The sequence below is a fragment of the Lucilia sericata genome, unplaced genomic scaffold (assembly GCF_015586225.1).
Source record: "Lucilia sericata isolate MDLA Ls3-8-SP2 unplaced genomic scaffold, ASM1558622v1 Contig000000F_arrow, whole genome shotgun sequence".
Classification (NCBI taxonomy): Eukaryota; Metazoa; Arthropoda; class Insecta; order Diptera; family Calliphoridae; genus Lucilia; species Lucilia sericata.
The window spans coordinates 3,342,482-3,486,660 of NW_023994042.1; the positions used below are offsets into that span (position 1 = coordinate 3,342,482).

A 144,179-nucleotide genomic window follows, 5' to 3' on the forward strand; every position below is an offset into this window, starting at 1 on the left:
GTTGTATATTTTGGTATTGAAAATGAAAAAATTATTTAAAATAAACTTATTTTTTTGCAAAAAAAGAGATTTTAAGTCCGAAAAATATATTTATTAAATGTTTACTCATTAGATGTGGGTAAAATAAATTAAAAAATCTGCGAATGTAGAAATTTAAATGTTATTTATTTTTCCTAAAATTTTTATGTACGATTTTATGCAAGTATGTATGTTTGGAAAGTGTGGTGAAAGTGGTTGGAGCTCCAATACTAATACAAAAATTCTACCAATATATACTTAGAGTTAGGTACCGAATGACAACTCCTTTACGTACCAACCAAGATATATTAATTATAAGGTAGTGTTATCAGAACAGCTGATCGTTTTTTGCTATTATGTTCATTTTTCGCCGTGGTGTATAATTAATGTCAAACTTTGTTTACATTTTGTAAATGTCAAACTTTGTTTTCATTTTGTTAATGTCAAACTGGTTTCATTTTGTATATGTAAATTTTGTGATTAAAGTGAAATTGTGTGATTAGGGTATATTTTTGTGTTTTTAATCTTTAAAAGTTAAAACATCAAAATAAATTATAAACAGATTCAAATTTATAAACATTTTTTGTTTAATTTAAATTCGCTTTGATGTATTTGTCAGCTGTTTTTGAAATTTTTCCCTTACAGCCAATTCGCCTTCAAGTGCAGGCACAATGTCAAACTACATATAAAAAAAATATAACCAATTCGCTTGGTATTCTGAATTCGCCGATGACACTACCTTATAAAATTAATATACCTTGGTACCAACCATAGTAGAAAAAATAAAGGTATAGCCGTTCTCTCTTTTTGTAGCCATATTAAACTTCTGACGTTTGGGCGAATTATTATTTTATTGCTTAAAATCGTGCTACCATATCTACCTTAAAAACCTATGTTTTTTGTTTACTTTTATATTTCTTTTTCAAATGTCTGTAAAAAATATTTTTTCAAACATAAATTAAAAAATATTATAAATAAAACAAATAATCCGTGAGATTACAAAATATAAATCAAATAATACTATCTACCAAAGTCTGTTGCTTCCAAATTTGTGTGTCGGGAGATGCTGCCCAGTCTCACTAGCCAGCATTATATGGGAGTTTCAACATACCATCAAAGAAGAAAGTTGCTGACGTCTTTGTTCTAGAGAATATAATTTTGATTAATAAATAGCGAAAATGTTCTGATCAATCTTATATGGTACTAATCTAGCAGCGCTCACGATATTTGATAGTTTTACTTCTTCAGGACCATCGTATATATTGTGTGTGTGTATGTCCGGTAGGCCATTTATTAACACTGTAAAGTCTAATAATATCCCTTTTAATCCAGTGGCATACTACGTTTTACAAAAAGGAAAATATCCTTATTTTGACCTGACTTTAAAACGGAATATGCCAGTGGATTCTATTTTCGATTTTCATTGCACACAGGCGACAAGATCTAGGAATACCAGTAAATCAACCAGTACCAGTAAATCAACCAGTACCTTTTATTCAGAAGCACGCCTTGAAGTCCCTTAAAAACCAAATAAAGAAATTAGGTGGCGTCATAATGTCCATGGACGATATGACACACTAAATTAAGTCATAGGTCCATGGACGTTGACAATTTTAAGTGTCACAATTTCTACGAGCAAAAGGACATAAAAAAGTACATTTATCAAAAATGTCTTAATATAGCGAAGTCGGTATTCGAAATACCCTAAAATGCAACATACACCAAATTTAGGAGCAACTCTTTTCGGGATTTTCTTTAAATCTAAATAAAATTTCTAAAACTTTTCTTTTTTAAAAGTGTCATAATGTCCATGGACATTCATTCGTTCTTTGTAAAGTGTTAGTTTATATAAAAATATAAAACAATAATAAAACATTTATTAAAACGTATTTATAATCGTTTATATTTGCAATTCACAACAGTTAGACTTTTTTAGTAAACAAAATTACACATTTTTTAATTCTGATTTCCTAAATATAATTTCCCTTTTAAATTGTGTGGTAACGTTTTTATTTATTTGTTTACAAAAACTAAGGCGCAATTTACATGAAGACTTTTCAGACGTCTGTTTTTTCCAATTCTCTTTTGAGAATCTTCCAAAAAATCATGAACATTTATACGGTGATTTTTTACATGCAACTATGCATGTCTTTTTTTTGATGTTTAATTGTATAATCCTTTTTAATTACTTATTCGTAATAAAAATAAAATTAAATTTTTAACAAAAAAACCATTTAATTTGATTTAAAAAAATTTAATAACACGCTATAGTATTTTTTAATTCAAATTTTAATGTTTTCATGTAAAAAAAAGACATAATTATTTTTTTACATGAGCATAATATCAACAGTACGAATGAGTTTAAAGAGGAATGTCAAAAACAATCATGAAAATCCCAAATCATGTTTGTTTTCTTACCCCCCATTCTTCTCTACCCCGCTCACCGCCAATCATCGACAAACACCCAATTTACACGATGATTTTTTTTCATGTTTGCCCAGACGTCTGTTTTCATGTTTGTCGATGATTGGTGGTGAGCGGGGTAGAGAAGAATGGGGGGTAAGAAAACAAACATGATTTGGGATTTTCATGATTGTTTTTGACATTCCTCTTTAAACTCATTCGTACTGTTGATATTATGCTCATGTAAAAAAATAATTATGTCTTTTTTTTACATGAAAACATTAAAATTTGCATTAAAAAAATACTATAGCGTGTAATTAAATTTTTTTAAATCAAATTAAATGGTTTTTATGTTAAAAATTTCATTTTATTTTTATTACGAATAAGTAATTAAAAAGGATTATACAATTAAACATCAAAAAAAGACATGCATAGTTGCATGTAAAAAATCACCGTATAAATGTTCATGATTTTTTGGAAGATTCTCAAAAGAGAATTGGAAAAAACAGACGTCTGAAAAGTCTTCATGTAAATTGCGCCAAACATGAAAACAGACGTCTGGGCAAACATGAAAAAAATCATCGTGTAAATTGGGTGTAAATATCAAAAAATCTTATTTACGTCAAAAAATTTTTCATTAAGAGAGAACGGAGTTACCTTGTTTTCTTTATACCATGGTACCAACCATGATGTAATAAGTAAGGTGAGAGCGTTTGGGCAACAACCACAACAAACACAATATTTTTTTGTTGTTTTGAGTATGGGTTTTGTCAAAATGAAATTTCTAAAATTGAAAAATAATAAATATTGGAAAGAAAATTTTTTGCGTATTTCACAATATTACGTATTTCACAATATTACCTATAAAACCGTCGTTACATTTAAATTGTATTCGCAGCAGGACAACGTTATATTGCTGGTTCATCAGAATTTCTTCATTTGGAACCCTTTTATCAGCATTTTCATTAACAATTTTTGGTCTGAAATTTTTTCGTTAGAAAACACAAATTTAATTTTTATGTTAGAATAAAAATAAATACATTATTTTTGACATAACCCAAGCACTTTTTAAATAAACAAATAAAAATCAGCTGCCTTGACGATTTCACCTTACTTAGTGCATCCTGGTACCAACTGACAAGCCCCAATTTCTTTATATTCTTTGACGTTAGCATAGAAAATAATAAATCGCTTAAACGTCAGAAGTTTAATATGGCTACGAAAAGAGAGATCGGTTATACTTTTATTTTTTCTACTATGTCGAAAACTATGCAAGATAATTTCATGAAAGTCATCATGCATTTGTTTCCACACAAGATTCCTGCTGAAAATTGCCAGAATCGGTCCATAATTTCATATACCTCCCATACAAAAGTACATATTCCCGGAAAATGAGTTTTTTGTTCCGTCAGAATGTTGATATCTTCACAAAATTTTACAAATTAGAATCGGATGTCAATAGCATTCATTGGGAGAAAAAATTTTCTGGACATAGCTCCCATACGAGGTCCCCTCCCGAAAATAACTTAAACGCGCATAACACATTACTAAATTTAGATATCCATATAAAATTTGGCACAAGTATTGCTCATATACAGATAAATATTACTGTGAAATTGTTTTTTTATCGGTCCATAATTTATCATAGCTACCATCCAAGGTCCCTTTCAGAAAAACACTTAAAGGAACATAACTCATTACCAAATAGTGATACCCATAAAAAATTTGGCGTACATACTATTTTTGTACACAGAAATGTTATTTCAAAAATTTTTCACGATCGGTTCATTTTTGGTCATAGCTCCTATACAAGGTTCCCTCCCGAAAATCACTTAAACGCAAATAACTCATTACAAAATATTGATATCCATACATTTAGCACAAATATTGCTCTTATATACATAAATTACAATATTGCTCTTATATACATAAATTACAATATTGCTCTTATATACATAAATTACACTATAAAATTGTTTTACGATCGGTCCATATTTGGTCATAGCTCTCATACTAGGTCCCCTCCAGGTCACTTAAATGCACAATATTCATTACCAAATAATGATATAGATACAGAATTTTTAAATTTTGTCTTTATATACATAATTGGTCAAAGCTCCATACAAGGTCCTTTTACGGAAATTTCTTAAACGCACATTACTCATTACCAAATAAAGCTATTGACACAAAATTTGTCACAAATATTAGTTTGGTATACAAAAATTTAACCGTATTTAACTAGTTGCATTATCAATTTGTGTAGAACAAAATTATATATACAGTGGACGTCCACTAGTACGAATTATATAGTGTCAGGCCCTTTCGTAATACCGAAAAATTCGTATTATTGAACAACACATTTTGTATGTTTAAATTCAAATAATACACATAAAATATTGGATTTTATTTATTTTTGTTTTATTTTTCATGAAAAATTACATAACGGAACAAAATATAATAAATGTGTATTATTTTAAATAAATTTCTTGTACATAAACAGGCATAAAAGGGACATATTTACGTATATGAATTGTTAATTGTGAAAGTATCGTGAGTCCAATGGTTGAAATGAGATATATGTAGAAGGTTTTAAATTTTAATGTTTTTAAAAAGATGTGTGCCAAAGACAATTTGCAATTTACATATGTGTTCTAAAATGTATTAAAATGTTCAGATTACATAAAACTTTTATTAGAAACTTGAATGGAATATACCACAATTTTCTAATTTATAATTTTCTCTTAAAAATTAGAATAGTTATCCTTAAACCCATTGTTTGGAATGTGGAGTCACACTACTTTCAAAATTAACAGTTCATACATACATATGTATATAAATATCATTTTACTTATTAAAAAATCCATCATTTAACATCGATGTTTATTACATTGTAAAATGATTCTTACGGCTTTTTCAATAACAGCGCTTTTGAGGCTTCAATATTGTTCTCAGCAGAGTTATTGTCGGGAACTAATAAAATACTTTCCTCATTGGCGTTATCATCCAATTTAATTTCTTCTCTTGGGTAATCAAAATTCCAATAAAATAAATTAATAACACTAAATAATTGTTGATTTGTAAATATACATGCAGTAAATTGTGTGTATAGGATTTTTAAAAATACAAAACACTTGTAATAAATACAAAAAAACTTCAAAATTACTGAGCTTAAGGTGAATGATACCGAAATAATAAAATAAAAACAATAAAAACTTCATTCATACGTAAATAAAACCAAAATTCCCATAAAAAATGCGTTATTCGTACTATCGAACAGAAAAATTGTGACTTTATTCGTACTATAGAGTAGACAATGTAACAATTTTGCCATTCGTATTATTGGATATTCGTAATAAAGAGTATACGTACTATTGGACGTCCACTGTATGTATGTATTTTGAAAATCCTTCAGGATTTAATTAAATCTTTCACACACATGCATACATGCACATTATTAAATATCGTTAAAGCATATCTTAGGGCGCTATAAAAATATAAAAGAAAATGGGGTTTGTAATGTTCAATAAATCTTGGAATGTAACAGATTTAAGCTGTTTAAATCTTGGGCTTTTTCTATTTAAGGCATGAGAAAACTTATTTCTACAAATATTTGATCAATTAAAAACGTATTAATATAAAAGTAGCTGGTGGAGCGTATTTAAGATTCGGCTCAGCCGAATATAGAACTCAAACTTGTTTAATTTTCTTTTTTGTGACAATTCAAGGTATTTAAAATTGATAACGTACTTTTCTACTGTTTCTACCTGGTAATTGTTTCATTATGATCATAATAGAAAAATTTTGTATTTTATTTTTTTATTTTTATCATGATTATGATTTATACTAATCAAGAAATAAAACTTTTTAATGTTTATTTTTATAAAAATCTTATTATTTTTTCATCAGCTGTTTACCAGCTTTAACTACCAAACAAAATTAACTAACTGAGCACTCAAAAACAACTTTAGAAGAATAATTTCAATTTAATCGCTAAAGCCCCCTTCACACGAGCACACAAGTAATATGATCTGTCAACATTTTGTGTAGAAGAGAACGGATTATCACGCATTAAGAGAAAATGGAGATGGAAAATTTGATAGTCGTATGGCACTCTTCATTTTTTGAAATGATTCAAAAAAACAAGCAAGACCCATTAGATCAGGGATGTATTTTTATGTAAACACATACAAAAAAAGTGAAACAGCTGTTCCATCTTACTTTGTTATTGTTTTCTACCAATCGTGTAAACACAAAAAATATAAATCATACGACTTTTATTCTCTTTTTTGTCATACGGATGGAATTTCATTTTACTTTTTCATTAGACTTGTCGTACGTAAAGTGTGATCGTCTGAAGGGCCCTTAATCGTTCACTTAAAGATTGTCACTTAACAGTCAACTCTTTACACATTGAACAAGGGTGTCCCGCTGTTTATAATTGTTTATACCAGGGTAATTTCGAAACAAAAATTACGATTTTGAACTGGATTCTCTCCGATTTTGTTTATCAAGATTCAAAGTTCATCTTTTTTTAAATTTTTTCAACAAACATTAAATTTGACGTAATAGTATATTTTCTAAACTATGCGTCCGATTTTAATCGTTTTAGTCGCTACTTAAAGCGGTCAAAGAATCAGTTTTTTAAGAATATCTCACTTACGTCGTACGTGTTTTGTAATTTCTATAGAGAATTAAATTTCCTACATTTTATCAAATTAGTTAAAGAGTTTCTTATCGTGCTTTCAACCCCAATTTTTAAATAAATTCACTGTAATGTAATGATGGTGGGGAAGCTAATTCCTAGTTGAAGTATTTTTTTGCATATAAATAATTATGAATATATTTTGAAAAAAATTAATGGACATAAACTACAAAGTCAGGAAAATATTTCCACTAAATTTGCTTGAATCAGACTAAGGCTTCAACCAGCTCTAATATAGACAACCAGCGTTAATTTGTTGGGGATACGATTTTTTTTAAATTTAATTCATAATTATGATCTTTGACACTATTTGAAGTTATAGACAGACATTGCATCATGGGCAAAAAAAAAACAAAAATATATGAAAGTTAATTGTCAACAGAAATCTAGTAGCATTTGTAAAAAACAGTTTTTTTGCAACCTTTGACCACCAATATTTCGCTTAGCGTACATGGTATTAATTGTGACTTTTAAGACCCCAAAGCGAAGCCCTGTGCCAACTTTCTTTATTAAGTTATCTTAAATTGCCGAGTTTGCTGATTATTTTGACTAATTTTTATTGTTCATCAAGAAATAAAAATTTAAATTTTTAAATTTGTACGGAAATGATATGGATTATTAGTTTTGGTGAAGAAATAAAGGAAATGAGATATCCTTGAGTAAAGAATTAATATTTGAAATAATTATCCTAATCTTAAAACTATAATATTTTAAACAAAATATTTTCAAACTACAGCATATTGGCATTAATTGGAGAATAATATTATTAAACCCGGATAAATATGTTAGAAAATATACGGTATCAAATTTAATGCCTTTTGAAAAAAATCTTAAAAAAGATGACTCTTTGTTTAACAATCATTGAGAGCTCTAGTTAGCTCTTGCGAAGATTAAAACCAACAAACATATTTATACCCTTCACCTTCGTGAGAAGTATATATACAGGGAATCAACTAAGTTTTTTGCCTACCTTCTTTTAAGAGAATTTTGTTTTTTGTTCATAAATAAAATTCAAAAAAACAGGTAAAAAGTAAATTTATGGTTTCCAATTGAAAATAGAGATTGTGTAGAATGGGAAAACCAAGAAAAAAATATTAAAATAATAATTTTGGTGCATTTGTTGTTGCATTTTATTATTTTTCATCATAATTTGAAATTCAATTATGAGAAGATTAATCAATCATTAAAAAATATAAAATATAGAAATTGATGAAATAACACAAAGAATTATTAAAAAAAACGCACTGAGTTGTCATTCAAAATCTTTAACTGACAAAGGAGAGCGACTTGTATTCAAGCAAAAACCATTGAAGTCCTCATTTATCTTCTCCAAAGTCCATATACGAACTTAAAAGAACACTATGTTTAAATTTAGACCTCTAAACAGACCTTAGGTTGCTTCGAAACAATATAAAGTGAACTATCGTGTGGTACGGGAAAAATACTTAATTTAGATATTTACAAATAGAGGCGGTTCTCATCACCTAAGATCCACAAAAGCAATATTTTTCAGCTAATACATACACTTATATATAGTTAGAACCCAAATCAAGAATAACTATCCAAATCCAGCTACGCCTACTGTATTTTATTCATAAAATAATGCATTCAAAATATGAGGTAAAATATCAAAATTCTAGCATGTAATAGTTCTATAGTGGTATACGGTGATATCCCCATACTTAGAGTGGCTAGGATGGTACTTAGTGTTAGCTTTATTGAATAAGAATCAATATTATACAATTCTAAATAAAATTCACACAGTACTCCCCAAATAGATGGGGTTTCCGTAATGTAGTTTTTGTTTATCAATACAAAACGACCGAAAAACCAGATTATTTATGTTATAATCTATAGATTTATACCCCACTAAAATTTTTTTCTAGGTCCAAATCCATTGATTTCCTAATATATCATGTATCCAATTCAAAATTACTTATTATTTTCGAAATTAATTCAAAGAAACGATGGATTTCAAGTTAAGTCAAATATTGAAAAATTCTTATAGGTATATAGGATAGTAAATCGGTTAAGAAATGTCCAAACTTAGTCGTTCCACTACTAAAATATCTAAAAAATGTTATTCTAATACATAGGAGAAATAAAAATATTAAATTTTATAAAATAATGCAGCAATATTAAAAAAATGAACAAAAAACCTAAAAAAGCAAAATACTTTATTGACCTTAAAAATTAACAATACGTTCACATTTGATCAAAAATCTCGTTAATTAATATCACGATTTTACTTTTTATGGTATTTTATTAAAATATAAGATATTCTTTAAAAAATACAACAAACAAATTTCTTTATTTTGCTAAAAATAATTGTTCAGATAAAGTTTTTTCTTAAAATTTATAAAATTTTACATAGGCAAATTACTTAATTGATTCACTGTATATGTTTGTCATTCCGTTTGTAATTTCTATAATATAATTTTCCGACCCTATAAAGTATATATGTATGTATATTCTGGATCCTTATAGATAGCGGAGTCGATTTAGCCATTGAAATCAGTTTTCAGAAGACCCCATATATCTGCGAGATCCGAATTTTCAATAATTCTATTGGAAATACGATCGATTAAAACTTATTTAAAATCAGCCCAATCGGCCCATAAATAACGATGATATGAGTAAAAAACCGAGACCACCTCTGAAAATTTCATCGAAAATTTAAAATTTTCGTGCATGCTTATACAGAAGCAATAAACAAACAAAAGGTAAATTGATTGTTATTGTAATTTATTGTTATAAAAACAAAGCAAAGAATGAACATCACGTTACGTTGTTATTGGCTAGAAACATAATATTAAGCATGGCATAATGATTTACAGGTAGTCCCAATTCTACAACAAATACAACTATACAAAAACAACATGGATTTTGTTTTTGTAAAAATATTTTCTAAAAGTCAAACAATAAGTCAACAGCTGATTAAAAAAATTAAAAAACAAAATAAAAACCAAATGATTTCTTTCTTAACAAAATTTTAAAAAGAGAATTCTTAAATGAAATTGGTGATACAAAGTGACGAAACTCTTCAAGATTTTGGGGTACACAGATAGCATCATAAAAATACAAGGAACATGAGTCTAACACTAAGCCAGGAACTATGATTTAATTAAAACAAACTGTGTAAAAAGCTTTGGGAAGTTATTCAATGTTCCAACCGTCAGCAGATAGTATTTGCTCCATAGGTGATCTATCCAAACGTGCACAATTGGAACATCAATTAAAATATTGTCAGCTCTGAAGAGCTGTAGGGGAGAGTATTTCGTTAGCTTAGTTCGCAAACGCGACAAGTCCATTATTTATTAAAGAAAGATAAGTTTCTGTAGGCATTACTTTTATTTTTTAGCAAAACAAAATTTGAATGCTTTTTGTCTCTCCTGTAAAATTCCAAAAATGGGACTTGGCACTTTTGCGTACTAAGCTAACGATTTGCACGTAACAACGCCAACTAAAATATTGTCAATTTATCTATTGCCTAATTTAATGATTCCAAACTTTATCTAATTTTAAAACATAGATTTATATTTATTTTGTTTTTTGCAAAATTAAATTTGTTTAAAAAATATTTATATTTTGATGGATACATAATAAATATACATCCTTGGCATCTCGAATATTGTCCAGCTTCATATTTATTAGTTCCGACATTTCTGATGGTAGTGGGTGAGGGTACTTTGGGAGTAGTAAACCATCGCACAAGTCTTAAATAAAAATATATAAATTTAAAAATTAGTTGATATTTTTAATATATTTTAATTTTTAAACAGTCTTAAACTTACTAAGACAATTCTATATCAAAACGTGAGAGATTCTTGGCTTTTTGAATTAGTTGAGGAACAGCAATTTCGGCATAATATGAGACATTATCACAGGAAACATTTAAGATGAAACTTAACTAATTGTAATGGTGTGGAATCAGGAAATGATGAACACCTAAAGATAAATATATTTATTAAAAAGTAATTTACAGGAACCTATGACCAAAAAATGTGGGTCATCCTTGGCTTTCTGATCAATTGAGATACGATAGTATTGACATCTCATTGGTAGTAATACTTCAGGAAATGATGGACACCTAAAGGAAAAAATATAAAAAAATTATTCACAGGAACTATTGTATAGGGGATACAAATTTATGCATATGATTAATTATATATACGTTTTTAGAAAATGAAGCTGTAATTGCTTGAATTCCTTATTTTGCAGCTTTTAACGGATTAAAGCAATTGGTATGAATGAATAAGAGATGGGCAGTTAATTTTTGTGGGGGTATTGTGAAGACAATGACTACATATATAATGTTGTCTATGGCGATTGTAACAGCTATATATTTGGTGTTGACTAGGAGGTTGAATGTGTGGGGGTATTGTCAATTCCCTGACTACATGCAGGGAAACCAACTTTTGAGTACATCAGTACATCAATCCATGAATACCCTGCGTACATACAGAGTAAACACCATGAATGGTGCGGTGTATGTGGTACCACAGGTTTAGTGGATTCACTGGTTAGAGATTTATTAGGCTTTGATGGGCAGTTGCATTTATCATGAAGAATCAGTGTTTTTGGAGGATGTTTTGACCGGACTCTTCAAGTTTTAATAAAATTGCTGAAAACGTAAAATTAAATGAAAATCGAATTAAGATTTTACCAAAAGTTAGTCCTTACATGTTTGACAAGGGATATTTATGTAGTTATTTTTAAAAGTTTCTTATATCCCTTTTGCACTTTGAGTTCTTTGTTGAGGTGACGAATGCGGAAATAAATGCGACATTTATAAAAATATTTTTTTATATTTTCAGGGAGATTTACAGTTTCACTTTGGTTTAGCAAGTATTTTTGTAAAAATGGCATGTATGAAATTTTCGATCCATTTACTTTATGAAATATGAATTCCATCTTTTTTACTTCACACAAAAAGTTATCGTTTGGCTTTTTTAAGGAACCTTTTGAAATTTGATCGACCCATGAAAAAGAACTTCCATGATATTGGTATTCTTCAAGATTAAGCTTTTTTATGATATATCCTGAAACATATTCTAAAGCATCCTCTTGAAGAATACCAATATCGTCTGAAGTGTTTTCATCAAGGTCATCAAATTCACCAAAATCAGGAGATGATTCTTCTAGGTGAGTGGGGTCTTGAGTTCCTAATGCTCCGCAGTTTTGTGAGGGTGGAACAATAAGGTCATTGGAACAGTTAAGCCATTCGGTGGTATCGACTTCCACATTCCCTTTTCCATTGAGGTGTTCTGTATTTCTCGCTTTAAAGTAAATGTGTATATAAATATATTATTATATAATATTTATAAGTGTATGTTTTGAAACATACCCAGAATGTACTTTCGAAGTCTAAATTTAAAATCTCTGGGCGATGGATGATCATTTAAACCACCTTTGCTTCTTATCTTATCTTATACACCCCACCTTAAAGTACGAATCAGAATAATTTTATTTTGAGTAGATTTAGATATGTCCGTCAGTCCATTGTCGTTTCATGTAAACTTGTAACCAAACTGCAAGTCGCAATTTTTTAATATAATTCGATGAAATTTGTTTACTTGTTTTAAGATCGATATTTAATTACCTGGGCCTTTAACCGTCAGATGTTCAGTGGATACTTTATGCATAATGGACATATCAGATATTGATGTCTGGTTTAATAACTCTACCATGGTGCGGGAAGTCAACAGATCATTTTTGTAAAGAAGACCACTGTCCAGATAATGATTGCGAACTAATTTGATTAAATGGGGTGCATCAACGAACGTAAATATTTTCTCATCTGGACAGGAAGGATTAGGGAACCAAGGTTTTTCTAAAAATATAGTGAACTATTACACTGTGAGAAAAAAAAATCGTTCCTATCATTCGGGAAAAAAATATGTATTCCTTCCATTGGGATTACATATCAATTTAATGTTTCCGTAGTTTGTGGTTATGATGTTAGGTGTTCTTTGGTTTTTAAATATAATAATTTACTTGCCTGGAGTGACATCTAAATCATTCCACAATTTTCTATTTGTTGGTCCCATATCACATACAATGGCCACTACAACAAAACCTGCATTATTGAGTTGGGATATCACTTTGCTCAAAAGGTCTTTCGTTATCCTACAGTCGTAGTCATAGAAGACAGGCTGCTTCCATGACTTCCGAAAACCTCGAGCCATAATCACCTGCACATAGTTTGCAGGCTTTTTAACCTGGTCTGCAATAGGATCATACTCGAAGGTTTCCGCTACCTTCATTTCATCAAATGCTAAAACACATATTTTGTCTTCAGGTGCTAAGTTGTTTGTTTGCTTCATGAATTCAATTGAGGTTGTTAAAATACCCTCACTCACATTGATTTTTGAGCACCATCGCTGAAGCGTAGAAACTGAAGGCAGCGGAAATCCCTTCTGATAGAGGTGATTGTACGCCCTCGGACCTGAAGCATGTAAGACAATTGCACTTGATATATCTTTCCATTTCCAATTAATTGTGCCTGGCGACATCATTTTTCTTATCTGCCCTTCAGAAAATATGCCACGCATGGCTTCAATTGCCAAGTTGGCCTGGGCAAGTTGTAATTTTAAATCTTTGTTCTCAGATTCTAGTGCGCGAATTTTCTTGTTTTTTTCATCTTCGCCAATGGCAAAATCTGAGGGACTGTACAATTTTATATTTAATATTTTCCAGATACTAATCTATAGTCTAGTCTATAGTCTAGTCTATAGTCTAGTCTATAGTCTAGTCTATAGTCTAGTCTATAGTCTAGTCTATAGTCTAGTCTATAGTCTAGTCTATAGTCTAGTCTATAGTCTAGTCTATAGTCTAGTCTATAGTCTAGTCTATAGTCTAGTCTATAGTCTAGTCTATAGTCTAGTCTATAGTCTAGTCTATAGTCTAGTCTATAGTCTAGTCTATAGTCTAGTCTATAGTCTAGTCTATAGTCTAGTCTATAGTCTAGTCTATAGTCTAGTCTATAGTCTAGTCTATAGTCTAGTCTATAGTCTAGTCTATAGTCTAGTCTATAATCTAGTCTACAGTCTATAGACAAGGATATAGGACTAGACTATAGAACACAGGTCTTGTATAATAGCACAACTGTTCATAGAGATGAGCTATGTATTGTAGCCACAGGGCTTGTCAAGCTACTCTCTTTAGAAATATTTTTATATAAAACGTTTCACATATCCACAAAATGGCGAGATTGAATCGATTCGTAACTTTTTAATAAAATTTTACTCTCAGTTTGTGTGTCTTGATGTTTGAACTTTTCTTTAGGGGGTTTTGAAAGTTCCTCCCAAGTGAAAAAATGTTCAGTACTTTCGCCTCCAGTTGGTTTTACAAAGCATTGCGTTCTTTAAAAATATATAAAATGTTTAATATATAATTCATAATATATTAAGTTTATGTACTTACACAGCAAATGGAGATTCTCCAGTTGGACATGGCATATTATCTTCAAGTGGTTTTACAAAGCATTGCGTTCTTTAAAAATATATAAAATTTTTAACAATATAATTCATAATAATATATTAAGTTTATGTACTTACACAGTAAATGGAGATTCGGTTTCTAAATTTTTTAGTTCCTGAGCTTTCTGCACAGAAGGCTCAGCATTTGGCAAAAGTAGAACTTTATTACCAGAACGTATTATGCTGGTAGGTAAAAAATGTTCCTCGCAAATAAGTGCCGTTGCCGAAAAGATTTTGCCACAAATTTGGCCCCACAATAATCTTTTTTCGGGGTCTTTTGGCATTCTAAACAATGTTCCACCACCCTTTTCATATTTTTTCTTGCAAATAGTGCAGGATCGCATTTTGAATTTAAAATATTGGTAAAATTTCTTATAATTTTACTTTTTCTAACTGAAAACAATTTTAAATTTAAATAAATTAACACTGACAATTAGGAAACGGAAAATACAAGTAAATAAACTTTGACAGTTAGAAAATATAAAACAAATCGAACAAAAAATAATCAGCTGGCTTATTGACTTCACCTGTAAATAAATACATCTTGATATTAAGTATGTAGAGCCAGGATTGGGCGAGGACACATTAAAGGGGACTTTTTGGTACTTTTTCGTTCTACAAAAGGTACTTTTTGAACTTTCTATAATATTGAACCTAGAAACATGAAATTTAGCATGAAGGGCCTTGATTAGGTAAGAACCTATAAAAGGGGACTTTTTGGTACTTTTTCGTTCTACAAAAGGTACTTTTAGAATTTTCTATGATATTGAACCTAGAAACATGAAATTAAGTATTTAGAGTCTGGATTAAGTGAGAACCCATAAAAGGGAACTTTTTGGTACTTTTTCGTTCTTCAGAGGGTATTTTTTGAAATTTCTATAATATTGAACCTAGAAACATGAAATTAATTATGTAGAGCCTGGATTAAGTAGGAACCCATAAAAGGGGACTTTTTGGTACTTTTTCGTTCTACAAAAGGTAGTTATTGAATTTTCTATAATATTCAACCTAGCAACATGAAATTAAGTTTGTAGAGCCCGGATTATGCGAGAACACATAAAAGGGGACTTTTTGGTACTTTTTCGTTCTTCAAAAGGTACTTTTTGAAATTTCTATAATATTGAACCTAGAAATATGAAATAAAGCATGTAGAGCCCGGATTAAGTTATAATGTATAAAATGGGACTTTTTGGTACTTTGTCGTTCTTCTTTGTCTTGAATTTTCTATAATATTGAACCTAGAAATATTAAATTGTGCATGTAGTTGCCGGATTAAGTGAGAACCCATAAAGGAACTTTTTGGTACCTTACCGTTTTACAATTAGTATTTTTTGATTTTTTGTAATAAAATTCGTACTGACTGTTTTTTAACACATCATGGTGAAGGGTATATAAGATTCGGCACAGCCAAACATAGAACTCTTACTTGTTTGTTTTATTATTACTATTTATTATTTTATTATTATAATTTTATCAGTTAAATTATATTACAAACCCAGATCGGTCATATTGGAAAAGTTACGAACACGTTTCATTTTATTTTTCAATCAGGTTAGCACCAGTCTCACCCATAACTAAAAGTGTTAAATAAAAAAATTATTCAATATCTATGAACACATTTTTTAGTTTATAAATAGCGGCTGGCGTTTTTATTTGTCTTTTTTGTGATTGTTTTTATAATTCTATTAGACATTTTATTACTTTATTTAGGATGAAACGAAATTCCTTAAATGTGACAAATACGAATTTGTAAATTTTTTATAGTTAGATTTGATGTACACATAACATAATGTTGTACATATTCGACATACTTAGATATGAGAATTTAATACATAAATAGCTAATTAAATTTAAAACTTCTATCAGAATTTATCTTTACTGGATTGTAATTTATTTTGTATATAAACGAAACATTTAACTCAATAGTCGTTCACTCATCTGCTTCAGTTCGTCATTAGAAAATAGCAGCATCAGTAGCATTTAAACTGTTTTTATTTCAAAGGATATATTAGTCAAGAAAAAATAAACTCCTTCAGCAATTGTTAAAAAGTAATAAAAATACGATTTAAAATGCAATTTAAAGTTTTTGTAATGATCCTGATAGCTGGAACCGCTATCGCAAGTACACATGTGAATGTTTCGTTCTCTCAACATTCAAGTTCTGGCTCCACTGAACTACGAAATGATCATGTTCAACTTAAACCATCCGACTCCTTTGAACAATTTAATAACAACGATCAAAATGGCCGCTTTGCTAGAATTCAATTGGATGATAAAAAGGCCAACGTTGATATAAAAAGTAATGCAAAAGTAGTCTCAGCTGCAAAAGCAAATCACGAATCTACGGCAGACTACCGTTCAGAACATGCACAAAATGAAGGAGCATCTGGATATTTCGGATCCCAAGCACAAAACCAACAAAGAGGGTTTTACATTTCTAATCACGGAAACAGCAATGGTCAGTTTAGAAATATAAGTCCCCAGGATAAGCAAAATATGGAGTTTGAACGTTACATTCAAAATTATCATAGTGGACCAACCGTAGAAACCGTAAGTTAAATAAAAATATACCAATACCATACCCTTATAGTGATGATCATAAGGACGAAATACAGTTCTCAATAGAATGTGTCCAAAAAAGCGTTACACATCTTGAGAATGTGTAATTAGTTTCGTATTTTAAATGTATTGCAATTATTTATTAATTTTTTTAGGTGTATGAGTCGGGAAAATCAGAAATGCAACATACTTTGTCTACTTCAGCCGATCACGAAGGAAAACCACGTGTTTCAAAGTTTGAGCGGTTGGTTGCTGGATCTACTAAATCCGACAATGTTCAATCTCCCTCTGATGAAATTAAACCAATAGTTAACCATCAGCCAGTTACATCAAGCCACTCTGCCTCAGTGTCTTCAATATCATCATCAACATCGCCTTCATTATCGCCATCTGTTCCGAGTGTAGCAGTGAGTTCTACGAATGGTAACAATTTTAAAGTAAACCTTAACCAAAAACCAGCTCTAGTTGGCAAAGATGGTTTTAATTTCGATCTTAGTTATAATAAACCAAATTACAACGATCCCGGTTTCAAATACAATGAAGGAAATTCTGACGCCCATTTCTATAATCAATTTCCACCCTCAGTAGAAGAACCTCAAGGCGGTTATGGCCAGAATTATGGCAATATCTATAATAGGCAACAAGTCGCAGATGGATATAATCCAGTTGAACAGAGACCTGTTGTCACAAAAACTATACAAATTGCACAACCCGCAATCAAAGCTAAAAAGTATGAGGTTCGTCATCCCGCTATTCAAAAAGAGTTTTATGATATTGAGGAACGTGTTGTAATTAAGCCTGCTGGCACTGTAGTTGTGGAGCTAGAGAGACCGTCTGCTAAAATCCTTAAAGAAGAGACAACTTTACCTCTGGGCCTCCCTCATCCAGCTGTGGCCTCAGCATACACGCCCAACCGAAATACCCCAACATTTAGCAACATTATTTACAGCAATGCTGGATCATCATCGAATCATCCAAATAACCAATATATCCCCCAACAGACTTACAACAACGATAACATGCCTGATCATTTATCGAGTGGATCTGTTGTACAATCTTCTCCCAATTATGATCAAAACTCGAAAGATGTTATTTCAGAATCAAAACAAAGTAAAGAATATACTGAAAATCGTTTTCCTGCACCAACAACAGCAACTGTGCCCAAGCCACATAATAGAGAAATCGTAGTCGTAACAGACGGGCATGGAAATCAACGTCAAATGACAACTGATCAATTCACTTATTCACGCGATGAAACTGACCAAGCCCCTTCAAGACCGGCTTACAATCACAGAAGTTCATTTGCATATGATAATGGACGCACTAGTGGCCAAGCTAATTTATCTCCCCAACGATCTGGTTTCCAGGCTAATCTGGATAACAGGAATGGTTTCACTTTTGACGCTGAGTATATTAATAACTCTGGTAATACTAATTTGCGGAATGAAAACAAACCAGCGCGATTACAAGAGGCATCCGCTAGAGTGATAGAACATAAGCAACAACCACAACCCATAATAAAACATGAACATAAAATTGTGTTGTCACCTAGTCAACATAATATTTATCTAAGTCGTAATCAAGAGGTGCCCCAAACTAAATTCATTGAAGAAACAGCTCAAGTACGAGAAATTAAGCCACAGCTGCAAAATCATAGACCTGGTGTAGTGTACGCTTCGGCTAATCATGCAGCTGAAGTGAAATATGTGCAAAAAACAGAATATCAGCCCCAAGCCAGCGTGTCATCCCAAGTTGTACAACATCGTAATTTAGCAAAAACTAATCTATCAGATGGTCCAATTAATCGAGTGCAATACAGTGCTCCATATGCTCAGATGCGACACAACTCAGATGAAGAACAATATAACAATCAACAGGAGCACAAACATCAACTTCAAACGCAAAAAGTTGTAGCTCATGAGAACAAATCTGCAAAATTAATCGCTGAAGATACCCCTGTAAAAGATGAAAAGAAAACATCAATGGACAATACAATGGAAAAGGATGCTCCTCAGGCACATATCGAAATTAAAATCCCCCATTCGTCACATGATTCAAATAAAGCTATAGTTGTTAATTCTAAAATAAGACCCATGATGATGGACGATGATAGTGACCAAACTCACCATTCCAAATTGGAAATTTCTGTAACAAATAAAGGAGAATCTCAGAAACACCACCAACAACAAACATCGAAAGACGAATTCGACTACAACGACCAAAAGGATATTGAGGACAATAAAAATGATAGTGACATCGACAGTGAACATTTATCTAATTTAAAATCAAAGCCTGACTGTGATCAATCCTCTACAACAGAGGAAAAGGGAAATTACGAAGTTTCTCCCGATTACAATAATTATAGACAACAAAAATTCATGCGTATTGTAGATGGATCGAATTCTGCTTCCACGCAAACTGCTAACGAAGCTTCATCTACCAGCGAATCTGAAGCTGTTAAGACAAACAATCAACATCACAATGTAGAAGAAAATACAAAAAGTACTAGTGGTCACGTGAGTCCACCAGGATCCCGTGTCATTGCAGCCACACCACCTCTCAAAGAATCAACTCCCAGCGAAAGTTTCCATAAGCGTCGTATTGTTGTAAATCATCCTTTCCAGACCGTACGCGAAGTTGTCGAACACGAACCCTACACTAATTATCACGAAGTGCAAGTAAGTGAACCAGCTACGCCTGCCCTCTATCACTCTGCTAACTATTACCAACCCCATGGATCTTATCGTCAATCTAGAAATTGAAAAGTTTATTAAATATTGCGAATAATATGAACGTGCTGGTTAAATTTTAATTTCTGTTACTCTATGTGGTTAATGGTTAATATACATATTTGCGTTTATTTTATGAAAAATGTATTTTAGATTTTAAGTTGTAAATAAATGCATTGAAAAATTAAGAAAATGGATGATCGGAAAAATGTATGTACTTTAGAGTACTCTAAGCAGGCTATCTGACAAATCGTCTATTGTATTTTAATTGTATTTCATAACTTTCTTATTGTAATTCAGAAAATTCCCATTGTATTTAAGAAATTTCCATTTGTATTTTAGAATTTTCCATTGGTATTTCAACATTTTGAATGGAATATTTATGTACATTTTCTGAAATACAATCGGAATATCTGAAATATAAATGGAACATTCTAAAATACAGATGAAATTGGAAATTTCTGAAATACAACTGGAAACGGTGTAGTGTTGATACCTGTTAAGTTTCATTCAAAATAATATGATTGGTTTTAAGTATAGCGTCCAGGAGAAAAGGGTTTGTTCTTGGGTCCAAAATAATACGAGTGGTTCTCAATTATATGAGTTAAGAGTTGAATACATTAAAATCTAATTAAGCATGTAGAGCTCAGATTAAACTAGGATCTATAAAAAGGGGACTTTTTGGTACATTTTCGTTCTTTGACTGGTACATTTTTAATTTTTTATAATATGGAACCTAAAAACATAAAATTAAATATTTAGAGCCCGGAGTAAGTGATAACATATAAAGGTGGAAGTACACAACACGCGTTGAGGCGGCAACGCGTTACAGGCTTTCTAAGCGGCAAGTTACACACCACGCGTCAGTTTGATCTCTCTTTTAATGTTTTTTAAACTATTACTGTTTAAATTTTATGTTTTTGTATATTTTTTAATATTTTTCTTCCATTGTTGAATAAATTTATTTCATTTTAGTTTATTCTTATTCTACACAAAACAAAATACCACCCTGATCAGCTGCCGACGCGTCAAAAGCTGAAATTTGCTGAACTTTTCGCGGCAGACGCGTTACAAACTACAATGTGTAACTTGTTAAATGAAAATACACTACTTCAACTTTTTTTGACAGAAGCCTATAAAGAGTTGCCGCGTACAAAGCGCGTTGTGTACTTTCACCTTAAAAAGGGGACTTTTTGGTACATTTTCGTTCATAAAAGGATACTTTTTGCATTTTCTATAATATTGAACCTAGTAACATAAATTAAACACGTAGAGCCCGGAGTAAGTGAGTACATATAAAAATCTTTTTGGTACCTTTTTATTTTTCAAAAGGTACTTTTTATAATTTTTATGATATTGATCCTAGAAACATGAAATTAAGCATGTGGAGCCCAAAGCTAATGAGAATCTATAAAAGGGGAATTTTTAGCACTTTTTGTTCTTTAAAAGCTACTTTTGAAATTTATATAATAATGAACTTAGAAACATAAAATTAAGCATGTAGAACCAGAAGTAAATGAGAATAAATGAGAAAAGCGACTTTAACTGGTACTTTTTGAGCTTATTATAATATTGTCTGAAATATGTTTTAAGGGCCCTTCAGACGATCACACTTTACTACTTTCTAAAAAGTAGAATGAAATTCCATCCGTATGACAAAAAAGAGAATAAAATTCGTATGATTTATATTTTTGTGTTTACAGGATTGGTATAAAACAATAACAAAGTAAGATGGAAACAGTTGTTTTACTTTTTTGGTATGTGTTTACATAAAAATACATCCCTGATCTTATGCGACTTGCTTGTTTTTTGAATAATTTCAAAAAATGAAGAGAGCCATACGACTGTCAAATTTTCCATCCGTATTTTCTCTCAATGTGTGATGATTTCGTTACATATTGCGCATGGCGAAACTAATAAGGTGAAGTCATTTCAACAGCTGATTGTTTTTTTGTCCATGGAAATTTAGCCCGAAGCTGTCAAACTCCATATAAAAAAAATTCTCTCTCAAACCCGACGCTGTCAAACTACATATATAAAAAATTTCATGAATTCGCCGCAAAATGAAATGACTTCACCTTATAGTCTATTCGCCTTGATATTGCGTTTAGACGATCCCACAAAGTTCCGTTACGAAAGTTTTATCAGAAGGGGACAAAAAACAGGCAAAAAGAGTACATTGGTGCTTTAAGACTGTTTTTTCCTGTTCTAAAGCCAAAATATTGTAGACTATGAGTTTTATAGTCTCAGAAATATGTATATTTCGAAAGCACACCCATAGGAGGGGAAACGAGAATAAAGGGTATTCAAACTAAACCGGCAAAGACGGGTAATTATGTGTTATTTTGGTACTTTTATGAAATTTTAGAAATATGTAACATTTTTTCATAATCAGTCAAAAAATATGTTTTTCAAAAATGGTTTCTCAAAAAATAATTAGAAAGGGGAAAAGAGGAGTGATTCGTGATTTATCTTAATAAATGTTCTACATTGATTTCTGAAATAATGCAAAATTTATTAAATAACATAAATTTGGGAAATTCAATGGAGAATGAGGATTATAAGTGGTTAATAAGTACCACTTGAATGACGATAAGGTACGATAAGCTAACCTTTAATAAATTTTAATTCAATCAGTGTTTAATTTTGGGTTTTGTCTTTTGTTCAATATTATGAAAGATTCAAAAAGTACCAGTTGAAGAAGAAAAAGTACAAAAAATTTCACTCTTATAGATTTTTATTCCGTCAAGATATAGTATGTATGTACATTAGGGTGGCCCGGTTTGTATTGCTAAAAAGATCTTTTTGAGGATTTTATGATTTTTTTCATATTTTTTGCAATTGAAAGATATGAAATTTTCGTATCATATAAAAGGTCCTTGACAGACGCTTTCAATGACATATAAATGTTTGTGTAACAGCAAACTTTAACTTTAAAAATGCTTCAAAAGTAATCCACTTTTGGAGTATTATTAAAGTGTGAAATTATGCTTATTCTTCTTAATTTTTCCTTCTTACCTGCTTTCATACCTACTTTCATAGTACAGTATTAAAATTTATAAAAGTAATAATAATTTTCATAAAAAATTTCATTAACATTTTATTATACTTAAAAATAGTACATAGGTATATGTATATTTATGTAAATAACTTAACATTTATACTTTAAAATAAATTTACTTTTAAACGATTAATTACATTAATTTATTTATTACACATTTAGATAAGAAAAGAAAATTAATTATTTTCTCAATTTCATCTACGTTTGATATAACCTGCATTTTTAAATAACTTGTATACCATATCACGGGGTATCTTCTCAGCTTCACGATCTATAACTGGCATTTCTTTATCTGTGAACCAGGATTGTTTGGCCAATGCTGCTGCAATGTTGGGATTACTGTAAAAGCGACTACTCTTCGAAAGTTCTGGTGGCAATTGAGCTTCGCGATGGGCATTTGCTACAACAGACGGATGAGCATAGGGTTGTGAGACAGGGGCTAAATGTTGATGATAAAAGAATTGTCCATTACAGAAAGCTGCCGAAGTGACAAGGAAAGCAAATAACACAAACATCGATTGCATAATTCTAAAAAGAGAAATATTAATATTATTATAAATGTGAAAACTAAAAATGTTTGGTCTTTTTTGCGAAACCTTCAAAATTATCTGCCAATACAATACAATACAATACACACTATTTAAATGAGTGTAACTTTTCACCTATTGGTCCTAACAAAAATTGCCCAAAGGGGTTTAGATATGTAGCTATTTCTTCAATGTTTCAAAAAAAAAAAAATATTAATTAAAAAAAAAATTAAATGGTCCTTTTTTGTTTTTTGCTCAAAAGAAAGTCTTATACAATTTCCTTTAAAGGCTTTATAGTCGCTTAATGGGATGCGAGATAGAAACAATACTACTTACTTAACTTCCCAGCAAAAAAACTTCCAAAGAAGCGAAAAATAAGTAGAATTTACTCCATGGAAGTACTGAAAAAGACCTGAAGAAGTGATGATTTTAACATAGGAGGGATGTCCTTTTTATTTGATTCCAAAGTCACTACTTCTGAAGTCATTCTCAAGAAGCAATTTTTATGCTCTTTTTTTGGAAGTAATTCGGAAGTGAAATTGTATTATTATAGAATACAACTAAAATAATATTAATAAAATAAATTTTAATATAATTATTTTATATAGTGAAAATTATAAGGCCTTCTTGTTCAAATTTCTTATAAATTTAGAATTTTTTAAAATCGTGTTTCAATTTTAAATACTCATAAACTTAACAAATGAAGTAATTTATTCTGGAGTGTAGGGTATATTGTGACGATTTTACTTCATTTTGATAATATTTGTAGTTCATTAAAAAATTCCTAACCCCAAATTTTAATATTAGAATCGTAACATTTTTATGATTTTGTATTATCACGGAAGTTTTAAAATAAAGGGTCAATATTAAATTATATATTAAGAAGCACAATTACATAGTCTTTAAAATTGTTAAAATTATCTTCGCTTTAATAATTCTTAAATTTCCAAGAATTTTCAGACAGTTCGAAAGTTCAGGCTTTTTAAAAACTTTAAAAAATTGTCATAAAACTGTTTTTGAAATAAAATTATTTAAAAACAAGAAATTAAAGTAAATAAATTTGTATAATTATAAATTTATAGACACTTCAATTAATAAGTTTTAGGTCCGTTAACTTATTCTGCATGTTAAAATAATTTTTGTATGAAAACTGTCAAAATAATGTTAGGCTAAAAGAAACCAGACATTGAGATAATGGATGTTAATCACAGTTCATGATTAAACACAACATTTTCATAACCAGGGAAACCAAAATATACAAATGCATGTTTTTTGTGGACTAATAGATAAGATATTCACACATTTTAAAACAATTTAAGAATTTTGGCATGGATTTGTTAGCGCACATTTTTGCATATGGGCATTTCCAAAATGTCGAACGCGACAGTTAAACAGTTAAGTGATAAAAATGTCAAAATAAAAGTAATTTTTATTTTGGCAATAAGCGTTACTTATAGATTTTAATTAGCCCTATAATTGGTGTTAGGTTTAATTTTGGGTAATTTTTAATTTCAAAGATAATTGCAAAAAACCAGGGTGTTCGAACGCTACAAAAATAGAAGTTGTTTATTTTGCAACAATTCAATTGACGATTTCAGCGAAACCTAAGGTCATATTTTAATGGTTATAATTTTACCCTAAAAATTATTTATACTTTTTTTAAATTTAATTTTGATTATGTTCGAACGCGACATGTTGAATGCTACATTTTTTCCTACTTGATATTTATATATGTTGTTCCTGTTGATCCTGTTGTACATATGGGCAATTTTGAAAAAAAGTATAAGAGAGTTATGGACTTTTAAGAAATTTGCTAAAAATTACCTATTATGGGGACTATGGTCAAATGAGGTCCAATTGTTACAAAAATCGGCAGTACGGTTGATGATCATATAAATTATAGATCTGCCGTTTTTTGTAGAAATACTAGTATATTTAACGAAATTATGAGCTCAAAAGTGTAATTTAGGAGTCCGTTTGTATGGGACCTAAGAGTACACTTCGTCTTTAGTATAATAGGAGCCCGTGTATCAAATTTTGTTAAATTATTTTCAAAAATGCGAAAGTTAGAAGGGTTTTTATATGTTCAGTCTTGGTCTTGGATCTTCTCATGGAAATGTCCATATTTTACACATAAGAGCATAATTTTAATAACATATACATATGTATACATATAAAGGCATATTTCGAGCTTTTTTGAGCACATTTCAAATGGTTTGCATATATGTATCTATGTATTTTAATATTTTATGCTTTATTTTTATATTTTTTAAATTTTCAAAAATTTATTTTTTTCAAAATTCTATTTCTTTTAGTTTTTTATCATTCATGTTATTTATTACATAGTGAGACAAAATAAACGAAAATTGAAATACCTGGGAAGTGACACTATTTTTCTAAAAGGTGGATCCGAGTAGAACAGGAATCTGTTCACACATATTTCTCCAGGTCAGTTAAACATCATTTTAAAGGCCTCAGCTTCTAAATCCGTTGAGGAACTTAATATTAGTTTAGAATCTAAACTTTATATTCAACTAAGTTAAAGACTTATAAGTGCTTAAAGGTATGAAAAACCTTTTTTTACCCGTATCTCAAGATTTTGAAGGTGTTTGGCAAATTTCAAAAACAGATTCTTGTTGTCCACGGATTCACCTTTCAGAAAAATAATATCACTTTCCAGTCACATAGTGTTATTTATTGATAAAATGGAATCTTATTAAACTTTAACAAATTACTTTCTAAAAAGAACATTTATATCCATATTTATTTAAAAATATGAACACTTTTGTGAATTTCAATGTTAAAAAATCTTTAAAGCTTTTATTTTTAGAAAATATTTTATACATTTTAAGAGCATATTTTTCGTTTTTTTTTTACAACATAGTTAAAACACTTTTTAAAGAGCATATTTTTGGTTTCCCTGTTCATAACCTATTCTGAAGTTTTACACAAATTTATATTTTGTCTGACTATCGATTAAAATTGAGGTTTTTCTGAACTCATAATAAAACGTTTTCAATTAATTACACTGTATGTGAAAATGACACAGAAAAACGCTGAGACATGTAAACTTAATTTTAGATCGTAGAATATAATAGCATACTCCGTTTTGAAAAGTTTGGTCAAAATAAGGTGATATTGTACTTTGAAGTTTGCATTGTCTTTGAAGCGATTAATAACGGAAATTTTAAAAACACTTCGTATCACATCCCAAAAATTTACTACTTTTAATGAAAAACCCAAACAGTGAAAAGTTAGGAGTCACTATTTTCCGATTTCGTTCGGGCAGCATGTGGTCTGTGGATAAAATTTAAATACTTAAAAATGCTCTCATGTAAACGCACTACCAAGCATATTTTTCGATTTGATTCGATTAATTTTTAAAGTTCTATTGTAACAGATGTCACAAATTTTCGACCGCACTCCTATGTAATTACTTATTAATTATAAAAAAATCAACATTTATGAATTCATATAATTTGAAGCCATAATATTATAATATAATATTTATTATTGTTTGTTTTAATTATATTTGCATATGTTAATATATATGTAAGTGCAATTTAGTTATTTTTGTTATGTTTATTGGGACACACCCACAATTTTTTTTAACACTTACAATATTTATTAATAATTTTGTTTTTAACCTGATTTAGTTCTACTATTTTAGTTTTGTACGTTACAGTCACTGTTTTATAAAAAACTGACATTAGAATTGCTCCGTTTCGATCTTTTATGTTAAAAGCACCGAATGCCACACATTTTCTATAAAAAAAAACTGACTCCAATAGAAATAAAAAACAAACAACAAACAGACTTTGGAATAGATTGGAGGAGAACAACCTAAAACATTCTCATTCTCATATATTTACATTCGTATGGATGTATGTTGATAGAAGTTAGTCATTCCATTCAGTAATTTAGCAAATAAACAGGCTGTGGTAGTAGGTATACGCTGGATATGTATGCTGCTTGATAATCATTGACAAAGCAATAGCATAAACATTAAAAAAACAATAACAATTGCTACTTACTTTGTTTAAACAATAGTTTTTACACGCTCACAAATATATTTACATACATATGTACATACATATTTACATTTGCATGTATTTAATGTATTCATACCAAACAAACTTCTTGGTTAACTCTTTAGTAATGAGACACATTTAACATTGATTGTTTTAATTTAGCACTTCTATATAAATACAGTAAATTATAAACATTAGGGTAGATTTTATAATATTTCCCATTTTTTCAAATACAATTTTACTCGTGTCATCAAAAATCCATCTTTTAGTTGAAAATCTAGGAAATGTTTGAGCAATATACATAGTATGCTATTAATCGATCGTAATGGGGCCGCGATGCTGCACAATACACAAATTTATCAAATTTATAGATGGGTAAATGTTTTGCATATGGCATTGTACTGATCAAATTTACGTTTTCAGTTTTATTTTATATTTATTATTCGAATAGCTTTTAACAGTAAAAAATATAATTTGTTGCATAAAGTATATTTAAAGAATTTGACATAAAGTTAATCATTGTGCATTTTTGACAATTTAAACAATTTAAACTTTACATATTTCTCTTTTAATTAAAATTGTTCTTTATATTAATAAAAAATTAAATTACTTATGCGGCCTAATTAATTTTATTTTGTTATACTTTTCTTTTAGTTAGTTCAATAGTAATTTCATAAACACTCAGATAAAAAACAGGTAAGAAAGTATAGTCGGGCTTGGCTGACCATATGATACCCTACACCAGTTATGAATATTAAATGTGATTTATTTTTCATAAAATTTTATATGGGGGATAGGAGCAAATGTGGACCGATCCCGATAAAATGGGCTGGATAGATTTGTATTTATATAATATTTGTCTGTGTTATATTTCATTGCAATAACAGTGCTAAGAAATGAATTGCGGATATGCAAGTCACTTTCTGAAGGGGGCTTTGTATGGGGGCTAGGGTCAATTGAAGTCCGATCATTTCGAAATTCGGCAAGGTCATCAAGGCTTGTATAAAACTTAGTTGTGCGAACTTTCATCGAGATACATTTATATTATACATAATTATGAGCTCAAAGCCCTTTTCAGTTGTATGGGGGCTAGGTGAAATGATGGACCGATTTTAACCATTTTCAATAGGCTTGGGTCCTTAAACTCGTATTCCAAATTTCATCAAATTATCTTGAAAATTGCGACCTGTACTTTGATAACAACGTTTACATGGACACACGGACGGGCGGACGGACGGACATCGTTAAATCGACTCAGAAAGTGATTCTGAGTCAATCGGTATACTTTAAGTTATAGTACTAATATTTTAATGCGTCACAAACATCAGCACAAACGCATAATACCCTTCCCACTATAGTGGTGTAGGGTATAAACAGGGTTCAACATGTATACCACAACTACATACATATGTACATATCTTTATTGTAAAACTATATTGCCCTCGTAAATAAATAATTGTTATTTTTATTCGATTTGAACAAAAATATGAAATTTTTATGTTCATCACAATTATAAATTTTAGTATGGTTCGAAGACAATTAATTATTTCTACAACATCCTAATAATGATAACTATGCAAACATATTTGTCCAATTCACAATGGGTGTCGTATCGTTGTGTTTCATAAAAATGTTTCAAATAAAATTTTGTTTACCAGCTATAGAATATGTCGGAAACTTTAAAACACTGATCCCAGATATAATGTCTTGATCAAGCGGAACATGAGAGCGAATACCTGTAGGAATCCGTTGCTTCACGGATGGTTCTAAATTGGGGAACAAATTGGGAGTGGGGTTCTATATTGAAGACCCAGAATCAGAAATATACCACCGTTTACTTAATCACAACACAAGCCAGAAGTACGAGAAGACAAGGAAACTCTGAAGCACTCTCTTTGCCACTGTCAAGTTAGATCCAAATAACTTAGGAGTGATACTATTCAGGATATTCATAACATTCCCCACGAACACTGATTGGAAAATTATTAGGAATTACGCCCAGGAAACTAAGTTTCTGAACATAGCACGTTGAGTTTAAAAAGGTCAAAAGTGACGCTTAATTGAATTTTAGAATTAGGTTTTAATACTAGTATTTGGTATCTACTAAAAATTTCAAATATCTAAGTTACAAACTGTCTCCGTAGTGAGCTGTCAAAGTCAGTAAAATATTTATATTTTTATATAAAGTAGTAAAAATTTACATTTAATAAAAATGAAGTGCTTGTTTTTAACATTAATAAAGTCATACTTTTAGAATTGTAGTATTTAAATATATAAAAATTATGTAATATTTTTAAAAATATGTGTAGAACTATTTTTAACAATTTTTTTTTCAAATAAGTCCAAAATAGACCCATTTTTTTAGGTTTGATGGACCAGAACTAGTTACAGTTGAATTCCGAAACATCGATTTTCAAATATGTATGAGATTTCAACTTGAGAATACAAGAAAACAATTCTGCGGGTTTGTTGTTCCATTTTTTGCTATTAATATTTTTGTCTTGAAAAACTCGATTTTTTAGCCTTATTTTAGACAAAACTTGTGCGCATTTTGTTTTGCTGTGGTTATTTGTTCAATGTTTACAATAGTTGCTAAAATCGACTTTCAAGTTAATTATACTGTAATATTATTATACATTAGAGTAATTCAAGCTTGTATGAAGGAAAACAAATTTTGTCTGACAGGCCGTCTCCCTCTCTAGAATTGTTCTATGGATTGTAAAACTATGTCATACAAAATTTTAGGCTGATTGGATAACGTTCACAGGTGCCGCAACGGCTCTGAAGTTTTCAAGTGCATTTGCAAGGGGAAAATTTCGATTTTTTCAGTTTTTGCTCAAATTTGGCCATTTAATAATAAATTTTGAACTTTATTGTAAAGGAATCGTAATGTGCACAGAGTAAGCATTACGGAAAGATATAAAACACAAAAATTGCTTGAAAACTTTAAAAGTTATTGCAAATTCCCCAGGCCATTAACGTATCTCACAGCACATAAATTAGAAATGTGACAAAAAAATTTACTTTTTTGGGATATATTCTAAAAAAATCATTTTGTTACTTAAAATACATCTATAATTACTCAAATATTAGTTTTTGCCCTTATAAGATAACGCTAACTCGTTCTCAGCTATGGTAAAAAAAAATGTTTGATTTTTTCAACGGCAGTTTCAAATCTCCAATTTCAGTTTTTTGAATCTTTGTTAAACAAATTTCAAATTTTAGGAGATCTCATGGGGATTTATGGTCAATAGATAAGGCTATTAAACAGTAAAAATAATAGATCAATATTTCTTGCACTTTAGCTGTACCTGCTATTTGAACTCGGCGGATCTCGGAATTTATCGTATTTAAGGCCCTTGGGAACAACAATTTAACACCAAAGTTCAAAAAATTCGAAAAAACACTCTATTTGAATAATGCTCTATATAATTAAAGGAATAACAAAAATAAAACAAAAAATTCAATATTAAGTATAAAAACTTATGAATTAACCCTTTTTGACCATATAAAGTTTGCATTTTTAGACAACCGTAAAAAAGGATTACGTAAATTATAAGTTTTAAAAACTAAATTTTTCTTATAAAAATGTGCACCTCAAGTTTACTCCATAGTCAAAAAGGGTTAAAGTATAATTTTTTATACTTAATATATAATTTTTTGATTTATTTCTGTTATTCCTCTAATTATATATAGCATTATTCAAATAGATAGTGTTTTTTTCGATTTTTTGAACTTTGGTGTTAAATTATTCCCAAGTGCCTTAAAGGGTTAATCTACCTTTTAATCACTCTATTTTAAATATCGGACTATATACGATAAATTCCTGTCATTTTTGGTAAATATGGCCGACAAATAAATATTATTTCGATATGGTACACTAAAAATTCCCAAATATTGCAAAATTTGACCTTTGAACTCCACAGATTATGGGTTAAGAATGTCCGGTTTTAATAAAATTTCGGATATATATTTTATATTATCATTATTACTCTGATAATACTTTATGTAAAATGTGAAACAGTAAAGAATTAATACGTATTCTCTAAAATATAGTTCAAATCGCAGGTACAGCAAAACTGTAAGAAATATTGATCTAATTTTTTACCGTTTAATAGCCTTATCTATTGACCGTAAATCCCCATGAGATCTCCTAAAATTTTAAATTTGTTTAACAAAGATTCAAAAAAACTGAAATTAGAGATTTGAAACGGCCGTTGAAAAAATCTTATCTTATAGATTTATTTTAAGTAACAAAATGTTTTTGTTAGAATATATTCCAAAAAAATGAAATTGTTTTGCCACATTTCGAATTCATGTGCTGTGGGACACGTTAATGGCCTGGGGAATTTGCAATAACTTTACCTGTTAACGTTATCCTATCAGCCTAATTTTTTGTATGACATAGTTTTACAACCCAAAGAACAATTCTAGAGGGGGGACGGGCAAAATTCGCAACTTCGTTTTTTTGGAGCACTCTATTATACATATACACTTATATATTAAAAGACATGTTATTTATGTAGTTTCAAATTTTATTTATGGGTTTTTACTCAAAGTTGTATCAATTTGGTCAATCAGGCTCAAATTCAAGGAATTTGACAAAAATGCAAAAAAACTTTGTTTTTTTTATTTTTTTAGTAAAATTGATTATTTTTAGTTTTAGTATGATTATCCATCACAGAAAAAAATTAAAACAGAAATTATTTTGTTACTTTTTTTAAAAAAGTTGTTCCCGAAAAAATAAAAATACATGTAAAACACTGTCCGACACTCAACTCGAACCGGATGATATACGTCTGAAACTATAAATTTAATGGATTAAAACTACGTTTTTAGTTTTTCATTTCGTGATCTTGTGTCCTTTTTAAAGGACAAGAACAAAAGCAAGTGTTGCAAAATATTTTGTGTTGTTATACCCTTCACCTTAATGAGAAGGGTATATGTGTTTCTCTATGGGTATACATATGTATATAAATTTGTCATTCCGTTTGTAATATCTATAATATGATTTTCCGACCCTATAAAGTATATATATTCTATTTAAATATATTCTATTTAAAATCAGCCCAATCGGCCCATAAATAACGAAGGTATGAGTAAAAATCCGAGACCACCTGATAATTTCATCAAAAATTTAAATTTTTCGTGCATGCTTATACAAAACAATAAACAAACAAAAACAAAACACAGTATCAAACGGTAAATTTTATTACACATTAAAGGGGACTTTTTGGTACTTTTTCGTTCTACATAAGGTACTTTTTGAATTTTCTATAATATTGAAGCTAGAAACATGAAATTTAGCATGTAGGGCTTTGACTAGGTAAGCACCTATACAAAAAGGACTTTTTGGTACTTTTTCGTTCTACAAAAGGTACTTTTAAATTTTCTATAATTTTGAACCTAGAACATGAAATTAAGTACGTAGAGTCCGGATTAGGCGAGTACACATAAAAGGGGACTTTTTGGTACTTTTTCGTTCTACAAAAGGTACTTTTTGAATTTTCGATAATATTGAACCTAGAAACATGAAATTTAGCATGTAGGGCCTTGACTAGGTAAGAACCTATAAAAGGGACCTTTTTGGTACTTTTTCGTTCTACAAAAAGTGCTTTTTGAATTTTCTATAATATTGAACCTAGAAACATGAAATTAAGTATGTAGAGTCTGGATTCTGTGAGAATCCACAAAAGGGGACTTTTTGGTACTTTTTCGTTCTTCAAAAGGTATTTTTTGAAATTTCTATAATATTGAACCTTGACTGTTTTTAACACATCATGATGAAGATACCCTTCACCACAGCCGAATATAGAACTCTTAATTGTTTTTAATTTATTCTGTCAGGATCAAAAGATGTAAAAAATTATATCAAAATTAAAACAAAACAAGTTAGAGTGCTATATTCGGCTGAGCCGAATCTTAAATACCTTCCACCAGCTACTTTTATATTAATACTTTTCTAATTGATCAAATGTTTGTAGAAATAAGTTTTCTCATGTCTTAAATAGAAAAATCCCAAGATTTACAGCTTAAATCTATTCCAATTCCAAGATTTATTGAACATTACAAACGCCATTTTCTTTATATTTTTATAGCGCTTAGCAATATTTAGTAGTTTGCTTTTATTCATGTGTGTGAAAGATTTAAGGATTTTCAAAATACATATAAATATATAATTTTGTTCTACACAAATTGATAATGCAACTATTTAAATACGGTTAAAGCGCTTTTAGGGGAAGGACCTAGTATGAGAGATATGACCAAATATAGACCGATCGTAAAAAATTCTTTAAGCATAATTTCTATACATAAAAGCTATATTTCAGTAAAATTTTGTATCTATATCGTAATTTAGTAATAAGTAATGTGTGTTTAAGTGATTTTCTGAAGCGAACCTTGTATGGGACCGAGCACCCATGTTATGAACCGACCGTGAAAAAATCTTGAAATAGGATTTTTGTATACAAAACTAATATTTGTGCCAGTGGCCTCCGGTAGGTTAGTGGTTGGTGTTCTAGTCTGGTAGACCGGAGTTGGTGGGTTCGATTCCCACCTGAGGCACTGGTTAAGGAGCGCACAGCAGGCCCGATAGAGGCCTAGGTGTATTTCTTCGGATTTGATGTATATAAATCCTCTTTTCAAACTAACTAACTAACTAATATTTGTGCCAAATTTTGTATCAATAGCTTTATTTGGTAATGAGTAAGAGAGAGAGATTTTCGTAAAAGGACCTTGTATGGGAGCTATGACCAATTATGTATATAAAGTTATGTGCGTTTAAGTGATTTTCGGGAGAGGACCTTGTATGGGAGCTATGACCAGTTATGGACCGATCGTAAAACCATTTTATAGTAATATTTCTGTGCATATAAGCAATACTTGTACCAAACGGATATCTTAATTTAGTAATGAGTTATGCGCGTTTAAGTGATTTTCGGGAGGGGACCTTGTATAGGAGCTATGACCAATTATGGACCGATCGGAAAAAATTTTCAGAGTAATATTTCTATGCATATGAGCAATACTTGTGCCAAATTTTATATGGTTAAATTAATTTAGTAATAAGTTATGCGCGTTTAAGTGATTTTCGGAAGGGGGAGCTATGTCCAATTATGGACCGATCCAGAAAATTTTTTCTCTGAATGAATTCTATTTACATAAGATTTTAATTTGTAAAATTTTGTGAAGATATCAACATTGTGACGGAAGTTATTAACAAAACCCCCATTTTCTGGGAATATGTACTTTTGTATGGGAGGTACATGAAATTGTGGACCGATTCTAGTAGTTTTCAAGATCTTGTGTAGAAACGAATGTATGGTGATTTTCATGGAATAATCTTGCATAGTTTTCGAGAAAATTACATCAGAATGTGTAAAAAATTCTTATTTTTTTCGAGGTTGTTTTAAATTTTGATTCATAACATTTCCCGGTGTGAACCGATTTTGCCCATCTTCAATACCAAACAACTAAGGAAAATGAAGAACATTTTGGGTGAATTTGCTTAAATTCTATTGCTTCGTTTTATCGTGAACGTGTTTTACACAGACAGACGGACATAGCTAAATCGACTCAGAATTTGATAAGGACCCAGAATATATATACTTTGTTGTGTCTCAGATTAATATTTCTTGGTGTTACACACGGAATGACAAACTTATATATACCCTCTATCACCACTGATGGTGGTGGAGGGTATAAAAATAATATTGAACAAGTAAGAAGTCTATATTCGCCTTTGCCGAATCTTATATACCCTTTACCATAATGTGTTTAAAAATATTAATTTTATAAAATGTCAATTTATTTCATCTTCCCGACCCTGTCATAACTTAAGCAACACAAGAGAAACAACAACAAGTAAGAAATTATAGTCGGGCGAGGCCGACCATATAATACCCTACACCTTTGATAAAAATATAATGTGATTTAGTTGCCATAATAAAGCATTTAAGTTGAATTGTACCTTGCCTTAGATATATATACTTAAGCCGTTTATTGTTGAATAAAATTGTGGACATTTAAGTGAAATTTTGATGGGGGCTTTTCATAGGGGCTAGGGTCTTATGAGAACCTATTATTATGGAATTCGTGGGGGTCATCAAGTCTTGTATACAACTTGGTTATTGCAGCTTTTTGTCGAGATATGAGTATATTAAACATAATTATGAACTTAAAAGCCCTATTCGGCGGGTTCAGTTGTATGGGGGCTAGGTGAAATAATGGACCGATGTAATCCATTTTCAATAGGCTTCGTCTACGGTACCATAAAAGATCATGTGCCAAATTTCATTGAATTATCTCCAAAATTGCGACCTGTAGTTTGATTACAAGTTTTAAAAGCCCTATTCGGGGGTTCAGTTGAATGGGGGCTAGGTGAAATAATGGACCGATGGTAACCATTTTCAATAGGCTTCGTCTACGGTACCATAAAATATCATGTGCCAAATTTCATTGAATTATCTCCAAAATTGCGACCTGTAGTTTGATTACAAGTTTTAAAAGCCCTATTCGGGGGTTCCGTTGTATGGGGGCTAGGTGAAATAATGGACCGATGTTAACCATTTTCAACAGGCTTCATCTACGATACCATAAAAGATCATGTGCCAAATTTCATTGATTTATCTCCAAAATTGCGACCTGTAGTTTGATTACAAGTTTTAAAAGCCCTATTCGAGGGGTTCAGTTGTATTGGGGCTAGGTGAAATATTGGACCGATGTAAACCATTTTCAACAGGCTTCATCTACGGTACCATAAAAGATCATGTGCCAAATTTCATTGAATTATCTCCAAAATTGCGACCTGTAGTTTGATTACAAGTTTTAAAAGCCCTATTCGAGGGGTTCAGTTGTATGGGGGCTAGGTGAAATAATGGACCGATGTTAACCATTTTCAATAGGCTTCGTCTACGATACCATAAAAGATCATGTGCCAAATTTCATTGAATTATCTGCAAAATTGCGACCTGTAGTTTGATTACAAGGATTACAAGCCCTATTGGGGGGTTCAGTTGTATGGGGGCTAGGTGAAATAATGGACCGATCTTAACCATTTTCAATAGGCTTCGTCCCTGGTACAATAGAAGATCATGTACCAAATTTCATTGAATTATCTTCAAAATTGCGACCTGTAGTTTGATTACAAGGTTTACATGGACGGACGGACAGACGGACGGACAGACGGACGGACGGACGGACAGACGGACGGACATAGCTAAATCGACTCAGAAAATGATTCTGAGCCGATTGGTATACTTTAAGGTGGGTATAGGACCAATATTATTGTGCGTTACAAACATCAGCACAAACCCAATATACCCTCCCCACTAAAGTGGTGTAGGGTATAACAATGCTAAACGAAATAAAAAACAGAAAAAACAAAATACACAACGTAATGAAACCACAGCCATCCAAACATTAGAAACAATATACACAAAAAAACGAAAACAAAATACACAAGGCGATGAAGCCACAGCCATCCAAACATATGAAACGAATACATACACAAAAAAACAAAACACACATCGCAATGAAACCAACCTTTTATACAATAAGCAGTGTTGTTGTTGCTTTTTTGATGAAATTTTCAGAGGTTGTCTCGGATTTTTGCTCATATCTCCGTTATTTATGGACCGATTTTGCTGATTTTCAATAGGAAACTTCTCGAAAGTATGTCCAACAGAATTATTGAAGATTTGGATCCCGAAGATATCTAGGGTCTTCAGAAAATTGATTTCAACAAACACACAGACAGACGGACAGACGGACATAGCTTAATCGACTCCGCTATCTATAAGGACTCGGAATATATATACTTTATAGGGTCGGAAAATTATATTGTAGAAATTACAAACGGAATGACAAACTTATATATACCCTTGTCACGAAGGTGAAGGGTATAAAAACTAAATAGATATTAAAGGATAAAATTTGTAAAAGACATTTTTAACACATTTTTATCCTGAAAGTATAAAATAAAGATAATACAAAATATTTCCCAATTCTTCTTGTTCGCTTGATATCAAATCTGGCCTTTTTTGACCGGTAGATGTATTTTAAAGTATTTTTTGAAAAAATAGAAAAACGCAGTTTTTCTCCATTAAATTTATAGTTTCAGACGTATATTATCCGGTTCGTGTCGAACGAATTTTTTTCTTTTTGTCGAACGATGAAATCTAAAAAAAATTTTACAATATTTTTTTTTGCCAAAAGATGACTTTTAATGTGTTTTTACGGATTTGTTAAAAAAATAGTTAATTTGAAAGGAGGTTGTATATATGTACATCAAATTCGAAGAAATACACCTGTGCTTCCATCGGGCCTGTTGTGCGCTCCTTAACCACTTAACTACTATCCAAGTTTTTTGAGTTGGGTCACTAGACACGAGATCGTGATTCTGTTAAATTGGTATTAGAGTACATTAAGCGGTACCTCTGTCATCATGAACCTATATATTTGTTGTCAAAAACCTTAGTTCTAAATATCTATACAAATTTACTTAAATACGATAAAAGAAAAATTTGTGTTAATAAATAAATTTCACAAGGAAATATTTTTTTGGTGCATATTTTCCACATTTTTAGTGCATATTTTTCTATTTTATAGTGCATGTTATAAGCGCATAATAAATATGAAAACGTTAATTATTTTCAGTAATGCGCGCAAAAGTTATAGCGGTTTAAAATAATAAAATTTAAAAAATCGTTAAAAATCTGGGTTAAGCTATTTTCAAATAAAATAAGTATCAATTAGTAAACATTTATAAGGACTATCAGCGCATGTTAAAATAGTTATCACAAATTTCATATATCAGAAAATACTCTGATAATTAAAAAAATTAGTTTATTCTTTTTTTTTGCAATTTTTTTCCAAACTCAAAATTTTGCAAAAAAAATTCTAAAAAATTGTCCTAAAATTAGAGATGTTTTTCAATGCATTGCAAAATGAACTAGGTTAATATCTCAGTCGGTTTGAAAAATATAGGCATTTGAAGTAGCTATCTCGTATATTTTTATATCGAATCAAAGTACAATATTAATATTTTTTATTTTTGCCGCATTTGAAAACATAATTTTAATTATATGTCATTATTATGTATGAATTCAAAGTGAATGTGTTTAAATTGCTAACAATTTTGCTATACATATATGTGTGTGATTTATTTGTGAGGTTATGAAATCTGTATTTCGGTCGTAATTTTGGCATAATTTAATCCATCAATATAATTTACTGCATAGAATTTCCAAAATTTTTGCATCATGTCTTTAGATAAAAACACAAAGAAACAGAAATGTAAATTTTGCAAAAATTTGAAAATTATCATAAAAAGTTTGCATTTAAAATTTTTTTAAGCGCATTTGACTTGGAATTGTTAATTATAATCAGAATAAATTTACGCGATATTACAACTGTATTCGTAAATAGCTATTAATGTCACATTCAAAAATGTCACAATTTTAAAAAATTTACGCCTATTCTTGGCTGTAAAGGTCCTACTCTATCCTTAGATCTCTGACATCAACAAGATATACCATAAATTTAGTGAAATTATTACACCTATTAAATACCGTTACTTAAATTTAATTTGATTAATGCGCGCACATGGACTATTCAAAAAATACAAAATTTTGGTTACATTTGTTTACAACCGTATATATTTGCAAATAAAATGTCCAAAGCCTTGTGATTCTTGTTTATAATGGATGGCTCTGTAAGTTATGAACTTAGAGTATAGTTTTGAAATTTATGAAAAAACTCTGGTAAATTTCAAAGCATTTTTTTAATTTTTAAAATTTGAAATGTTCATAAAGTTGAGAGGTAATAAGCTAGTGATCAGAAATTATGGACATATGTACATGTGTTTTGGTATATTATACCGAAATATATCAAAACATTTACTTATTTTAAAAGATTAACGGAAATACGTGTAATTTTAATTCAGTTTCATCGACTCTTAAAAATATTTAATTTTGCTCATATACATACATACAACAACAACATGTAATGTAGACCACGTAACTTTGTCAACATTGCAACAATTCGTTGTCGCATTCTAAACTTTATGCACATCCATTGTCCAAATGTTAACAAACGTGGTTGTAAATAGTGAGCTTACCACGTTTGTTAACAATTTGGTGACAATTTGGTACCAGGCGTATATATTATGGATATACAACATACGCCCTTATTGAACTTTAGCAAAATTTAAAGCATTGATTTTGACAAGTTGTGACTTGAATTTTTTACTGAAATTTTGCACAAAAGTGCTTTAAATTACATCTAAGAGTATTTATAAGAAAAAAGTAGGAAAAGATACAATTTAAGAGTTTTATGATGTACATTAGAGTGTACCGAGGAACAGCTTTTTTAAGAATTTAATGTAGGAATACCTATCAATCGATGCGCATTAATGTACTGAACACGAGAACAACAAAAAATAGCTTTTTCGAATGGTCCTCAGTTCCCTACCAGCGATTGAAAATCCTATCCTCAGTATAATTTTTTAAAAATAAAATGTCTTCGATTTTTTCAAAATGGGTCTGAAAAATTCCGCAAAAATAATTTTAAATTTTTTTTTTTAATATTTTTGGTCCACAATATGATTTTTCGCTTTTTATCGAAATGGGTGTCAAAATTGTTGTAATTTTTAGCTTATACAGAAAAATATTTAAAAAATAGTTTGGCATTTGGTTTAGTCCATTTCAGAATTTTTTAGGATTTTTTTTAAATTTAAGTGCCCCTTATTATACAATAAAAGTCGTTTTGCGGACCAGAAATACACTAACAACATTTTTTATTATTTTTCCCGCGATAAGATCAAAATTACGGAATTTTTGACACCCATTTCGAAAAGGTTGCACAAAAATATTTTTGAACATATTGTACTGAGATCAAGATTTTCAATCGCAGAGAACTGAGGACAATTTAAAAAAAAATGTTTTTTATTTTTCTCGTATATAGTACATTAAGACGCATCGTTTGAGAGATATTCATCCAAAAAACTGGTCCACGGGACACCCTAATGTACATACATACATATTTATCGTCCCCAGTAAAAATAGGGAAATGTTACCCATTTTTTGTCAAAATTAATTACAGCCAAACGGCTGGACCGATTTAAAAAACTCTTGGTTTTACTAAGAAGCCAGGATAGATTCCTTAAATTCCTCACTTAACAAAAATGTTTGTATTAAAATTTAGAATGTATTAGTTCAAAACGAAATTTCCGTTTGTAAGTTTCCCGGTATAAGGTTCCCCGATCTATTTCAGGCCTATATTGATTAAATCTTTGGACTATCTAGTTTTTATACCCTTCACCGCCATCAGTGGTGTAGAGGGTATATATAACATTGTTATTCCGTGTGTAACACCCAGAAATATTCACCTGAGACCCAACAAAGTATGTACATATACAATCATTGCAAAAAAGATCTAATATTTGTTATTATTTTTAAATTATTTATCGTAATTTACACAAAAAAATCTTTAATTTTATTTATTGTGGTCAAATAGAATTATAAATTTTTTTTAAAAAATCAACTAGAACAAAATATTGAGGTCAAGCCTGTCTCCTTAGCACAGGTTCTCTCAAATAGCATTGTAATCAATGCGTTCTATTAAAGGTCAAAATTTGTACAAAACTAACAAAAAATATAATAACAATAATATTATTACATACACATGAAAAAACCAGCAATTATTTTCATTAATTGATCGCGTATAATGAAAAAATTGTACTCGTATATATTAAAACATACATTTTTTTATAATTAATTATAACAAAAACAAAATAATTAAGCAATACACAATAACAAATTTATAAAAAAGGTAATTCTGGTTGCAGAAACGAACGCAAATGTATACGCAGATCCAAACACAAAAATATTATTGACACCTTTATTAAAACCAAAACATAACTACTTATACATATTTATGTACTTCCAACGTTACCTAGAATATCACATTGTTTAACTTAAATAAGAATTAATTAGAAACTGAAAGTAACTTTATTACTTCTCTAATGTTTGTTTTTTCATTTTAAATCCGTGTTTAAATTCATAAACTTGAAACTGGGTGCCGGCAATACCTTGAAGTTTTAACGCACAATAAACATATTCAAGTAATTAAAGTGGAATGACCCCTACAAACAGATTTATGTATGTTTTTATATTTTTAATAAACATTTTTTAAGATTATCATCAGATTTAAATGCGTTGTAGGTTAAAATAAATAATAAATATATTACACTTCCATTACATTACAATATAATTTACTATTAACTTTAAAAATGTTACAACTCGAAAGTCATAGATTACTTTGAATAAATTGATTCGGAAAGGCAAAATCTTATGGTGGATTCGTACAACATTTATTTTCAAAGAAAGCACCTAAATTATCTGCAGCACGGTTCCTCCTACCCATACTCTAATTTAAATTTCAATTCACTTAAGTCCCTGTTTGCATAGTTTTATGTTTCTAGGTACTTTATAATTGAAAACTCAAAAAGTACCAGTTGATTTATAGATTCTCATAAACCCCGATCTCCATATGCTTAATTTCCTGTTTCTAGGATCAATATTATAAAAAACACAAAAAGTACGTTTTGAAGAACGAGTTGAGGTCCTCACTCAATCCGGGATCTATATGCTTAATTTCACGTTTCTAGGTTCAATATTATACAAAAATTAAAAAAGTACCTTTTAAAGAATGAAAAAAGTACTAAAAAGCTCCCTTTTATAGGTTCTCACTTAATCCGGGCTCTACATGCTTAATTTCATAATTCTAGGTTAAATATTATAGAATTCAAAAAATACCTTTTGAAGAACTAAAAAGTACCAAAAAATCCCCTTTTATAGGTTTTCACTTTTCACAAACTACAAAAAAGTCCCATTTTATAGGTTCTCACTTAATACGGACTCTATATGCTTAATTTCACGTTTTTAAGTTGAATTCAAAAGTACCTTTTGAAGAACGAAAAAGTACCACAAAGTTTCCTTTTAAAGGTTCTCACATAATAAATCAAAAACAATGTTTTATGAAAAAAGTACCAAAAATAGGTACAATTTTCACTCCTTTAAGGTCTGAATATCCAAAAAGTGCTAAATTCATATTTTAATTTTTTCGTTAGGTTATGATGGAGTCAAAAATATTTGTTGAATGTTCACTGGTTAAAAATATACATGGGGTGCAAAAAATTAAAATTTTTTACCCATTTATTCCCTAAAGACACCTGTCCGCTTATTTTTTAAATGAACGACGATAAGCTTTAAGCAGTTTTTGTATCTTTGTTGTTTCTAGTTTAGGAGATATGAGGATACCGAATTTACACTTTTTTACACCCTGAACATTCGAATTTCTAAAAATTCCGTCTTAGTGGTGGGAGACCAATCTCCTGTCCGAATTTCAGCTCTTTAGCTTCAACCGTTTAGACTGTGTGATGATATATCAGTCAGTCAGTAACGTTAGAATTTTATATATGTGGGCAATTTCATATTAAGCGACCCAACTCAAAAAATCGATTTTGACGAAATTTGCACCAAAGTTAGTGCTATTGGATAGTAGGCCAGACACAAATTTTCATCTCCATCGGGCAAGAACTGCCAATTGTCCAAAGGTGTTCAGTGAGCTATTACTTCATTCTTTCCAAAAAAAAAATTAAAATTTTTTTAAATGATATTTTTTTATTTTTTTTTTTTTTCAAAAAACACCTTTTTTCGCTCAAAAGAAAGCTTAAACAATTTCCTTCTTTGAGGACTTTACAGTCCCATAATGTGATGCCAGTGGGATATCTACCAAAAAAAAATATTTTTTGTTGTTTTTGATATATATATAACATTCTTTAATAAATGAGCGATATGTGTTTACTATGGGTATACAACATGGAAAAAACGGAAACTGTAAATAAATACAATATTTAATTTATTCGTTTTTTAAAATGTTTGTACATTAGGGTGGCCCAGAAAAGATTTTCCCACCGAAAATGAAAATGTAGTTTATTATACGATGCCTTCTTCAAAGTATTTGTCCTGATGTCAATATTTTGTGAGGTGAATCAAAGGATAATAGTTTCAGATTTTTATGATATTTTCCATACATTTTACAATGAAAATATTTGATGTCATATGAAAGGTCTTTCGAAGGGGCTTTAAAATCAAATATTTACGCACAATTAAGCCCCCTTCACATAAGCACACAAGTAATATGATCTGTCAAAATTTTGTGTAGAAGAGAATGGATGGGATCGTTTAAACGCAATATGTAATGATATCATCACATGGTTTGTTTATTATAATGGGCAATATCGGCCCACGTTTTCTTATTTATTTTTACTTACATATTTAAAAGTATTCCTCATTCAAAAATACGAGTATAGCGATGAAATTCGGCACAAATATGTGTTTTAGGAACCGAAAACTTTCTTCCAAATTTTACGAATATCGTTAGATCTGCTGTACAAGGTTCAGAAATCAGCATGCAATGGGTGCTCTAAGAACTAGTACTTCAGAAGCTTTGAACACTATATTGCACATTATACCTATAGATCTGCATATAATGGCCATATCTGCTTGCAGCTCAGCGGGGCTTAACTCATCCGGAAGGTGGCGATCAAGAACATATGGACACGCTAAGATTTTAAGCCTATTACCTACAATCTTGAACAAACCATCCGACTATATTACCCCACACACGGACTTTGATAGAGTTTTCAAAGTCAGAGTTTCTTCCAGGAGCGAGTGATGTAGAGGTAACCTACCGAGCGAATATACCACCAGAATCTTCACAGAAGGTTCTGTAGTATCTTTCAGGCTAAAATACTTGCGATAATGTCAGCCTGTAGGGTACTACATGACCTCAATATTCGCGGTAACATGGGAGTCTTTGTGGATAGTCAAGCTGCACTTCTCTCACTAAACTCTTATACTACCACTTCCCTATTAGTTAAACAATGCAAGAAGGATCTGTCTGCTGGCCGATTAGCTAGCCAGAGCGGGATCTGCTCTTGATATTTCCAACGCCGTTTTATCAAGAGCAGTATCCTCAGATTATTTCTTCAAAAGGCTGAAAATAGGAGGAATAACCTAGACACATGTAAAGGGACCAAGTTATTGTGGCCCTCCTTCAATGAGAAACGCACAAGAAGCCCTTTAAACCGAAGTAGGCGGGACATATCGAGGCTAATAGCAGTAATAACAGGACACTGGGTGAAAGGCAGATATGCAAGTCGGCTTATGCTCCCCTTCAACGATCACTGTCGCAGTTGAAAAGACAGGGAAAAAGAAGAAACGGTCTTTCATCTTCTCTGTGAATGCCATGCTCTTGCCGTAAAGAGAAGCCGCTTCCTTGGCGGTTACTTCATATCTAACCTTGGTGAGATATCTGGGTCTAAGCTTAATGATATCCTCAGATTTCTCACGGCTACAGGGTGGATCTAATACTAAAAATACTACATCTGACGAGTGGAGTGGTCCGGTCAAAACGAAGTCTCTTCGACTCTATTTGACAGTTCGCGTGCAGTTGTAAAAATAAACGCATAAACAAAATATGTTATAAACTGACTACATAAACGTGAATGATATTTATAAAAAGATTTTTATCTTTAGCAAAAAAAAAAAAAAAAAAAAAAAAAAAACAAGTAAACACATTCATTGTCATACACTTTAAAATTATTTAATTAAAATCTCAGTATCCATGTTGATATGTATAGTTGTTTAAATAAACATATTAATGTCATTGGTGCAAATTATAAAAAAAGTATACATTCAACTTCAACATTAAAAAAAGGTGATAATTTTATACAAATTTCTAACGGTTACTTGGGGTTCATTTGCATTTAATTCAAATTTATTTCGCAACTGCATTTGCCGTTATTTAGAAACACATTCACATTTTATCTTTATTTTCCCCCGCATTTTGTTTCCCCCTTACGAATTCAAACACTTTATTAGACATGCAAACATCATGTCTGTGTATTTATTGATCGTACGCATTTGAAATACGTTTAAATATGTTTTTATACGAATTTTAAAGTAAGCCAAGTGCAGCAATGTCTGTGTTTTTTAATTTTTGTTTTTATTTTTTATTGCAAAAAAATGTGTGTGTTTTTTTTGCAATATTTCTATATAGTAGTGCATATACATATATATGTATATTTGTGCAACTATGACTGTTTACTTTCAAGGATAAGTTCAAAATTTCAAGTGCAACAATGTTGACGTATATACAGAATCAAAGTCACTCTGTTAAATGCAAAAGTTCTTCCACATACACTCAAATATTTACACACTTATGTAATTTTAAGTTGGTATTGTACTATTACATACAAGTACTTGGCATGCGATTTAAATCAGCTGAACCGACTCTTATATTACCCTCTCATTAACATTCACTAGTATAAGATTTAAAAAATCTAACCTGGAATTATGTATGTATAAGTATGTAGATCAAAATTCTTTATAGAGACCAGAGCTCGATCATTGAGCTTAATATGAAAACCATTTTGGTTCTCGTAAATGTTTATACAAATGTTGGCCATGTTTTATAAAATTTAGTAATATTTGACATAACAAACCGAAGTCCCAGGTTCTTATTCTCGTTGGCTCTTTTTATTATTAAAAAACAAAACAACTTACTCAACAACTTATTTGTAAGCGAAATTGCAAATACTTATTCTCCTTAAATGTCATCACTGTGTTAAAATAATGAGTTAAAATGCTAATGAAGAAGTACCTAGTGACAAGAGGTTTTATTATTATTTCAACTCATAACACTTCAATGTAAGTTTTTCCTGGTACTTACATATTTCAAATATTCTGTTGAATGAATTAAACACTTTTAGCAAACATTTGAGTCAACTAGAATTAACTTGATATGAATTGTGTAATAGTTTTAGTTTAGTTTCGTTTTCAAATGTTTTCTTTGGATGTGAATGTATGTATGTGTGTAATGTAGTTGCATGCCGTTGCAATTGTCGGCATTTAGTTGTCTATTGGCTTTTCAAAAAGCCAAATGTGTTCAGAGATTTTAGTTAAAATACATAAACAATTATCCAACATAAATATATACAAATTAGAAATATATGTAAAATTCATATATAATTTTATACAAGTTTTAGTTGATTTAGATTAAGTTCAATTAAAAAAAAAATATTCAAATAACTAAACCTGTAATAGTATAATCGATATCGATTGTTACTGTTCATAACACTTAAGCAAATAACAAATTTATACATGTGAATGCAAATTTTGTTATGCTTAAATATACTACATATAGTATAATATGAAAATATGTGTGGCAGTTGGTCAAATGGAAAATATTTTATATGAAGAAAAATTAAACAGTCATGAAAATTTCGTTCAGTTCTGAATTACAAAAGTCAGTGTAATTCCAACCGGAATATTAAAAATTCACTTATTTATATTGTAAAAACACACATTATATTAAACAAACAAATGTAACGATTATTGCAGTTTTTTAAAATACAAAAACATGAAACATATCTGAATTTCTGTGAACATAGAACAGCACAACAACAAGTGCTTAGATTATAACGATAAATTCAAATTATTTAGTTATGCTGATTTATTCAAAATTACCAAGAAAATACTATTGAATCGAAACAATGGCATGTGAAAATGAATATGAAGAAAATTTGGAAAACCTTCGGAAACTGTTTAGTGTTAAAAATATTGTATCGTTTAATATAAATCACGTCAAATGTTCAGCAGGCAGCAGTTCCGGTGATAATTACATGTCTGTTGTAAAACGTTTGCAAATTCAAGGATATTCCGACGACCAGAATGATAAAGGTATGCCCAAAGTTTTAAACAAAATCTTATATTGATACAAAAACTTAAGTTCAATGGGGTTTGATGTTTACAAAGTTTTGCAATTTAAAATTTATTTATTTTTGGCCTGGGACTTTTAAGAAGTTTATTTGTGGAAAATATTTTTTATACACCCTAATATTTACACACACAATGTGTATAAAGTTTTATACTATAAACACTGCATACAAAATGACCTTGTTATTTGCATTTAGTGCAGTTAAAAAACACAATATACTAAAACAATTATGATAAATATTAATTAAATAAATGAAAATTGATTCATAGCTTCTCCTTAACATTATTAACCATTAATATCTTGCTAAGCGAGATATTAGAGAAAAGGTTAAAGGTCACAAAAATACATTTATGCGAATATCTTGCATATTATACGTATGTATGTATGTTCTACGAATTTGGATAATGAAATATTCTCTACAAAAAAATTAATAACAAATAAACTTATGTTATGAATAATAAGGAGAATATAAGCAAAACATTGATTTTAAGAATATTTGTGCTTACCGCTCATTTTAGTTTAATTCATTCAGTCTGTCACAGTTTTTCTTAATTTGGTCCCATTTTCTTATTTAACACTTACTTAACTTCTAACATTGTTGACAGTGACCCCACCGTACCCTTCCTGCAATTAGCCAGTTATTTGATGCACTAATTGAAAAATTACATAAGCGATAAACCAGTTCATTATTTTTTATATGTGTGTAAAGTATGCTTTCTGTCAAAAGTTGTTATTGTGTACATGTTTTGACTGTTAATTGTTTACATTTAATATGACATTTTTCGACAGTAAGCTAATTCTAGTACAAAAATAAAATACATGTTGTTTTTGTATTGTTGTAGTGATGCAACTTGTCACCTGTCTAATTTTGCCATGGGTGGTTGCAAAAGACGGTGGTGAAGGGAACTTGGTGAAATTAGCAAATGAAGGCTAAATTAAATATTTCCAAAAAATTTCGCCAAGAATTTTAATTATTAATTATTTTTAATAAATAATTAATTATACAGGCCGACAAAATTGGAAAAAAGTCGAAAACCTGACATAAATCTTACCTCACATTTTCTCCATAACATCTGGGACTTGAGATATCGTGTCCTGAAATTTCAAAAAATGCCATTGAGTCGTTATAACAACGCCAAGACAACTTTATTTATAAAATGTCGATTCTGTCAATTTTGAAACAAAGTATATATCTTCTTCGAGATATATTCACTTAAAGCATTTATAGCCTATACTACTGTAGTGTGGAGAGTAATATGCTTTGTAAATATTGTTTATAACCATGTAAACCAAAATATAGACTCATGGATAAAATATTTACACGTTTCAGAATTTTGGCATCTATTTGTTAGAGCTTATTTATATTAATATATATAATTTTATTAATTTCATTCAGTTAAAATATGTAACTTCACAAATTATTATATTATTTTAGTTGTCATTGAAATTTATATTTTTCTAAAAGATGAATTTTGTTATTCGTTTTTCTCAATTGTATTAAAATCGTATTATAAAATAAAACTATAATTCTTAATCTCCGTATTTTACCCTAACAAATTTGAATATTTATCTAGTTATGGGCCCAGACATGGCTGAATGTTTTCTGTAAATTTTTTTGAGGGTCGGAATTTTGATAATTGGAGATTTAGATTGGAAACAGTTTTGGATGAGCATGGATTGCTGAATCTAGCTCTACAAGATATTAAAGAACTTGTAGCTCAATAAGCCAATGCTACCAAGGTGGAAGAGCTAAGGAAGAACGATAAGAAGGCAAAGTCAATAATCATCAGAAGAATTGCAGATTCTCATTTAGAATATGTAAAGGATTGCAGCAGTTCATATGGAGAACAACCAGGGTTTAATATTTAGTTTTTAGTTTTATTTTTTTAAATGTCGACCGAACTGAAGAAAGTTCAAGTATTTATTTTTCCCTCACAAGCTAACTGAAGTCAGTCAACTGTGTCAACGCACTGCTGCAATAACTTGCAAGTGGTTTTGTTTTTCTTCAGCAGCCAAACACACAAGCAGCGGCCATATTAAGTTTTTCAACTCAGCCGAACTGAACACAACGACTGAACAGTAAAAACAGATTTGCGTGTGCTGCTTACATATTGCTTACCCAGCGGTAAATGAAACAAAGTACTTAGATAATATTCGATGACATCAGTATGACGTTCTAAGCGAGCAATCTAAGTACTTAGAGTGCAATGTATGCGTAATCCAACATATCATGCACTTTAATTATAACATAGATTACGATTTAAGCAGAGAGTTAGCTGCCTTTTTCATTTTGTTTTTTGTTTTTATTTCTTAAAAAAAGCCTAAAGTACCGTTTTATTTTTCTTTTGTATACTACATGAAAAGAAGAATCTTTTTGTATCAGTTTAAAGTTGATCTTTTGTAAGTGAATTTGTGTTTTGTTAAAAAAGTTATTTTATTGTAAAAATTTAAAATAATTGTGGTGATCTAAACGGCAGAAATGGATTTAAAAATTGGTGTAAATTTATTTCATACATTCTAGTTTTAATACTGATAATTTCCTCCTGATTGTTTACAGGATCTGTAAAGGAAGATGGCCGAAAGTTTCAAAAGAAAATTAAGATTAATTTCATTTATCTTCGTTAAAATTGTTTAATTATATTTTTATTGAATTATCTATAATACATGTTTATTATTTGATAATCATTTTTAAATAAACTTACATAATTTTAAAATAAATATAAAAAAATATATATTTTTTCTATAACAAAAAGGGAAGACAAATGCAAATAGGATTGTAATCTACATACATTACATTACTATTCGCTTAGAACTCCACACATTATGTAAGTGAAATTTTAATTTGTCCTAATGATATTGTGGCTTACATTCTAAGCGAGAGCACATCGATGTGGCAGCCTAGGACACTTTTATGTTAAATCTAATTAGAAGAATAAGTGAAAGCATCACCACTGACTGCCACGAAATATCACTTAGATAAGCGAGTACATAATGTATATTTTTACCGCTGGGTAGTTCTTGGTTTCGTTTTCTTACTAAGGGACGTAAAAAAAACTGATAGTTTGACTGGTTAGTACAAATCAAGCCGACTGAACAATAAAACTTGATGGTTTGTTTGTTCAGTAAGACTTTGTTATTGTATGCAATTTGTTTTAGTATATTTTATGTTTTTGTGTTTAATGTTGGCAAAAGTAAATAAAGTAATTGATAATTATTGCTAACAGAAATTGTTAATTAATTTAAAATTTATAAAATTATAAATTACTATACTTATAAATTTAGATATTTTCTTTAAATAAAAATTGATTTAAATTTAAGCATTTTGATGATTTTTTAGTGAGATTTTGTTATTGTATGTATGTATGTATGTATATTAGGGTGGGTCGAAAATAGGCTTTTCGCTCGGATCAACATCTAATAGTGAAATTGCGTTGTATTTTAACGTCAAATGGAAGACTGTAAAATATTATTCAATTATTTTGAGGGTAAGAACCCGCGCATCGCCGCCAAAGTTTGTAAATGCGTTTATATGGGAAAAATGGCACTTTTTGGAGTTTTTTCACAAAATGAGGCTTTAAGTATTAATTATTGCACCATTTTATAGCAAAATCGTAATGTCTACAAAATTGTCTTTCCAAAAAGATGGAAAAACTCAAAATTCGTTAAACAAATTTTGAGTTATTAAAATTTCCCCCGAGAATTTTGTGTTTCTGAAGACATATAAAAGTAAATATAAGAAAATTTTTGTTAGTTTCGAAAAATTTTACAAAAAATTATCTTCATAAGGTTCATAAATGTGCTAGTACGAATTTTTGTTCAAATTGGATAACACTTACTCGGTTTAGTCTGTGGTCAAAAAAGGGCCATTATTTTAACAGCATCTCCAAAACTCCATTTTCAAACTTTAAAAAAATTTGTTAAATGGATTATTAAAAATTGACGTTTTCTATGCTGGATATTATAAAGAATATATAAGAATTAAACACAGAAAGAATGAGCTTAATACCTCTCATAGTTTTACCGTACCTGCGATGTGAATTTGAAGGATTTCGGGAAAAAGGCAATTTTTGCCAATAATTAAGTAAAAATTATATTATTACCAATTGTTGCTTAATTTTGATCAATTAAATTGCGATTATTATTTCCGAGTCCATGAAAAATTATTTCTGATAAAATTTCCGAAATTAAAAATCATTAACCCTCTATAAACCGGGGTCAAAATCAAGTTTTTGTATATTTAGTATAAATAGCAAAATATTGTGTATTTAATTATGAATTGATTTTGACAAACTACACGAAAATATATCCAGAAATCTAGGAATCAAACTTCTTCAAAAATTAACCCTCTGTCATACTTGGGGTCAATTCAAGACCGATTTTTTAAACACTACAAAAAACACTTTTAAAAAGGAATTTTCTAAAATTAACTTTCTTAAAGATTTAATGGATTGAATTTGAATGTAGTAAAAATAACTTCTAAGAAGTTTCATCAATATCCATCAACAAATTAACAACATCATGCTCTTATTTCTTCAAGAACATAAAATTCAAAAATTTGATTTTGACACCGGTGTTTAGAGGGTTAATGATTTTTAGTTTCGAAAATTTGATTAGAACTAACTTTCCATGGACTCGGAAATAATAATCGCAATTTACTTGATCAAAATTAAGCAACAATTGGTAATAATATAATTTTTACTTAATTATTGGCAAAAATTGCCTTTTTCCCGAAATCCTTCAAATTCACATCGCAGGTACGGTAAAACTATGAGAGGTATTAAGCTCATTCTTTCTGTGTTTAATTCTTATATATATCTCTTATAATATCCAGCATAAAAAACTTTAATTTTTAATAATCCATTTAACAAAATTTTTTAAAGTTTGAAAATGGAGTTTTGGAGATGCTGTTAAAATAATGGCCCTTTTTTGACCACAGACTAAACCGAGTAAGAGTTATCCAATTTGAACAAAAATTCGTACTAGCACATTTATGAACCTTATAAAGACAAACACAATATTTTTTTGTAAAATTTTTCAAAACTAACAAAAATTTTCTTATATTTACTTTTATATGTCTTCAGAATCCCAAAATTCTCGGGGGAAATTTTAATAACTCAAAACTTTTTTAACCAATTTTGAGTTTTTCCATCTTTTTGGAAAGACAATTTTGTAGACATTACGATTTTGCTATAAAATGGTGCAATAATTATTACTTAAAGCATCATTTTGTGAAAAAACTCCAAAAAGTGCCATTTTTCCCATATAAACGCATTTACAAACTTTGGCGGCGATGCGCGGGTTCTTACCCTCAAAAAATTGAATAATATTTTACAGTCTTCCATTTGACGTTAAAATACAACATAATTTCACTATTAGATGTTGATCCGAGCGAAAAGCCTATTTTCGACCCACCCTAATATACATACATACATACATACAATAACAAAATCTCACTAAAAAATCATCAAAATGCTTAAATTTAAATCAATTTTTATTTAAAGAAAATATCTAAATTTATAAGTATAGTAATTTATAATTTTATAAATTTTAAATTAATTAACAATTTCTATTAGCAATAATTATCAATTACTTTGTTTACTTTTGTCAAATTTAAACACAAAAACATACAATATACTAAAACAAATTGCATACAATAACAAAGTCTTACTGAACAAACAACCCATCAAGTTTTATTGTTCAGTCGGCTTGATTTGTACTAACCAGTCAAACTATCAGTTTTTTTTACGTCCCTTAGTAAGAAAACGAAACCAAAAACTAAGCAATACGTAAGCAGCACACGCAAAACTATTTTTACTGTTCAGTCGTTGTGTTCAGTTCGGCTGAGTTGAAAAACTTAACATGGCCGCTGCTTGTGTGTGTGGCTGCTGAAGAAAAACAAAACCACTTGCAAGTTATTGCAGCAATGTGTTGACACAGTTGACTGACTTCAGTTAGCTTGTAAGGGGAAATTTTAACGAGTTACTATTTTTTAAGCATGGTACTAAATTTAGTCAAATATTTAGTAATTTGCGACTGCAATTAGCAGTTTTTTGAAACCCTGAGAACAACAGGCACTTACAAATGTGTTTGCAAAGAAAAGTATGTATATCAAATCAACTATTTTCAAGAAAGAAGCTGCTGACAATGAAATATAAAGAGAATGAAAATTTAAGCGGATTTTTCCTCAAATTATACAGTTTGGTAAGACAACGTTGTTATAGCTATTGAAACCCTTAACCCAAACAATCTGGAATTGGATTACATTAAAAATCGATTACTAATGATTCAGTTAAAAATGTGGCAATGAAAGCAACCATTTTATTGTGAATGCAAAATGTCGCAATGTTGAATCCAATACTTGTATGAAATGGATAATGGATTCCGGTGCCAGTGACCACATGTCGAATAATGAACAATGCTTTAAAGATTTACATGTACTCAAGAATTCGGTTGCTATTGGTGTTGCTAAAGCCCCCTTCACACGAGCATACAAGTAATATGATCTGTCAAAATTTTGAGTAGAAGAGAACGGATGGGATCGTCTAAACGCAATATGTAACGAAATCATCACACATTGAGAGAGAATACGGATGGAAAATTTGACAGTCGTATGGCTCTCTTAATTTTTTGAAATGATTAAAAAAACAAGCAAGTCGCATTAGATCAGGGATGTATTTTTATGTAAACACATACAAAAAAGTGAAACAGCTGTTTCATCTTACTTTGTTATCGTTTTATACCAAATCATACGACTTTTATTCTCTTTTTTGTCATACAGATGGAATTTCATTTTACTTTTCCATTAGATTTGTCGTACGTAAAGTGTGATCGTCTGAAGGGCCCTTAAAGGTGGTGTTTGATGATGATATTACTATAGAAAAGTCAGAGGCGGTAGATGAAATAATAATAGAAGACTCAGAGATTGATCAACAGGAACCACCAGTAAATAATTATATGGCTATAGCTTTAAAAGCAGTCTAATACTCCTTCAACATAGGAGAATATAAAAAATTGTAATAACTCAAGTGAGTGGTACAAAGCTGTCAAAAACAAATTAGATTCATTAAAGGAAAATAAGACCTGGAATTTAGTTCGACGTCCTGAGGGAAAAAGTATTGTTGAAAGTAAGTGTGTATTTAAGCGAAAATTAGATGGTAATGGAAATCTCGATGAATACAAGACTCGTGTTGTAGCACAGGGGTTTACTCAACGTCAAGGTTTTGATTTTCAAGAAACGTATTCTCCTGTTGCATCTCTTGGAACTTTTCGTATATTACTTGCGGTTGCCAATATGTTTAAATATCATATTCAACAAATGGGAGTTAAGACAGCGTTTCTTAACGGATATCTTCATGAAGAAATGTATATACATAAAACAACCTAAAGGTCTAAAGTAAATTAAATCATTGTTTATACGGATTAAAGCAATCCCCACGCACGTGGAACGAGATTTAACTAAATTAAAATTTGAACGGTCCAAAAATGATTTTTGTCTGTAGATGCGTAAACTTAATAATCATATTGTATACTTATTACTTTATGTAGATGACCTCTTGCTTGTTGGAAACAGCATGAAAGAAATTGAAATTGTTAAAACGTCATTGAAGAAAGAATTTGAAATGAAAGATTTCGGAAATATCGATGTACATATATTTGGAATCAATGTTATTTGAAAATTCGGAAATGAAAACACTGTAAGTAAAATTTAAACTTTCAATAAGACACAGAAAAACGCCGAAACACATGAACTTAATTTTCGGTCGTAGAATTTAGTGACATACTCCCTTTTGAAAAGTTGGGTCAAAATAGGGAGATAAAGGATTTTAAAGTTTGAACTGTTTCTGAGGTGATTTTTGATTATTTAAATTTAAAAAAACTTTCACGCATAGAAATAAATACATGAAGCTAGAGTCCATTTTAATTAATTATGCATATATATATTTAGTTTTTTATAATAAGTTCGTATGTCTACATATAAGTAAAAACTTTTCTGTGTCTTTTTGACATACCTACTTACAGTGAAATTAATCAAAAATATTTTATAGTCAACGTTTTGGAATGGAAAACTGTAATGGTGTTAACAATCCAATGGAAACCAAATTATGTTTGCATAAAGATTCTGATGAACTTATTAAATTATTATTAATGCTTACATTAAGTCTTGAGTGTAAATTATTTAAGCCGATTTTAAAATTGCGCTACAATTTGTAAGTGCTTAAAGTTAAAGTTTGATTAAAGTTTTTGGGTATTATGTTTCTTTGCTTACCAAAAAGCAACCTACCGTTTCCTTATCATCCATATTGGTCTAAAACCCAGAAAAGTATATATATTCTTGATCCTCATTAGATTCTAAGACGATCTAGCCATGTCCGTCCGTCTGTCCATCTGTCTGTCCGTCTGTTGAAAACACGATAGAGTCCGAACGGAAAAAGCTAGAGAGCTTGCAAGTTGTTTGGTATTGAAAATGGCCCTCCCGGAAAACAGGTTTAACTGTCATAATTGGATAAAAACTACCCGTATGGCGACGAAAATACACAAAAACAAGTCTTATACAAAATCTCTCTGCCAATTTTTATGAGGATCGGTCCATAATTGACCCCCCATATAGGTAGGTAGGTAGGTTGATAGGAGGATGTATACTACATCAAATCCGAAGAAATACACCTAGGCCACTATCGGAAAAAAAAAAAAAAAAAAAAAAAAAAAAAAAAAAATTGTTCACTGAATGTATTATTTTTCCATGTTCAGAAACTCAGTTTCCTGGACGTAATTCCTAAGAATCTTCCAATCGGTGTTGGTTAAGAATGTTATTTCTGGAATAACATCACTTCCAAGATACTTGGATCTAACTTCGACGAATGCCTGACAATGGCAAAGAAAGTGCTCCAGAGTTTCACTGTCCTCTCCACATGCTCTACATTCGTCTGAATTCGCACGTCCAATTTTGTATAGATGTGCTCGTAATCCTGTGTGTCCACTGAGAATACGTACCATCATACTAACCTCAGACTTGCTCATTTTGAGAAGATTTCTCGTCTTGCTCTCATCAGGGTCACCCCATAGAATCTTTGTGGTTCTACCCACCGTTTCATTATTCCAAGAGGCCTTATGGGATTCTCTCATCCATATTTTTAATTCAGCTTTTGTTGCGTCGAATGGTTTTGCGTTTGTCAGGTTAACTACATCGAGCTCCCTTCCCTTTAAAGCTATTACATTCGCCCTTTCGTTGCCGGCTACTCCCGAGTGGCCTGGTACCCATATGATGTGAACCTTACCTCTGGGAGAGTATTCAGTTAAAGCTTTCTTACAATCCAATACGGTCTTAGATTTAATTCTATCACCTGATATCGCACAAATTGCCTTCTGGCTGTCGGTAAATATATTAAGCCCTGTGGGCGCCATATTTATTCTAATCCAATTTACACATTCCGTTATTGCTCGTACTTCTGCCTGGAAGCTTGTGTTATGATTAGGTAAACGGTGGTATATTTCTGTTTCTGGGTCTTCAATATAGAACCCCAGACCCACTTTGTCCCCTAATTTAGAGCCATCCGTGTAGCAACGGATTCCTACTGGTATTTGCTCTAATGTTCCGCTTGACCAAGACATTCTATCTGGGATTAGCGTTTCAAAGTTTCCGACATATTCAGTGTCTGGTATGCGATCAGGCACGTCCGATGAATGTGTATAACCTTCCAATGTGTCCAGTATACATTGATGACGTGTCCTATAACCGTTTTTGGCCAGTTCGCCTAAAGTAAAGAGCCGTTCGGCTGTAAGCGCCGCCTCATATCTTATATATGTTTCAATGGGTGGAATATCTAGCAACGTTTCCAGAGCCTTGGTTGAAGTAGTACACATGGCACCACTTATACCCAAGCAGCATGTACGCTGAACTCCCTGTAGTAGTTTGATATTACACTTTTTGTCCAAAGCAGTCCACCAGATTATTGAAGCATAAGCTAGAATTGGTCTAATTACACTTTTATAAAGCCAATTTGTCATAGTAGGACTAAGACCCCATTTCATGCCTATGGTTCTCCTACATATCGCCCAGCACCGATGTGCCTTGTTGATCCTATCCTCTATGTGGTGTCTCCATTTTAATTTCCGGTCAAGTATTACACCTAAGTACTTAACTTTGTCTGTCACCGGTATCTTCTTGCCCAAGAAGCAAGGTTCAGTATATGTAGAAATTTTTGTCTTTCTTGTGAAAAGACAGATTTCCGTCTTCGCCGGGTTAACATTGAGGCCTCTCGGTTGAGCCCAGCTCAAGGCCGTATTCAGAGCCTCCTCAGCTCTTCTACACAAGTAATTTGGATCCTTTCCCTTTAAAAGTATTACGACATCGTCTGCATAGCAGACAGGTCTAAGTCCTTTCTCGGTTAGGGTCCTTAGGAGGCTATTAATCGTGGTGACCCAGAGTAAAGGTGACAAAATGCCACCCTGTGGTATACCGCGAAATACCTTTTTCCTGATAGTTATATCGTACATCTCGCAGCTTATCCATCTGTTCCTTAGCATGTAGTTGATCCAGTTACGGAGCACCCGGTCAACATAAAACTGGTCTAGGGATTGGATAAGGGTATCAGTGTGCACGTTATTGAAAGCGCCTTCGATGTCAATGCATACTGCCAGTGTATACAGTTTGCTATCGAAAGATTCACTTATGTAGTGGACAACTTCATTTAAAGCGGTCTCCACCGATCGTCCCTTTACATAAGCATGCTGCTTATATTTAAGGTCATTGTATGGTATGCTGCTTTTAACCATGCTATCGACTATCCGTTCCAAGGTTTTAAGTAGGAAGGACGTAAGACTTATCGGTCGATAGGACTTAGGTGTCGCATAGCTAGGTTTCCCTGGTTTGGGTATAAATATTACCCTTGCATCCTGCCATTTAACTGGGGTATATGCCAATTTTAAGCATGCAGTGAATATCTGTGACAGATGTACGGAAACCAGTCCCGCCTCCATCTGCAAAAGTGCCGGGAAAATTCCATCCGGCCCTGCAGCTTTATAGGGAGCAAAGCTCTTGATTGCCCCTTTAACCATGTCAGTTGTAATAACTATTTCCGTGTTACCCTCCCCTTCCTCCAATATCGGTTCATCTATGTTATTCGATATACCGGGTGGGAAATGAGAATCCATTAGGAGTTTCATTGTCTCCTCCATATCCTCAAGCCTCCTGCCCGTGTCATCGATCATAGATTCCGGTTGGACATGAGTTTTGGATAGGAATTTTTTTATCTTCGATACCTCATTTACGCTATCTACCTGTTCACAGAAAAGTTTCCAGGAGTCTCGTTTGGCTCTTCGAACGATTTTCTTATATTCACCAAGTTTATTACGATACTCATCCCAGTATACTGCGGTCTTTTTACGCCGTGCCCGGTTAAATAGTTTGCGAAGAGTCTTCCCAAGGTTCCGGATCTCCCCAGTTACCCAGGGTTTTTCCTGGGCAGATCTCCGCTCTCGCAGAGGGCAGCTGTCCTCGAACGATTCAACCAGGGCACTTGTGAACGTTTCCACTTTGGCATCTATATCCTCTTTATTTCGACATTGAAAAGTGTCCTGACCTAAACGGTTCTTTAGTAAGGCCCCGAAATTGTCCAATTAGTTTTAGACTTATTCCGAAACTTTATCGGCTTTGGTGGTGGCCTTAGTATTTTGAATCTTATGTACCGATGATCAGAAAAGGAGTGCTCGTCCGAAACTCTCCAATCCTGAATTTCGTTTATAAGCTCTTCTGAACATATAGTTATATCTAATACTTCTTCTCTGATTCTATTGACGAAGGTAGCTTTATTACCTAAGTTCAATGTTATCAAGTCTTTAGTATTAAAGAAATCCATGAGGGCTTGTCCCCTGCGATTGGTGTTTGTACTACCCCAAGCTACATGATGCGAGTTGGCATCACAACCTATTACAATTTTCTTATTTTTCCTTTGTGCCTCTTCAACCAGTTTCATCAGATCCGACGTTGGTGGTAGGGTCGGAGAATCGAAAGGCAGGTAAATAGATGCAAGGTATATGTTGCCTCGACCTTGCTTCAGCACCGTTGCATCCGATGTTGATAATCCTGTTGAGAGGAGAAAACATAAGTTCTTGTGACATAAGATACATGTTCTCGGGCGAGATCCTGTATCAGCGTAGAAAAGTTGGAAATTTACGTGATTTAATCCAGAAACCTTGTTGCGAATCGTCCAAGGTTCCTGGATTAAAGCTATATGTATTTTACCTGTGTTGATTTTAGCCATCAGAGCGTTGGTAGCTGTCTCGCTCCGATGGAGGTTTATTTGGATAACCTCAATCATGGTCATCCATTAAACTGTCTTCCAGCGAGTTGGTGGTCACCTCCTCGCTCTTTGGATTTGACTCCTCCGGATAGCCTGAAGTGGCTATTAATGCAGTGAGTACTGTTGATGGCACTGCGGTGTCCTTATCAGGCATAGGAATAGCAGTATTTTTAATAGACACATTCCCAATTCTGGAGAGCATTGCTGTTCTGTCTTCTGGCGGGTGAGTGATTTCCTCCTCGCTTTTAGGATTTGACTCCTCAACATTGCTAGTACTTGCTAATGATGCTTTGGGTACTGTCTTAGGTGTTTTAGTGTCCTTGTCGGGGCCGGTTTTGACAGCCCTTTCAATCGGCGCCTTCCCAATTTTGGAAAGGGCAACTACACTTTCTTCTGGCGAGTTAATGGTAAATTCCTCGATTTTAGGATTTGACTCCTCAACGTTATCAGTAGTGGATACTGTGGTCTTAGGTTTTTTAGTGTCCTTTTCGAGGCTTGTTGTAACAGCCCTTCCAATCGGCACCTTCCCAATTTTGAATATGACAGATTTAGAGGCGAAGTAAGCCCTACCTTTATTCTTGGCAAGACTAGCCATGGATTTCTGGTCGATACCTATTACAAATAAAGTTCCCTCAGGTTCTTCTTTCCTGTAAAAGACATCCCATTTTTCCACGGCCAGCTCAGCATTTTGACCTCCAAGAATTTCCAGTATACGTTCATTAGCCAGTTTACTGCCCCATCCTTTTATGTAGACAGTGGACTTTAGGAGCACCGGAAGCTCGCTCTTCTTTGCCAGTCCCAGCCTAGCGCCGTCCCAGGGAGGAGGGATACTTTCCACCAAGTTCTTTAGGGTGCTAACACATTGGTGAGATGCCAACCTCATCAACATCACGCCCATGCTGAACTCGCAGCTCTCGCTCTCTATTGGTTGTTTGCCCTTTGAAGCTATTGCATGGTCCACTATCTTATTGTTGACCAGGTCTTCTATTTTACTCTGTTGGTCTATTGGAATTTTGCCTGTCGGATTACCGGCATCGTAAACTGCATAGCAGAGATCGTCCCGGTGCCTACTTCTGGCAACTTTGGCGTAAGATGGCGGCTCTTTACCTTTTCCTCCGTCTAGCTTCTCCTTCCTCGTTTTTCGGGGCTTCTTTTGAGATTCCCTTACCTTCGAGGTTGATTTCGCCGACGTGTTCGTCTTCGGAATATCTGGCTTGGCGTTGTCACCCTTACTCGCAGGATTCTCACTTGAGATTCCTTTGAGTGAAGTATGGCTTGGCTTCGACTGTGTATTAGAAGACGGGGAGCTCTTTTTCTTCTTAGGCTTATTCTCAGTTGTCAACTCCTCGGGTGACCTGATCCTTTTTGCCTCAGATCTTGTGAGAGAGTCCGATTCCTTTGGAGTGTCGTGGGATTGACTAACTATGATTTCCTGAAGCATCTTTTTCAACTTCCTCCTCTGTGCTCCAGAAAGTCTTTTCTTAGCAATAGGTAGTTTAGCTATGCTATCACTCACCTCTTTCACCATTTGCTCTACTTCATCCTTTTTGGGATTTGCTATAATGGTATTATTATTATTATCATCTGAGGATTCAGAGTCGGAACCCTCACCTATATTTAAAGGCTGAGGTAGCTTAGAGCTCTCTCCGAGTACATCCTTCTCTTTCACCCCTATATTTTTGCCAGCGGCATGCTGTACACTTGACGCATTGTCCGCCACGGAGGCCAAGGTACCCACCTCCGTAGTAGTATTCTGCTCACGATTGCAGGATGACGACGACACGTGACTCGCGAGTAGATCAACACTTGCCGCCGGTACTGGGTTATTTAGGCCCTGCACCGTAACTTTTATCTTTTTATTTTTATTTTCCATATTTGTTTTTTTTTTTTTTTTTTTTTCCAGTTTTTTGGTCCGCGGGGAATATAATATTCCCAGGTGGTGGACAATCTGCCCTCCCTCAGCTTAAGTGAAATTAAAGCTGGGAGAGGACAGATGGTCCATCACCACCCCCTATCCGCCACCCGGGGACGCGCTCGGTAGGAAAAATCTGGAAAACTCCCCCATATAAGGTCTCCTACATAAAATTACTTTAACGCTCATTTCTGGCTTAAAAATGCGTGTAAAGCGATGAAATTCAACATGAATAAGATTTTTTCGAGTCAAAATTTCTCTACCAAATTCTATAAGGATCGGTCCATAATATACCCTACCCCCAATATAAGGTCCCCTTCAGAAAATTAATTTAAAGCTTATTATTGGCTTAAAAATACAAGTACAAGTACATAAACAAGTTTCGTGTGAACCAAAATCATACTACAAAATTCCACGAGGATAGCGCCATATTTGACCCTACCCCCATATAAGGTCCCCATAAAAAATGACTTTAACGCTCATTTCTGGATGAGAATAGGTCCAGAATTGACTCTACCCCTACAAAAAATTTGACATAAAATTTGTTTTTAAAAATTAATACTATTAATTCCGAAGAGCACGGTCCATACTTAAGTCCTCAATAAAGGCCCTCTCCCAAGATAAGATTCGGCACTGCCGAATATAAGACTCTTACTTGTTGTCAATTGTATTCAAATCGTTTTATAAAATATCCCCCTTATTCATAAACAACATTTAATTTTATAAAAGGTTTATAAAACAAAATTTCCATACGAAATTTGATTTATAAATCGTTTATAAAATAAAATTGTGTTTATGAATAAGGGGGTATAATTATAATTCTTTACGTCCATATTTTACCCTAACAAATTTGAATATTTATCTGTCGTATTATCTAATAAGGGCAGTGGGATAGATTTTGATTAGAGCAGTTTTATACCCTTCTCCTTCGTGAGAAGGGTATATATACTCCCGCTCACTTAAATAGGTTCACTTTTTTGTTTACATTCAAATTAATTATTTGCAAAAAATAATGGACTAATTAGTAATATTAAAATTTTAAATAATAACATGATGTCTTGGTATCACTAGTAAGACAAAAATTAGCACAATACCTAATAGCTGATTTTTAATAATTTTTTTTCTAACATACTACGTTTTTCGGCTCATTTGAGTAGGTTCATTCAGATTAAAATCAGTTTACTGCTGGCAGTGGGTAAAATCCATTCATATTCTAGTGTCTGTGAATAAAGACAATATATATTTTTTAAATTTTAAATTTTGCTTATCTAGTGAGAATTGTAATGCCATACTGGAAATAGCTTATTTCACATTTTCGGATATCGGATTTGGAACCCTTGCGTGGATATTTCGAAAATATAATGTCCTGATTCTTACCGCTGGGGCTGTAAAACGATAGATTCAAAGAGTGGCCTCCATAATCTTCTCGCCTATTTATTATTGAAAATGTTTCGGATATTCTTTCTAGTAAAGTGTATAGGTCGGGCAGATAGTATGACACAAAAGAAGACTAAATTGAAGGAACTAAAAAGGCTTTGACCGAAATTTTCTTGCCATTACTTAAGAATCTTTATAACTATTTTTCACCTCGAATTTTCGAAGTTATATCAAGTAACGGCGGATATGTTCCTTACTAAATCTTTTCTAAAGCTTTGTAAAAATATTTATTAAATAAAATAAAAGTTTCATAAAAAATGTATTTGTTGTTGCTTTTTTCGAAATTTTAAAAACTACTTCCATTAAAAGTAAAAATATAAATTTTAAGAATTTTCTTAAATTATTCTCGGCAACACTGCTTGAAACTGCTAACTACATACATATGTACTACTATTAAATACTGTTTTAAAGGTCATTTATACGCACATTTTATTTTCATTCATAAAATATTTCATTTGCGCATGTTTAAGTTTTGTTTTATTACAATTTTTTCTCTTTCAGAGTTTGTGAACAAAAAACAATACTAGATAATATACATAAATATTAGACAGACTCACATAATAAGAGTTTTAAAATAAAACTGATTAAAACACATTTTGTTATAATTTTTGGCTGGATACACATGAATGATTCATGTTGTGGCCTAATTTAAGATAAAGGTTTAGTCTGTGTTATATTTTATTTCTTTTTCGATTATTTAGTCAGTTATGAAAGTTAAAACCATTTTCTGAAGGGGAACCTATATTTGGTATAGGATCTAATATGACCCGATGTCATACTTTACAATATAATTTCTGGGTACATAAAGTTACTTCTGCAAAATTTCTATTCAACATGTACCGATATTGCTAATTTTCCGATATTACTTACTTTCTATAATCTCGAGCAGATAGAAACCCATTTCTCAATATAAATAGTTTCCAGCAAAAACTTTTTCTTTCTCAACAACTTACTTTTCAATGACAACTATAACAGAATGTCTTACTTATAAAGAGTCTTGTAATGGCGAATTTTTAATCTGAAATATTGCAGCTTATTTTCGGCTTTTCCATTTTGTTTGCTCATTTCCAGTGTACACTTAATAAGGTAGCCTCGTCGCTACAACAAATACAACAATACAAAAACAACAGGCGATTTGTTATTGTGAAATAATCCAATCTGTCAAAATAAACTGCATGCGGAGAATGAAAAAGCAACAAATAAACATAATAAAAATACGAGTTTTTAGCAAATATTTTAAATTTTAACTATTAATATTAATATATTAAATTAATTAAACGTGGAATGCCTGAAAATCATAACTATAACTATTGGGAGGACAAATTTTGCGAATAGAACGTGCTTTTTGTGAAAAGTAATTGGTTGTGCTAAAAATTTTTTAATCTGATATGGAACGTGTGCCGGAGCAAAAGATTTTCTTATTTTATCAAGGGAGGAGGACAACAAAGACATTTAATCGCAATTGACCCAGAAAACTTATTTAAAAACATAATTTTCTTCACTTTTGAAAAATTTTTACAACTTTTGCGATTTTTTCTTAATGTAAATAAACAGGAATTTTTACAGATAAGATTGTAACAGCTGATGACCAGCTGTGTGGACGAGGCTACCTTATTAAGTGTACACTGCTCATTTCAATTAAATGTGGCCGATCATTACGAAAATCGACAGTGTTATTTATAATTATCTCAAACTTAATTATACTGATTTTTGGAGAAATAGTGGCGTTTTTGACGTAATTATGAGCTAAAAGGCCCAAATCGGTGGGTCCGGTTGCATGGGGGCTAGGGCAAAATTTGGTACGATCCTTATAAAATGTATTGTCGGGATTAATGTTTATATAAAACTTATTTGTGCCAAATTTCATCGTGATACTAGCGTTTATAAGTGAATTGTGGACATTTAAGTAATTTTCTGAGGGGGACTTTGTATGGGGGATAGTGTCAAATAATGCCCGATCATTATGAAAATAGACAGTGTTATTTATAATTATATCAAACTTAGTTGTGCCGATTTTTGGAAATATAGTATGTAGTATATTTGACGTAGTTATGAGTTAAAAGGTCCAAATCGGAAGGTCCGGTTATATGGGCAAGGACAAAACTTGGGCCGATCCTTATAAAATTTATTGTCGGGATTTATGTTTATATAAAACTTCATTGTGATACTAGTGTTTATAAGTGAATTGTGGACATTCAAGTCATTTTCTGAAGGGGACTTTGTATGGGGGCTAAGGTCAAATAATGCCCGATCTTTACGAAAATCGCTGAAATTATTAAGACATATATAAAACTAAGTTTATGAGATCAAAACCCTATTCGGGGGGTTCGGTTGTATGGGTGCTAGGTGAACTAATGGACCGATTTCAATAGCGTTAGTTCTTGGTTCAAAAGCGCACGCTCCAAATTTCATCAAATTATCCCAAAAATTGCGACCTGTAGAGTGCGCACAAGGTTTACATGGACCATACATGGGCACACTGCAGTATAATTTTACTGCATTACACATCTCAGTAATCAGTAAATTTTTACTGGTTACTGAAAAAAATTTCAGTATTCAGTATATCTTTACTGGTTACTGAAAAAATTTTCAGTATTCAGTAAATTTTTACTGATTACTGAAAAAAATTGCAGTATTCAGTAAAATTTTACTGAATACTGAAAAAAATTTCAGTAAACAGTAAAAAATACTGGTAATGCAAATCTTACTGAATACTGAAATTTTTTTCAGTAATCAGTAAAATTTTCAACCAAAATGCATTATTAGTAAAAAAAATATTATATTTAACTAAAATTTTCATACAACTATTATCATATTGATCTCTTTTACTCTCTTTTCTATTAATAATCTAATATTATAAAATATAATGAATGCTTCCAACAACTTTTTATTGGCCGAAAAAATTATATACGATTTAGCACCTTATATAAATGTGTATAATGTATGTGCATAGCTAAGTTATTGTCTTCTGAAAAGATTTGCAATCCCAAAAAGTAAAATTTATCGCACTATAGCTACTTGTGATGATAAATATGTATTATATTCAAAAATATGTTGAAAATAGAATTTTCAGTAAATTATTAGATTGTACGAATTACTTTCAGTAATCAGTAAATACTGCATTTTTTTGCAGTAACCAGTAAATTTATTGCAATTTTTTACAGTAATCAGTAAAATTTACTGAATACTGAAAATTTTTTCAGTAACCAGTAAAAACTTACTGAATACTGATTTTTTTTTCAGTAACCAGTAAAACTTCACTGAATACTGAAAATTTTTTCAGTAGTAGTGATTCCGATTGGTATACTTTAAGGTAGGTGTAGGACCAATATTTTTGAGTGTTACAAACATTAGCACAAACGCATAATACCTCCTCACTATAGTGGTTTAGGGTATAATTATATTTGTATGTGAAAACCGTTATTTCAGGTCAGGCTTGTGTTTGTTGCCAACTTTTCGACAGAATCGCATCTTACTCTCACTAATTTAATGGATTACTTCGTACAATTGTTTACATGTTATGCGTTGTTTGCATTAAACGCGTGCTTTCGTTTTACCACAGAGTGAGGTTATGTGTGTAATTGGTGGTGACCATATAATACTTACTTTAAACTCAATTTATACTGGTGTAGATCATTAATACTCTTAAACTTAATCCCGGTGGAGACCAAAATAATACTTTTGATATAACTAAGTTGGGTGCTAAAACTTCCTATATGAAGGTATAAGTCATTTGGTGAGGTTTCTCCGATCACACGTGTGATAACCTGGCAATGTGAGTGCTTGATGCACCGCCATCCTAATTATAACCCCAAAAAACTACCTTTTGCAAGTACTTTCCTCCAATGACTTAGCCGTGTTAAGTGATGTGTTAAAAAGTTAAAAGTACCTTTTTGACTCAATACTTTTCAATGTAAATTTTTCCTCGGTAAATAAATAGTATTTAGAAACAATTCTGTTGGTGATATTGAATCAGTTTTTGGTATTAAACATAGTATAAAACTTACGTTTCCAAGTTTTCCTTACTTGTCTCCTCTTATTAGAACTATTAAAAGGCACGTTTTTTTCCAAAAATAGGTGCTATAATAGGACTGTTCTTAGATTTTCTTCTAAGATGGAACAAGCAATTAGTATGTCTTTATCAGCTTTCAGTCTTGATAAAACATTAACACATCCAAATTCTTTGAAATTAACGTATTCGATCTTGAATCGTAAATCATAAGAATAAACGCCCAACGTGGCATTCAACTTGCATCCGATTCATATAAGTACCTACCCAGCAAAAAATTATTGATGTCATACTTTACAGACGACATCTAATCACATCCAAAAATGCCAATGAAATTTACATAAGCAAGTCATTGAAAGAATGTGGTTTATTTTTGACATCTAAATATCGAATTTTTACTGTTTCTAAAAATAAGATTAGATGTATTCAAAGTTGTCAAAATTGAACAACATCCCTCCAATGACACGCTAATGTAAAATTCATAGGTTTTTCACCAAAATTGGAAGTACTTCAAGTATGCTATATGTGGTGAAAATTCTACTTATTTTTCCTCACTTTTTTTGCTGGAATATAAAATTGTTTCTTATGTAATTGTTTTTGTTTGTAATGGAACAGCAACACTTACACTTAAAGAAGACTTAAAAACGATTCGAAACTGAATAGAAAAGGAGCTCAGAAAAGACTCTTTTAGTAAAGTTGGCAAACAATTTTGTGTGTCCTAAAATGAGTTGAAATAATTCTCATTTCGTTAATAAAATTAAATGTATAAGTTTTTGAATTTGTGTGATATTTATAAAGTCGATTTTCTGTCAAGGAAATTAAAATTATATTATGCTTTAATTATGATAATTTTCTATGTATAATGATCTTCTACGGAAGATAGTTGGGTGACTAATTCAATTAATGTTTAAAATCTGATTTACTTGAAAAACAATAACAAAATATACAGCAATCATAAATAGATCATCCAGCTGTTCGAAATATGATTGTTTAAAAATGTATTTTGTGGTTATATTTCACGCAGTCGGAAGATCAAAAACTGCTTTCGGTATTATTTGTCTGTAACAGACATAAAAATTAGTCAGAAAAGACTCAAAAATTACTATAATATGATTCGAAAATAACTCTAAAACGACCAGTAATTTGACTCATTAATGACTCCAAAAAAATTCAAAAATTAATCAGAATTGATCAGAAATGGGGCTCATAAAAAACTCGTTTAGAAGAGAAGAGTAGAGTACCATTTTCTCTCGACGAAAGTACAATTTATAATCAGAAAATGTGCGCATATATGATAATTTTAATTGTGCAGAAGAGTCATAAATGACTCGAATGTGATCCAAAATGTCAAAAAATGCTAGCTGGGATATAATAAGTCATGGTTCGATTCTCACATTGAACTAAGGTAGCTATCTTCGTCAATAGAATCAGAAGAGATTATAAACGAAATTTAGAATTGGAGAGTTTCGGACGAGCACGCCTTTTCAGACCATCGGTACATAAGATTCAAAATACTACGGCCACCACCAAAGCCGATAAAATTTCGAATATGTCTAAAACTAATTGAACAATGTTCGGGGCCTTAATAAAGAACCGTTTATGACAGCAGCTCTCTGCGAGAGCGGCGCAACGAGGACAGAATTAAAAATATGGCTGAGAGAAATCCATAAGGCCTCTAGGAATAATGAAACGGGAGCAGCACGAGAAGCCTCCTAAAAATGAGCAATTCTGTGGTTAGTATGAGTCAGTGATGCCAAGTGTAGGGATTTTTCCCTTTTTGTAGGGATTTTTTTAAAAAATTTCACGTGTAGGGAAAAAGGGAAAGATTTCTTACTATTGTCAAGTTGTAGGGATTTTTTCAATTTCATAGTTTTTATCAACTAAAAATATACTCTTTCATGTATTAAACTTTAAAATTAAAAATGAAATCAATTTTAAGTGTATCGTTAGTAAAAATTCCGCTTGTAATTTCTACAATATGTGTACCTATGTACATATCGCTACAAGCCTGACATAATCCAAAATTCGGGTTTCTTGAACTGAGGTCTAAAAAACATGCGACATACTAAAATCTTTCATATAGATTTATCAAATTTCTAATATGTCTATTATTTTCGATGCGAAAACGATTTTTTGTAAACGTAAAAACTAAAACCCACGTTTTCGTGAATATTAGATAACTAAAAATTGAATTTCAATTTATATGAGAAACATATTAAACTCAACTATCTGAATTTGGATTTTTAAAATCCCTTGATTTGTTTAAAAGTTATCAAAGAAAATAGTCATTAAATATTCTTACCCTTTTTCTTGAAACTACTTTTTTGGATTATGCCAATCCTGTAGGGCGATATATTCTGACTCCTTATAGATAGAGTAGTCGGGGGCTTAATGCAGTAACTCAGGATTGAAAAAAATAATTTCATGTTCTGAAAATTTATAAAAGTAAACCGCAAAAAGTAAACGCAAAAGTAAACCTTATTTAAAATAATTATATTAAATTTTATGAAATTTTTTTGTTGGGGGCACATAAAATAAATTTTTAACATCGAATCGTGATACTGCCATAAATCTCTCAATTGTCTTGTTTTTTTTTAATCTTAACTGAAGAGTCAGGGTTGGAAGATTTGTATGATGTAAAATTGAAAGTAAAAATTTAAATTCTAGAAACTTCATTCCTAAAAATTAAACAAAAAAAAAAAAAAACATATATATATGTATATTATAAAACGGCTAATATTTTAGTTTTTTATGTTATTTTTGTATTTTTTTAAGATAAACTTGGAAAAAATGGAAAAAAGTAGTGTAGGGAAAAATGTAGGGAAAATAAAAAGTGGGTGTAGGGAAAAAAGGGATTTTTTCTCATAAGCGTAGGGATTTCTGAAAAAAATCTCCTGGCATCACTGGTATGAGTTAACATTTTTTGAGTTAACACGCAGGATTACGGGCACAACCAAAGTAAATTTATAAAGTAGATCATTTGAACAGCTGACTATTTTTTTTAAACTTGCTATTTGTGCACTTACTTGTCAAAAATGTTTATGTTGCCATATTTGTTTTCATTTTAACGCTTGCTTTTGTACAAATTTCTGAGTAATTTGTTGTATTTAATGTGAAAAAGTGTATTTTAAGTGTATAATATTTTTAAAAATGTTCTAATTTTTAAAAAATAAAGGAAACTCTGTGACTTTTAATATAAATAACAACATATTTTTGGAAAGTACAACAATAATGTCATATTTTCCATTAATTATTGGTTCATTTTTGTAAACAAATTTTGACAAGTGAGTATTTCGAACAAAAACAAATTGCCTGTGGTTTTTGTAGACGTTTGTTGTACAACAACTCGTGTCGCTACTTTATTAATTTACTTTGGGAACAACTATACAAAATTAATCGTCCAGATTCAGATGAATCTAGAGCATATAGAAAGGACAGTGAAACTATGGAGCACTTTCTTTGCCATTGTCAGGCTTTCGCCAAAATTAGATTCTAATATCTTGGGAGTGATATTATTCCGGATATAACATCCCTCACACTGATTGCAAAATTCATAGAAATTACGTCTAGCACACAGATTTCTGAACATCGGACTATAATACATTCAGTAAATACTATGAGTCTTATTCATAAACTTTTATCAAAGGATGATAAATCAAATTTTCATACAAAATTTGTTCTATAAACCTTTGATAAATGTATAAAAGGTTTTTGTTTTCACCAACAAACATTTTCCTAGCACACAGATTTCTGAACATCGGACTATAATACATTCAGTAAATACTATGAGTCTTATTCATAAACTTTTATCAAAGGATGATAAATCAAATTTTCATACAAAATTTGTTCTATAAACCTTTGATAAATGTATAAAAGGTTTTTGTTTTCACCAACAAACATTTTCCTAGATGTATTTCTTTGTATTTGATGTAGATACATCCTCGTATCAACCTAACCCTAACCTAGTATCTCGGACCGAAATTTTATTTTCAAATTTTGTATAAAAACAATCAAAAAATATTTAAAAATTGAGTAAAGTTCAAGTAAATGTAGAAAATAAAATTTTGTCCCAGATACTGCATAAATTGGTAAATGATATTTTTAGAAATTGATTTGTTAAAGTTTTATAACATCCATTTTACTTTCAGATTAGATTGTTTGGTATTGGTTATAAAATAATATGAATAATAGCCACATTTGGTCCCTAAGAAAACAAATTCCTAACGACAAATTGTAAAACAGTAAAATTTTTAAAACGAATTTTTGAAAACGTTAAAAAATGAATTTTAAAAAATTTAAAAAAAAAAATTTGGAAAATTTAACAAAATATACGAAAATAAAACACAAAGCATATGTATAATATGAAAATCCAATCATGTACAATTATGCTCTTATGAGTAAAACATGCGCTATCATTTCGATGCCAAAATTCTAAAATTGTTCTGAAACGTGTAAATATTTTGTCCATTTGCCCATACGATGCCCCATAAAAACCTATTTGTTTCCCAGGTATTAATATGTTGTTTGTAGTAACTTTCCTACATCTCTTTCCCCATTTTTAACTGTGTTTTCATTTGTGAGGATATGTTTGGTTTATAAAAGCGAAAAGTATGCAATCGCATTTTTAGATGTGTTTAAGATGTCGTTTGTAAAGTATGACATCAATTATTTTTTGCTGGGAGATTATTGTATTGAAGGTGGTGAATTCGCAGAACTTTTTGGTAACCGTAAGTGTTATTATTCGATAAATATTCAAGCTGTATGTGATGCTAACTTGCTGTTTACAGACATAGTAGCCCGCTGGCCCTGCTCAAAACATGACATTACAATATTTAATAACAGTAGGTTAAAGTTCATGTTCGAATCTGGCACAAGAGGCAATCAAATTATACTTAGCGATGGTTGATATGCAGGATACAGTGCATCAAATTATCTTATGATACTTCTCGACAATCCCAGATCTAGTGCTGAAAAATTGTATAACGAATCACAAATTCGAACAAGGAATTTAATTGAAAGATGTTTTGGAATTTGCATGCGTAGATTTCCTATTCTTTCTATGAGATTAAGAGTCAACCTATCAACAACCCAAGATATTATTATTGATTGCAACGTCGATTTTAAATAATGTATGTTGTAAAAATGCGGATAGATTCCACATTTTAAAACTGTCCAACAACAAGCTTATGAAGAGAGCATGAAAAGAATTATGAATTAAATCGCAATCAAACAAATACTACAAGAAATACACTTATAAATTATTTTGGGTCGTTGTTAAATACGTAGATGTTCCTTTTCTCTCTTGAATTTTTTATAGTGAGGTACGTTTTATTGGTTTACGGTTTTTACGACAGATTTTTTGGATATTTTCGTTTTTTCGTGATTATGAACGGGGTTCACCCCCCAAATTACAACCGGTTTCGTGAGCTTGGCGAAACCGGGAGGGCAAAGGCGAATAGGGGCAAACGCCCCTAACTTAATTGTAGATGGTACCAGTTTATAACATCCTAATATCCTTAGGATAAATTTGCCCTTTTTGGGAGCTCACTTAGTTCGGATGATGCTTTTGGTCCTGATATAGTAGCGGCTAAAAGAAACTTTGCCATTGAGAACCTACAAAACTCCTTTCGGGATTATGAGTTAATTGGTGTCAAAATAGAATGTGTGGAACTTGTCGAAATTTTGAGAACATTAAAGGGTTCCACCCCAGCGCAGGATAAGATTACCTATGCGATGGTTAAAAATGCTCCCGATATCCTGAAATCTCGCGTATGTGAACTTTACAACGAAATCTTGGCCAGCGGTGTCTTTCCACATGATTGGAAAACTGCAATTTTGGCACCCATTCCAAAGCCTGGAAAAAATCCAAATCAACGTCCAATTTCTTTGTTACCCGTTTTATCGAAAATATTTGAGACAATATTTGCCAAACGATTTTGGAATTTTGCTAATAGTAATATTTCGAAACTTCAACACGCATTCATACCTAGACACGGTGTCCATAGTAGTTGTCATCAACTTGAAGAACAATTGCGACATAACCTGAAACATGGCAAACACTTTGCAGTCCTATCGGAGGACATTGAGAAGCCCTTTGATAGAGTTGTTTCTACTTATATTCTTTTGGAACTCAAGAAATGGGGTATACCTACAAAAATTTTGAAAATTTTGTTATCTTTTCTCCGGAACCGAAAGATGATGGTTAAAGTTGATGGTTATTAATCCTCCACGCAGCCCCTGGATAATGGAGTACCTCAGGGATCTCCGTAATCAGTTGTTTTATACACTGTATACACAAATTCTCTGGCTAAGGCTATTGAGAAGACTCTTGGTATTGATTATGTTGGCATATATGGTATTATATATCGGGTTACTGGACAAATGAGAATTCTCGGTTTAATTTTTACTGGGAATCTGTTATGGAATGCACACATAAAATATATTGCATCCAAACTTAGTAAAGTGAACAATTTTCTTAAGTTGATTTGTACTAGAAACAAGGGTTCACATATATATGTGGCTTTGAATATCTGTCGCACATTGGCAATTGGATCAACCTCAAAGAAGAACATTTCCAAGATGAACACCTCTTTGAACAATTGCTTCAGGACAGCATCTGGTCTGCTTCGATCAACTCCTATTTTAAAGTTAAGAGAGGAAGCTGGTTTTGCGGATTTTAGGACTATATTTGAGAATGCTTTAATTGCCAAGCGTCAAGGTCGATCACTGTACCATCGGATGGCCTATATGGATTTTTTTGGACATGTTGAATCCTATTTGTTTTGAAAAAATGGTTGCCGAGAAAATTGCTAGGTTTAAACCCAATTTGACACTCTACACAGATGGATCCTTTCAGAATGGGGCAACATCCTATGCCCTGGTGAGGAATACAGCTGCTGGTTTTGAAACTGTAAAAGAATCGCGTTTGCCTGACAACACGGGAATTTTTATAGCAGAAATTGCTGCTATAGAATCCGCCATTTCATTATCAATATCGAAGAATCAAAGTACCGAAATTTGCACAGATAGCCTAAGCGCATCAATGGCCTTGAAGAAAAACCGAAATGGATTATACGATAACATCTTGCGGCAATTTTTTTTATTATTATTTAAACCCAATGAAAATTTTATTAACTTCTATATTTTTTAAAGTTTATTGAATTTCTTTTATTTTATTTTTTGCTTTTGGTGTTATTTAAAGCCATAATTAATTTTGAACCAAATTTGTATTATATTATGAACTTTTTATGCGCATATGGTCTAGTTACCCGGCGCATTTTTATATACTTTATAAATTAATTTATAAAGTATATTTAAAATAAATAAATAAAAAAACATCTATCTATCTCTGCGTGCTCTCTTTCATTTTTCTCTTTATAATATTTCTTTTGCTCTACTAATAACGCCTTTCTTTCATTCTTCAAATCTGAATACTCTTTAATCAATTCGTCTAGTTTATCATTATTACGCTTCTTCTTTTTTGATTTTCCACACTCAAGTGTTAAGAAAGAACATTCTTCAAATCTGAATACTCTTCAATCAATTCGTCTAGTTTATCATTATTACGCTTCTTCTTTTTTGATTTTCCACACTCAAGTGTTAAGAAAGGACTATGGTATTCAATATTTTCTTTGTCAGAATGAAATTCATGGCTTGACAATGCTTTTTGTATTGGTCGCTTTAAAATATTTGTACGTCTATATTTTTGTAACAATTCTACACTTGCTTCCAAACTTGTAGTACATTCAGTAGTTTCTATTATCTGTGATAAAAATTACTAAAATAATTTACCCACACCTACGAGGTCATTACTTTAACTTACGTTTAAACAAATGTATTTATCACCACCACCGCATGTTGAAGCTCCTTTTAAAGACAAAAGAATTTCTTTATCCGAGGACAAATTGTTTATTAATGCTGATCCTCCGCCTGTGTTGTACATCTCTCTTTGGTTAATTCCTATTTTTCCGAAGATTTCTTTTGAGATCATCATATTTAGATTTTAAATTTGAGGCATCATCTGCAATAGAGTTGCAGTCTTAGACTTATGTTTTTAGTATTTGAATTATTGAATGAATATTTCTTCACTCTCTTGTAAACTTTTCATAGACAAACTTGTCTTATAGTTTCCTTTTTAAATTATTAATAAATTATTTTTATTAAACCAACAAATCAAAACCAACATTATTAAAAATAAACTCCAGATGTTGATCGTCTAGGTTTCATACATCCTCCAAAGTCTGCATCGCTATAGCACTCTAATTTGCGATTTTCATTAATATTACAGCTTAATCCATAATCGAGAGTCCCAGCAATATATCTGAACACTCTTTTAACATGTACTATATCTACATATGATGGCTTTTCTATGGCTGTATGCTAAATCAGGTCCAGTTCCTAGCATCAAATACATAATACCGCCAACTGCTTGTAAGGGGACTTACTTTCACCAGTTTCTTCTTTTAAATTTATCTAACAACTTTTTGGCATAGACTTCTTGACTTATTGCTAATTATACCCTTCACCTTCGTGAGAAGGGTATATATAAGTTTGTCATTCCGTTTGTAATTTCCAAAATATAATTTTCCGACCCCATAAAGTATATATATTCGGAATCCTTATAGATAGCGGAGTCGATTAAGCCATGTCCGTCTGTCTGTCTGTTGAAATCAGTTTTCTGAAGACCCCAGAAATCTTCGGGATCCAAATCTTCAATAATTCTATCAGACATGCTTTCGAGAAGTTTCCTATTTAAAATCAGCAAAATCCGTTCATAAATAACGGAGATATAAGCAAAAATCCGAGACAACCTCTGAAAATTTCATAAAAAATAAACAACAAAAACACTGCATATTCATTGCCTTTGTATTTTGTTTTTGTTTTTTTGAGTATTTCGTTTCGTATGTTTGGATGGCTGTGTGTTTCATTGCCTTGTGTATATTGTTTTTGTTTCTTGGTACATTCAATTTCGTATGTTTGGATGGCTGTGTGTTTCATTGCCTTGTGTATATTGTTTTTGTTTTCTTGGTGTATTGAATTTCGTATGTTTGGATGTCTGTTGGTTTCATTGCGTTGTGTATTTTGTTTTTTCTGTATTTCGTTTCGTATGTTTGGATGTCTGTTGGTTTTACTGCCTTGTGTATTTTTTTTGTGTGTTTATTTCGTTTAGCGTTGTTGTTGTTCATTATGTTTTGCTATTGCTATAATAATGATATAGTCGGGAAAATGAATTTTTAAATACACTATGGTGAAGGGTATAAAAGATTCGGCACAGCCGAATATAACACTCTTACTTGTTTTTCTTTGTTTCTCTTTATTTCAAACAATCGAAACAATCTTTCGAACAATCATTTAAAAACTTATTCAAATCATTCACATTAGAAGCGGCTACTAGTCCATCGTCAACATAGAGTGTGAGTATAATTTTGTTGTTATTCTCATTCCGCATATACAAGATCTGATTCGCAAGACTAGTTTCAAAAGATAATTTCCGAATCTTCGGTTCCAACATCTAGGAGCTTGCTTAAGTCCGTTTTAATCTGCAAACTTCTCCGCTTTCATCTTCAAAGCCTTCTGGTTTGAAAAATTATTTCATCTAGTTCTCCATATAAGAATGTTGTTGAGACATCGAATTGAGCAAGATGCCTATTTTGACTTAAGACTGCTCTAATCGTAGACATTTTTGCAACAGGACTAAATGTCTCATTATAGTCGATGCCATCTATTTGATTAAATCCTTTAATTAGCAATCTTGCTTTAAACTTATAAATACTTCCATCTGAATTCATCTTTACTTTGTATACCCACTTTGAGGGAATTTCCTTTGCATCTTTCGGTATATTCTCCATTACGGCATCCTTGTATGCAAGTGGTATTTTTATTCCATTCATCAAATCTTCAGAAATCATAACGTAATTATTATATTTTGAATTGGAAATTAATGTTCTATCTCTTAAACGTTTCACCATCGGTTCACATTCTTCATCATATTCTAGTGGTCTCTTTTTAGAATTACTTGGTTGTATTTCACTATCTTCAATTTCGTCTGTCTTCTTGAATTTCATCTAAGGAATCATATAGCGATTGAGTATCTTCTGATATATCATCATTGTCTTAATTTGGTCTTTCATCTAGAGACTCGTCATTTTCGTTATCATCTTGTATTTGTTCAAAACGTATCATTGGATGTCGATATTGTCTAATTTCATGATCTCGGTTTTAAATATAAATAGACGTTTTAACTAACTCGGCCCAAATTGCTTCAGGAAATTCGACTTCTTTGTTGGAATATTTAAATATTTAAAATATTTATTAGAATTAAATCCGGTAATAAGTTTTTATTTATAGCTATAGTAGGCCATTATTTAATTTACTCCATAACGTCATCAGTTTTTCAATGTGTGTTGAAAAATAAAAATTGTTGTTCCAGGTAAATTGTAAAAAATATACACATACTTTAAAAACTTGATCTCTTGATGTCGCCTCAAATTGTGCCTTCAATACATCCCATGTGTCAGCAGCAGATTCTTGATCCATAATATTTTCATAGATTTCATCGCTTACTGCGCTTGATAGATTTTGCATAGCTATTTGCTTTTCTATTCAATTCACTATTTAATAAACATATATGTACCCAGTAGGATTTTGAGTTAACTTAAAACTAACTTATGGTTAACCACAAATGAGTCAGAGGTGACTCAAAAGCTAACCATTTTGCTTATAAAATACTATTCAGTTTTTCAATGTGATGTCATAGGAACGAGTCAGTACTCACTCACTATACATCAGTTTCAGTTAACCAGAAGTTACCTCAAGATGAGTTAGCTTCTAGTGCATAAATAAAAGATCAGCTGTGAGTTACCTGTGCAATTTTCTTATATTTTTATACTATTTTTAACAAATTGTTAGTGATTATAAATGCGTTCAATATGCAGCAACATTTCCTTCCTATATACACCATTATCTGTGTCTTATATTCCTGAAAATGTTAATTTAATAATAATAAATTCATTTTTCATTGTTGAAACAAATTTTCATTTTCATAATTTCATTTTTTCAATACAAATTGTTTGACAAATTTGATACGAGTTTCTATTTTATTTTTTATTTAAAATTTTATTGAAATGTTCATTTCCTCGATCATTTTTGAGTTACTTTGAAGCTAGTCATAAGAAGTTATCAAAAAGTTAACTTGATTTTTAGTTAACTCACAAAATCCTACAGGGTATGTACTCTTCTGTTTTCAAAACTTGCAGCTTCTCTCAATGGTAGGAGCTTCAATAAAACTCGATCTATCACATCTATGGCTCCTTCATGATAATCAATTATGTCCCTTATCTTACGTTTCTACAATGGTCTGCTTTTTTTGTAGAGGCTTCAAATGTTTAGAAAAATCAATCTTGATGTTTTATCACACACACAAAATTTTTTTGAAAAAAAAAAAATTCTTTTTTATTTTCTATTTAATTTATTTTTCATAAGCTGCCTGGGCTCATAACCTTTTGTAGTTAAAGTTTTTATTCAAGTGAAGAAATATTAGACAAACATACAATATTATTAAATTCTACTAGATTGAATACAGAAGTACAATATATAAAAACAATGTTAAAAAACATAACACAAATAACTTCAACAATTTGGTCGATATCTCTCACATATAAGCGGTACCTGTGTTTTGAAGATTTCGGAGAAAGCAAGATTTTTGTAAAATTTTTAAAAAACAGGCTGTTATGCATTTTATATACAGTGAATCAATTAAGTAATTTGCCTATGTAAAATTTTATAAATTTTAAGAAAAAACTTTATCTGAACAATTATTTTTAGCAAAATAGAGCAATTTGTTTGTTGTATTTTTTAAAGAATATCTTATATTTTAATTTTCTACCATAAAAAGTAAAATCGTGATATTAATTAACGAGATTTTTGATAAAATGTGAACGTATTGTTAATTTTTAAGGTCAATAAAGTATTTTGCTTTTTTAGGTTTTTTGTTCATATTTTTAATATTGCTGCATTATTTTATAAAATTTAATAATTTTATTACTCCTATGTATTAGAATAACATTTTTTAGATATTTTAGTAGTGTAACGACTAAGTTTAGACATTTCTTAACCGATTTATTATCCTATATACCTATAAGAATTTTTCAATACTTGACTTAACAAGAAATCTATCGTTTCTTTGAAAAAAATTTTAGTGGGGTATAAATCTATAGATTATAACAAAAATAATCTGGGTTTTTGGTCATTTTGTATTGATAAACAAAAACTACATTACGGAAACCCCCATCAATTTGGGGAGTACTGTGTGAATTTCATTTAGAATTGTATAATATTGATTCTTATTCAATAAAGCTAACACTAAGTACCATCCTAGCCACTCTAAGTATGGGGATATCACCGTATACCACTATAGAACTATTACATGCTAGAATCTTGATATTCTACCTCATATTTTGAATGCATTATTTTATGAATAAAATACAGTAGGCGTAGTTGGATTTGGATAGTTATTCTTGATTTGGGTTCTAACTATATATAAGTGTATGTATGTATTAGCTGAAATATATTGCTTTTGTGGATCTTAGGTGATGAGAACCGCCTCTATTTGTAAATATCTAAATTAAGTATTTTTCCCGTACCACACGATAGTTCACTTTATATTGTTTCCAAGCAACCTAAGGTCTGTTTAGAGGTCTAAATTTAAACATAGTGTTCTTTTAAGTTCGTATATGGACTTTGGAGAAGATAAATGAGGACTTCAATAGTTTTTGCTTGGATACAAGTCGCTCTCCTTTGGCAGTTAACGATTCAGTGCGTTTTTTTTAATAATTCTTTGTGTTATTTCATCAATTTCTATATTTTATATTTTTTATAATTGATTAAACATCTCATAATTGAATTTCATTGATTTATACTTGTTCTAAAAATCTAAACTTATTTTTTATATTGGAATTGCCTCATTATTTTCCTTTAGGATATGATTTTTGAAAATTACAATTGAAAAATACTTAACACGTGTCCTTTTAACAATAAAATCCAAAAAGCAATTAAAAAATAATTTGAAAAACCCAACGAAATTACCTGGAAATTTCAATATGCAAAATACTTTATTGAAGTGCAAATTCTGATGAAAAATAATAAAATGCAACAACAAATGAACCAAATTTTTTTTAAAATATTTTTTTCTTGGTTTTCCCATTCTACAAAATCTCTATTTTTAATTGGAAAACATAAATTTACTTTTTACTTGTTTTTTTGAATTTTATTTATGAACAAAAAAAATTCTCTTAAAAAAGGTAGGCAAAAAACTTAGTTGATTCACTGTACATACATATGAGTATTTCCACCGAAAAGTTTACTTTTGTCACATCACGTCACGCACTATTAACTGTTTATATCTAGGGAAGCAATATACATACATATGTTTAAATTGTCTATATTTTTATGTAGAGCTCTAATAGCTCTATACATAGGATAAAGAGGCGACAAATTAAAAAGAATGGTCCTAAGATATTGTGAATTAAGGTGCGTGACGTGATGTGACAAAAAATATACTTTTCGGTGGAAATACCCATATATATGTAGGTAAAACCGTTTCAGAATATAAAATTCAAGATAATAGGAACATACCTATGTACATCTGAAGTTTTAGTAAAATCAAATAATGTTAACCCATAAACTGTGAAGGTCAAACTCAAGCTATGCAACATTGGGAAACTTTTTTGAAACCATAGTGAAATATTATTTTGTTTTCAACCGATTTAAATGAAGCTTAGGAAAAATATGTAATATATGTATATTTATGATGACATCGATAAAATCAAAATTAACCATTGTACATATGTATGTATGTATGTATGTATGTATGTATGTATGTATGTATGTATGTATGTATGTATGTATGTATGTATGTATGTATGTATGTATGTATGTATGTATGTATGTATGTATGTATGTATGTATGTATGTATGTATGTATGTAAAATAATCGAAATACCTTTATTTTCAGATGAATATATACTGTCCCTCATTATAAAACGACAAATACCAAGTTTATCCAGACGACAACTTTACCGATGTGATGAAGCGTTTTGTAATGAAATCAACGCATACAATCATATTGTTCCGCTATTGGAGCAATATATGACTGACACAATATTTCCGAAATGTTATTATGCTGGACACGATGATATGGGCGAAATAATTGTTTTGGAAGATCTAAAAGAAATTGGTTATCGCATGCAGAATCGTTTAACCGGTTTAGAACTCAACTGTTGCGAATTGGTAATGGAGGTCAGTATAGATACTTCCATATTTCCGAAGTTTAAATCTAAATTAATTTTGTTTACTATTTTTAGCAACTGGCAAAGCTCCATGCTGCCTCTATAGCAGCAAAGCAATTAGACAATAAAATGTTTCGAGACAAATGCAAACAAATTAATGAAATAGTCTATTGCCAGGAGGCGGAAGAATTTTACAAAAATATACTGGACACTTCAATACAGGAATCTCTAAACAGTTTACGAGCATCAAATGTTGATGATTGTCTAACCGAACCGATACGTTTGATAGAAAAACTTCAGTACAAATTATTTGGCCAAATACAAAATTGTATAACAAATTCAAGTGATCATATGAATGTAATGTGTCATGGCGATTTGTGGGTCAATAACATTATGTTTACTACGTCTTTTACAAATATAACAACAGCAGATACTAAATCCCAAGAATCAAATCATCTCTACTGCTCGCCATGTAGTGTCAAATTCTTTGATTTACAAGCGATGCGTTATACTTCACCCGTTTTTGATATACTTCACTTTATTTACACAAGTACAAAACGAGATCTTCGAGAATTATACACGAAGCATTTGCTAGAAATTTATTATTTGGCATTATCGGCAAATCTGGAAAAGCAATTTGTACATTCGATCGCGGAATTAGATGCAATACGCTCAACATTTTCCCTGCGCAATATTACCGATGAGTATTATAAACATGTGCTCTATGGTTTGGCGATTTCTATGTGGATTCTGCCTGCGGTAACATTTGATCCTAATAATATCCCAAATTTGGATATGATAAGCGAAATGAATAAGAGTGCAAAAGAAATCAAGTGTACACAAAAGTTGACACCGGAATACCATTCTCGTCTAAAGGACTTGGCATTGGAATTCTATCAAAATGGCTATTTAAATTTTTTGCTCAATAATGATTGATTTGTATTTTATTATTAATAATCTATCGGTTAAACGATAACAGGAGATTGAGATTTTCGGCCTTAATGTATTATTTTTGAATTAAATTAAAAATAAAAATAATAAAAATGTTTATTTTAATAAAAGTTATATTTAAGTTTTTGCACATGGCATTTCCCGCTAATTAACGTTTAAACTAAGCGTAAATAACAAGTAATCGAATTCTTATTGAACGTTGCATTTGTTAAATCGGATGAACATTTTTCAACAATGAACACTGTTAATTTTTCTGAAAAATGTGCGATATAACCAAATCTAGAGAGCAACAATTTTTACCACTATTTTTGGTTAAAGAATTTTTTGATTATCTTTTAATAAAAATTTAAACTTTACTTAGTATTCACTATCGAAAGAATTTCATATATTCCCAAAATTTTAAAACATGTGCGCTGATTAAATGGAAAAAGTAGTTACAAAATCTTTTCTAAAATGAGGCAATAATTTGAATTTTCCCCCTGCAAACGTAATTTCAAACTTCCATTTCTAATTGAGGCAATAAGACAACACAATTCCAGTATTATAAATTGATTTAAATAAAAACAGGTTTTCCCTATTGCACACCTACTACTTTAATGCGTCCATAGGATCACACAAAGAAATCAATGTTAAAAAAAAATTAAAAACAATTTGTTGAATTCGTTTAAAGCAACCGAGTGTTTGTGTATTAGAAATATGGAAATACATAGTACAAGAAATTGATAAATTTGATTAAGTTTAGTAAAAAATGTATAAAATACTACTAACTGATAAAATAGCTTAATACAACAAAATCAATGTGTAAAATACCAATTCTTACATGGTTTTTCTCATTTAGAATATTATGTTGTAAAATTTATTTTGACCAAGTACGTTTGTATGTCAATTTCTAGCAGTATTCAGAATGAGAAAATTGTGTTTTAATATATTTTATTTTGAATACGGCGAATAATTTTTTGGAATAATAATGGTTTTAGTATTAACATATTATAAAATAGTAATAAAAACATTATGAAATTACAGCTTTTACTTGTTACCACCCCAGCCAAGGAATCCTTTAACGAATCCAGATATACCTTTCTTTCCAGGCGATTGTAGTTTATCTTCCAATGATGGAAACTCGACATAATTAAGTGCTAAATCAAAGAATAGTGGTTTACAGGGAATTGCCTCCATTTCAGGTGTCATCTTGAATACGTTGGGGTTCTTTGTGTGCAGTGATTGATCCTCTTTGTATTGGGATAGACGTTCAAACAGAGGTTTAGATGATTTTTGTGATTTTGAGGTAAAAATGGGATCATCCGAATTGTCATCTTCGAGAACACTGTAGGCATGAGCTGAAAACTTACAGCTGTCTATAATTGAAATTAGTTTCTTTAGCTCGTTGGCCATATTGAATTCAGCGCTTGGTTTGTTCTTTAGGGCTTCATTTGCATAATTTGAGGAACGTTCATACAGAGCAACCGCCTCTTTCCATTTCTTCATGTCGATAAGAGTTAGTGCAATGTAGTAGCAGCGGAATGCCTTAAATGTCAGAGACAAGTTTTCTACCTCGGCTTGGTAAACTGAATCGTCTTCCATACCATTGATTTGCTGCATTTCAGTTACATTCTGCAATATGATCTCATACAGGCGAGTTAAATCTTGAGGACGCACACGTTTTCCCTCGACAGCATTGACTTCAGTTTTTTGATTTGGATCATCAAAGTTTGCCTTAGCTTGATCGACCAAACACAAATTACGCTGTAAAGTACGACTGTGGCGAATGTACGACAGATATGCCAAAAGATACTGAACTCCTGACACAGTTTGGCCTGTAGTTAAAGAACGCAATTTGGGATCCTGCTTTATTTCCTCCTTCACAGCCTGTATGGCATCTTTGCAGTCCATTAGAGTACGTTCGATTAATTCTATCTTCGACTCCACTTTTGAAGTCTTCTCAAGACCCTTGTCCAATTCTTGAGCACTCAGTAAAAATAGACGAACCTTTTCCGGGCGAACAGTAACCTTACGTCCACGCCATTCAATAGTTTGAAGACCTTCACTGCTTTCTGTTTTTGTCTTATTGACCAAATCATCAAGATTTTCAAGCAAACCTTGTGCACGGAACTCCAATAAATCATCCATATTACCGCCAGCGGCACGACCACCACTTATGCTATAAGCACAGTAGCGCAAATTAGGTGTAAATTCGTTCACCTTGGCACGGTACAATTCCTGTTCATCTTCAGGCAAGGCCTTTGTTAAATTTTCATAGACAACTTGAGCACGTTTCAAATGTTCTCCAGCAGTTTTCCACAGTTGCAGTTCGAAGTGCAAAGTTCCATGCATCCATGATACATAAGCTTCACATTCCAATTTTGTACGAGCATCAAAAGCTTCAGACTAAAATGAAAAATTAGCTTGATATTATTTTAATAAAAATCCTAAAGTATGTTTTGTACTTTAAAGGAACAAAGGAGTTCAAAATTGGTGGAATAATCCATTTTTAATCCGTAGATTAAGCTTTAAAGTTTGTTTATTAGCTTTAGCCCTTAACTCAATGTGAATTACTTAGATTTTACTTACATTGCACAATTCCTGCAATTGCAGAGCATAAGAACATGCCTTTCTTAATTTGCTGACTAAATGAAACCTTTTACGAGGTTCGGTATTTGATTCCTGCTTCAGCTGCATCGCATAAGCCCAAGCCCGTTCAGCACTTATCAATGGAATATGAATAAAACGTTCATCTGCTCGCTTTCCTGTCAATTGTCCCAAGGTAACGTCACGTCGTTTAAAGTGTCTCTTATCGCCCTGGGGAAACTTCAGTGCTTTACGCAAACGACGAATTCTTCTTGTACAGTAACCTCGGTAACGTTGAAAGTCGCCGTGACGCAAGCCATGTTGTTGCTGGGCCTCCTTAATCATATGCAAAACTGAAATGTAACTCAATGTTGTTAAGGAAAACTGTTTTTATTTAAAGGAAAACTGAAAGTGAAAGTAAACGAAAATTATTGTAGGTTATATGGGCACTGAACATCCAAATAGTTTCGAAATATTGAAAAGGATACTCTCAACTGTAAAAACTTTTACAGGTTCGCTTTGGACAGGAACTTGCTCTGCCTCACTTTTGTCAACATTTTCCGGGGGATTGCTTTCCTCAACCATTATGTTTATTAAAATTTTCCTTTAGTTGGCAAAAAAAATATGTCCAGCCTCAAATCACAATCAATGACAGAAATGCACTTCTGTGAACTGTCAAAACGTCATCAATGTTAAACAAATAACAACTCTGTTAATTATCATGGTTGCAATAAATAGTAGTATTTGATATATAAGCACATTATAAAAAAAATCCGTTAAATTAAATAAAAAATATATATATACTTTTAAAATAACAAATACAATAATCCATGATTTTGAACTTTAGAATTAAAATTAATTTTATTTCTTCATCCTTATTTATCTCTTTAGTTTAAAAAATATTTTTTTTGTTTATAAAAAGATGATTTAATCCCAACAAACTTTTACACATAAATACATACATATATGTAAACATTACATTTAATTAATAACTAAATATTATTTTAGATTATATGCGCAAATTATATATGCAAAATACATACATATTTCGTAATGTAAATAAGTAAAGTTTTCTTTTGCCTTAAAAACATGCATGCATCCATTTAATTTTAAAATTAAAAATACAATAGTTTTGTATCTAATTGAATTTGGTTGTTAATTAATGAGACTTTTAAAATTCAAAATTTAAAGTCTTAAAAGAGGACTTTGCCATACATCAAATTGGCACTCTTAAACTGAGTCATGTGTTGGCTGCGCCAACAATTTCGTTAAATTTTTATAAATTATTAAAACATATTTGTTAAATGTATTTAACGCAACATTTGATTGGAAAAATGTTTTAGAAATAAAAATAAATATTCTTTAATAAATAATGGAAACAACATTTAAAAAATATTAAAACGGCAAGATTAACACGAAAATATTCATGTAAACGTTCATTATTTTACGAAGGGAATTTAAAACAGAACTTCGAAAAAACCCTGCACCAAAACCCAAGGTTTATTGAATAAGATTACCTCGTCTGCATAGCTGATTATCATTAGTTTCAGCCCAATTTGTCAAAATTTCAGTTTGTTTATATTAAATAAAAATTTCAGAATTGTATTTTCTTTTAAATTAAGAAAATTCTTACTTTAATAGCACTATTTACATTTTTCATAACTAGATATGTATATTTGTTGTGCTTCTCTCCCACCAAAATCATAAAATCTTTCGATCTGGCACACGTTTTAAATTAATTATGGCTATATTCTGTCCATAGAACAAAGCTCTAAAAGAATTCATTCCCTAATTCTTTTTTGAAATTGAGTTATATTTTAAAGAATTAACAATTCTTCAAACGCATTCCCTTTGATTTAATTCCTAGAATTAATTCTTAAAGCTTTCGATGCAGTTGAATTAATTCTTTAATGAATTAATTCCTATAGAATGTTAAATTCCTTCTGAATGAATTAATTTTGTTTGCATTCAATCTGTTACAAATTGAATTAAAATAAATTTCAACATTTCCTATTGATTTTTAAATTCCCTCTGAATGATATACATTTTGTTTGAATTTAATCTATTACAAATTGAATTTAAAAATTTTTCAACCATTCAATTTGAATGAAAGTTTTGTTTTATAATTCAAAAGCATTCTGTATATTAAAAATTGAAGTAAATTGTTTTCTTTCATTCAATTTGTAATAGAAGGAATTAAACAAATATGAATGATCATTCTATTGAATTCATTCCTATAAAGAATTCCAAGGAATTCAGCTTTAGAATTTAAATTCAAAGAATGATTTTAAAGAATGGTACATTCAAAGCCGAATTAAAAATATAAGGGAATTAATTCCAAATAGAATTCATTCTTTCCAAGCTTTGACATAGAATAACAATTCTGTCTTGGCACTAAATTGATACAAAAAGCTAGATAAAAATTTATTAATTATTATTTATTTTGACAATTATTAACGTTTGTATTTTAATATAAATATTTACACAAAATTCAGATTTTTATTTTGTTATTTTTTATTTTCCATACACACAATATTTTTTTTTACAATGTGGAATATTTTACAAAACCAAAATGCATGTTGTTTTGCTTTGTTGTAGGAACCATGCCAAATCCCCTCAACTAATACTTTGCTTCCACAGAAGCGTTTTGTGCAAAACTAGAATTACGACTGATGTGTAATTTTAAAGAAAATGAACTTTATTATTTAAATATCAAAATAAAATGATAAAATTTGTTCGAAAATTCGAATATCAAACACGAGTAAACTCAGTGGAGTGGTTTAAGCAAATCTAGTAATTTCATGCCAGTGGAAACGTAGCATAAAAGTGCTCTAACAATATAATAAAAATGGAACAATCAGATTATTTTTGTCGGTGTAACATTTATTTAATTCTGTTGTGATCTTCAAATTCGTAAATAAATACATGGTTGCATAAAATGTATTAAAAATGTTTTTAATAAAAACGTACGTTTTTAATGCTGTTATAAGCAACTGATAATTGCTTTAAATGCAAGTAGTGAATTTTGACATTTTCTTTTTAAATATTCGGGGCCACGCAGCTAGGCGTTTGCCATTTCTTATTTAAAAAAATAATAATTTTTCAGGTAAAAAACGAATAATTTTTACAATTGCCATTAATTTGTTATATTAAAGCTAAGTAAAGTTAAAATATAACTCGGAAAACAAAAGAAATTTGTGAATGTATACTAGCTCAAAGTTGAGGTTATAAACATATGTACGTTCGTACGTACTTTCACTCTTTAATAACTGCAATTTAGTTTTTTGTTTGAAATGTGAATTGAATGTGCTCCCCTTTGATGTAGAAATGTCTGCTTTGTTGTCACTTAAGATCCAAGAAGTTGTTTCATAAACAAGACGTGTATTTAGTAATAAGTCTTTGTATATTTGTATTTGCTTAGGATGGCTAATCGAAGGGACAACGAAGAGACAGACAAGCAGACACGTATTGCCATCGTGAGTGATGACAAGTGCAAGCCAAAACGTTGTCGCCAAGAATGCAAAAAATCTTGTCCAGTGGTGCGTATGGGTAAATTGTGTATTGAGGTCGGACCTACTTCGAAAATTGCTTCATTGTCTGAGGAACTATGCATTGGTTGCGGTATATGTGTCAAGGTAAGTAAAAATAAAAAATCATGATAACATATGTAAATGTTTTACATGGTTTAAAACACATTTTTTCTGTTTTAGAAATGTCCTTTTGAAGCCATTACCATTATCAATATTCCTAGCAATTTAGAAAAGCATACCACACATCGGTACGGCAAGAATTCATTTAAATTGCATCGTTTGCCCATACCGCGTCCTGGGGAAGTATTAGGTTTAGTAGGGCAGAACGGTATAGGAAAGTCAACAGCTCTAAAAATTCTAGCAGGCAAACAAAAACCCAACTTGGGCCGTTATATTGATCCCCCAGACTGGACTGAAATTTTGGCCTATTTCCGCGGATCTGAATTGCAGAACTACTTTACGAAAATCCTTGAAGATAATCTGAGAGCTTTGGTAAAGCCCCAATATGTCGATCAAATTCCCAAGGCTGTACGTGGTGCTGTATCCGAACTTTTGGACAAAAAGAATGAGCGTGAAAACCAAACCGAAATTTGCGAAATGTTAGATCTTACACATATTCGTGACCGTAATGTTGGTGAATTGTCTGGTGGAGAATTGCAGCGTTTTGCTATTGCTATGGTGTGCATTCAAAATGGTGACATTTTCATGTTTGATGAACCTTCTTCGTATTTGGATGTCAAACAACGTTTGAATGCTGCTTTAACGATACGAAGTTTGTTGCATCCAACAAAGTATGAATATATTTATTTGTCCTTAGGAATCTTATTGACATTACTAATTTTTTTGTTCATTTTAGATTCATCATTGTTGTCGAGCATGATTTATCTGTGTTGGATTATCTGTCCGATTTCATTTGTTGTTTGTATGGTGTTCCTGGTTGTTATGGTGTCGTTACTATGCCTTTCTCAGTACGCGAAGGTATAAACATTTTCTTGGATGGTTTTGTTCCTACCGAAAACATGCGTTTCCGTACTGAATCCTTAACCTTTAAGGTAAGTTAAATTGTAAAAAAAACATTGTTTATCTAGAAATAATGTGTTTTGAGTGTGTCAGTTTCATGGAAAGCACTTCCTTACGAACTACACAACTTCTCAGTTATGCTATCGTAAATTATTACAATTTGAAATTTGTTTGTGTTTTTTAGGTTTCCGAATCGGCAACAGAGGAAGAAGTCAAGCGTATGAATCACTATGTGTATCCTTCTATGACAAAAACTTTGGGTAAATTCTCGTTGACTGTTCAAGAAGGCCACTTCAGTGACTCTGAAATTTTGGTATTGCTTGGTGAAAACGGTACAGGAAAAACTACATTCATTCGTATGTTAGCCGGTAATTTGCAACCGGATAGTAACGTTGATTTGCCTGTATTGAATATTTCCTACAAACCCCAAAAAATTTCGCCCAAGTATCAAAATCATGTTCGTCATTTGTTGCACGAAAAGATACGTGATGCTTACGTTCATCCTCAATTCATTGCCGATGTCATGAAGCCAATGAAAATTGAAGAAATTATGGATCAAGAAGTACAAAACTTGTCTGGTGGTGAATTGCAACGTGTTGCTTTAGTTTTGTGTTTGGGTAAGCCTGCCGATGTGTATCTAATCGATGAACCCTCAGCTTATTTGGATTCAGAACAACGTTTAGTAGCTGCCAAGGTCATTAAGCGGTTAGTTTCACGTCTACCAAAGCTTTTATTTAATTGTAATAAGCGAATTTTAAATTCCTTTTAGTTATATTCTTCACGCAAAACGTACCGGTTTTGTAGTAGAGCACGATTTCATTATGGCTACTTACTTGGCAGATCGTGTCATTGTCTTGGAAGGTCAACCCTCAGTGAAAACAACAGCATTTTCTCCACAGTCCCTGTTGAATGGCATGAATCGTTTCTTGGAATTATTGGGTATTACCTTCCGCCGCGATCCCAATAACTTTAGACCACGCATCAACAAAAACAATTCCGTGAAGGTATGATATTTAAATTTTCTTACTACTAAAACTACCACTGACCATTTTTTCGTACTTTTTAGGATACTGAGCAAAAACGTTCCGGTCAATTCTTCTTTTTAGAAGATGAAGGCAGATAAACATTCTGAACTTTTCCAGAGCCATTGAATATGAAGACAGATTATTAAGACGCCCCTATACAATATTTCTTAACTAACTCAATAATCAACAACATCCTACAAATATTTCTACATCATTTTTTCTACTTTGTATTTTACTGGAGTTTTTTGTATTTTAGTTAACATAATTTTATATAATTGTTTTCTTTAATGCATACTTTTTTTCAATAGCAAGACAAAAAATAAAATACAATTTAGTGAAATAAAGCGTAACAAAAACCAATCAATAAATAAAGTTATGCAAGAAAAAAATGTACGCATAACGAAAAAACAAAAAAAAACTTTTCTTTCATATTTTGGAAAAAATTATTTGATTCATTTCCTCATATACCACACATCATTAAATGATTATGTTTTGTGATTTAAATATTACACTGGCAAAAAATATTAAAAATCCTGTACCTAATCTAAAAAAATGAAAAACTATTGCAGTTTAATTAAATTTTATTTAAAGAACACATTACGACAAAATAACAATAAAATTTTCTCTGTAATTTATTATTTCTTATTCGTAAATGTTTAATTTTAAATGCAAATGAATTGATTGATTTTCTTTATTTGAGAAAAATGGCAAAACTACAGAATGAAAGCAAGTGAGCGAAATATTGGCATTGGATCTAGATCACCTAGACAAAAGTCTATGCTCACTAGTTTTTCCTCCACAATTTTAGCCATATTTGAAAAACATTTAAAAAAAACATAAATGTAATTATTCGCGAGCAGTTGTGTTACATAATACAGATTCATTTAAAATATATACGTTTGTATGCATGAATGTTTGCACATTTATTAAATTATTTACAATTATAGAATATAATGTTTCAAATGAAACACACATTTTCATAAGGTTGATTACAATTGAATACAAGGACAGTATAAAAATAAATAAAAGGTTTTCTAAATATACATGAGAGTTTGAAAATCCACCACATTCCACCAAAAAGTGTATTTAATTGATTTATAAATAATCTTGTCTGGTATATTTTGATTTTTAAATTACTTTTTAAACTTACAGAAATGCAAAGAGAAAAATTTAATTTTTCTTTCTCCCTGTGAGACATTGCATATTCCCTATTATGAATCAGAATGTTGTGACTTAATTAGAAAGCTTTAATCGACAGACATGTTGAATTTGGAAATATAATTCAATTAATTGATTTTATTATAGTAATAACTTCATTTGCCAAATCGGTGGCTTGCTTCCGTAATTTTAGTGCCTGAAAGACGATAAAAATTGGTCAGATATACAAAATGTGTGTTACTTATATTTAGCTATACAACGTGTGTTTTGCTAACCTTAGTTCGTAATTCCTTTTCATTTGTTACAAGTTCTTGTATTTGAATGTTGGAGTTTTCGTTATTCTTTTGATCAACAATCCAACGTAGATATAATTCTAAATATAAAGAAAAAGATAATCCATAAAAGAAATAAATAAAAATTTATTTGATTTACCAGTCCACAGTTCCAGACTGATTGGTGCCACTGACGGCCATATAACACTGGGATTTGGTTCGTATAGAGGATTAAGAAAGTTTTTCAAAACTTCAGGTCGGTTTAGATACGACCATAAACTAGTGGTGCGAGTATGAACACGTAAATCGTGTCGCTCCCTTTCCGAATCGCAAAGAAATGTGCCGTATTGTGAGAAGTAGCTGTGTTCGAAAAGTAATATCAGCAGCTGCGTACTAAATTCGAAACTGCATGGAAATTGTCTATATAATTGATGAATGCAATCTAAAAAAAGCACAAATGTAGCACCCGAGCTTTTTTGACGATTTTGTGAAGGTGTGTAGCATGAATGACGATGACGCGAAGCGAATGGGTGTCCGGCTTGTATCCATTCTCGTTCGATTAAGGCTTGAATTCTGAAATATTGATAATGTTAATGTTGAAAATATACAAAGGATTAATTATGCTCACCCTCTTACGGTGCGACAATCGGGATTAAGTATTACTTGTACTAATGATGTCACAATTAATGTAGAATCCAAACCTTTAGCACCATGTACCAATACAGGACTACCCTCCTGATCCAGACACTGAGCAACTACACATGCGGCATTTAATGAATTCAAAACTAAGCTTAGCCAATTGCTACTTTCCAAGCGAGAAAGCCACTTATCCGGTGAACATGTTATATCATTACAAGCTAAATACATACATAAATAAAGTGACTTGAATTGAATTTAACTTCTAATTACAAATACCTTCAATAAGTTTTGAAAAACTATCTAAAATGGCAGCTGGTGAAGAAACATTTCCAATCGAGCGATTGACTTTTTTCCATTGTGAATAATGCTGATCTGTTTCTGTATTTGATTTTCCCTTACCCCAAGTATCAACTATAAAGCCTTTTTTACTACGACCTAGGACAACATTTAGTATAGCTTCATCTGCCCGACATCGTTTAATGCCCTGAATTGACAAAGGCTGAGCACTGCGCAAAAGAGCTGCCTATAAAAATATACACAAGAATTTACATATTCTGTATATTATATGATATACATACATATGTACATAAATATTATAAATAATTCAGCATCAATCCAAAAAATTAATAAATGGCAATAAATTTAGAAAATATTGAAATTAACTTTAGATTTGCGTCACCTTTTGTGATGATGTGCATAAGACTAGGTAGGCATAACCGATTTGTTTTAATTGAAGATAAAAATACAATTTTAATTAAAGTTTTGACAATTTTTGCAAAACAGTTTACTGCATTGGAGCAAATTATTGAAAAACAATAGGTATCTTCGCCAAATTTTTCAAAACCTCTATGTTTTATAGTTTCCCCCTAAAGAAAGTTTCCTCCTAAAAGCCGACCTAGAAATATTTGATGAAAAATACTGCTTACAGTAAATGATTTTTTAATACCCGATACATATAAAAAATATGTCAAGGTGATTACTTCAAAATGTGGAAAGATCTGTGTTGTATTCATTGTTGTATTTCGATAGCTTTTCTTTTCAACAAATTACGAAGTAACCCGATTTATTTACATTCAACCAAGATCGGTTTTGAAAATTTTATAAGTTTCCTTTGTATATTCAATGTCTGGTTTAATAAATCACATTCAAAGTTTGTTTACGTTTTACTTATAATCGAATTATTTATATGTTTAGTGTAAAATTTAACATTGGCATTCCATTTTGAACAACTTTCGAGAAAAGGGATTTGTACATCGCGAGAATGCTGGTAATTTTATTTCTTACTTGACTTCCGTACATTGCATATACTATTACCACTAAGAAAAAAAATTAACAACAATACTTACGCCATTTTCGTGACGGTAGCTAAGAACAGGAAACCGTCCACCGTCTCTAAATGCTGCAGATTGTACAATTTGTTCATCAGTTATTATTTTTGGTACTATAAGAACTGAACCATAGGTTGGGCATAATTTAAAATCTTTATTAATGTGTGTAATGCGCCATTCGCAACCCATTGTTGTCTCTGTGCTAATAGTGCCTGCTACGTCATGACCATTTGAGAAGTGAAATGTTGAGGAAAGAGGACTTGCATTGTTAAATGTCAAAGTATTGCTATTACCACTACTTGTACTAACACTACACACATTGTTGCAGGCACTAGCGGAAATGAGTTTTGAAAACTCTAGCTCTGGCCTACAACATACAAAAACAAAATAGTTAATTTTAAATTTCTCAACACTTAAAACGCAAAAAACTAACCTAAATATTGTGTAGCCATCCTCCAGGATTGTGTACATAGGCCGATAAAAAAATGGATACTCTAATTCGGGATTATTTAAAGTACTGAGAGCCTCCAAAGATGCCGCCACGTTGAAGTATTCTTTGGCACTTTTAATTTTTAAAGAAATTATACGTAAATCCTTGCACTTTAGAGTTATAAGGCCACCGACAACCGCATTCTGCAACATAAAGGGCTTCTTTTCCACACTGTCAATATTTTTATGCATCAACTGCAAACATCAATTATTCACATGTAATGCTTAATTTATTATATACACTAGAATCAAGATGAGCTATAAATACTTACCCATAATTCCTGGCTATTCTCCTGCCGAGCACTCAATAGCAAGTGATGGCCAGTGATGCATAAACGGCCTTCGACTGTTGAATTTTGATGGTCATGTAGAAAAACTCCATCCAATTTAGGTGTTTTAATCAGTTCGACAAATTCCATTTTATATGCTTTGCTTCTATATATGTAAATAAATTAAAAATGATGAAAGAGAGGATGAATCAAAACAAAAATATATAAAATACAGTTATCAGCAGTAAATAAAATATATGCATATTTTTATACATACATACAGATATATGTAAAGTGTACACACATACATACCTACATTGATTGTCAGCATAGAAAGTTCAAAAAATAGCGTTTAGAATGTCCCTCTATAAAGGGGCAAGCAACCAACTGTAAACAATTGAATTGAATTGCTGTGCCTGGTGATGGACGTAAAATGTTTTTTATACCTATCTCTATATATAACTCGTACATATACTCTTTATAATCTTCTTCCTCGTTCTTTCTTCTTTTCACCTTCTATTTCCTAACACTTATAATGGACTGACTGCAGTTAATTATGAGCCTGTATTTGATTTTTAACACTTTGGTGGCACTTTTCCATGTTGTCGCAGTTTGTAACCTTGTACAACAGCCACCGACTAGTGGGTGGGATTAAAATTAATAGATAAACTTTATTTATCCTTAAGAGTTTTTCACAATATGTTCTAATTAATTTTTTATTAATTTTTTTACTACAAACTAAGCTGAATGTACTAAAAAATATTTTTTACTTTAATTGCACTTGTTGATTGTTTAAATATGATGCAAAGTTTAAGAAGTAATATTATTGATAATATACTTCCGAAATGCAGCAATAATTAACACTTGTTATTTGCATTTAAATATCCTTATCTATATTAAACAAACCAAACAACAAAATATCAGTTTTTTTTAGCAACAATTGTATTTTTTATTTACTCTTTGCTTTGTCAACGAAAAGCTGTTTTTTGACGTTCACTTTTGATAACAGAGTTGGAGAAATATAATTTCATGCATAATATAACATGAATTCGCATTGCTTTTGTTCTTCTTTATGTTTAAATTATTCAAAGCTTTAAAAAATACAATTTCGATAAATTGATCTGGGTGTTCTTATTAATATAAGTAAAATAATAGATCTTATTCTTCTTTCGAAAAAACCGAATTCAATGACAAAAATATGTCAGAATTAGCATCATATGGGAGAAATACAATAGTACTTATAATGCCATCCCTGAACTAAAATACACTAGTAAAAGCTTCCCTATAAGAAATGAATGACCGAAACTAACACATACAAAATGATTTTACTAACACACATGCAACATTTTTTTTTATAGAATTGTCGAAAAAAAAAATTTAAAGGATGATTCCATCAACAATGACAGTCAAATGACCGGTAAAATCACCGTTACTGGACCCAATGTGTGGTATAGGGTTGAATTTGCATATGAAAGAATGAAACAACTACATTTTGATTAAAATGTATTAAAATATATATTTTGATCAACAATGACAGCCAAATGACCGATCAAATGACTGTCACTGTGTTACAGAGTTGTATTTTTCGTCGTTACAAATTAATTGTTTCTGCGAAAGCCAAAGATCAAGAAGCGATGAAATAAAAAAATTACAAAGTCTTTAAATTATTAAAAATAAAGAGAATTATTATAAACTAAATTTTAAAAAAGCTCAGGAAGTGGATCAGAAGATAAACAATTCGGAGTTTAATCAATCAATGGTAACATAAATATGTACTTATGATTTTTATATTTCGATATTTATGAATACTTATGTATTTCTTTACAGACAACATATTTCCACAAATTAATAGGAGCATCAGAGGACTTAAGATTCTGCAAGATATGTAAAATGGTGAAAAGACTGGTAATTTATGTATATGATTACTATATTAATAAAATTAACAATATATATATTAAAATATTAATAAATTGTGTTTTATTATAAATTGGTATAGCCGTCAGATTTGACGGATATATTCATCAAGTGTGATTAGTCAACAATGACCGATTAATGCATCATTTTTTTATTTGTTAACTGTGATGGATATATCCATCAAGCATGATTAGTCAATCATGACTAATATTTATATCATCCATGATTAGTAAACAACAAAAGAGTGAGCAGCTCAAATATATGTTTTAAAGTCGATAGAATTCATAAGTGCGAGGGTGATGCAACATCACATGTACACAAATGTTTCCATCACTTTTTACATATTGCCCTTAAGAAAGTGATGGGAGCTTTGTTCTACGCAATGATGGGTATATTCTCAGTAGTGACAGTCAATTGACCGGTCAAATGACTGTCACTGTTCTTATAGGGTTTTGAAAAGTACATAAAAGTGTTGTAAAATGTAATGTAAATTTTTCACTATTCTAATATAATTTATAAATCGTCTTTTTGTCGAAAATAGTCGACAATTTCTTGGCTATTTCGAATAACCGAATAATTCGAAACATAAAAACTCGAAGGGGTAAAAGGTCTACATAAAATTTAAACCCCTATTTTTTAGTTACTGACGGATAAGCAGATCGTCACCTGAAACGCAAAAGGTCGTAACAAACCAAAAATTTAAAATAGACTTTATTGAAAATTGTAAACTGATCAAAATATACATTTAATCACAAAAATAAGTATATACAGTTAATCACAAAAATAAGTATCAAAAAAAAAAAAAAAAAAAAAAAACAGTAACAAATTTATTTATTAAAAACAATTATGATAATTATTATTCACTTCTCTTCTGAATATTTTGTTTTTTTCAGTTTTCATTTAAGGTGAAGTTAAATAGGTGCAAAGTTTACGTCACAAAAGTAAGTATACAGATAATTTCTATATATGTATTTGGATTAATGAAATTATTAAAATTTATGGACATTTTACCAGTTTGAATATAATTACTAAATAATATAATATTTTTTAGACAATAACTTGGAAAAGTTTTTGTTCCGAATTTAAAAAACCAATTGTCAGTATTTCTGTTTACTTATTTTTATTTTTAGAACTCCACTGCGTAACAACAAATTGGTAATTTCCACAAGCCAGAAAGACCTAAAATGCGGAACAATTACATACAGTGGTGGAAAAAGTAATAGAAACGACCCTATTTTACCGTATGGTTCCTGATAGCTGATTCAGAGGTTCCAAATTCAAAATTTCCCAGCAAAAAAAAGGCAGTAGTGCAAAGTGAATGTAATTATCTAATACAACTCATTCTAACTGCCTTCCTAAATTCAACCTATTTCGCAGTTAAAAAATCCCTTTAAAACTTCAAAAATTAATTCAGATTGTTAATTTAATCAAATGAAATTTCTGTGTTATTAAAAATATTTTTGATTATCAATATTATTTTATATATTTTCCCATATTTATAATAGTATTTTCCTTAAAATTGTTTAAAATATCTTCAAAAAATACATACAAAACAAATAGCGTGAACCAATGAAACATTGTTTTCGAATCATCGAATTTGTATTGGGTCGATTATTCGAAATTCTCGCATAAACACATGATCTTCAATGACATGGTAATGTTAAAATCATGCATGTTTCACCTAAATCGGACCACTTCGTCATCACTTGCACCTCTGATTAAACAACATCTTTGTCATGTAACTTTTTGCTGGGTTCTTAAATAAAATAAACAGATAATGAAAGAAATTACTTTACATTGTTGAATTTTATATTAAATTAGTTTTTGAGATGATTTGCAGTCGAAGAAGTTTTAGATCCACTTATATATAATGGTAATCCACCAATTTTTGGCCAAATTTCGAGCAGTATTATAATTTTTTGCAATTTAACCCGCTCCAGGTTTAGAAGGTTATGTACCATAAAAAGATGCATATCCACTCGGATACCATAAAGTCCATTGTGATTTCCTTCAAAGAGTGAAAATTCAAAAACAGAGAAACAAAAGCCCTACAAGAAAAACTACAATGAAAAAAGAAGTTACTTAAAAGGATGGAAATACATAATTATCAGTCAATGACCTAAAGACTGAAGAGATAAAAGAGCAAATCTTTGCCCCCTCTAAAGCCCAGCCCAAGAAGTCACTAATTCCCTTGACAAAACCTAGTAAACTGTGAGGGTCAAGACCCGCAATATCTCCCATATCGTTATGGAATCTATTCCCTAGCCATTTCAGCCTGAGATTCTGTATCCTAGGACAGTAACAAATTTTTGCACAACCTGCAATAGTTCGGTATATTGCTGTCCCACTTACTGACAAATGCCCTTACTGAGCAGTGCCCCGTTGTCATCCCTACAAGAATCCTTAAACTGTGTCTATCCAGTCTTATAAGTATTTTAGTAGCCTCCATATCAAGTTTTGGTCATAGTGCCTTTGATACTTTGCATAACAATCTACAACCTAAGTATAATAATAACAAATGGGTGGTTTTACTATTCTTTCTCTGTCACTTATGACAAGGTTCGAACCTAATCTAGCCAGTTCGTTCGCAACCTCATTACAAAGCACATTACAGTACCCGGCACCGAACACAGTCTAATGGCAAACAATTTCATCAGAGGTTTTACACCGATGTCTAGAGTCGTAATCACATAATCTGTAATTCCGCAAGGGGAATTACCCTGACCAAGTAGACCTACTTCGTACAGAATTTTTGTATGGTCGTCACGCGAAGGTTTGACTAACGAAGACACATAGAGTCTTAGCAAATTCCTAGACAAAATGTTCTATGGGTGACAGGTATAGAATGATGTCCAAGGCCGCCTGTGGAGTGCTTCTAATGGCACCAGTAATGCCAATAGAGGCACACCTTTGAGTTTTATTGATAATTTTTCTATAACTGTCCTTTTTCACCGGACAATGCAACCATAAGTTAGAATAGTAGTAGGCATTGAGTCCCTTTTTCATTCTTTCTTGAGTATTTTCCTTCCATGACAGCTTGCTAGATAAACTTAGTTCGACGCCATCGAACTTTGGCACCCTGAAGTTGTCTTCTACCTTCTGGTAAATATTACCGTTTTCCCAGGATTTACGCCCACAACGAGAGTTCAAATAGTGCAGTCTCCATGATGTCACTGATCGTGAATATAAATTTTCCCTTGATCAGTAGCACCACATCATCCGCATAGGCAACTATTTTCCTACCTTTGGATTGAAATCGCTTTAGAATACCGCTAGTAGCCACAGAAAAGGATATAATACACCCCCTGTGGTTTACCCCTCCCCCCTGGTAACCCTTCTCCTAGTTCAATGATCCCATAAGTTCGAGTTAATAATTCTGCTGCTAGGAGTGCAGACTATCCACTTCACCAGAATGTCCTGGACTCCGAGCCCTATAAGCGAATCTCTAATCGCCTCAATCTGTATATTATTGAAGGTACCCTCAACATCTAAAAACGCGGCAAGAATATAGTGCCTATTTCTCAAGCTGTGCTCAACACAACTTACCACCTCCAGCAGTGCACTATCAACAGATTTACCATTGAGGTAGGCATGCTGAGCGCCACTGATGAGGTGAGTATCAGCATTGCTCCTAAGATGTAGATCTATCAGTCTCTCAAGTGTCTTCAAAAGAAATGAAGAAAGGCTGATAGGTCTAAAACTTTTGGGTATGAAAATTACCCTCCACCTCTTTGGTAAATACCTACTGCTAAGGCATCTCCTAAAAATTTTTTGTAAAAAAGATAAAGCGTCCTGAGGTAAGTTCCTTAGTAGAGCTGGAAATATGCCATCCGGCCCTGGTGACTTGAAAGGGTCGAATAAGTTAACCGCCCATACTAGCTTTTGCCTAGTGACTATTTCTTCTATGAAACTCTAGATGTTGCTTGGCGCCACAGTCTCTAGGTCCCATTGGTCGTCAATCACATCTACAGTTGCGAGACAACCCGGAAAATATGTTTCCATAAGTAGCGCTAGGGTCTCAGAGCTAGACTCAGTCCATGAGTTATCACTCCTTTGGATATACTCTATGACCCTTGGTCCTTGGATAATATCCGTCGGAATCTTGATAGCTCGTTGACATTGTCAATGGATTCACAGTACTGGGATCATGAAATTCTTTTAGTCCTTTTGAGATCAGCTTTATACTTTTTGAACACACTTTATAGTTGTTCCAGTAAATCGCTTGACCTATTGAACAATTTCCTAACAGTCGACCTTTGAATTCTAAGTTCCTTGGTCCACCACTTAGGTTGCTCTCTTTTTCCAGGAAAAGTAACCGGACAAGATAGCTCATAGTTTCCTTTAAGTAGGTCTGTGAACTTATTCACAACCCCCTCTAAAACAGTTGACAACAAATCGCACAAGGCCCGTTGTGCCAAACCAGACTTTACCCTGACTTTCTAGGATCCCTAAAAGGTGCACTCCTAGCCAAAACAAAATCCAGTGTGAAGGTAATGAGAATATGGTCTGAAAATGGACAATCCGTTGCAACCTTCCGATCTCTAACGAAATCTTCTAAACGGTTAATTAAAGTTAAATCTATAACTACCTCCCTATCTTTGTTCTTGAACCTCGGCGTATCGCCCTTGTTACAGATGATGAGATTATTATTATTTTATTGAAAGTCAAAATATACAAAGTTTAACATAAAATCGAATTAATGAGTTGCTATCTAGTTAACAAACTGTTGTGTCCTTAAATAAAAATATACGCAATACTTTATAGAAAGAGTTTATGCAAACGTTTTATTTCAAGGTTCGTTCTACAATAATACTTTTCTAGAATAATTAAAATGGCGGTATATAAACAAACAAGTTACCAAGCAAAGGGTGATGCCAGATTAATATCTAACATTTCTTCCCACGCATGTCGACGATTACGGCGAGAATACTACTTTCCGTTTCGGAATCCTGGATGACCTACGGGCTGCAGTATCTCCTCTGAATCAGCACTTACGGGTTCTTTTGAATTTCCAAAAGAATCTAAGTTACGTTCGTCTGCATTCTCATCATTATCTCCCTGTGGACCAAACCCAAGGAAATACGATTGTGGCTCCGAATAATCATTTATAGTTGTGTTTGGAGTATTTGTGAAATCTCCTTGGGGTGTTGAGAAGCTTGTTGAGTCAGTGAACGAGTTATCGGCAGTTTCATGTGGCAACGAATGCCCCTTATCCCCGTTGAATTGAGATCTTCTACGCTGCACGGTTTCAGCACTAAGTTTAGTTTCGTTCGCCATATTCATATCCACATTGTCTCTAATTTGGTCGATGTGTCGCTTCATACGTTTTCCCTTATATAGAATTTCATAGTGCAAATCCCCCATACGATTTAAAACCAAACCTGGTAGCCACTTAGGGTCGTGCGTACCATAGGACCGGAAATATACATTTTGCATTGGGGCAACGGTTCGAAATGAGGGCTCCAACTTCATGTATTACTTGTCAATTATTTCTGAAGACAGTTCACCCGGTAACAGTAAGTTCAAATGAGTGCGTAATACACGTCCCATGAATAGAAGAGATGGGGGTTTACCAGTTGTCGCATGGGGGACAATTCTATAATAGCGGAGGAATATATTGAGGTGTTTTTGTAGATCATTCTTACTCGCCCGGCTGATTTTAAAGCATTCTTCACTGTTTGTACTGATCTTTCAGCCTGACCATTAGTAGACGGGTGGTATGGTGCGGTAAATTTGTGGTATTTAACTCCGACTCTAGTGAGAAACTCTTTGAACTCTGCTGATGCAAAACATGTGCCGTTGTCGGTCACTATTATAGTTGGTACCCCATAGTTAGTAAAAAGTTCGTCGAGGATGTTAATTGTATCAATGGATTTGCTGCTAGATGTTACTTTTACTTCAATCCACTTACTGTACGCATCAGCTACAATCAGTAACATAGACCCTAAGAATGGTCCCGCATAATCCACATGAATTCGCTCCCATGGTCCCTTTGGGTAGTGCCAATGATGGTCTCGGGCTTTTGGTGGTTCATTTGCACGTTCCGAACAATCCACACAGCTTCATGCGAAACTCTCAATATCCTTGTCGATGCCAGGCCAATATACAAACGACCTCGCTATCCCCTTCATCTTGACGATGCCCAAATGTGCAGAGTGCAGATCCTGTAGAATTTTCATGCGAAGCTTTTCCGGTATAACGACTCTATGCTCAAATGTCAAACAATTGCCGGCCATTCTATAGTTGATTTGAGGTGACTTATAACCATACGATTGGAGCGATTTTCCGCTTTCCAGGATCCTGATAATTTCTCCAAGTTTTGAATCTTTTCTAGTCTCCGAAGTAATCTGAACAGAGCCGTCGGTAGTTGATCAATATGTTTTACCATAAAGATGTCAAAATCGTCTAATTCAGAAACCTGCGTTTCACGGTCAATTTGATCGTCCTTAACGGCTCTTGAACAATAATCGGCATTTGCGTTAGCCTTTGTCGTTTTAAACATTATGTTGAAACTAAAATTTCCCAAGAGATCGGCATAGTTGGCCATACGGCTAATACATAAAACGGGAAGTGATTTTTGGGGATCCAAAATTTGTGTCAGTGGCTTGTGGTCGGTTATAAGGGTAAAATGCCGGGCATACAAATACATTAAAAATTTCCTAACTGCCCATACAATGGCAAGGGCTTCCTTATCGATTTGCGAATACTTCCTTTCCGTGCTACTCAATGTCCGACTGGCGTATGCAATCGGTTTTTCACGACCATCTTGAAGTCGATGGGACAGGACCGCGCCCAACCCTATTTGGCTGGCGTCCGTGGCGAGAAGTAGTGGAAGTTCGGGGTCATAAGCCATTAAAACTCTAGATGATATTAACTCGTTTTTAATATCCGCATATGCTCTTTCTGCTTCTGCGGTCCAAATGAACTCTTTCTTCAGAAGTATATCCCTTAAGGGTCTGTTGCGTGTGGATAAATTAGATATGAAAGACCCATAGTAAGTGGCCTTACCCAAAAACAGCTGTAACTCCTCATGAGTTGTGGATCGGGGAGCGTCCCTTACTGCTTCCACATGCTTATCGGATTTGTGAATTCCGCTGCTGTCAATCTTATGCCCCAAAAACTCGACGGCCGGTGCTGCAAATACACATTTTGATCGGTTCAACTTTAAGCCTTTTTCCTGTAAACGATTTAATGTTGTTTCCAGTACATCCAATAATTCCTCAACATTTGCAGCATAAATCAATATATCGTCGAAAAAATTGCAGACGTTGGGGATGCCTTGTAGTACAGATTCCATCGTTCGCTGCCATATTGCCGGTATGTTGGCTACGCCGTAGACTCGGGTCGAATTAAACCGTGTGTTGGGGTATTCAGTGTTAGGGCGTGTGCCAAATCGTCATCAATTTGTAAATGTGAATAAGCATCGGTTATGTCTAAATGACAAAAAAGCTTCGCTCCATTCATTCTATTGAAAATATTCTCCGGTTTGGGAATGGGATGCTCATCCACAATTATACGGGGGTTCAAGTAGGTTTATAATTACCTGTTATTCTGATCCTGCCGTCCTTCTTGGCAACAACATGAGTTGTCGATGCCCATTCCGAAAATTCTACCCTAGTGTAAATTCCAGATGCTATCTTTTTCTCTATTTCTTCTGCGTATGTGTCCCTCAAGGCTATTGGGATCTCCCTTGCTCTGGCAAAAACTGGCTTCGCATCTTGTTTCAAATGAAGTTTAATCGGTGGCATGTCCAACTTACCAGCAGAACAACTAAAAATATCCTCAAAATTAACAAGCACATCTTGTAACAACTGAGCTTCCGTTGGCGTTAAATGTGGTGCATCCATTCTCAATGTACCAACTGGTTCCGATGAAGAAAACAACCTTCTAAAATCTATCTTATTAACGAACTGTTGAACCCACTCTCTACCAAACAGCGCATCGTAGTCACCATCAACGACGTATACATTAAGCTTACGTGTTTTGTGTCCCACTGTAACATTCACCACCACCCGACCGATGACATTTATTTTATGCCCGGTGTAGCTTGTAAACTTTCTGCTCGTAGGCTGTATATATAATTTGCCTAATACTGTCTTCAGTGTGGCTTCACTTATTATTCCACACGGGGCGCCTGAGTCCAATTCCATTACAACCTTTTTTCAATTCAATAACACTTCCATCATGTGTTTTCCCGATTTGAAACCACCTACTTTATTCAATCTTTGAATTATCTCAGAGTCACTATCTTCATCCGATATTTGAGCCGTTCTTGACTTACACACCTTTGCAATATGCCCCTTTTTGTTGCAAGCGTAGCATGTGGCATTGCGGAATTTGCAATTGTCCCTATTAGGGCTGCCACCGCAACCGTGACATTTAGTATTGTTCAGATAATCCGAATTTGACGCTATTTTCCTTGTTGGAGCTCTTTTAGAGTTATCCCCAAATTTGGAAGATTTATAACCCACCTTCAACATCGATTCCGTTAACGGATTGAAGCCAGAAACATTCCCTTTCATTTCGACAGCTGATTTATGTGATGCTTCGAGCCTTTGAGCTATCTCGTATGCGTCCTTGAATGACGCGGGCTCCTTTGCGATAATCTCGTCGCAAATACTACTTGATTCCAACCCGTTAAGCATTTGCTCAGTTAGCATACGATCTAAAGAGCTTCCGTAATTACAATATGCTGCCGCTCTTCTTAAACGTAGTGAAAAGTCTGCTACACTCTCACCCTTTTCCTGCATCTCTTGACGAAACTTCACACTTTCCGCATATTGGTTTCTTTTTCCGTCGAAATGATCCACCAAAGTTGTTCTTATTTCCTCATATGTGAGGTCTTCAGGGACTCTAGGACTCACCAATATTTTGAGTGCATTGTTCAACTCGGCACCCATGTGAACCAGTATATATTTCATATACTCCGCTTCAGCTATTCTGCTCAATTGGAATGACCATTCACAGCGTGTGAAATAGTCCTGAACGGACGTATAATCAACTGCCTTATATCCCGAAATGGAAACGGGTGGTGTAGATGCCCTCGTCATCGTGTTCTGTTGTGCATTGCCTATGGTTGCAGCACGTAGTGCACACGAAGTAGACTGTTGTATTGCGTCTGCCAGCATCTGTGACAACGCTCGTAAATCATTGGATTCCAAAGGCATTTTGGTTCCTTGCTACATAAAAAAAAAACTTCTTACACCAAATGTTGTGTCCTTAAATAAAAATATACGCAATACTTTATAGAATGAGTTTATGCAAACGTTTTATTTCAAGGTTCGTTCTACAATAATACTTTTCTAGAATAATTAAAAGGCGGTATATAAAAAAACAAGTTACCAGAGAGTTTAATAATTTGACCAAGCAAAGGGTGATGCCAGATTAATATCCAACACAAACATAAGATGCCTTATGCAAAAACGATTATTAAAGTTAACAATGGTTTACTACACACTTTTTCCATATAAAAACAGGTTTTAATAAGCATTGTTAAGTTAATAATCGTTTTTGCATAAGGCAGAAGATATTTCAGCATTAAAATCATAAATAACAAGTAAGAAAGTATAGTCGGGCGTGGCCGACCATATGATACCTTAAACCAGTTATGAATATTAAATATGATATATTTTTCATAATAAAGCATTTATCTCGAATATTACCTTGATTCCGATTTATTGACGAAAAACTAATTTTCTGAAAGAGGCTTTATATGGGGGATAAGAACAAATGTGAACCGATCCCGATAAAATGTGCTAGATAGATTTATATTTTTTATATAACATTTCATTGCAATAACAGTGTTAATAAGTGAATTGCGGATATTCAAGTCATTTTCCGAAGGGGGGCTTTGTATGGGGGTTAGGGTCAAATGAAGTCCGATCATTTCGAAATTCGGCAAGGTCATCAAGGCTTGTATAAAACTTAGTTGTGCTAACTTTTATCGAGATATATTTATATTATACAGAATTATGAGCTCAAAAGCCCTTGTCGGGGGTTCAGTTGTATGGGGGCTAGAAAATTGCGACCTGTACTTTGATAACAACGTTTACATGGACACACGGACGGTCGGACGGACGAACGGACATCGTTAAATCGACTCAGAAAGTGATTCTAAGTCGATCGGTATACTTTAAGGTGGGTATAGTACTAATATTTTAGTGCGTTAAAAACATCAGCACAAACGCATAATACCCTTCCCACTATAGTGGTGTAGGGTATAAAAATAAAAGTACAAATAAGTATATAGAAAAAATTTTAAAGGAAAAAATGACAGAAAACCTTTATTTATTATCGGGATTTGGCTTTATCTGGAGAACGATATATCATCTTTTACCCTTGACCTTGACACCTTAGTAGTTAACTAGGTAATCTACTAAGTATCCATGGATAAGTTTTTAATCAGTTCATAATCAGAGATCATGCATTTATTTAAAAAGCGATACTCTGAGTGTATATTATGTCCTTAATGGTTTGATGTCCAAATCTAGCATGTAATTCATGGGTGCGGTATAAACGTGGGAGTTTGTGTATCATCTTTAAAACTTTATTTTGGACCACGTGAATCTTTTTGATATGTGTTTTACAAGTTTTGCTCCAAACTGAGCACCCATAGAGCAAAATCGGTCTAATGACTGTTTTATATGATGAGATTATTATCAGTTTTTAAATCGAACATTAACTCACCTCTTTTTTTGATGTCCTTGCTGCCCCATTGGCTATGATGAGCATTGGCATTACAGCCCATCACAAGGGTCGCACTCTTTCTTTTCGCATATGCCGTCAACTCACGCACCTCCGAGCCGGGTGGGTCAGTAGCCTCGTACGGCATATACACCGAAGCCAGTGTTGATTAAGCCTCATCGCCCCATCACCCTGTTGAGTCTTAGCCTGGTTGATGGCAGCATCCACCTGTTGTCACCAGAGAGTGGACCAACCCAGAACGTCACCAACTTGGGCGTATATTTTCTCGAATTTAGCGACGCTTTGTCGGTGCCTTCTGATTATGAGCCTCTCCCTTGACGAGAAGGACAAAAAAGCGAGATACCTCAAAGTCCCGTTCCTAGCCTTCTCCTCTTTTGTTCGGCCTGTATCATTAATATCTCGCGGAGAGGCGATTGGCTTCTCCTCCACGGCCTGTTGTGTTTTTATATGGGTTTTCGTAATTGTAAACCCGATTTTACATAAATTCTCAATCGGGATTAACTCTGGCGACTGTAGGGGCTAATATAGCAATGAAATTTTAACACTTTTTGGAAAAATCTGGTGTTTTAGCCTTATATTTGGGGTAATTATCCAGTTGCATCATAGTATTTTTAACGTTTTGACCAGAATTATTAAAAATATCCCAAAAAATGGCTACATAATATCAGTAGACATTTCGGCATTCATGTTGCCATTGATTTTATACATTTTCTGTATGCCTTATGATGAGGAATAAATATTCCTAAAATAAAACATCTCCAAATTTCATAATGGGCATTATATCGCGGTCTTTGCATTCAGATTTCTATATAAATTATTGATGCCAAACGGTATTGCATAAATTTTATTATTTTATACATGAAAATCTAAAATCTTCATGTTTTTGAAGAAAATTGTTTAATCTTGTGGAAATTAATCGACAGAAGATAAATTTAAATTAAATAAGAACTTTTAAAATATCATAATTTCAGAAATTTGGTAACTACATATGTACATACTTCCTAAATAAAAACAAATAGGAAGGTATAGTCGGACATTACCGACATTTAAAAATTATTTATTTTTCATAAAAAATTTGTTAAATTTTACTTTAACTCCGATGTATTTAAGCAATTTATTGATGAAAAACTAAATTTCTAGAAGAGGCTTTATATAGGAGCTAGGGTCAAATATGGCCGATCCTCAAAAAATTGGGAAGAGGGATGTAATTTTATATAAAGGTTAGTTATGCTGAATCTCATCGCGATACTAATGGTTAAAGACTCAGAAAGTGATTCTGAGTCGATCGGTATACCTTAAAGTGGGTGTAGTGTGAAATGCAAAACCTTCTAGATATCATTTAAAAATTAAATTTTATATTTGACTGTGCCGAAATAAAATAAATATTCCGGTATGTGATGAAATTCGAACGATTTGAAATCAATCGATTTGAAAAAGTATGATGAATTTCGATCGAGGAATGGTTTATTATTTTCTTGCAAAATACTACGCAGACAACAAAATACTTTCCATTTAAGAGATTCAATTTAAAAAATTATATTTTGGAAATTACAAACGGAATGACAAACTTATATATACCCTCCTCACGAAAGTGAAGGGTATAAAAATATGATAATTTGTATGAAAAGCCGCAGAAATTTTTGTATTATTTTTGTAGATTCAAATATATTTTAAAAATGAATTTTATTAAATAGCTGATTGTAATGTATTGATATTAATATTGTCATCAAATTGAATTTTAGAGGAGGTCCTTTTAGGATTTCTTGTGTTAATTTTGGTCCAAATTTGTGGTCTAAACAGAATGAGTCTACTATTGAAAAAGAATGTGTATACTTTTTGGGTCTACGACGAAATGAAAAAATAAATTTGTATGTACTATATATGATATCATACCACTTTAAAAAATAAAAGGTTCAAAATGTACAAGGTTAGCTGTGCTGAATTTTGTTCTGCATAAGTCAAAAATAAAGTAAGATCGTAATTTTTAAGCGAATTATGGCTTAAAAAAGAATATAAAAAAAAATTTAGTAACAAATCCCGGGATTCATTTTGATAAATCCCGGGATTCGGGATATCCTAATCCCGAAAAATCCCGGAATTATCCCTAATATAAATGCTATGGCCGATCACGTCCAAGAAAAATAAATTTTGGCTCATCAACATTTATCATATCCATAAAAATCCAGTTCTTGAACTTTTTAGAGAATTGTAATCGAAGAGCTCGAGTTTTCTGTGATAAAAGGCTTTATAGCCCTTTCTCTAGCATGTATAGAATTGATGGGATCATGAATGACGAAATTTCTATTGATATTATCGAGCCATTGAATTTTGATATTTTTAATGATTGGGGTCGAAACGTTGAAAATACTATGATGTAATTTTATAAAGACCCGAAATAAAAAACCTCGATTTCTTCTAAAAACTGTTAACTTTTCTTTGCTACAGTCGTTAAACACGATTAAGAATTTATGGTAAAATCGGGTTTACAATTACGAACACTCATGTAAAAACACAACAGAACTCTGGGAGAGCTGCCTTGAAGTATGGAAAATTTTAATTTATAATAAAATTTCACTTTGGCACTACGCGCCAAATATGTGTAAATGAGTTAAATTTAATATTTTATTTTTCTGAAGTGGATTTTTTTGTGACAGGCCTGATTTGACCATCATTTACACATTTTTGTTTCACACTGTATGTAACTTTCTCTAAATTGACTCCAAAAAGTTACGAACTAGAATGAAGTTTTTGTGTCAATTACGATTAAAAAAGAACACAAAATTTGTTAGAAAAATTATTATAATTTTGTTTATTTCAAAATATTATTTTTTGTACCAAAAATGTATAAACTTAAAATTAACATAAAGAATACGAAATGTATCAAAATGATTTTAAATAAACATGAATGATTTACAATATTTATGTACTATGTATGTATATGTATAACATTTATGTTAAAACTAAATTAATTGATCATTAATTAAATCCAATTATTAATTCCAAACAAAAACATATAAATAAATATTAAATAATCTTAAGTAAACTTTGCATGTTACAATTATGTTTTTTTAACTTTTAAATTAATGCAGATGAATTCTTTAAATATATTAAATATTGATAAAGAAATTAAATTAAATACAATGTAGCAGTATTTCAATACAATTCATTTATTTACATTACACTTTTTCAAAAGGAAATCAACAAGCCAAATCGAAAACAAAATTATAAAAATAAAAATCCGAAATGTTAGTTAACCAATCTGTGTTCGTTTGCTTTATAGTTTCAATCGTTTCCAATATTTAGTTTGTTTTTTGTATTGGAAACTTTCGCTGCAAATAAAAATTGAGAGGCAAATGAACAGGACAATTTATTATGTAAATGGAATGCTCAAACAAAATTTAATAAATAAAAAATTAAAGATTTCATTTAAAATAGGGAAGACTTTTGAAAAAATACAAAAGATTTTAGACAAATTTGGAAGTTTTGAGATTATATAACAAAATTTTCGATTATTAGATTATTATGCATATTAACATAAAAATAAACATTAATAATTTTGGTGGTAAATTATATTTTGTTTTGCATAATAAAAATTATTCTATACAGTAACACAGTTTGTTTCAATTTGCTTCTAATATTTTTTCTTAAGTATAAACAAACAAAAATACATCATTACAATTCTTTATCACTCGATTTCGAATCAAAAGTAATTTTAGATTTATTAAAAAACATCAATCTTAGCATAGACAACAGTGTAATTTCTTTATTAACTTTGTTTCGGCTCTAATATTAAACTAATGTATAAAATATAATATTGTATTTATGCCAGGAAATTTGTGCTCGTTTTTTAACCTTGTATGCGTTGCTGTTTTAAAAAGCGAATATTGTAAGCATATCAAAAAACAATGAAATATCAACATTTAATGCGCTGTAATTTAGTTTATTCAAATTTTAGTTTAATCTATATTTTTACCTTTTTAGCAGCCCGTTATATAGCACAGAAATTTTTCCCTATGTGAGAGAATCTTTATATTAAAAATTTTGGATTAATTTTGAATAATTCTTACGTTTATCACAAAGTTATTGACAGACCGTGTTAGCAAGTTCTTTTTGTTAAATACGGAAACAAGCATGACATAAATGATTTGAAAATGTAAAATTAAAATAATTTCCTAATAAGTAGTCTATTGTTGTAATTTTAATTTTGCATTCACATACTTGATTAAATGTTTTTAAAGAATTTTCTTTCGTTTTCTTTGTATCACTAAAAAACTTGTTAAAAAAACAAACTTAGATATTAAAACTTATTAGTAGTAATATGTATTATCATTTACATAATGCAATAAATTGGAGTTATAAAATTTAGAATTTCATTTATTTTAGAATTATATTATCAGTTTGTTTATATTTTGTTAGTAAATATATGTTTATATAATGCAGCATTTAAAGTAAAAACAATACTACAGTTGTATTTCTATATTTCTGTTTTATTACTTTGAACTTGTTTTTTTTAACATAAAAAAGATTGTTCATAATTCAGTTAATTATTTATTACTAAGTATTAAATATATTTTATACATATAATATATGTACCGTTTTGTTTTGTGTTTATTACTGTAATTATTATTAATATTAAATAGTTCATGGTATATAAAATAAATAGTTTATATTCTTAAAATGTATCTGTATTGTATTTAAGTTATAAGTTATAAAAATATTAATTTACAATTAATACCTATAAATAATATATTTATATTATATAAAGTTTTAATAATGTTAAACTGATAGTTATACAAATAATAATTATAATTATAATAATAGTAATGTTAAACGTATTAAATACAAATCATGTACAACTCTAAACATTAGTTTTTTTTATTCAGTATACTTATTACTTGTTCATTCATGCTCAGATTTTATGAAAGAAGAAGGATATAATTAATCTTCTAACGAGTGGTAAACTCATGTAATTATACATATATACTATAATATAATATAATATAATATTTATTTATAATTTTATTTACATCCGTATGATCATGTGTGTTTGTATGTTTATCTGTTTGGATGTACATATGTATATAATGTTAATAATAGTATTAACACAGATACAATTAGTTTACATACAATGTATTTATATGTATTTATAAAAAAACATACATATTAAACATTTTATTAAAATAAATCAAAATTTTCTATACATAATTTGAACTTTTTAGCTTTTAGAATTCTTGTTTTTACATTTATTTTTAGTAAAAAAAATTCTCTTGTCTTGTAACATGAACTACATTCACTCGTTCTTTTGCTCAATAAATGGAAAGGTTAAGATTCCAACTAAGAAATCGGGAAAAAGGAAAACGCTACTGCCATTTTGTTTGTGCTGCGGTTGTAGACGACAGCTTTTCAATTATTTATTGTGGGCTATTGCATAAATCTTTTTCAAAAGTTATTGCTTTTAAAGGGAAGATACTGACCAGATACAGAGTATATAATACTGTCTTCATGAGCACAAGTGTAAATGCGAAAAATAATGCTTGACGACTACGTCTACTACAGCAAATGTGTAAAATGCCCAAAATGAGATAAACATTCTAGTCGCTAAACAGTCAAAGTTTTGCGCAAATTTTCATAAATTTAAAATGAAAAGTAGTCAAACTTGAAAACCGACCAAATTAATTACTCTAATCTGCTGGATGCGCGCACTAATAAATTTGAATTGGAGAGAATGATATCTGAATACTGCTTAAACATTCATCTATGATGTATGTATGTGTGTATCCCTGAATATGGATCTGATATCTGAATAATGCAGAGTTGTAATTTATGTTACAAATGCAAGATGTAAATTTGGTTGGTGGGGTTGATCATATCGTTTAAAAATATAAAGGAGATTATGATGAGACGATGATAAGTATCATGTAGAATAATGAAGGTATTGTTGAACTGCACCAATAGTTTAGCACAGTAACGAATGATTTTAGCATTTGTTTGCATAGCGTTCGACGGTGAGGGTGTCACGTAAGTAAATGCTAGATGTGGGCGTGAGTGTGGGTGCTACGCTTGAAGTCGTGGATGAATTGCTGGAAGATGGTGTTGCTGTCGGGTGTGAATGATGGTGATGTACCATTGCAGCGGCACGCAATAAATGGTGTTGATTGTTGTTAAGTTGTTGTTGCTGCTGTATTGTTTGCTGTTGATAAAAAGGTTGCTGCTGATGTTGTTGTCTTTGCTGTTGCTGCTGTTGTGCGGACTGTAAATTATGCATAAAATATGCGTTCATATTTCCATGTTGTTGGAGTTGCTGTTGTTGTTGCTGCTGGTGATATGGATATGCCATTACCAATTGCATTTGCGGCAATACTTGTTGTTGTTGTTGCATTTGTTGGTGTTGTTGCTGCTGTTGCTGTTGTAAATTCATGTGTCCCGCTGCACGCATCATATGTAAATAATTATCATCGCCTATCGGTGCCTGCCGACTGCCATATTTCAACTCACGTGCTATTCCCTGCTTATAATTTCGATGATCCTTATCAATTACATATGCCACTTCACGCAGCTGCATTATTGTTGCTTTAAATTTCCCGTAAGCATGTGCAGACTGCTGCTGAAAGGCCATAGCCGTCGCCACCAGTGGATTATGTTGTTGCTGTATCTGATGGAAAGCCACTGTCTGATCGAGAAATACCTCCAGCTGTGTCATATGAGACATAATTAATGTGTGTATTCGTTGTAAATCTAACGCAGGATCCAATGCTGTTATTAAATCCATTTGAAAGTAGTCCATTGCTTCAGGCGAGACATTCTTACAACCGGGAGCATTTTCATCGGAACGATCGCAACAGCTATATACGCCATTCACAAATGCCGATGGATGAAAGTATTGCGATCGTATCGAATTAGTTAAGCAAATTTTGTGCAAGAGATCAATCCATTCTCGTTCTTCAACACAATTAGTTGTTTGTACAATAAGGGAACGTTCCTTTCGTACGATCTAAAAAATAAAAATAATTCCTTATTAAATGTAATAAAGTTTATGTAGTCATGTATACATATATTCGTTAAATAAATAATGTTTTATCAATCCACTAAGCTAAAAATAATAAACAATAGATTTATGAGCATAAATACATGAAAAGTTAAACTTCTTAGTAAAAATGCTCTCCCATAGAATTTTGTTAACCATTTCGACAGTAGAACATGTTCTTACATGTTCTTAATCATTAGAAAAGCCAAACGAGATTTCTCAAAACTTTTCTGTAAACAGGAAGACGGGGTAAGTGATGTATGGAAGATCAACAAATGTTTCTATAAATACAGGATGATATGGAAGAGACCATTAAAATCCTTATGACTTTTATTTTTCATGTGATACACGAGGAAAAGGATAGGCTGCCATTGAGATAGTTGTTAAAACTAGCATAGTCAAGGATGTTAATTAAGAGATTTGCCTCATATAAAGCTGCACGACTGCATGGTATTTTGCCGGCAATCTTGCAGATGGAAGCGGAATTCGTTTCAACTCATATGTCAATGATTTCTCATATAATCCGCTAAGATAACAGGAGGCAATGGTATCAATGTTGGCCAGTATAGGCTCCATATGGTGTCTTACCCTGTACTCGAAATGGAGTCTTATGACACACTGTTTTTTGTGTACAGTGTACAGACAAAGTGAAACGAGGAAACACTTGCTTTGTGATTGTCAGGCGTTCGTCGAAATGAAATTCAAATATCTGAGTATTGGACGTTAATTCTCTTTGAATCACACTGGAGCTAATTAAAATATGGTATTCGTGAGTTCCATTTACGATTAATTAACTTGTATTCATATTGTTAAATTAAAAAAGCAACCAATTGGAGCACAGTGTAAATATAAATAAAAACAATGAACATTTATATAAAAAGTAAAAAAAAAAAACTCCACATACACACATTCTTTCCTACACAATGATGAGAATACTAGAAAATAAAAAATATGTGTTTGTGTGTAAGAAACTCATACTCTAGAAGCCAATTAAGTTTGGGCCCCCACAATCATAATTAAAACAACATTTTAAAAAGGGAAATTTTGTAATAAATAAAACTAAAAAAAAAACGATGACAACAATGTTAAAAACTTAAACTACCTATGTATAATACATTAAAATATATTATGCGACGATTGTTCATTTTGCACAACATAAGAAACATATTTTTAAAAAGTATTGTTTTAAACGAGTACAAGAATTGGAACTCTTGCACTGCTGTGTATAAAGACAAAAATAGAAGACAGCGTGTGAATTTCAACCTCTTAATAAAATTATCTGAGGAACACACTACAATCAAACAATAATTTTCATATATAATATGCAAAGAAGATGAAGAGAAAAAATTAAACATAATTATGGATAGGAAAAGTCTTCAAGAGAGACGACAGACTATCATCAGGCATTTTAGACTGTGTAGTATTTTTCTTTTCAAATGATTTCACCTTAATACAAAACAATGCATAATTTGCATAGACTGTATTTAGATGGTTGTAAGATAAATATAAATTTACAATAAACAAATTTTTAACTTTTATAAAATTGTTTTGCACGCACAACTATGCGGGTAATATTTTCAAAACAAAATTAATAATCAAAATCATACAAGTTACAAATTACCTAGCAAATGCAAATACCACTCCAACAGGCCTATTTTCATAAACAATTGAAGAAAGTTATTTATCTGAGAAAATGCTAAATTTCTTATATGTATACTGTTTAAAAAATATGTTTGTGAAATTACATATTTATCCCCTGTATTCATTAAGATATCAAAAAATAATCCATCAATAACTTTATTAATCAATTACGAATAAAGGGTTGATTTGGTTGGTTTTGATTAATTTACCAAGTCGTCAGATTTTCTTCGGTTTTAGTCTGAAATCAATCAAATGATTTTATATACGCTTGCCTAGGATTGCTGAAATCCTCCCCGGGTGGTGGCATCTACATTTATGAATCTGACTACTCCATATCAATGCTGCTTCTATTTCATATTAAACTAAGTCTAGGCGGAATACTTAAGAACATATGTATGCATATTCGAACGTCAATAAAGTTGCGATATAACGCTTGTAAGAGCAAATCATTTTTATAACAATAGTTTTCATTTAATTTAATTTTTTGTGTTTCCTGTAAAATGTTGAAAAGTCTTGTTACGCCCTTTTGCATTTTATGTGACGTTATTGATAAAAAAGAGCAAACTTACCTTAAAACAATTTTGCATTTTAAAACTTTTTTCATTTAATTGTTCGACGCGTTCAATTTCAGCCAGCGGTATATCACAGATGGTTTGTTTGCCTTTTGATTTGGCATAACTTAAAGATTGGGTGGTTAAACGAAAATAGCGTTGCTTAAAAGGACGTCGTCCAAAGCGTTTACGACATTGAGGATACTTTGTCATCATGCTGGTTTTATCAACGAAAACAAATAAATTGTAAGTAAAATAAATTTCAATATAGGTTTATTTTAATAAATATTTAAGAAACATCTAATGATACATATTTACAAAGCCCATAAATTGAAATAGAAAAAATATGTAGTTACTAAATAAAATCTTTTATTCCTTACCCCTCTCTTTTTTTGTAATTTGTTATACAGAAATTTTGATGTTACACATTTTGTATGATTTTTAAATGTAAATGCATTTTAATTAAAGCAATTTTGTTAATCAATTCGCAATAACAGGAGTTGGGGTGATTTAGTTTGGTTCACAGGTAAGTGGGTGAGTGTATATGAGATTTTTGAGTGTTTATAGAAAGTGCATGAGGAAAGAGGATATAAAAATATTCATATTAATAAAAAGAAAACATGGCACCAAAAATAAGAGTGTGTTTATGTGTATATAATTATAAGATTAAAAATGTAAAAAACAACAAATATGTAAACTTACCCCTCCTTAAGTAAAACTGGCTCTAAATTATTTTCTCCAACCGGAAATAAACTACTCGTTTCATGTGTTGGGCTAACTTCGTCGGCACAGGGTGTTGAAATACTTTCAAGAAAGGTTTTCACGGCCTCAACATGCTTTTCTGTGCAGAATTTCTTATACAACTGACCGGTGTACTCTTCTTTACAGGGTTGCTGTGAAGAACGCGAACTTACTAAATTGCCCAAAGATTGTATGGTTTTTGAAATCAATGTCAAAGTCCTGTTTGTTTGGCAGTCCTGAAATAGAAATCGATTGTATTTGTATTTTAAAATTAATAATATTTTTTTGTTTGTCTATGAGAAAAATCTTACCAATGGTTCAGTGGTCAAGTCAAATAGTTTCGGTCCTAAAATGGCAGGGGCGAAAAAACGCAAAAATATAAAACCCGACACTACAGAGTAACGTACTTCTCGGTTGTGGGGAAAATGTCTGCCGGCGCATTCACGCAAATCATGGAATATTTGGCACAACACCTTCGGACAACGCACCGCACTTTTTGTTATAGCCTCAAATACTCTCTCCACATAGTCTTGCAGATGATGTAGATTCGTGTCGACAGCTGAGCGGTCTTTAACTTTGGACGGATCAATTTCACATGGTTTTTTCTCAGCAAGTATTTGCGCCAGAACGGGCCGCAATGTTTGATGTAGATAGTGCAGGCCCGACAGGCGCATCGCCTCGTCCATCATTTTTGACACCAAAGTGTTGCCACGAAATATTGTCGTAGGATCGGTTAAGTTTGAGATCTCGTGGTCGGCCAAAGCTTTGATAATGGGTGCAATGCGCCCGGTGTGTGTGAAAAGTCGAACGAGTGGTTGTGAAACATCTGTTTTGCACGACACCAGCTCTCCAAGTATAAAAACCGATGACAGCATGATGGGTCGTTGGTCCACCGACTCCAGCAGCAGATTCATAAGATCGTCGTACGTGGCAAGCGGGAATACATGGTCAGCGGTGTACAGGATTTTGAGACGTAACGAGCCAATCGTACTATCTCCACTCAGCCGCGTTCCTGGCGGTGTGGCACATGAACGCGTATTTGTATTTACAGTGCGAGAAGTTGACCCCAACGATCTAGGTTGCAGATAATACCAGGCGGACGGTTGAACAGCACATTGTTGCTGTTTATTTCGCATGGGTAATTTTACTTCTCCCAGGAACACCTTGTCCGACATGCCCGATGCATCATGCCACACAGTCACGGTTATCTCACAGAGATCAGCTCCTCCTACGGGATAAATTGTATAGGCCTTATTCGAATTTATTGTACCGCCTCCACTGCTAGAATCGTACTGACTGTGGGAAGATTTTGCCGATGCTGTAGGCTCAGAATCAATGCATAGATCAAAACTCATCAATTCATCAAACTCCGGATTTACAGTTTTCTTTCGTAACTTGGTGCGTTTAGAGATCTGACGCTTGTTGGAGTACAATGCTGTACACACCACATACGGATCACAAGTTCCATTCTTCTTCGCCAAATCGGTACATTCAGGTACACGTATTGTGACACGTGAGTGCTTTCCGCCAGCTGTCGTCAGCGATGTATTCTTCCAATTAGTGCCGTGTTCGGTATTCTGATGCTGGTTGTTACCGAACAGTCCACCACTACTAGTACTACCCACACTGGTAGTCCTAATGCCGCCCTTTTGCGCATTACTTCGTTGTATATTGCTCAGTTCACTGTTCTCTTTATAATCATTTTGTAACGCCTGGTGCTGTACCAGCTCCTCGATCATATCACTGTTACTTCGTTCATAGTCACCCGGCCGCAGGAGATTAATTCGCTGTTCGTGAATTTGAGATGGCGTATCTTCGAATTGTACTTCAATGTGTGCCATGCCTTGTACTTCGGAGTCCGAATCAACCGGTCTTAATGAAAACCAGTGATCTTTATGATTGTACATGTGCAACTCTTCTCGCTTTATCGCTATTTTACCGATCGGTTTGTCTTGTTTCATGTGTCTATCTCTATCCCATACATACACGGACAGGTAGCGAAATCGTCGTGGTATTTTAAATTGATACTCTTCGCCAAAAAACGGCGACAGTGTACGTTCTATGGTGGGTGTTCGACAAATCTCCTCCTGATCCAACGCGATTGTGCAATAAACATCGCGGGTACCTTGTGTGCTGCAACTAGTATTCGCCGCATTCCGGCTACTAAGATTTTTAGCTTCTCCTAAAAAATAACAAGATAAAAATCCCATATAAATATCAAATACATATTAGTAATATAAATTGTTTGTAAAAAGATTTCATTACATTTCATGTCGTTCAAATTAGAACAACTTCCTACTTTTGAATAACCCAATTTATTATGAATATAATTAATTTGTAATTAAATATCCTTGTATGTATGTGTACTCGTACAGCGATTTTCATAAAAGGGCTAACAGACACTTCATTACCACATAATTATTGTAAATTATAAATTAAAAAAATATTAAAAACTTATTAATATTCGAATAAATTAACATCAAATAAGGGGTCGAAATGAAGTAAAAACATTACAAAAATATCTAATTATGTATATTAATTTAGCATTTAAATAACGATGACTGTTTTTAATCGACAGGAAAATGCAAGTTGACATTCAATACTTTACGAGTACATACATTACGTTGTAAAATGTACATATTTGTTTATAAATACATACATACATACAATTATGTGTGTATATTTACATACTTCTTTTTCATTTAGTTTAAGAAAACCAAAACAAAAATAAAGGAAATTACAACGTGACTTCCTGTATATTTAGTATTAATATAATTTTTTTTTATTAGTATATAAAATTGGCAAACCTAAAACGAGTAGAATACTATAGACAATTTTTAAAATTGGGGCGAGGTCGTTGGAATAAAATTAAACTTATTATAAAATCGTATGACACACACATCATATTGTAAATAGTGAAGAACAGCATAGTTTTATTTAATAATGATACCGACAGAGAAATTCGTACATCTGATTTCTACACAGGAAATCGATATTAAATATCAAGAAAAAAAAAAGACGAAAATAACTTCATGTTATAAATTAATATTCTTGGCAATTAAATTAAGATTTTTTAAATATACGTATATATTTTTTTAATTTAAATTTTTTGTTTGGGAAAATTTACAAACTAAAAATTTTCCAAACCAAAAATATGAATTTTTTGTTTTAAATGTTATAAATAAAATTTATTTAAAATAATAAGAAAAGGTTAGAAATAATAAGAAAAATAAGCTTTAACCCCCATCAAAAATTGGTAATGACTTGTAATACAAAACAATTGCGTAAACTCCCCATGTAAAGATTTATTCAAATACTTATTTATAAGCGAGCGTAAGTACTTGCATCTTTGGGAAAATATTATTGGAACCATATATTTAAATATATTTTACAATATTTCAAAGTAATTTTCTGCATAATTTACACTTGATGTGCAATTTATAGATTTATAAATATAAACGGTTTATAAAACAAAATTTCCATACAAAATCTAATTTATAAACTGTTTATAAAATAAAAATTTTGTTTGTGAATAAGGGGGTTAGTAAGTAAAATGCTGAATTTATAACAAAAATTCTTAAGTGCCGTAGAATAAGCAACCATGACGAATAATTAAAGTATAAATATATTATTATAAATGATAAACCAGGACACGCAGGATTTTGATATTAAATCAATTAATTAATACCTTTGAGTAAATTTTCGCTGTAAATATGTATTATTTAAATTTTAAGAACTTCCGTTCTTATTTGTACTATGGACCATGTCACATAATTACATTCCGATCGAAAGCTCAATCATTTTCATATTGAGCTTCTTCTTTACTAAATAATTATTCCACTTCCGATCGGAGTGGAATTCTACGACCTGTATACATATCTCAAAATGCACTGATCCACATAAACTTTTAGTTCTGTCAACATAAAAGACATTTATGCTAAATTTTATGTGGACGAATAAACATTTTCGATATCTATGCCATCAATTGACCTCTTGTGTGGAGTTTTGATGAAACAGTGAACCGATTTTAATCAAATTTCGTGTTCGGAATATATTTGTAAATTTTGAATTATGAACATTTTCGTTAACAGTGGTGGTTCGGGTTTATGTACACTGCCGTACACTGCTGTATGTATGTAGTACATATTATGTATGTATGTAATAATATATCAGACCGGAAATCGATTTAAAAGCACGTATGTATACAAGGTGCACATTTATCAGAACCGCAAAAACAGAGCAGCAGCAAAATAAAAAATAAACAAAATCAATATATGAACCAGAATAAATACACACATACATATGACAACAATAAACCAATGTACCTACATAATTAAACAAAAAAAAAAACTTTTCTGCAGGAATACTATGTAGTACGTAGACAGTAGGGAATACGAGAAGATTCAGCTGAAAAACCAGATCCTGAATCAAAAACAAGTTTTCCCTTTATTATTTTTTTTCTTATTTTAAAACTTGGATCAATTTTAACAAAGATGTGCGGATGGATGGATTATTTTAAACACAATTGTTGTTATTTTATAAACATACTTACAAATGGGCAGATAAATAATTTTATTACATTACAAATATACTCATTAGATATCAATTTTGATATGTAGTATTCCACAGAGTCTGTGGAATACTATATCTCTATCATATGTATATTAACTTGACGGTAGCCATATGAATCAATAACCTTTTCTTCAATCTTGCAATAATAATTGCAACAAAGATAAAATAAAAACAGATGCATAAACCATTTTTTTTTATTTTGCTGTCTAGCTGTCTTTACGTTCAAACGTGTGTGTAGTGGAAAACACGTGTTGTAAACAAAACAAAAAAAAGATGCCAATAAACGGAAGGAAATGATGATAAATATTAAAAAAGACAAATAATTTTTGCCGAATGAGATGTTCACCGGAAAGACGTCAAAGTTAAAAACTGAATGTGACACGAAAAAGCTACGATTTAACCATAAAATATTTATAATAACAAATTTAACAAAAAAACAAATTTGAAAAAGTCTAAACCCAGGTACTAATACATAATTTTCCAAAGGATGGTGCGGTATTGAATCTGAATCTCACCACAGAATTTCACATCAAGTTTTTGAGATCTTAGATTTGAAAATAAAACCTTTTTGAGATTTTATAACAGCCGAGCCAACTTTATTTGTAAAATTTATTTTGTCGGCTGAAAATCTTAACTATTGGCTTCAAAATATCCTTCTTTGAAATATCTTAACCAAAAGATGACAAAACAAATTTTATAATTAATAGTTATTTGTATTTGATTTTGATTTTCACATCACAAATTATACTTAAACCATCTGATGGAACTGGTAAAAATATTTCTGTAAAATAAAATATATTTTCATCGTCATTTTGATGCATACGGATCCATGTATCTGATAAAATTATCCAAATGAAATTACGCACTAGTATCCCTTACCTTATTACTAAAAATTAAAACCGCTATTATCATATCCGGTATTAAAAAAAAGAAAACAAAAGCATTCAAATTATATAAACTTTGCATAAACCCTTTTAAAGAACAGATGTTACTATATACACATTATTTCATGCCACATTATAAATTTGCCTTTTATGCAAAAGGTGTCTTTCAGAAAAAGAAGTAAGAATTTAAACTCGAATCTATTGAAATGTATATTCAATGAACGTTAAATGTATCCAACAAAGGAACAGTCAACACTATCAGACATTTAGTCAACATACAAACATTCTCGCAATGATAAAATAAGATGTTGCAGCAGTAATATAAAGCAGACTCACAGACAGTCGGTCATATAACATACGTATATATCGCTCATTTACTACAAAATTGGCACAACTCAACAACTATTACTTAAATCATTTTTGAACAGTAGTAGAGACGTTATTATGTTTCTCACCTGAATTTAAACTGAATTTTAATTCATCATGAGTTTTTCTTTTGACGTTTGAAAACCCCCAATCGTACACGAAAAATAAGACATTTTAGGATATATGTAAACGTATGTATATGAAAGCTTTAGGTTTAGAAGAGTTATTCAGCATAAGGTGCCTCAAAGTCCTAACAGATTGCATGGTTTACACAGAGCAAAACTTCCATGTTTGTTGTAAAATTGTTTCCAAGCTATTTCTCTATTCTAGTACAATGGTAAAATTATACGCTCAATCGTGTCTAGTTCCTCAACATTCTTGTAATGGTAAAATTATACGCTCAGTTATGTCTAGTTCCTCAACATCCTTGCATAACCTGCATGGTATTGTACCATTTACAAGTAAAAGCTCTAATAGAACAATGGCCGGTTAAAATACCTATCAGAGAAATTTTTGAGTTATACCAGTCTTGTAGTAAATAAGCGATATGAATTTGTACATATACTATGAAAATGAATCCTAAAGATGCATCCCAACAAACAAAACAAAATTATTTTTTTCATATTAAAACTTTTAGAATACGAATGGTGTTTGTAAATATGTATTACTAATTTTTTCAAAAATGTTGTTTTAATTTAAATTAAGGGAACCTTCGTATTAAATTACGTTTTAAAAAAGTTGTAATACTGTTAAAATAATGTGCAGACCTTTAGATTCTTAAACCCCTTTCGAAAATACGAACTTATAATCGAAAAATGTTTAAATAAGTTCAAAATTTCATTAATTTTAAAGTATTTTCAGATTATAAGCATTTTTAAGATACATATGATCGAAAATTCTAAACTTAAATTCGATATTTTTGAATGCTATGATAGATTAAGCAGTCTATGTGTCTGTATTCTACATTAATTTAAAAAAGTTACTTAACATATCATTTCTATTCGTATTTTAAAAACAAAACAAATACCATAAAAATTAGTTACTAGTGAAAGTTGATTTTTCGTCTACTTAACAATCTCCTGGGATATTCTCGTTCGTATCTGTAGTATGTCTGTATGTACAAGTATTAGTTATTCGTTTTACATTCATTATTCATACAAAAAAAGTATATGTCTTTATGTAACAGTTGCTTTTTTTTATTATAAAAATAATCCGTATTTCCGTTCTTAACAATGTGTTTTTTACATTCATTTTTAAAAAGAGTTTTGTAATTGTTTTTAGGAAATTTAACATAAAAGGTAAGTGTTAATACGAAATTTATCTAGACAGTTTTAATTTCTAAAGTATTTAGTTGTAGTACTATAAAATCTAAAAATAATATGATACATAGATATTATTCACCTGTCCTTTTATTTTTAGACATACTGGTAAAAATTATTTAAAAGTGTTTTCTTGTGGATTCATAAAACAAAAATTATGCTTTTTATACCAAGGTTTCAAAATTGTGCCTCAAAAAAAAAAAAAACAGAAAAACATATTCAACTTTTCACAATACATAATATACTTTAATTATGTTCTTCGGTCAATAACAAAAAATTAATTTTACATTAGCTTGTCATTAGTCCAGTCTATAGATTTTCTACATGATTTTCCAATTAAATATAATTTTTTAGGTATAATCATTATTTTTTGCCTGGTAATAAAATAATTTTACTAAATTGTACCAATTTGACTATTATATATCTTATTAATTGACTAGATCCTTCTAAATGCTTAACAAAGTTATATAAAATTTCTATTACATCATATCTAGTTGATATATTGACTTTCCTTAATGGAAATTTACAAAATCTTTACACAAAATATTTAAAATTTTTTTTTACAAATAAATACTCAATAAAAATAACGAAAGTTTTTAAAACACTCCAAAAAATTATTTTAATTTTTTTTTTTTTTTTAATTTAAAGCTTAGCTTTTTTACTTTATAAGAAAATTCCAGTGTCATCTAATTGTTAAAAACATTGTGGTTACATACGACATTTATGTCTCTACATATTTGTGTACGCGGTATTTTTATATAAAGTGAAAATGTAATTGTATTTTTATTACACAAATTGCCTTATCTGTCATTTGACCCTAATTATAGAGCGTACAAATTAATGCTTCAAGAACACACAGAACAAAACAAACATTCATTCATAGACATTCGTAAACACATACTTTTTTTACATTTGCACATTGAAGCCTCAGACCACCATATAAGTCATGATCGTCAGGGTCAAAGATTTAAAAAATAAAAATTTAATTTTCATACATATTAGGGTTATCGTCTCGGGATTTCAACTAATTTCCATGTATTCATTTATTTCTGATTAACGAATGTGATTGGCTTCTGAAGTCGTACAACTCGGCCGATATCTGCATGAAACAAGTCAGAGTGCTATATTCGGCTATGCCGAATCTTAAATACCCTCCACCTGTAAGCTTTATGAAAACCCTTGATACTAGCTAGATACGTATTTAATAAATTGTGAAAGTTTAAATTGTGCTTCCGTGATGAGGGTGCTTTCATTTAGAACTCATATATACCTTTTGTGGAGATATGGCCAATTATTGGCCAATCCGAACAAAATTTCGCAGAATGATTTATCGATAAAAAAACACACTATGTCGGATTTTATCCGTATATATTTATAATTGAATGAAATATATTGGAAAAAGTGACTTATGGAGATGGGCCTTATATGAGAACTAAGACCAATTATGCGTTGATCCTAATTTTTTGTTTAAAAAGATTTCTTATATACACAAAATATACTTATTCCGATATATTTATTTATCAATGAAATATGCGATTTTCTGAAGTGGATCTTATATAACAGATATGAACAATTATGGACCGATCCGAAAAAAACATATTTATATAGCCTATTTTTAAAATATCTTTATTTCTTAATTAGATATTTGCATTTAATAGATTTTCGGAAGCTGTGACTAATTATGGACCGATCCGGAAAACATTTCGAAGGGTGTTTCATATCTACTTTAAACACATTCATGACTAATTTTATACCGTTATCTTCATTCAGTTATGAAATATGTGCGTTTACGTGGTTATCGGAAATGGGCCTTATATGGGATCTATACTCAATTATATTATTTCAATATCTTTATTTCTTAATTAGTTATTTCTATTTAAGTATTTTTCGAAAGTGGACCATATATGGGAGCTGTGACCAATAATCGACCTATACAGATCTACGTTGGTAATACGATTTCTGTACTTATATATACATATGTGCAAAATTTCGTGGTGATACAGATATTTTTGCCGAAGATATTAACGATAAATCTATTTCCGAGAATATGTGCCTTTGTATGGGGGCTATGAGAAATTTTGAATCGATTGTTTTGAACATTTTTGATCCCTGGAGAAACAAAATAACGTGTGTCAAAATTCATTCCATTATCTTTAGTAGTTTCTGAGAAAACTACTCAAGAATTAGGAAAAAAACTTAATTTTTTTCGAGGTAGTCTGAAATTTTTGTTGTTGAAAGATTTGACTCATTTTCAATACCAAACTGCTTAGGACAATAGTGAATTTGGCTGATTTATTTTGCTTAGTTTTAACGTGAGCGTGTTTGAGGCAGACAGACGGACACGGACAAGAATATATATACTTTGTTGGGTCTCAGATGAATATTTCTTGGTGTTACACACGGAATGATGGTGGTGGAGGGTATAAAAACACTCGTTTCATTAGGCTTTGCGAAATATATTGATCAATGAATGAAGTCTGGCTATAAGTAATAAATGCATAATAACAAATGAGCTGCTAATAAGGTTTTATAACTCACTAGAGTTTTTTTATTTCTGTGAAATATAGTTAATATTTCCATAGGAAATAAACTAGAAATTATATGAAGTAATAAATTCTATTCTATGTTTTGAAAATTGGAATCATTATATGGCAAACCCTACAGCTAGTTTTTGTTGTTGTAATTTTTTTTAATCCTAAATTTGTAAGGCAAACATATGACCTTTAGGTCCAGGGGTTTTCCGATATTTGTACGATGAATGGTAAAAATAAAGATGTTTTTATATAATTTTAAATAATAAATTTTGAAACTACTTGCATTTTTAGTAGAAAAATAGAATATGAAAAAATAAAAACAGACTTTCAATTGTCACATTGTCATTTCATAGCTTTTTCTATAAGAATCTTTATATTTTTTTTTAAATACTGCTTGTACAATCTATGGCAACTATTTATTAAACACAGTTGACAATGAGTTGCTTCAAGAACACATATAAACGTACATACTCATACTCATAGATATACATACATTCTATGTACGTATGTATATATAGTCGATGTACATTTAACAAAACATCTAATAAATAATTGTTGCAATACTGGCTTCTAATTAATTGCCTTTTTAAGAGAAATTAATTATTGCAACAGCAACATTTGTTAGTTTTAATGTTGTTTTTTTATTTTTGAAGCTGTTGCGGTTGTTAATTTTATATCATTTTTTTCTTTTTGTGTCGATAATGTTGAAGTTTGATATTTGTGCTTGTTTATTGTTCTCATTATTATTGTTCTTTTAGTTTTTATATTCAAACTTTCAATTTATGTCGTTGATGTTCTGTTTTTATTTTTATTAATGAATTTTATGTTATGTTGCAAAAACACCGACTGTCTTCTGAATTTTTATTTCATATTTCATTAATAGAGGTTCTCGGTCACTCTTTCGAGGAGTTGTAGGTGTATTGATAGAAGCGGTTCCAAAAAAGAAGTTTCATTGAAATGAATGGTTCTTATGGGATGGCAACCGAAGTTCAGTTGGGTTGCCAGCTGACGAAACTGACTGACATACAATTGCGTTTGTGCAACAATCGTTTGTTTCCAAATAGTTGTGTCAGCGTAATTTTAGACACAACTGTAGGAGAGAGATTGGTGTATGTATGTATGTATGTATGTATGTATGTGTGTATGTATGTATGTAAGTATGTATGTATGTATGTATGTATGTATGTATGTATGTATGTATGTATGTATGTATGTATGTATGTATGTATGTATGTATGTATGTATGTATGTATGTATGTATGTATGTATATGAAGAACAATTCATAACTCGAATAGAAGCTGATTAATAAGAGTTGATTTTATAAGGTTTCATACTAAAATAAAAAATAAATAAAATAATTCAACTTTTAATTTTCTTTGTGGTTATGAAGAGTAAAATAACATAAAATGGAGGTTATTGTTATAAAGCGATGCATGCATAACAAATAATTCTTGTAATGATTCAGATTTATATTTTAAAACCATACATAGAAATTTAAAATAAAAATATTCTAAAGATTGATTCAGCTTTTAAATTTTTTGTATATACCCAATTAAATTATGTATGGTAACCCGTATCGAATGTTGGTATCTGAATTTAAAGACGATGCATTTCAATTGTCGTAAAGTTTTCAACAATAATTTGCAAATAATTTCCCTTTCTATTTGAACCACTCTATTGTATACAATTATTACAACGATAATATTAAATAGCAAGAACCAATTTAAAAACTCATTTAGAAACTAAAACAAAGGTTTAAGAAACATTCAAGAAAAGAAAACATAAAATAGTCTAATGGAAATGTAAAAAAAAAGAAATCTTGTATTTTAACATGAACTGAAGATATGTGAGAAAGAAATCAAAAAGAAAAATGAACGTGCTAAAAACTCATTACAAAATCTGTAGTATAAATGAGTTGAAAAGAAAAGTTAAAAATACTGAAAAGAAAACAAATAGAAAAAAACTTTAACCGTGAAGATGAGAAGATGTTGTGATCCATCCAACAATTGTTGGCAGTAACATTGTTTTACATTGAAAATAAGAAAAAATGAAAACGAAAACTCTCAATAGAAAAGAAATTAAATAATAAATAAATAAAGTGTTTGGTTGACAAGTCAAGCGTGCAATATTCCATAAAAAAATTAAATTTATACAAATACCAGAGAAATCTAAAAGAAGTAAAGAAAAATATAATAATTCCTCACTACTGATATGAGTACTACTAAATAAAAATAAAAACATGTAGAAAATTTTGCACAAAAAAAAAAAAACATACATATTTTCAGTCGAACTCATATCGCAATGGAAAACGGAAATACATATAAAAAAAAAACATTTCACTGAAAAGACAACTCATGATAAATTTGCAAGATTGTTTTCTTTAATTTATTTTATGTGGCACTTTTAATGGATAATTACAGAATGTGTTTTGCGACCAGTGTTGTTAGAATAGCCCATGAAGATCTTCATAAATACTTGATTGTGGTTACTATAAAACAGATTAGAAAAATATATATTAATCTGTACTAAATATATCAAAGGTTATTTTTCAAATCCATTATTTTAAAGTTATTTCAGAAATAGTAACATGACGCAAAAAATTCAAAGTAGTTTTTATCTGAACTATGTTCTTTGGATAATGCAAGTCTTTAAATTAATTAGCAATATATTGCTATATACATATGTATACGACTTACTGAAAAGCGTTTTGGTCAACAGCTTGGAATTATTTACTGTTAAAAATAGTGTTTTTTGAAAATATAAAATTTGATGCAATGAACCCGTTTTCAATCTAAAAGTTTTGGTTGTTACACCCTTTTGCATTTCAGGTGACGACATGTATTATCATATACACAGTAAATAGGATGAATAAATTAGTAAAAGCTAAATAATAAATACATATTTTAGTGTTTAACATTAACCGACTTATTATGTATTTATAAATAAAAAAACTATTCTGTGGTTTATATATAATTATAAAGAAGCTTTTACAAACAAATACATACTATAAATGTTTACATGAATAAAGAAACAATAAATTATTACGGTTTTTAATTTTTACATTTTTGGGGATTTTGAGCATCCGTGCTATACCCGGGGTGTTCAGCTCCAACAAGATTCCCAAGATTTTATATAAAAATAAAACAAATGTATATTTCAAATTTATTAGAGATGAAGATCTCTTTTTATTTAAACCAAAATATTACCTCGTAGAAGTAGATGGTTTTGTAAATGTAATTGCACGTAGTGCTTGTGTCGTAGACAAATCAAAAAGTGATTTATAATGTCAAACGAAACAAGCATAAATTTGGTGGCAAACAATATTTAAGCACCGTTAGCGGTTACTCGTTAGAATATTCCAACAAAGTTGCAAAAAAAAGGGAAGCTTTATAGGATTCTAACGTTGTTATAAATAGTATTTCAAAAAGGTAGTTAAATCAATTTTAACTTAAACATTGCCGGCCACCTTGCAATACCTTAGGAATTGCAAACGATTTTAAAACAATGTAGATTTTTAAGAAGTCTCTCGACTTTCCCCACAGAACCTAAGTCCCGAAGGTGGATTTTTAAGAAGTCTCTCGACTTTCCCCACAGAACCGAAGTCCCGCAGGTGGATTTTTAAGAAGTCTCTCGACTTTCCCCACAGAACCGAAGTCCCGCAGGTGGATTTTTAAGAAGTCTCTCGACTTTCCCCACAGAACCGAAGTCCCGCAGGTGGATTTTTGGAAAGTCTCTCGACTTTTCCCACAGCACCGAAGTCCTGCAGGTGGATTATTATTTAATATAAGTAATATAATATATATAAAGATAATAAATAATAAGATAAAAACATAAATAAGGTAGTAGGAACATAAATATATTTCTGTGAGCATTTTAAAGTGATAATAAATTAAAGGTTAACAAGCGTTAGACCACGTAGAATACGTTAAATTGTCGATATATGTTTCAAAATCCCTAGGATTAGCTGGACCTGTCAGTATCCAACCAAATATAGTTTTCTGTGCCAATAATGACCCTAATACGTTTTGTTGTATTTCCGGTAAAATAATGCGCGGATATAAATCTGCTCCGATAAGAATATCTACAGGCCTACTGGTAAAAAGATTCGAATCAGCCAAACAAAGATTTGGCAATAATTTTCCAATATCGACATTTACAGAAGTCGAAGGCAAATTTCCTGTTATTTCTGGTAAAACAAATGCGTTAGTTGATAGTTTTATTGAAGAATCTAAATCTGAACTAATTTCCAAAGGACAAAACTTTGAAACTCCAAAAGCCACATTATTAACGCCAGAAACGTTAGAATTCGAAGAATGAGTGGGAAGTTTTAATCTTTTTCGTAAACGTTCAGAAATGAAAGAACATTCTGAACCCGAATCTATTAAAGCGCGGACCTGATACTTATGGCTGTTATGAATTATGTTTACCATTGCAGTCCCTAACAAAACGGACTGATTCTGTCTAGTATGAAATACTTGTGGATTAGCAGTAACATTATTGGACGTATGCGATTGTCGAGTGTGAGAGTTAGTGGGTCGTAGAACCTCACTGGAATTCTGTTCAGTAGAAACAGTAGGTCTTTCAACTATAGAATTATCTGTATGCTGCAGATGAAGCATAGAATGATGTCGATTATTGCAAATAAAACAGTTATTGATGATTGTACAACTTCTGACTTTATGTGTCCTCGAAAGGCAATTAGTACAGCAGTTATAATCATTCACAGTAGAAATTCTGTCAGATACTGAAAGATTTTTAAATCGACGACAATTTCGCAAATAGTGTGACTGATTAGGGCATAAGATACATGAAGGTTTAGTAATAGTAGAACTATTTGAATGCACTGAAGAGTCGACGTCAGTCGAGTTCGTACCTTTAAGATCTTGAAGACATTGCAATGTCTGAATTCTTTCTGTCAGAAAGTTATCGAAATCTTTCCATGTAGACAAAACAGTTTTGTTTTTAACACCCTGTTCCCACAAAATAACTGTAGATCTAGGCAGACGTTGAATACACATAAAAATTATAATTGGATCCCAATTATCCGTAGGCACTTTATAAATAGAAAGAGCCGAAAGGCAACTATTAATTCCGCGTTGTAGTGTTTTGAGTGCTGTTATCGATTCCTTGTCAAGGAAAGGAAGGCCAAAAATAACTTTTAGTTGGTTATGTACCAACATACGAGGATTCTCATATGCTTCCTTTAAATCGCGCCAGGCTACTTCAAAACTTGCGTTAACAAGTGGATATTTAGAAACGATTTCTTTTGCTTCACCCTCGGTTTTTCTTATTAAATGGCAAAGTCGTTCTATATTGCTAAGCCGCGAGCTATTAATAAAAATTGCGGTAAATAAATCCCTAAAAGCGGGCCAAGAAACATAATCACCTCTGAATGAATCAATATCACAAGGAGGTAGTGCTAGATTATGATCTGTATTACCGGAGTTCGAATTTACCGTTGGAGATTCATTGCTTTTCAAAGCAGATTTGAATTCATCTATTTTTTCATGGATAGATCCTCCGCATTGGATATACGCTGTGTAGGTAGCTTTATATTTAGCCGCTGCCACATCAAATTCTTCGGACTCTAAAGAGTTAAGACATTCATTATACGTCGTCTTAACTTTACCCCAAAGTGTTTTTAACTCTTGACTCTGAATCTCCAAAGTATAAACCGTATGAATTTCTTCGTCAAAATTACTAAACATAGCCCCGAATGCAATAAGAGCATCCGATGCTCTAATAAACGAGTTTAGTGGCGAAACCGACATTTTTTAATATTTGAAAAGTCGTTTAAAATAAATAAATTAAAAATACTACTTGACTACAAAATGTATATAAACAAATGTGATAATAGTCAAACTGGCCGAGCGTAGGGTGACTAATATAAAGGTAGAAGAAGAATCAACCGTTTATGTATTTTATTGTTTTATTTTACAGATCTAAATCTGTAAACAAATAACGCACAAAAGAAAATGTAAAAACCACTGATTTTTGTAATAAAATTTTAATAAAATTTACTTTAATTTAATACATTGTCCGTAGGATCAAAAATAAATTAAAAAATTTTAAATATAAATTAGAGTTCGAATTAGTGTATCCACAAATTAAAAAAATAAAACAAAAATTCACAAAGGATATGTGTGTGTATGTTCGCGAAACAAAACAAACGAATTTTATCACTTGCTCACAATTGAAATATATTTACGTACCTTATTTCGTAGAAATAAATAAATGATAAATATATCTCCGGTGGACTGTATTATAGGAATGGAGTTGAAGGTGCCAAAGAAGATCCGGTACTGATATAAAGATCCAAAAAATCCGATAAATGATCTAAGAAATCCGGTTCGCTAGGACCAATGTTCAGCTCCAACAAGATTCCCAAGATTTTATATAAAAATAAAACAAATGTGTATTTCGAATTTATTAGAGATGAAGATCTCTTTTTATTTAAACCAAAATATTACCTCGTAGAAGTAGATGGTTTTGTAAATGTAATTGCACGTAGTGCTTGTGTCGTAGACAAATCAAAAAGTGATTTATAATGTCAAACGAAACAAGCATAAATTTGGTGGCAAACAATATTTAAGCACCGTTAGCGGTTACTCGTTAGAATATTCCAACAAAGTTGCAAAAAAAAGGGAAGCTTTATAGGATTCTAACGTTGTTATAAATAGTATTTCAAAAAGGTAGTTAAATCAATTTTAACTTAAACACGGGGGTTGACAAACTATCAATAGAAACACGTTGGGGGAAAGTAAATAAACAAATCTCTAAACTAATCAGTATGTAGTAATGAAAAATAAAAATTGGAAATATAATTTAAAGCATTTCGAGGGGCTCGATATTCAATTTTCTCTCTCTCTTAAATAACACAAGTTTTCAGAAGAGCAAATAACTTTCGCTAGTTCGTAAAGGTGGTTAAATACGATTAAAAAATAAAATTTTTGTAAAATATAGAAGAGTTTTGCATTAATAAATTTCTTTTTTTTAATTAATTTAAAAACGAAATTTATATCACGGATTAATCTCATTTTCATGAAAATATAATATAGCCTCTATTGAATATTGTCCCCCAATATGTATTTTTTCTAGAATAGAAGTTATAAAAAATAATGTTAACAGTCAGGTTTAATATTTATTTGAAACAACAAAAAACATAAAAAAATAAATTTCCAAAATTCCTCCCATTTATTATGAAGCCATTCGGTGCGCTTTTATAAATATTTGAATATTTTAGTTAAACTTATATTTCAATTTTGAAATACATAGTACAAATTTTGCCAGATTTGCGAGGGATAGAATTTGGCTAAATAAGTTTGCGATTTGGCTAAAAGTGATAACATTAAAATTATCAGAAACGAAATATTTTCTACTGGAATCTAAAAGACACCTTGTTTCATTTTTAAATTGTTTTGGTTGCTTGCCCTTAAATTTTGCATATTTAACGTCAAGGTAATTGAAAAAAAAAATACTAACAAAAAAAGAGAAAAAAATAAACTTTATAAAAATTGCTGACACTCTAAGTTTGAGTATATATGTATGAATATAATTGTGTTTATTAAAAAGTAAAAAATAAATTGAAGGTAGGAATTAGTATTCATTAAAAGAAAAATACAAAACATTTTTTGCAAATCAAATAGGTATGTAGGTAACTATAACAAAAATTTTTGATAAAACTATGGGAATCTTAGGCTGATCGGATGCCGGCCGAATAAAAAGTAAAGTGTTTTGGAAATGCTGAAATATACATACACATACCCAGCAGTTCGATAAAGAGTCAATGAATCCCAAAAAGACAGTCAGAAAGTGGACACTTAAAAACACTTATGCAAAAATATCCATTTCCATGCAATGACTAATTTGGACCAGCTTTCCGACTGACTCTTTGTAATCTTTTGAGTGACGACAGGCTTCCTTGTTGGGGTAACACTAAGTGGTAAGTTAAATGGTTAGTTCGGGACTGTCCGGAACAACTGCAGGATATACATATGTATATACCTATGAATTTGCAAGATTTTTTAATTTCTTTTATTCATTGACCCATTCATTCAGTTAGGGAATACTATTTCCACACCATTCTATTTATTGTTATTTTTTTTTTTAATAAATGTTTTAGAAGACTCTTGTTCTCTTTAAGAAAGGAACGTTTTTAATTTAAATCTGTGATAATCTTGTTGAAAACAATTACAAATATAAAACACTTTTAATATGTCCCAGCAAAAAATAATTGATGTCATACTTTACAAACGACATCTTAATCACATCTAAAAATGCGATTGCATACTTTTCGCTTTTATAAACCAAACATATCCTTACAAATGAAAACACAGTTAAAAATGGGGAAAGATATGAAGAAAAGTCACTACAAACAACATATTCAAAGTATGTACTTCAAATTTTGATGAAAAATCAATGAAATTTACATAAGCGTTTCATTGAAAGAATGTGGTTTATTTTTGACATACAAATATCGGATTTTTACAGCTTCTAAAGATAAGATTAAATGTAATTTAAATTTCATAGGTTTTTCACCTGAATTTGAAGCACTTCGGGTTACTAGTTGTGATGAAAATTCTACATCTTTTTCCATATTTTATTTATGTTTTGAAGGTCTGGGCATCTGAATTAAATTCATGGTATTCATTCATAAAATTTAACAACACAAAATACAAAAAATACTATACAACAAACAGGAACGCAGCAACGAAAACGAAGACAACGAATGGAAGCATAAACAAAACATGAAAATTTCATTCATAAAGAATGATATCGCTCATTTGCTACAAGACCGGCATAACTAAAAATGTGTGGTTTTTAATAAAAGTACTAGAAACTGCTGAGTCCTTCTCTTAATACTGTCAAATGTACTTAAAAAGTTTATATTGCTTTGGTAAGAGAGAGATTTTTTGCTATAAATATTAAAACCTAAAATCATGTTATCATCAGTAAGTGATGTGACAATTTAGTTTATATCCCAAAGGGGAATCATATTAATCTCTACTATTTAAATCAGATTTAATTTTGCAAATTCCATTATTTAAGATATTGTCATAAAAACATTTTTCTCACAGCGACGCTTTTTGAGTTACGCCAGTCTTGTCGTAAATGAGATTTATATAAAAAGAAGCAAATTTCGTGTATTGTCATTAAAACGAAAGAGGGGCACAAACAAAACACAAAAAACAACACCACACACACTCACTCACATTTCCAAACCTAAACGTGAAACGAAGAAAAAAACAAAACTGATGCATTTGTATTGGAATTTCGTTTTAAAAAAGAATTGTTTCATTTACCAACTAGTTCCCCAACTTGGGAAATATTGACACTGCACTAATCGCCAAGCAAAATAAACAAGGTGTAATAGAGAACAAGGTACTCATTGTCACATAGTACACAAGCACAGGTGTGAGAGGGACAGCTATTTGGTATCTTCACCGACAATATAAAATAAAAAAAATAAATTCTTTTGCACAACACCATGGTCTTTTTTCAATGAAAAATTCCAACACATTTGAGAAAACTTTTCAAATTCTTTTCGCACAGCTTTGTTAATGTTTCTTAATGAAATTTACAAAGTAAATTTTGATAATTTGTTTAGAGAAAAGCACTAGATGAATTGCTATTTAGCAGCTAAATTTGACAACAATGTTTCACTTCCATTTCAGTAGGAACACACACACAAGTGGACGCGCTTCTCTTGCACTAACAACGCCAACACATTTTATTACAATTATTTCAATGCATTTCTTTGAAATATTCATATATTTATGCACTTTCTGTTTAAACATTTATTACACTCGCGATTTATTTAGTTATTTGTAGTTTTTGTCAATAATTTACGTACCAATTTTAACTTTTAATTGCTCCTCTATTCGTACTTCCCGTGTATTATCGGCCATGTTGGATCCATAACTAATGCTTGTAGTATCTGTAGTAGGGTCGTCTCTTTCCTCATTCATGTAACGTTTCTTTTTCAGGTGCATTCTTGTTTCGTTTCACTTTGTTTTTGTGTTCACTTTTAATGTTTTTATTACGGCGCTGTATATTTTAGTAGTTTTTAAAGAGTTGCCGAGTTGTGTTATTTATATTATCGTATTGTTCAAAAATGGCATACATTTTTTTAATGGCTAGAATTGAGAACAATTTTAATTAATTTAAATTGTTATTTGTATAATATTTCACTTTTTATTAAAGATAATTTTTTTTTTCAATAATTTAGTTTTTTTTATCATTAAACAATGTATTAAATGGAAAAATATATATAAAAAATTATGTACATAAAAGTAAAATTCTGAAAAAATGAAATTAAAAATATATTGGTTCTATAATGAAAATTAAAAAGTAAAATATAAAATATTAGCTACATATTTAAAGTTCGTTTTGTAGGCTCAGTTGCGTTATGTGTTTTATTTCATATATATAATTGTATAAGCGACAGCGAACTCCTAAAATTTAATAAAATCCAACTGGTTGTATGAAACGGAGTGAAAACGAAACGGAAAAGTAAACGACAGGTGAGCAAATAAACCGACGAGAACATATAGATGTCTGTCTGTTTAAATTTATGTATACATTAGTGTTGCCAGTATATTTTAAAGATAATTTCATTTTGAATTCATGTTTTTCTAGAATTGAAATCTCTACTTTTCAAGAAGAGAACGTTTCAATGTTTCAAATGTTCTGATCCGATTTTTATGAAAAATTTACACAATATTCAGTTGAGTACGGATATTTCAAAAATGATAAAATATGATTTTTGCATAAGTTCATATATGTATGTATGTACTTTTTAATTTTTTGGCACATAAATAATTTATATATTAAATTATATTCATTGCTAGATTCATTGCTCAAACGATGCGAGAAAAACAACATATTTTTTGAAAAGGTTCTCAGTTCCCTACCAACGATTGAAAATCTTGATCTCAGCACAATATGTTCAAAAAATATTTTCTGCAATCTTTTCGAAATGGGTGGCAAAAATTCCGTAATTTTGAGCTTATAGTGGGAAAAATTATTTTTTGTTAGTGTATTTCTGGTCGGCATAATAAGGGGCAAATTCTAAAATGGACTAAACCAAATGCCAAACAATTTTTTAAATATTTTGCTGTATGAGCTAAAAATTACGACAATTTTGACACCTATTTCGATAAAATGCGAAACCCACTAAAAATCATTTTGTGGACCAAAAATACTCTACAAAAATTTTAAGATTATTTTTCTCGTAATCAGCTCAAAATGACGGAATTTTTGAGACCCATTTCGAAAAAAAAAATCTAAGATATTTTATTTTTAAAAAATTATGCTGAGATCAGTGTTTGCTATCGCTGGTAGAGAACTGAGGACTATTACAAAAATAATTTTTTATTTTTCTCCTGTTCTGTACATAAATACGAATCGATTGAGAGGTATTCCTACATGAAATCCTAAAAAAAGCTGTTCCTCGGGACACTCTAATGTACATACATATAAAATACTAATATGAAATACGAAATTTCTAAATTAAAAATTATTTCTTAAACATTTTCCTTTGTTTGTAAATATATATGCTAAAATTTAAATCAATATTAATTTATTTAAGCCATTTTTTTTCTATTTTTTTAATTTATTTTTGTTTTTATTAATAGTTTTACAGCTAAACAGGAAAAAGATGAATAAATATATATTTCTTTGACTGTAATATTTTTTTAATGGAAACATTTATACATAATTTTTGCAATAAATAATGTAGTTCTTTGTGAAAATATACATAGTTCATAAAATATGTTATTGGCAACCATAAAACACACTTCCTTCAAAGCATACACACGCACATTTAACATTTTTATTAGAGATTATTCTGCCCAACACTCCGAAATTTACAAAATAAATACATACATATGTATGTATGTCTTAATACTCTATAATATAAATCTAGTGATTTTTTAAACAGAATTTGACGTTTAAATATACTTTTCTTTGATAATATAAAAACATAACATATATTTTTAAGATGCAAAAGTCAAAAAACGTTTAAAAAATTATAGACATATTCACATTTCCGTATTTGGTTTAGGTATAAAATTTTCAAAAAATTTACTTGACTAATTTTTAATGGAGATTGACCAAAATTCTGAAAAAGCTCATGAGTTTTCGCAAAAACTTAAATAACTCACAATGTATATGTACTTAATATTGCACTCATGACGATATCTTTAAAATTTTAATATTTTTTCAAAAATTCCGAAAATTTAGAAAACATCAATATTTCATGTTATATTTTGCTCTTATGGGTATGATGACATGAGTCCATACAACACACCATAAAAACACACATTGCATATTTTGGTTTCCCTGGTCATAATCGAAGCCATGTTAATGACAAATAAATATTGGTCTACATATTTATCAATTTCTATATTGTTTTTCATTTTGTTTTAATAAATTCGAAGGTGTTTTCTGTCTATTTTTTTGGTACGCAAAAAATTCTTCAATGAAAATGAGTTGTCGTTCATGAAACAACAAAAATTATCTTCTCTCAATGAGTTCGTAAAATGAGGGAAACGAAAGGGTGTTGAATGGGTTGAAAAAAGGGAGGAGAAAGGGGGTTTGTTGTTTAATTTGAACACAGCCGCGGTGGTATGGCATGATTGAAGTCAAATATTCATTCATAAATAAATTTTGTTTTTCTAAATTATATTGGGCGATATTGTTGTTTTTATTTTGTTGTTTAATTCAGTACAATGTGTATAAAAAAAGAAACCAAAAACAAACTACACACAAACATTACTAACGTAAGTATGTATGTATGTATATATGTCTATCGTATGTATTTTAGTAGAAAAAGAAATATTTCATGTGTTTTTGGTTTTGTTTTTTTTTTTGGGAATTTATTTTTTCTGTCTTCGTCAATGTGTGAAGGTTGTTGTTTTTGTAAATTTTATTATTTTATTAGTTTTTATCTACACGTTTTTCTAGTTTTCAGTCTTGTCTGACGAGGACAATAAACACTTTTAACTGGTTGTTTAGTACAAATATTGTATAATATTTCCAAATACAAATAGATTTACTACAACTATTTGAGCCACATTAATTTTATTAATTAATATTTTCATGTTTTTTATACAAATATTAAATGCATTGACCTGTTAAATTGACGCTTTTGATTAAAGAAGATTATGATGCAGCAAACCATTACTGTTGCTGCTGTTTAAATTTCTGAAGTGTGAATTTGAAACAGACATGTTTTTCTTTCTTGGTTTTTGAGTTTAAAACAGACACCATTGGACGGACATGCAGCGGATACATAGTCAAACAGACAGGGAGACAGACAAAAAAAAAAAAAAAAAAAAAAAAAAAACATTTGTAGAGTGTGGGTCATAAAAACGAAATATTACAGGAAATGCATAAACAAAAACAACAACAACAAAATAGCAGAAAACAAAATGTGTGGGATGTTGATGTTGAATGTGTTTCGTTTGTGTTTTGCATTTGAAATGTGATCATTTCAATTTATTTTGCTATTGCTTCTTGTAGTTTTTACTGCATACAACAAATATTTACATGAGGTGTACTAAGTGCTGCAGTAGTTGTGCTTATAAAGTCGCTACTTTTAGTTTTTACAGATTGTGGTTCAAAACTTTCTCAAAATCATTTTTGCTAAGGAACTAACGATTAAAATTAAATTTAAATTCGTATAAGTCGAGGTTTGAATGTACTACATACATATTTAAAAAAAATAAAGGAATGGATTTCTTTATACTTATATGTATATAAATTTGCCCATTATAACTGATTATGGATGCATTTTTTGACTTGTAGCTTCAAATGTTGCAATGTTCAAAGTATTAACCTCTGAATATTTTGGAGAAGTTTAATCATTGATATAAATCTATGTGCCTATATAGTTATTATTAACAGAAAATATATTTAGGGTCATTGTCAGCTAATTTGAGAGCTGTATTTGAGGCATTTAAGATACAGAATTCTAAAATATAAAAAGTGGATATAAATTGTCAATTGGTTCTCCTAATAAGATCTAACAGGTGACCTATGTTATAGGGATTCTACCAAGGATTAACTATCCCAATATTGCTTTGGTTACACACTGCATTCCGTTTTTTTTTGCTGATGATTATCCATATTGTCCTAGTTATAAAATAGCCCTTTCCGTTGCAGGTATTCGTTTTTATTTGGACTATACACCGAAATTCATTCACGTTACTTTATAGTTCAAATCTAGCCCCCAAAACATAAATATTCCAAATTGGATCCAAAAACTATTCATCTAAAAAATCTAGGTTACAAACTTTAACGCGATTTGTGCTTGAACTTTTTCAACAACAGCTCAAATAGAAAATATTACTTCTTTGTAATTTTTAATGGTCTATTCTGATATGCTAGGGCTATTTTTATATTAGCAAAATATTAAAGAAGTTAAGCCCTAATATGTACAAAAACATTTACATAAATACTATGAACTGTTTACATTAAATAAAGTTAACAACATAGTAAGGAGATTTATGAAACACATGTGCAAACTTGCAAAATTTGCACAAATGGCTAACTGTATTATTAAAAGAGAAAACTAATAAAATAGCTTTTGAACATTTAGTATGTATATTTAAGAAAAGTTTCATAAATAGTATGTACAAATGTACATTAATAAAGAAAAAACAATTCGTTTTATTTTAATTGAAGAAATCTTTAAAAAAATTTATCAACTGGTATACAAATATTATTTTATTCGGTGTTCCAATGAATGAAAAAAAAAATTGTATATGGTGTGATCAATTTTGTGGAAGAAGTTTTACACAAAATGTTCTAATGATCATTTACTGCCTTATGCAGAAACGATTATAAAGTTAACTTTAATATTCGTTTTTGCATAAGGCAGTTATTAAACGAGTTTTCGACTTTTATAAACTTTTGAAAATATGAAAATATATTATGTATATATTACGATTCCGCTAAAACATTATATATGTATGTACATATTATTGCTAAGTGTTTTTAATGCTCACTTGCCTTATGCAAAATCTAATTTTAAAGTTAACAATGGTTAGCTAAGCACTTTATCCATAAAAACCGGTTTTAAATCATTACTAAATCTAATAATGGCCGCTTTTTAAATGTGATATCCAAACAATTTATAAATTGAAAAATGAAATACTAATAATTTATTTATTTTTAACATAAACTATAAAAAACATCCATTAACCCGCTGTTAAAGGCAAAATTAAATTTAGCATTGCATATTTACAATTTAAAGAGTTATTTGTTTGCAAACGCTTTTTTAAATCCAATATTAACAACATTGTGTTATTTCGTGTGAGGAAGAAGAGAGGCAGAGAGAAGACAATCTCGACGAGTTAGCTGGCGTTCGGTACTCGCATGTGTGTAGGTAGGAAGGAAGGTGTGTTTTAAGTATTTCATTGAAGATAAATTTTTTATATTTTGTGTATTTAATAAATATAAATTTCATTCATTTTTGGTATTATTGCAATTTGTCTCTACCCATGCACACATACACTTTCACTACTTTTGCATATATTAATTATTTGTTTTTGTTTTTGCTTTTGTATTTTTCTTTTATGAACATTAATTATTAGTAATTGCTTATTTAAGTAATGAGCAAAAAATATTCTCTATTCTAAACAATTTACTTTTAGATTTGTATAAATTATGGATTTTTGCGTAATTTTTTTCTTTTTCATACTGACAAATACATTTTGCATTACTTTTTTCCAATTTTTTTCTTGTCACGTAGGTAGTTGTTTCTATTTATTTTTTCTTTGCGTTTTATTTGTAGATTCTATTTAAAAATTTTCTGTATAATTTTTGTTTAACTTGTATTTTTACTTTGTGTTGTTATATTTTTTCTTGTTTTGTTGTAATTTTTAATTCCAATTAATGCTATCAAATAACATTCAACTTCCGGTGTTCTTCTACACTTTTACATTTTTTTATTCTTAGTTTTTTTTATTTTTCACTTGCACGAAATGCCGACACACACAACGCTCTCTTGTTTCATGTGAACGAACAAGAAACAATCGCAACAAAAAAAATTAAAAAAGAGCTAATGACAAATTGTTTTTATACTAACTCTACTTGTTTTTGATTTTCTTGCGCGACGACATCCGTTACAAACAACAAAATAGTCAGACGTTAAATTAGTTACTAAAAGGGAGAGTAGCCAGAGTAACATTTGTAGAGGTCGTGAAACAATATGGGCATGAAACACATTCCGTAGTGCTGCCAGATGGCATGTCAATACATGCCAATGGATATCAGAATTGCCAGCCTAAAAAGGGAAACAGCTAGAATCCGTTGTCATGTACGTCAAATGACGGACCAATATAAATAAAAAATTGTCAATGTAAATATGTAAGGTCATAATTTAAGTAATTGTTTGCTGTTACGTAGCATAATTAATGTTTCCTACTCTGTTTTTTTTTGTTACTTTAAAAAATTCGATTACTCATCGAGTTCACCCACCGAATCGCATTCATCCACGTCTGAAAATAGCTTACCATTAGCATAAACTTTGCGTACCATAATGTCTACAAATTTTCTATCGGTATTAAATCGTAAAGTCTTATAGTGTAAAGCCCACATTAGATGTATTTTTATGTAAAAATATGGGGAATTTCGTGTCAAGTAACCGAACTTTTAAAATCGATGTCTTCCGATTTGGCTGAAATTTGCGCCAAAATTAGAATTATGGGATAGTAGGCCAGACACAAAGCTTTATCGGTCAATAATTGCCAAACTATTGGTCCTAGCAAAAATTGTCCTAAGGAGCTCAAAATTGTTTCCAAAACAATTTGTATTAATTTAATTTTTTTTTTTAATTTTTTTAAATAATTTTTTTTTTTACTTTTTTTAAAAATGGGCCCTTTTTTGCTTAAACGAAAACTTATACAATTTCTTTTAAGGGCTTTATAGTCCCATTATGGGATGCGAGTGTGACATCTATCAAAAAAATGATTTTTTAACTCAAGAATATTTTTTTTTTCAATATTTGACCGTTTTAGTCGTTTTTGTTGTATTTTTTTTACTCAAAAGAAAGCCAATCCAATAGTACTAACCTTGGTAAAAATTTTATCAAAATCGATTTTTTGAGTTGGGTCACTTGACATTAAATTACCCATATATGTATATACAACTAAAAAAATAAAAGAGTGATTGCAATCGTTCTGACACAATGGCGGTTATAACTGGTAAAATTGGAAGACCATACAGAGTATATGTTGGAAACTTTAAAATACTGATTTCAGCAAATACACGGACTAAGGGACAAAATGGGCAAAATCGACAAAACTCGGGAATAATCGACAACGAAAAAGCGAATGTAATTTCATTAAAGGGGAGGGAACTCAAGGAAGTTAACCTGA

The 144,179-nt window shown here is 31.1% G+C and overlaps 7 protein-coding genes across 12 annotated transcripts; 3 read left to right on the forward strand and 4 right to left on the reverse strand.

Annotated features, from left to right (window-relative positions):
* Positions 1–16,567: 16,567 nt before the first annotated feature.
* LOC119602956 lies at positions 16,568–19,985 on the forward strand. Its single transcript, XM_037954826.1, has 2 exons — positions 16,568–17,154; positions 17,319–19,985. Exons 1-2 carry the CDS (start codon positions 16,675–16,677, stop codon positions 19,923–19,925), a joined length of 3,087 nt encoding a protein of 1,028 aa, XP_037810754.1. The 5' UTR covers positions 16,568–16,674; the 3' UTR covers positions 19,926–19,985.
* Positions 19,986–22,966: 2,981 nt separating this feature from the next.
* LOC119603736 lies at positions 22,967–84,950 on the reverse strand. 2 transcript variants are annotated; one of them, XM_037955932.1, is made up of 2 exons: positions 84,818–84,950; positions 22,967–23,481 (listed from the first exon to the last, which is right to left on the reverse strand). In XM_037955932.1, the coding sequence occupies exons 1-2, from the start codon at positions 84,844–84,846 to the stop codon at positions 23,148–23,150; spliced, it is 363 nt and encodes a 120-aa protein (XP_037811860.1). In that variant the 5' UTR covers positions 84,847–84,950; the 3' UTR covers positions 22,967–23,147. The 2 variants fall into 2 exon arrangements, with proteins under 2 accessions (XP_037811860.1, XP_037811931.1); XM_037956003.1 differs by lacking the exon at positions 84,818–84,950 and adding an exon at positions 27,100–27,206.
* LOC119603662 lies at positions 46,491–82,631 on the forward strand. Its single transcript, XM_037955808.1, has 3 exons — positions 46,491–47,319; positions 81,025–81,308; positions 81,374–82,631. The coding sequence occupies exons 1-3, from the start codon at positions 47,133–47,135 to the stop codon at positions 82,232–82,234; spliced, it is 1,332 nt and encodes a 443-aa protein (XP_037811736.1). The 5' UTR covers positions 46,491–47,132; the 3' UTR covers positions 82,235–82,631.
* On the reverse strand, positions 82,904–85,499 carry LOC119603596 (signal recognition particle subunit SRP68). Its single transcript, XM_037955712.1, has 3 exons — positions 85,303–85,499; positions 84,818–85,167; positions 82,904–84,634 (listed from the first exon to the last, which is right to left on the reverse strand). The coding sequence occupies exons 1-3, from the start codon at positions 85,397–85,399 to the stop codon at positions 83,276–83,278; spliced, it is 1,806 nt and encodes a 601-aa protein (XP_037811640.1). The 5' UTR covers positions 85,400–85,499; the 3' UTR covers positions 82,904–83,275.
* Positions 85,500–87,815: 2,316 nt separating this feature from the next.
* LOC119602907 (ATP-binding cassette sub-family E member 1) lies at positions 87,816–90,807 on the forward strand. Its single transcript, XM_037955106.1, has 7 exons — positions 87,816–87,920; positions 88,236–88,449; positions 88,525–89,135; positions 89,201–89,396; positions 89,549–90,069; positions 90,134–90,368; positions 90,431–90,807. The coding sequence occupies exons 2-7, from the start codon at positions 88,237–88,239 to the stop codon at positions 90,485–90,487; spliced, it is 1,833 nt and encodes a 610-aa protein (XP_037811034.1). The 5' UTR covers positions 87,816–87,920; position 88,236; the 3' UTR covers positions 90,488–90,807.
* Positions 90,808–91,526: 719 nt separating this feature from the next.
* LOC119603689 (myotubularin-related protein 9) lies at positions 91,527–95,567 on the reverse strand. 2 transcript variants are annotated; one of them, XM_037956985.1, is made up of 10 exons: positions 94,991–95,503; positions 94,857–94,931; positions 94,548–94,710; positions 94,220–94,470; positions 93,805–94,153; positions 92,735–92,981; positions 92,448–92,676; positions 91,980–92,392; positions 91,823–91,920; positions 91,527–91,743 (listed from the first exon to the last, which is right to left on the reverse strand). In XM_037956985.1, exons 3-10 carry the CDS (start codon positions 94,692–94,694, stop codon positions 91,672–91,674), a joined length of 1,806 nt encoding a protein of 601 aa, XP_037812913.1. In that variant the 5' UTR covers positions 94,695–94,710; positions 94,857–94,931; positions 94,991–95,503; the 3' UTR covers positions 91,527–91,671. The 2 variants fall into 2 exon arrangements, with proteins under 2 accessions (XP_037812913.1, XP_037812135.1); XM_037956207.1 differs by having other exon boundaries at positions 94,857–95,567.
* Positions 95,568–111,944: 16,377 nt separating this feature from the next.
* Positions 111,945–142,944, reverse strand: LOC119600066 (GTPase-activating protein). Of its 4 annotated transcripts, none has more exons than XM_037950131.1 (7): positions 142,524–142,944; positions 136,649–136,931; positions 117,431–119,301; positions 117,081–117,355; positions 116,759–116,764; positions 116,397–116,595; positions 111,945–114,153 (listed from the first exon to the last, which is right to left on the reverse strand). In XM_037950131.1, the coding sequence occupies exons 2-7, from the start codon at positions 136,785–136,787 to the stop codon at positions 113,140–113,142; spliced, it is 3,504 nt and encodes a 1,167-aa protein (XP_037806059.1). In that variant the 5' UTR covers positions 136,788–136,931; positions 142,524–142,944; the 3' UTR covers positions 111,945–113,139. The 4 variants fall into 4 exon arrangements, with proteins under 4 accessions (XP_037806059.1, XP_037806210.1, XP_037806138.1 ...); XM_037950282.1 differs by having other exon boundaries at positions 142,889–142,907; XM_037950210.1 differs by lacking the exon at positions 142,524–142,944 and adding an exon at positions 142,506–142,520.
* Between the last annotated feature and the right edge of the window lie 1,235 nt (positions 142,945–144,179).

Excerpts from the sequence above, each read along its gene's own strand:
- LOC119602956 (XM_037954826.1), top strand. The coding sequence starts at position 16,675 with ATGCAATTTAAAGTTTTTGTAATGATCCTGATAGCTGGAACCGCTATC. Across the intron at positions 17,155-17,318 it reads GTGGACCAACCGTAGAAACC|GTGTATGAGTCGGGAAAATC; the intron begins GTAAGTTAAATA and ends TAATTTTTTTAG.
- LOC119603662 (XM_037955808.1), top strand. The coding sequence starts at position 47,133 with ATGGCATGTGAAAATGAATATGAAGAAAATTTGGAAAACCTTCGGAAA. Across the intron at positions 47,320-81,024 it reads CGACGACCAGAATGATAAAG|ATGAATATATACTGTCCCTC; the intron begins GTATGCCCAAAG and ends CTTTATTTTCAG. Across the intron at positions 81,309-81,373 it reads GTTGCGAATTGGTAATGGAG|CAACTGGCAAAGCTCCATGC; the intron begins GTCAGTATAGAT and ends TACTATTTTTAG.
- LOC119603736 (XM_037955932.1), bottom strand. The coding sequence starts at position 84,846 with ATGCTCTGCAATTGCAGGAATTGTGCAAT. Across the intron at positions 23,482-84,817 it reads AATTGCAGGAATTGTGCAAT|AATTATGCAATCGATGTTTG; the intron begins GTAAGTAAAATC and ends TTCTCTTTTTAG.
- LOC119603596 (XM_037955712.1), bottom strand. The coding sequence starts at position 85,399 with ATGGTTGAGGAAAGCAATCCCCCGGAAAATGTTGACAAAAGTGAGGCA. Across the intron at positions 85,168-85,302 it reads AAAAGTTTTTACAGTTGAGA|TTTTGCATATGATTAAGGAG; the intron begins GTATCCTTTTCA and ends GTTACATTTCAG. Across the intron at positions 84,635-84,817 it reads AATTGCAGGAATTGTGCAAT|TCTGAAGCTTTTGATGCTCG; the intron begins GTAAGTAAAATC and ends TTTTCATTTTAG.
- LOC119602907 (XM_037955106.1), top strand. The coding sequence starts at position 88,237 with ATGGCTAATCGAAGGGACAACGAAGAGACAGACAAGCAGACACGTATT. Across the intron at positions 88,450-88,524 it reads GTTGCGGTATATGTGTCAAG|AAATGTCCTTTTGAAGCCAT; the intron begins GTAAGTAAAAAT and ends TTTCTGTTTTAG. Across the intron at positions 89,136-89,200 it reads AGTTTGTTGCATCCAACAAA|ATTCATCATTGTTGTCGAGC; the intron begins GTATGAATATAT and ends TGTTCATTTTAG.
- LOC119603689 (XM_037956207.1), bottom strand. The coding sequence starts at position 94,694 with ATGGAATTTGTCGAACTGATTAAAACACCTAAATTGGATGGAGTTTTT. Across the intron at positions 92,982-93,804 it reads GCTACCGTCACGAAAATGGC|GCAGCTCTTTTGCGCAGTGC; the intron begins GTAAGTATTGTT and ends ATATTTTTATAG. Across the intron at positions 92,677-92,734 it reads TTTTTCAAAACTTATTGAAG|CTTGTAATGATATAACATGT; the intron begins GTATTTGTAATT and ends GTATGTATTTAG.
- LOC119600066 (XM_037950131.1), bottom strand. The coding sequence starts at position 136,787 with ATGCACCTGAAAAAGAAACGTTACATGAATGAGGAAAGAGACGACCCT. Across the intron at positions 119,302-136,648 it reads GCAATTAAAAGTTAAAATTG|GAGAAGCTAAAAATCTTAGT; the intron begins GTACGTAAATTA and ends GTTATTTTTTAG. Across the intron at positions 114,154-116,396 it reads AAATGCAAAATTGTTTTAAG|ATCGTACGAAAGGAACGTTC; the intron begins GTAAGTTTGCTC and ends TTTATTTTTTAG.